The sequence below is a fragment of the Xenopus laevis genome, chromosome 5S (genome assembly GCF_017654675.1).
Source record: "Xenopus laevis strain J_2021 chromosome 5S, Xenopus_laevis_v10.1, whole genome shotgun sequence".
NCBI lineage: Eukaryota > Metazoa > Chordata > Amphibia > Anura > Pipidae > Xenopus > Xenopus laevis.
Window position 1 is genome coordinate 79,513,056 of NC_054380.1, and position 144,179 is coordinate 79,657,234.

The 144,179-nt window shown below is 36.9% G+C and overlaps 1 protein-coding gene across 7 annotated transcripts; it reads left to right on the top strand.

Annotated features, from left to right (window-relative positions):
* Positions 1 to 20,375: 20,375 nt before the first annotated feature.
* col9a1-b (collagen, type IX, alpha 1) lies at positions 20,376 to 103,721 on the top strand. Of its 7 annotated transcripts, XM_041564694.1 has the most exons (38): positions 20,376 to 22,022; positions 22,750 to 22,823; positions 27,363 to 27,440; positions 28,152 to 28,284; positions 31,579 to 31,979; positions 50,344 to 50,427; positions 51,380 to 51,400; positions 52,474 to 52,548; positions 52,906 to 52,941; positions 53,028 to 53,090; positions 61,291 to 61,344; positions 61,448 to 61,483; positions 62,366 to 62,389; positions 63,647 to 63,700; positions 70,196 to 70,249; positions 72,068 to 72,094; positions 72,184 to 72,240; positions 73,161 to 73,214; positions 74,653 to 74,706; positions 76,298 to 76,351; positions 78,813 to 78,866; positions 79,082 to 79,135; positions 79,347 to 79,400; positions 81,000 to 81,053; positions 81,847 to 81,900; positions 83,336 to 83,380; positions 84,447 to 84,500; positions 84,658 to 84,711; positions 92,134 to 92,187; positions 93,675 to 93,746; positions 96,630 to 96,665; positions 97,293 to 97,337; positions 98,446 to 98,478; positions 99,696 to 99,842; positions 100,369 to 100,423; positions 100,754 to 100,942; positions 102,371 to 102,448; positions 102,641 to 103,721. In XM_041564694.1, exons 5-38 carry the CDS (start codon positions 31,689 to 31,691, stop codon positions 102,829 to 102,831), a joined length of 2,361 nt encoding a protein of 786 aa, XP_041420628.1. In that variant the 5' UTR covers positions 20,376 to 22,022; positions 22,750 to 22,823; positions 27,363 to 27,440; positions 28,152 to 28,284; positions 31,579 to 31,688; the 3' UTR covers positions 102,832 to 103,721. The 7 variants fall into 7 exon arrangements, with proteins under 7 accessions (XP_041420628.1, XP_041420629.1, XP_041420634.1 ...); XM_041564700.1 differs by lacking the exons at positions 20,376 to 22,022; positions 22,750 to 22,823; positions 27,363 to 27,440; positions 28,152 to 28,284; positions 31,579 to 31,979 and adding exons at positions 35,359 to 35,498; positions 50,891 to 50,992; XM_041564695.1 differs by lacking the exons at positions 20,376 to 22,022; positions 22,750 to 22,823; positions 27,363 to 27,440; positions 28,152 to 28,284; positions 31,579 to 31,979 and adding an exon at positions 35,357 to 35,498.
* Positions 103,722 to 144,179: the final 40,458 nt, after the last annotated feature.

The window sequence follows — 144,179 nt, forward strand, 5'->3', positions numbered from 1 at the left end:
ACCCCACACCACAGTTAAAAGACCACACAGACATGATCAGTGCTAAAGTGGTAAACCCCCCCACACACAAGTTATAAAAAGCTATTGATGGTCAGGGCCCCCTATCAGTTAAAAAAAACTATGGTGCCAGGACCCCCCATAAAGTTTTTTTTAAAAAAAAAAAAATTGGTGGTCAAGGCCCCCTACAAGTTAAAAAAAAAATAATTGGTGACCAGGGCCCCCCATAATTTTTTTTATAAAAGACATTAGTGGCAGGGGCCTACAGAGTATTAAAATAATACATTGGTGGCTAGGGGTTTAAAAAAACACACATTGGTGTTCAGTAGAACTGAATTATGGCGTCATTATGGGGATGACATGTTTCTGATTTGGACATGCCCCCCTGAGGTATTATCTGATTTTCTTACGTACAGTTTATACATACATACATACATGACACTGTCAGGCCCATTTATCAGAGGTTGAATTTCGAATTCGTGTGATTTTTTTTTTAATTTTAATACATTTGAATATATTTGAAATTTGATTGGTAGGTTGTTTCATAAAAAAATTGAATATCTAAAACTCAAACTAATATTACCGACCCAAAAACTCAAATCAAATTATTAGTCGATTAGATTAGTCGATAGATTAGATGGCAAATTCTTGAGCGGATCAAAGTAGCAAGAAGAAATGACATTAAGCTGGCACTTCTCAAAATGGATATGTTCACAATGTGGAAATTGGAAACTGTACATTGAAAAGGCCTTAATGAAAATTTAGCTAGACCTGCTTTTTGTAAATATATGTTTTCAATATGACACTTATATTTTGTCATTTTCCCACAGATATTGTTGCTGGATGGAAAAGTGAAAGATAGAGATAATTGTAATCACCCTGCTCTCTGTAAGTAGAATAAAAATATATTGTCATTTGGTATATGGAGGGAAAATTGAGTAAATACTCTCTTATTGGGCAAAGAATGTAATACATTTATTTGTGGATCACATTATATTTGACTATTGATTGGGACTATGGGTTCCAAGCCTCACTATAAACTGTGTGTGCCAAACTTCCTTATGGATTTAAACTCAACTTTGAGGAATTAAGCAGGTAATAAATACCAGTTTTCAGATGTTGAAAGTTGAAGTCTTCCTACTGAAAATATTATATTCTGAAAAATATGCCCAAAATCATGATACAGAGATATGACCATTTTGTTTGACACAATCTGATTTTTATTTTCTCAAGCTGGACAAATAATTAAATATAAAAACATATGCATATTCTGCTCTGCATCTATTAAACATGTGATTAGTCGTTGTAGTAAACCAACCACCCGCCCTCTTCTTCTTCTGAAGTTTTCCTTTTTCTCACTTCATATTTTCTCTGTTCAATAAAGTTCACATTAATGTCACTGCAAAAATCACAAGGAAAAGAGTTAGGCGGTTATACAGACCCTGGGTCCAGAGAATTAAATCAAAATATCTGTTTTTTCAAGCTTACCTTTCAGATGTACAAAAAAGGGTAATCCTTGCGACTTTTCCAAGTATCAAATCTCTAAAAAAAAATTTTCTTTTTAGCATTTATGTGCTTGAGTTCATTTTCTCCTAAACAGAAAAGAAAAGCAAAACTTAGATACACAAGGAGAACAAATCACTTCTATAATTTGGCAGGGACTCCAACCCACAGCATTGTGTTTTTATTCACATACTCATTGTGTATTAAATATAGTTTTATATATTCTAGCTGTCTGTGGTAAGAATTTCCCCTCCTGAAAACTCTTTAGTCTCTTCCAGTCATGTCTTTTCAAAATACAAATTTATCTTAAGTTTTTAAGAAGTCCTTACCTTTTTTTTGCCATTTCCTCCTGGCCGTCTCTCCTTTGGTTTTGCCTTTTTCTTGATGTTGATGCTATAAAATGCAATAGTGACATAATTAATAAGTAACATATGTCCTGTGTATGTACATGCGGCACATTATGTATCTACCTACATCATTTTTGCATTGAGGCTCAACATGATCATGCAACAACATGCTCCCACTATACTTAATTAGAGATGGGCGAATTTGACCCGTTTCACCAAAAATTCGCCACTGGCAAAATGTAGCCGACGCCAAATTTGTTGCGCGGCGAAATTGTTTTGACGCGTGTCTTTTTATTTTGACGCACAACGCCATTCAAGTCTATGGGTGTAATTTTTTCGCAAAAAAAATTCGCCCATCCCTATACTTAGGGGCACATTTACTAAGGGTCGAATATCGAGGGTTAATTAACCCTAGAATTCGACTCTCAAAGTAAAATACTTCGAATATCGAAGTCGAAGGATTTTGCGCAAATACTTTGATCGATCGAAGTAAAAATCGTTCAATTGAACGATTAAATCCTTCAAATTGAACGATTCAAAGGATTTTAAGCGATCGATCAAACGTTTTTTCTTCGATCAGACAAAGCTTAGAAATCTTATGGGGAAGGTCCCCATAGGCTAACATTGTAGCTCGGTAGGTTTAAAGTGGTGAAGTATGTAGTCAAAGTTTTTTTTAAAGAGACAGTACTTCGACAATCGAATAGTCAAATGATTTTTAGTTCGAATCAAAGTCGGAGGTCGAAGTAGCCTATTCGATGGTCGAAGTACCCAAAAAAAACCTTCGTCGAGCTTAGTAAATGTGCCCCTTAATCTTTCTTGTATCTACACTGGTATATGTGTATTAGAATGATACTGATTTAATAATTATGACAAGACTTGTAGAAAAGTCCATTTAATATGACATATAACTAGTCACCCATATGTTGCTGCTCACTGTCACACTCACTTATAAGCAGGATATTTCTCACACACTCTAATAATATACATTATAACTCATATTTTGTCACATACACACGTATATTCTACCACACACACAAATATGCAGATAGGTCCCCATACCTCTGTTCTCTGCTGAAGTTTGACTTTCATTATCCCTGAAGATCAGGTTCTTCTTCTGGCTAATCTTAGCATGCTTTTTATTATTGTAATAGAACGTAATGCATTGCGCTGTGGTTTTTGTCTGGATCTGTAACAGGCAAGAGAAGAGTGTGACTGCTAAGGACACAACTTAAATAAATACAAAAAATTTACAACTTAATAAATGACTTACCACTTATAAGGCAAGCAAATATTACCTATTAAATAATCTATCTATCTATCTATCTACAGATGAAGCCACTTGGATTTGTGAGTTAAATGCGTCATGACTCAGGGTTAATTGAAGAAACTGGGTTATCTAAAGTCATCTTAACTCATTTAATGCATTTAACCTTTTCATTAGCATACCAAAGCACCATTGTTCACAATGGTGAATGCTTTAATTAGATGGGATGTTGTGACACAGTTTTCTGTGTTAAATGAGATAAATGGGATATCTGTGTTTAGTTATTCTGTGTCAAACAGACAAACCAAAGTGGCTGCATCTGTATCTATCTATCTATCTATCTATCTATCTATATCTATCTATCTATCAAATCTACATAATGCATGAACATAATGATACATAAAACAAACAATGTACCCACTTTGAATGGGCTCTGTCTGTGAGACAAGGATCTAAAGCTTTACATTTTCAGTTACTTAAGTTCAAAAAATGGTTCATCAGACCATTATATCATTTGAATTATGGCTAAAAACATATAATCTGCTATTGTGTTCACTACATTGAGTTTAACAACTATTGCCTACCATTCTGTGTATTTTCCAGAAATCTTTTCCATATCTGAACATTCCTCTTGAGAAAGTGATCTTTTCCTTCATAGACCACTCATCAGATCCTACAGAAGAAATACATCATATAGATAGCTCAGTGTCACAATGAAGAGTGATTAAATGATTCTGAAATCCATAAAAAAAAATTCTATAAACACTTCTACATTTTCATCTCATCTTTACCTTTACCAACTCCTTCCTGCTCCAGTGGTTTTGACACCAATTCTGCCTCATCATGGTCATAGGCAGCTAAGGATTTTGGTCTCAGGTCTGGTAATTCTGCCTGGTACTCTGGGCCAATGCATCTAAAAAAAGGGAAAAATAAAACTATAATATAATTCTTTGTACCTTTCCCTGCCTAATTAACAGAAAGGTGTAGTGTAAATATATAAGGTTGTGTTGATGCAATATCTTTACCCTATCATATATATAAATAAGGGAATTCATTTTGTGCACCGAAATTGTAATTGTAAACCAATTTCTTAAAACTTTTCACACACAAAAGTACTTTTATATTCAGAAATGTTACAATACAGGTCGTATTATTACTTACTTTTTTGAAGGCGGCTCCTCTGTATTATCAATTTCAGGAAAAGGGCAATTCCTTTTCCTGGATGTTGTTGGAGCTACAAAATAGAAGAGAAATATACAGTAAGAGAACATGCATCCTGTGTGTGTGCCTTATTCACTTGTCCCAAGCATTCTGCATTATAGATCCCATACTTAACCTGTATAACTAGAAGCTATTGGACAATGTAGCTATACATTTTGGGCCAATTAATGTTGCATGTAAATGTACATAAAAATATATTTAACTGCTTAGTGCTACGTGTATATTAATGCCTTGTGCAAGTTCTTGGAAAGCACCAGTTCAAATCATAGCTCAGAATTCTTTGTACCAGCACAAATACTGCACCTACCATTCTCATTGTCACAATTGTGAAATTCTTGCCCATTTTGTCTGCGTCTTATCCTCGCAGATCTCCTCAGTGGGACGCTGGTCATGTCTGCTTGACCACTAGTTTCCTTTCCGAAAATAAAACAGGATAAAAATTATTTTATGTTTATTTTTCTTACATTTTGGAAGTTTTATTGAGATGACCTATTATAGAAAATATAAATGTAACCCTTTTCTGCCAGGGAGGAAGAATTCTAAACTATTTTGCTAGTTTTAGAGTCTTAAGAGTGAGGTTAAGGGGCAGATTTATCAAGGATCAAAGTGAAAATTCAAATTAAAAAAAAATATTGAAAAATATCGAAATTTATCATGTACTGTCTCTTTAAAAACTCAAATTCGACCATTCGCCATCTAAAACCTGGAAAATTGCTGTTTTAGCCTATGTTGGACCTCCTAGAACCAATTGGAGTCAATTGGTGGAATTTGAAATTTTTTTTAAAAACTTTGAATCGAATAAGATGTTACTTTGATTCGTACAATTCGAATTCAAATGAAAAGGGCCTATTCACCCGGAAAAAAAACCCTTCGATTTTTTTGATAAATTTTGGTTGGTCTTTTTTTATTCGAATTTCGAAGTTATGGGAGTTTAAAAAATGTAAAGGTGGGGCATTTAGGGGCAGATATTAGGAATTGGGAAACACTCCCAAAAACAATTAGAAACGATCAAATCCTTATCTTAAGTATAGTATTGGCATTTAGGCCACACTATTGTTTGTTTTATCATTATTATTATTATCAATTATTTTTTAGTGGGTTTATTACATCCATGGTCATATTAAATAACTTGCCCATTCTATCCATCAGTTATACACAGTAGTATATATAATATTTGCCCTTGACTTACCTCCTCAGCCATAAGGCTTTGGGAAGTTGACTTGCTTACACAAAATATAACTTCTATCTGTTGCTACACTTGCTTCTTGTATTTACAAAAAAAAATCAAATGATAATAAAATTAAAAAATCTTTAAAAAATTAACAAAGTAAAGTTTTCCTCTCTCCTTCTGCTGCTGCTCTCTCGAAAGATACAGTAACAGTGGTGAGTCTGGAATGTTGCCTTGCTTAAAGGCTTGCTTTCCATTATGATGTCATCACTTCATGCATTGTGACAGTAGCGATGCTGAAATGCTGAAAGTTTGCCATTATGATGTCATCAACAGACAGTTATTCAGTGAAATACATTTAACTGTGCTACCTATGCTTTTCTTTAGATTATCAACAGTCTTTTTTCAATAAAAAAAATCAAATAGTTAAATCTAAAAAAGCACAAATATTTCCCCTGCTTCTTACGTCTAAAGTTGCACTCATATGAGTTATAGTTGCACCTTTGTGCATATATGTTGGATACATCTGCCAGTACCTGATGGTCATTCCCAAACTATTCCCTAACTATTCACTAATGTGCATTTTCCGTGCTCTGATAGCAGGACACATTTGATGCTTTGATTAATTTTGCCTGTTTTTTTTTTCTCTGTTTTTCCTTTTACCTCTACAATACTACTAGAAATATGTGTTTATGTAGTATATTGTTTGGGGGATAAACTAAAAATACCAGTTTGTCCCAATCTGACTTTTAGCAGCCAATCCAGTTCTTTAAATGCCTGTTCAAAAAAATGTTGTGCCGATTGTTGCTGTAGAATGGCACTAAGACTAACACTAAGGGGGTTATTTACTAAACTCAGAATTGAAAAATCACGAAAAAAGTGTGGAGTGGGGGGGTCACTGTGCCTCTGGATGTTTGGGGGGTCACTGTGCCTCTGGAAGCTTGTGGAGTGGGGGGTCACTGTGCCTCTTGATGTTTGGGGTTGTCACTGTGCATTTGGAAGCTTGTGGTGTGGGGGTAGGGTTGCCACTATTTTACCGGCCTGGCCGGTAAAAATGATGGTTGATCCCAATGTTATTAATAGGGAAAAATGATAAATATATAGGAAGGCCGGTATTTTTTTCAGGAAGAGGTGGCAACCCTAAGTGGGGGTTCACTGTGCCTCGATATTTGGGAGGCAGGGCCACCATTACAAATCACGGGCCCCATACAACAACATTTTCTGGACCCCAAGCCCCACCCCAGACCCCACACCACAGTTAAAAGACCACACAGACATCAGTGCTTAAATGGTTAACCCCCCCACACACACAAGTTATAAAAAGCTATTGATGCCCCCTATAAGTTAAAAAAAACCAAACATTTTTATGGGGGGCATAAAAATGTTTGGTTTTTTTTAAAAAAAAATTTGGTGGTCAAGGCCCCCTACAGGTTAAAAAAAATTGGTGACCAGGGCCCCCCTATGAGTTAAAAAAAAAAAACACACATTGGTGTTCAGTAGAACTGAATTATGGTTTCATTATGGGGATGACATGTTTCTGATTTGGACATGCCCCCCTGAGGTATCTGATTTTCTTATGTACAGTATATGAGTAACATACATGACACTGTCAGGCCCATTTATCAAAGGTTGAATTTAGAATTTGTGTGATTTTTTTTTTAATTTTAATAAATTTGAATATACTCGAAATTTGATTGGTAGGTTGTTTCATAAAAAAATTGAATATCTAAAACTCGAACGAATATTACCGACCCGAAAACTCGAATCAAATTATTAGTCGATTAGATGAGTCGATAGATTAGATGGCAAATTCTTGAGCGGAGCAAAGTACCAAGAAGAAATGACATTAAGCTGGCACTTCTCAAAATGGATATGTTCAAGATGTGGAAATTGGAAACCGTACATTGAAAAGGCCTTAATGAAAATTAATCTTGACCTGCTTTTTTTAAATATATGTTTTTAAGATGACACTTATATTTTGTAATTTTCCCACAGATATTGTTGCTGGTGGGAAAAGTGAAAGATAGAGATAATTGTAATCACCCTGCTCTCTGTAAGTAGAATCAAAATATATTGTCATTTGGTATATGGAGGGAAAACTGGTAAATACTCTTATTGGGCAAAGAATGTAATACATTTATTTGTGGATCACATTATATTGGACTATTTATTGGGACTATGTGTTCCAAGCCTCACTATGAACTTTGTGTGCCAAACCTCCTTTTGGATTTATACTCAACTTTGGGGAATTAAGCAGGTAATAAATACCAGTTTTCAGATGCTGAAAGTTGAAGTCTTCCTACTGAAAATATTATATTCTGAAAAATAGGCCCAAAATCATGATACAGAGATATGACCATTTTGTTTGGCACAATCTGATGTTTATTTGCTCAAGCTGGACAAAAAGTTTAATATAAAAACATATGCAAATTGTGCACTGCATCTTTTAAACATGTGATTAGTCGCTGTAGTAAACCAACCACCCGCCCTCTTCTTTGAATATGTCATTCTTCTGAAGTTTTCCTTTTTCTCACTTCATGTTTTCTCTCTTCAATAAAGTTCACATTAATGTCACTGCAAAAATCACAAGGAAAAGAGTTAGGCGGTTATACAGACCCTGGGCCCAGAGAATTAAATCAAAATATCTGTTTTTTCAAGCTTACCTTTCAGATGTCCAAAAAGGGTAATCCTTGCGACTTTTCCAAGTATGAAATCTCTAAATTCTTTCTTTGTTTTTTCTTTTTAGAATTTATGTGCTTGAGTTCATTTTCTCCTAAACAGAAAAGAAAAGCAAAACTTAGATACACAAGGAGAACAAATCACTTCTATAATTTGGCAGGGACTCCAACCCACAGCATTGTGTTTTTATACACATACTCATTGTGTATTAAATATAGTTTTATATATTCTAGCTGTCTGTGGTAAGAATTTCCCCTCCTGAAAACTCTTTAGTCTCTTCCAATCATGTCTTTTCAAAATACAAATTTTTCTTACGGTTTTTTTAAGAAGTCCTTACCTTTTTTTTGCCATTTCCTCCTGGCCGTCTCTCCTTTGGTTTTGCCTTTTTCTTGATGTTGATGCTATAAAATGCAATAGTGACATAATTAATAAGTAACATATGTCCTGTGTATGTACATGCGGCACATTATGTATCTACCTACATAATTTTTGCATTGAGGCTCAACATGATCATGCAACAACATGCTCCCACTATACTTAATTAGGGATGGGCAAATATTGACCCGTTTCGCCATAAATTCGCCACCGGCGAAATGTAGCCGACGACCATTAAAGTCTATGGGCGTCAAAAAAAATTTGTTGCGCGGCGAAATTGTTTTGACGCATGTCTTTTAATTTTGACGCACAACGCCATTCAAGTCTATGGGTGTCATTTTTTCGAAAAAAATTTGTCCATCCCTATACTTAGGGGCACATTTACTAAGGGTCGAATATCGAGGGTTAATTAACCCTAGAATTTGACTCTCGAAGTAAAATACTTCGATTATCGAAGTCGAAGGATTTTGCGCAAATACTTTGATCGATCGAAGTAAAAATCCTTCAAATCGAACGATTCAAAGGATTTTAAGTGATCGATCTATCGAATAGTCGAATGATTTTTAGTTCGAATCAAAGTCGGAGGTCGAAGTAGCCTATTCGATGGTCTAAGTTATTTTTTACTTCGAATCCTTCACTCGAGCTTAGTAAATGTGCCCCTTAATCTTTCTTGTATCTACACTGGTATTTGTGTATTAGAATGATACTGATTTAATAATTATGGCAATGACTTGTAGAAAAGTCCATTTAATATGACACATAACTAGTCACCCATATGTTGCTGCTCACTTTCACACTCACTTATAAGCAGGATATTTCTCACACACTTTATTATACATTATAACTCATATTTTGTCACATACACACGCATATTCTACCACACACACAAATATGCAGATAGGTCCCCATACCTCTGTTCTCTGCTGGAGTTTGACTTTCATTATCCCTGAAGATCAGGTTCTTCTTCTGGCTAATCTTAGCATGCTTTTTATTATTGTAATAGAACGTAATGCATTGCGCTGTGGTTTTTGTCTGGATCTGTAACAGGCAAGAGAAGAGTGTGACTGCTAAGGACACAACTTAAATAAATACAAAAAACTTACAACTTAATAAATGACTTACCACTTATAAGGCAAGCAAATATTACCTATTAAATTATCTATCTATCTATCTATCTATCTATCTATCTATCAAATCTACATAATGCATTAACATAATGATACATAAAACAAACAATGTACCCACTTTGAATGGGCTCTGTCTGTGAGACAAGGATCTAAAGCTTTACATTTTCAGTTACTTAAGTTCAAAAAATGGTACATCAGACCATTATATCATTTGAATTATGGCTAAAAACATATAATCTGCTATTGTGTTCACTACATTGAGTTTAACAACTATTGCCTACCATTCTGTGTATTTTCCAGAAATCTTTTCCATATCTGAACATTCCTCTTGAGAAAGTGATCTTTTCCTTCATAGACCACTCATCAGATCCTACAGAAGAAATACATCATATAGATAGCTCAGTGTCACAATGAAGAGTGATTAAATGATTCTGAAATCCATAAAAAAAATTTCTATAAACACTTCTACATTTTCATCTTATCTTTACCTTTACCAACTCCTTCCTGCTCCAGTGGTTTTGACACCAATTCTGCCTCATCATGGTCATAGGCAGCTAAGGATTTTGGTCTCAGGTCTGGTAATTCTGCCTGGTACTCTGGGCCAATGCATCTGAAAAAAGGGAAAAATAAACCTATAATATAATTCTTTGTACCTTTCCCTGCCTAATTAACAGAAAGGTGTAGTGTAAATATATAAGGTTGTGTTGATGCAATATCTTTACCCTATCATATATAAATAAGGGAATTCATTTTGTGCACCGAAATTGTAAACCAATTTCTTAAAACTTTTCACACACAAAAGTACTTTTATATTCAGAAATGTTACAATACAGGTCGTATTATTACTTACTTTTTTGAAGGCGGCTCCTCTGTATTATCAATTTCAGGAAAAGGGCAATTCCTTTTCCTGGATGTTGTTGGAGCTACAAAATAGAAGAGAAATATACAGTAAGAGAACATGCATCCTGTGTGTGTGTGTGTGCGCCTAATTCACTTGTCCCAAGCATTCTGCATTATAGATCCCATACTTAACCTGTATAACTAGAAGCTATTGGACAATGTAGCTATACATTTTGGGCCAATTAATGCTGCATGTAAATGTACATAAAAATGTATTTAACTGCTTAGTGCTACATGTATATTAATGCTTTGTGCAAGTTCTTGGAAAGCACCAGTTCAAATCATAGCTCAGAATTCTTTGCACCAGCACAAAAACTGCACCTACCATTCTCATTGTCACAATTGTGAAATTGTTGCCCATTTTGCCTGCATCTTATCCTCGCAGATCTCCTCAGTGGGATGCTGGTCATGTCTGCTTGACCACTAGTTTCCTTTCCGAAAATAAAACAGGATGAAAATTATTTTATGTTTATTTTTCTTACATTTTGGAAGTTTTATTGAGATGACCTATTATACAAAATATAAATGTAACCCTTTTCTGCCAGGGAGGAAGAATTCTAAACTATTTTGCTAGTTTTAAAAGTGAAAATTAAAATTAAAAAAATATTGAAAGATATCGAAATTTATCATGTACTGTCTCTTTAAAAACTCGAATTCGACCATTCGCCATCTAAAACCATGAAAATTGCTGTTTTAGCCTATGGGGGGACCTCCTAGAACCAATTGGTCAATTGAATCGAATTTGAATCGAATTAGACGTTATTTTGATTTGTACACTTTGAATTCAAACGAAAACAGCCTATTCACCCGGAAAGAAAACCCTTTGAGTTTTTTTGATAAATTTTGGTTGGTCTTTTTTTATTCGAATTTCAAAGTTATGGGAGTTTAAAAAAACTCCCATTACTTCAAAATTCGACCCTTGATAAATCTGCCCCTAAATGTAGACTTTCTAAAACAATTTGAACATTGATAAATCATCCCCTTAGTGTTACAATTAGGAATTGGTAAACACTCCCAAAAACACTTAGAAACAATCAAATCCTTATCTTAAGTATAGTATTGGCATTTAGGCCACACTATTGTTTGTTTTATCATTATTATTATCAATTATTATTTAGTGGGTTTATTACATCCATGGTCATATTAAATAACTTACCCATTCTATCTATCAGTTATACACAGTAGTATATATAATATTTGCCCTTGACTTACCTCCTCAGCCATAAGGCTTTGGGAAGCTGACTTGCTTACACAAAATGTAACTTCTATCTGTTGCTACACTTGCTTCTTGTATTTAAAAAAAAATCAAATGATAATAAAATTAAAAAATCTTTAACAAATTAACAAAGTAAAGTTTTCCTCTCTCTTCTGCTGCTGCTGCTCTCTCGAAAGATACAGTAACAGTGGTGAGTCTGGAATGTTGCCTTGCTTAAAGGCTTGCTTTCCATTATGATGTCATCACTTCATGCATTGTGACAGTAGCGATGCTGACATGCTGATGTTTGCCATTATGATGTCATCAACAGACAATTATTCAGTGAAAAACCTTTAACTGTGCTACCTTTGCTTTTCTTTAGATTATCAACAATCTTTTTTCAATAAAAAAAATCAAATAGTTAATCTAAAAAAGCACAAATATTTCCCCTGCTTCTTACGTCTAAAGTTGCACTCATATGAGTTATAGTTGCACCTTTGTGTGCATATATGTTGGATATGTAGTATATTGTTTGGGGGATTAACTAAAAGTACCAGTTTATCACAATCTGACTTTTAGCAGCCAATCCAATTCTTTAAATGCCTGTTCAAAATTTTTTTTTATTTTTGTGCCAGTTTTTACTGTAGAATGGCACTAAGACTAACACTAAGGGGGTTATTTACTAAACTCAGAATTGAAAAATCACGAAAAATTTGTGTTTTTATTTATAAAATCAGACTTCTAAAAAATCACAGATTTTTAGGAATTTATTAAACCCAGAGGATGGAAAAGTCTGTATCTGAAAATCAGAAGAAGTCCCAATGATTTTTTGATGTGCGCTGGGTTTCTTGCAATAATTCCTTGCAAATTCCGAAAAAAACACAAAAATCAAAAAAATCGTGAAAATTGGATTTTTTACCGCAAAGCAAATCAGTCGGGAAAATGTAATAATAAATAAGCATAAAAAATTCGAGCGGATTTGATCGGAATTTGTTGCAGGAAATATTGAGATAAATTTGGACTTTGATAAATAACCCCCTAAGAGCCTTATTTACAAACAATAGAACTTTGTCCATGAATCTCGAAAATTTTGTGGTTTTTTATTTCTTTTCTATTTTTCTAAAAAGCTCCAAAAAATATTGAAATATATTAAGGGGTTATTTATCATTAAAAATTTAAAAAATCAGGTAGAGAAAAACCTCAGCTTTTTCAGATTGTCATGCAATCTGACACGATCGATGCCCGAAAACCATGAAAAATTCAACTTTTTGCAGAAACACCAGCGGCAAACTCTGCAAACTCATGAGGGTGGACATCTGCCATTGACTTTTACGTGAATTCAGCAGGTTTTAGACTGCGTGTTTTAGGATTCGGACTTGTGAAAAGTGGTCTAATTCCAGACACATGACAAATGAGGAAGATCTCGTTTGTTGCATAATGCAGTAGGAAGAAATGTGGTCTGGGTTGTGAACTGATTACTAATGAGACAAGCTGCATCTATATCTATTTTATATGCACCCCATTGTAATAAGATGAGGTGGCCATTTTTATATTAAATAATATATTTTACAGACACTGAAGGGTGAGGGAGTTAATCAGATACTTATTATGATAATGCCTGTTATACAATAGTACTATAAATAATATTCATACTTATGTACCATATGCCAAGCCTGCATTAGTGATCTGTTCCATGTATAGGATGTTATAGGATCCATTGGGAGCTGTTGCTGCAGAGTAGGGAAAGAATCAACAGGAAAAACATTTCAAGTGAGGAGGCCCTTCTCATTTTTATGTAAAGCAAGGTGGTAGAGTCCATAACTTGAGAAACCTGGGTGAGGAGATGGTGTGACAAGCGGTAACGAATAATGCAGGTTAAGCATGGCAAGAGAGGGGCTAAGAAAGTGTAATTTGTAAAGGCCAATGGTAATCTTTCCATTAAATATGCACTTTCATATGAGCTAAGAACGACCCATAAAAGTTAAAAAAAAAAACAAAAAAAAAAAAACATTGGCGCAAGGGCCCACTATAATTTTTTTTTAAAAAAACATGGCAGGGGCCTATAGAATAGAGGTATAGTATTGGTTATCTGGAATTATTGAAATTCTTTGTGTTAATTTTCCTAATATACTGTATTTTAATCCATGTGGCTCACTCTCTTATTGCCTTACCTTTTTTTGTGAGATGCGTATCCAAACAATATATATTCATTGCCATAGTATTTATCTTATTGTAAAATTGTCTTGTGTAGCACAAGAAGAGAATAAGGTTAACATTAAGGCAATTTCCTATTTGCTTTTAGTAATAGTTTGTGAAGCTTATTTCCATACTGACCAGGGATCTTTTAAAGGGGATGTAAAGACAATAAAATAAAATCTAATTTTTACTTTAGAACTGCTAGTGACCTTGTAGAGATTCATATCTGTAGCAGTCAGAGCAAGTAAATAAAGGTGCAATTTCACTTCATACAGTCAGCTTTCTTATAAAAACTGTAAAGATTTTTTAAATAAAGTATATTGGGGATAGGTTTCTTTTTCAGTTAATAAAGTAAAAATGATATTTTATTTTTGCCTTTACATCCTCTTTAATGTTTCCAACTCCAGCTGCAGGGAAAAGACCATGGAGACAGATTTAAACTGATAAACTGGGATTCTATTTGGAGGATTTTTTTTTTTGCTGCAGCCAATGGTTCTGCAGAGTTGGAGAAAGTTTTTTTAAACAATACAAAAACTATAAAATCCACATTAGATTACATGATGGCTTACGAACCAGTGTAGTCTGCATATTCTGGTTACTAATCAATCTTTCTGTATCTGCTTCTATGGCAGATATTATATGACTTGTGCTGTTTTGATAATTTATGACGATCCCTAAGCAGCAGCCCAGACCACATTGAGCATATTTGTTTAATTAGGCTTGTGGTGCAGTAAGTTCATGTTTATGTTTAGTATATAAAATACAAAATTTCTAGCATTATTCTATTTTAGACTTTAGTTCCCCTTTAATATATGCTCTTTATAGTGTAATTTATTGGGTTACCTCATCTGTGCATGTAATCAGGAACACCAATTGTGTTATTGTAAACTGTTTACTATAGAATTTTAGATTTATGCATAAAGTTGATGTAAACTAAAGTAGTTATTCACTACAGTATGGGCTGTATACACTTCCAGACATTTTTTTCTGTCTGGACTTTTAATTGTGCCACACAGTGTCTCACTTTCAAGTTCAGCCTCATCTATATGGTAGTGGAATTTGCATGCCATTAGATATCTGTATCAGATTGACAGAGGTATCAATCAATGATAATAATCCAGTCCTGGATTTTAACAAGTCTGAATTCCTCTATGCACCATATGTAATATGAAATAAAGTCTCAAAAATCTCACTCACGTCATGAGCGTAGTTAACATCTTTGGATTGCAGTTGTTTACCCCAAAATATTGAATCTCTATTTCTTCACATCCAGGCTTTAATAAAATGCTAAGTGATATTCTTTTGCCGCTTGGGTTGTGTATGGTTTTTATATATTTTTTTTATTTGATGGTTATACAATACTGAGTATTTAGAGAGCAAAGTGGAGGACTAAAATATATGTACTGCACGATGGATATTCAATTCATTTCCATGTTTTAGTTTAGACAGGAAGACCAAATCTGTCCATAGCAAGTTTCTCTCTTTTAAGGATACCGTTATATAATGTATTGGTACCAAGCAACCATGTTTCTATCTCCCTAAAAGGGGACATACATATTTTCGGAGTTAGCGTTAATAATGAGAAACTAAAGAGGGCATGAGCTATAAAGGTGTGGTGCTGCTGATTAATCATTTAGTATTTACATTTTGTAACAGCATTCTGAGTTTTTTGTTTTTTTTTTAGTTGTGGTGATGTACTTTATTTGTGAACATGTTACTACTTGCACAATCATCTTTTTTTAATTTTAAGGGTAAAAACAACAAGACGATTTTATAAAAATTAAAATCTTCATAAAAAAACCCCAAAAAACTCAGGTATATATTGCACTCCATGTGACATATATAATTGGAGTTACTCTGCATTGCATCAGGAGCTATGTAGGCTTCATAACAATGAGTTGAATTTTCGAATCAGTTACATCTTAGGGCCCTTTTATATGTGCATGTGGGACTGTATGCTGAACACATTAAATTACACATATATTATGGTTATATTCAATCTGCACATCAATTAGATAATAAAATAGCATGTATATTACACAGGAACATGGCAAAGCTAAAACACATATCTAAACCAGGTAAAGGCATGGTAACATGGAATCATTTAGCACATGCCTATGGGGGAACTCAACCTACGTTCCAAAACAGGCATCAAATGTGAAAATAAAAATGTATTGTGTAAGGGTCCTTCTTCCAAAAGAACAAGGGCTCATTTCTCTGTACTATCCAGAGACCAGTACTGATCATGGCAATCTACTGGGATCCCATCAATTTCACCAACCTTTTGTTCTGCCTAATACTAAGAAGTCTAAAGCACTGATTGAAATAATTGTTTATTTTGTTTCTGGTTTTGCTGGTAGCTTGAGAACTATGCCCAATTTCCCTCTTTCATGCTACCCTTTAAAGGAACAGTAACACCAAAAAAATTAAGCGTTTTAAAGTAATCAAAAGATCATGTAGTGTTGCCCTGCACTGGTAAATCTGATCTGTTTGCTTCAGAAACACTACTATAGTTCACATAAACAAGCTGCTGTGGAGCAATGGTGGAAATTGAAAAAACGGCTATATGGCACAGGTTAATTAATGGATAAGAGATAACACCATTAGACAGACATGGCTTATTTGCTATCTGCTGTGTAACTTGTGCTTTTTCTCCTTTGAATGGCTGCCCCCATTGCTACACAGCAACTTATTTATATAACAATAGTAGTGCAGGGCAACACTGCATTATATTTTCATTACTTTAATACACTTTTATTTTTTGACGTTACTGTTCCTTTAAAGGGAGCCTCATTCTTTTTCAGCCTGCTGTATAAATTATGCAAAGCTGACAAACCACATGACTTTTAAGAATACACTTATCTATAGTGTCTGATATTTATGTGCCCAATACCCCCTAAGTCAAGTATGGACACTTACATGCAGCTGAGCAAACCTTAAGGGATTTCAGTTAAGGCAACCTTTGTAATCTAGGGTTAAAACATTAAACATCAGGTATAATATTGATTATCCAGCTTTGAGTTGTGTGTTGTGGCCTGTCCTCCACTCTACAACTACTGTCTATGGAAGTGTCCCCATGTGCATCATTTTTTTACATCTGTTTACAGGGATGGGATCTGTTGTCCGGAAACTCCGAATTTTTTGAAAACTGGCAGTGCAGACCCCCACAGTGTATAGTTTCATTAACAATTATTCTTTCTTTCCTGGTGCTCCTATTACTACCTTGATTGATTCTGCATTTATGGCAAAGCACCTCTTGTTTTTTCCTGCTCTTTGAATGTTAAAAAGTATTGTATTAAAATGTAAGTATCTTCTTGTAATCCACCTTTTCATGTTATTATTTTGCATTGCCTTTTTTTTACTTTTTAAAATTTGTTAAAAGGAAATTATTTATGAGTAATGTTACTACATAGATGTGCACCCTACAGTCCTTTATACTGTTTACTTCTTAGATATGATGGCTAAATCATGCATCCCTTCTTTCTAGAATTTCCACCTTGAAGAACCCTTTCTAATTCTAGTGAGAACTTTTTAAATATCTAGGTGAAGTCCTTGAAAATCTGTCCGCCAATGAATGGATAGATTTGTAGGGCCAAATTTCGGCCTTGGCCGCCCCAAGGCTGCAGGGTCTTAGCGCCCGTGGCTCCCTCTCCCACGTGAAAATGTGTTTTTGTCATCATCCCAAGGTTGCCTTCAAAGGTCAAAACTTACATGTCTGCATCACACATTGTGGTTTTCTTTTCTTGTGTACATACACAACAAGGGAAATAAATTATTCCTTTATTAATCCATCTGCTTTCCAACAGCCAGATTGTAAATGTATCATGTTTCACAATAAAATTTCATGAAAAAAAAAAGCCGTGAATAGACATTTTTTGTGAATATACTGATTAAAAATACCGTCATCCAAACATCTACATTATTCTTATGGTTATTTTTTCTTATATTCAGAAAACAAATAGCATGGCAGAAAAACCTGCGCTGCACTATTTTAATGGAAGAGGGTGCATGGAGACGATCAGGTGGTTGTTGGCTGCAGCTGGTATTGAGGTCAGTGAAGTTCCCCAAACTTGAATTGTTTACCCTTAGTTTCCCCGATACACAGGTGAGTAATTGTTAATTGCCATTTTGGTAAGAGACAGTGCCTTCGTTTCTGTGCCAAGATCATACTGGAGGTGTGTGCAAGTTATGAATCGTTAACTGGCACAACTGAAGCTGTGACTGAAACGTAACTATATTTATATTTCTGTGACCTGTTTAGCTTAAGGCACCTATTGGGCAAAAATATTATCCGCAATCTCCAGTTATAGAGCCAGCACTCCTGTTGGGGGTAACAGTAGTGTTTTTGTTTTAATTGCCTCCATCAATGCTAGGACACTAGTGAGCAGCCATGTCAGTCAGATCGCATGCGCAAAGGTGATACTGACGTCATGCGCATTATGAACAAATATCAGCACTCGCTCTTTATGCATGTGCCCCAACATGGCCACTCGTACTAGAAGCTCCCTCCAGGTGTGGGTGGCCTAGCGATGACGGGGGGCAAACAAACTACTGTTACCTCCAACTGGAGTGCAGGCTCTATAAGCCTGCACCTTTGGCTGGGGATAATATTTTTGCCCAACATGTGCACTTTAAGGACACTTAACTCGCAAATAGTTACATCTTACAGGTGAATGTCTGGATTCCTCCTGACCTATAATTATCCTTTGTGTTTATTCAGTGAGAAGTTTTCATATGACCAGGTGAAACACATGTTTGCATGGTAACGTATTAAGAGGATTAGCTTTAGAAGCTAAAAGATAGTGACTGTTTTAATGGACACTCACGTTTGATTACAGTAACAGTTATAATCATGTTTTGCAGAATACTATTGATTTTTTCTTCTTTCTATTATACTTACCATGTAGCATATAGCTCAGACAGTGTACCATGTACATACAGTATTTTTAGAAAAGGAAATCATTTCTATTATCTTGGTATAACACAATATTTACCAAGCACTTTCAGGCACAGCATGTTGTTTACATTGGGCTACAAACCCTTATGTCTCTTTCACGCAGTTTTTTTCTGCCTTCCAGTGCAGTCATTTTACCACAGGAGATTGCAGGATGAAATGCAATCTATTCTTTTAAATTGAGCAGTTCTTACATTTTATTGCCAATATATTAGCTGCAATAGTGCAACCTAGAATGCTATATATATTCTGTAGAATGTTTCACCGCACCTGAGAAAAAAGCTCTAGAAGCTCTGTTTGATTAGGATAGCAGCTGCAGTATTAGCTTAGTGTTGCATCACTTCCTGCCTGAGTCTCTCCCTGCTAACTTATATCTCTAGTTGAGATTACAGCAGAGAAAGGGGGAGAGGAGCAAATTGAGCATGCTCACGCCCAGGGCATGGAGGTTTAAACTGCAGGCAGGAAGTCTGATACAGAAGTCCATGTGTATACAATAGAAGGAAAGAAATGCAGTGCTTCTTTTGACAGAGAACTCAGAGCAGCACTACTTTGAGGGTTTACTGGTATATTTAGGTGGACCTTTCTGATAAGGCTTACTTAGTTTTAACCTTTATTTCTCTTTTAATGCCTTTTTAGAGTGGCTTGAATGATTTCTTGGATAAGCATAATATCCAAGGCTATTGTGATACTAAAATCTATAGTAAGTGTATGGGTATATATAGTTTATGTGAGTGTATGGACTCTGGAGGGTTCAGTGGGAGTTAGGGTTGCCACCTTTTAAAATCTTAACCGGCAGGTGGAGGGGGCGGGGTTAAAAGGGCTGGTTGTGACGCTAAAGGGGGCGGGTTGTGCCTCTGAAGGGGCGGGCCATGATGTGCTATTGGCTGGGCGGGTCGTGACACCAAAGGGGGCGGAGCCAATGCACACGTTTGGCAAGAAGCCCAGGAAAAAGGTTAGTTTTGAGCAGGCTGGGGGCAGGCCAAGGGCTTTTTTAGGTGTATTACAAATGTACCGGCAGCTACATTGCTGGTAAATTTGTAATACCGGCCCCGGCATTGGCCAGTGTTTTACCGGCCGGGTGGCAACACTAGGAGTGTGTGTATGTAAGGATGCTGGGATTTATTTGGAGGGGTTCAACTTCATGGACTTTGGTCTTTTTCAACCCAATCTAACTAAGTAACTATACTGGGGTGCAAAAGCACCCCGATTGCTGCTCATTTAAAACATACTTGTGTCTGGGATCTTGCTTCCCTCTGCATCCTTTGACAGAGCTGCCCAACTTGCTTGTCTAAATGACATACATGTTAAAGGAATATTAACCCCCCCCCCCCCAAAAAGAAAATGTTTTGAAGTAATTAAAATAAAATGTACTGTTGCTCAACTCTACTATAGTTTATATAAACAATCTGCTGTGTAGCCATGGAGAACGCCATTCAAACCTGAAAAAAGAGAAAAGGCACAGGCTGCACATCGGATAACAGATAAGCTCTGTCAGGGCTGGAACTACCCCTAGTCTGGGCTCTTTTCACCCACAAAGCGTGCATGAGAGTTTGTCTAGAATGCTCAGCTGGCTTGAAATCTATAGTATAAAATGGGATTCTACAGTGCTTATCAGTTATTCCTTATTTATCCTGTGATTAAATGGCTGCCCCCATAGTTACACAGTAGCTTGTTTATATAGATTATGGCAGATGTTCGGTAGTTAACATATCAGTTTTAACAATGCAGGACATTATATTGTCATTCCTTTAAAAAACTTATATTAAGATGTTACTGTTCCTTTAAGAGATCAGGTTAGGTGAGGAGTGGTGCCAAAGGAATGAATACAGCATTGCCTATAGTTGTGATGTAGGTCTTTGTGCTTCATCTTGGAGTTCAGTGACCTTCAGTAATTGTGGTCACATTGCATTACAAAAGCAACAGAGCCAAAATGTTTAATGATGTTATCCAGGACAAAGATTTTTTTTTTTCCGCAAAACACTGTGGATTTATTGTAGCCTAACCTGCCCTTAAATGTTGCAGTGTATAAGCTTGTTTATGAAGCGGATTTATTTCTATTTGGCAATACACACAATAAACACTTATCCGAAAGCAAGCACTGTGCAGTGTATTTATTTTGGTAGCTGCCATTCTAGTTATGTAGCAATGTATATCAGTGTTATAAAGAACAGCATTACTTTCCAGAGCACTTAAGGCTGCTGCTTTATTTCCTGACTGTTGTGCAGTGCTGGTACACTAGAATAAATAAACACATGAAACTTTCAGGCAAAGGCTGATGCACAGCAAAAATTTAATTCAGCTTCGGGTTGTTACATATAAAATGCTATTTATCAGCTTAGTATGATCACTAATTGTTTAACACGTTTATTAATTTTAATAGTGACTGTAAAATGAAAAACCCCAGATGATCTCCGTTAAAAGGTTATAGCCTTTTAATGCTATGTTTGATGATGTTTCGCACCCACGAAGCACCACAGGTTAAAAAGGGTAAGCTATTTCCAATTATTTCTCTGCGGCTCTTTGAAACGTGTTATGCGTTGCCCATTTCAATTCCTAAACGACTTCCCTGTAAATAAATAAAAAAAGCACAGTCTTTAATGAGAACAATCAATCAAAAGGCAGGCTGAGGACCAGTCAACCTTTTGTAGGTGTATAAGGAAATCTAGGCAAAGTACTTTTAAATTAAAGTATAAAGACCACTTGCTGTATATCTCATTTTATTTCAAACAGAATTCTACAAGTCCTGCAACTTACCTGTAACACATAAGGACTGCTGTTTCCTCCTGAAAGTTCCCAATACTAAACATCTCTGCAATGTAATTTCATTTCTCCGTCCCACCCTGTACTTGAGTTTCTTTTGCCAAATCCCTGTGAGCCTCTCTGTGACCCAGCCCATGCAAACACTGGCATACTGTATACACATACACAGCTGAAAGGTGGAGTCCCATGCTAACTAAGCCTCTTCTTATTGGCAGGAATAATGCTGGAGAACTGTACACCATATAAATAATTAGATGCTCTCTCAGAATCCTAGTGCCTAGAGGTATGATATTAGGGTTTGGATGACAAGCAGAAGACAACCATGAAGGGCATTTGGTAAGTTTGCAGAATCCTTTGCTCTGAATAAGATGGTGCAGATAGCAATAAACAAGTTAAATAAGTTTAAGAACTACTTTATGTCTATTCTAAATAGCCTTACAACTCATCTGTGATATTTTTCCAAAATGCATTATAAACCTTACGGGATATTTAGTTATTGCACAGACTGTTTTATTATCAAATCTTAATTAGGATGTAACTTTACTGTGCATCCCAGTGCAGCCAGCATAGTTTTGTGTGTATCAAGAAGGGAGACCATGTCATTTTATTCTTCACTCAATGTATTTAAGATACAAACTTATTTAGAAATGATAAAAGTATTAAAGCAACAAATGACAAGTTTCCAGCTGGAGCAATTCTGGAGTCAGCATCCTCTCTGAAATCATGTGCATAGAAAACAATGGAGCGCATCTTTGTCTGTTCTGGTGTGCATCCTGGGTCCACATAACTGATGCTGCAATCAGGCACACTCTATCTGCAAACGTTTATATAAACTCATATTTGTGAAGCTGCTGAGTAACCTTCTCTGTAAGAAAAAGGGAAGAAAATAAAAGTTACACTGTGATAGAAGTAAGCGTATGCGCTTTAGCAGATTGCTGCAGTTATATAGCATGCTAAACAGGAAGCTAGGGACTAATATAGTACAAGTGTCTATTTGCTTTGTTTTAGTACATCTAGAGAGTAAAAGCAAAAAAAATGTTTATTAAAACTGTGTTTTTAACAGGAAAGCTCCACTTGCCCTGTACATATACAGCTTGCTGGTACCTTTGGTGTCTGCAACAATGGAACATTACACAAGTAAGTGACATGGCTGCCTGCTAGATTTGATAATTAGGAATAGGGTGAAGATAACATGATACAAAAAAGGAAGTCAGCTTTGTATTGCATTGTTCTGATATCTGTTTGTTAATATAGCAAGTGAACACCAAGCATTAACACAAACCGGGTACAATTAGTGTAGTGTGTAACTGTATTGCTGAAATTGCAACCTGGAGAGCTGCAAGTTAAATAACTCACAACCCACAAATAATAAAACATAACCAATTGCAAATTGTATCACAATATCCCATCTTCTTTTGTTCTCCCTCTCTCCTCCTTAGAAAACTGTAGATATCTTGTTTCTTTAGATGGGGCATAACATGTACAGGGCACCAATGCCAACTGTCTTTCTTTGCATATAATGATTTGAAATGCCAATTTTCAGTACCTACCAAACATTTCTGTATATAATTTATTAGTATGCTAGTAAACACAACTTAGTCTCATTATATATAACGTGGCTGGGATGTTGTTGCTCACTGGAACTCCTTTATCAAAACTGAGCAAATAAGCACTTGTGCAGTATCCTGTAGCAACCAGATTTTTGCAGTTATTATTCCACTGAGGCTGTCTAAACAGAAGCTAATCACTAACTGGTTGCTATGGGATACTGCCCAGGTGCAAAAATGCCCAGTATTGGCAAATCAACCCTGGCTGAATCTTACTGTGCAATGAGCTTGGGTTATTGGTATCAGCTGTCTCTTACTGTATAATGTGCTTGACTGTTAGTGCCCCCTTCCACTAACTGTATAATGCACTTATTGACTATAACTGTCTATTAATGTGTTTGGGGTGCTAGAATCTCATACTGTTTAATGTCCATGGGTTGCTGCGTTAAGACATGCTTCATTATTGGTGGGTATTTAATTAGTGTTTATAAATGTGGGAGTGGCACAAACAGTGGGCATGGCTTAAACATTTTGCATATCTTCCCTCTGGCTGCCCCCCCCCCGCAAAGAAAAACATCTGCTGCCTATGAGCAGAACTATCAGCAAAAAACTGATCAACATGACCTATAGGTAACTTTTATATGTACATTAATAATTTGAAAAGAAAATTTTTAGTGTCGGTATCACTTTAAGGATGGAGAGCCAAATTACGGAAAGATCTCTTATCCAGAAAACCCCAGGTCCTGAGCATTCTGGATAACAGGTCCCCTACCTGTAGTTTCAAACCAACAGTTGCAAAGTGCTCCTTTTCTGAAGAGTTTACAATCTATGAGACAGAAGAGACAGAAACACAAGGGGGAGGGACCTTTAAAAAGATACAGCTGGGTATATTAGTGGAACATATTAATATATGATCCCTAGTGAAGATTCCTTTCTTAACTCTCTGTGCCCTGCAAGTTATACTATCTTCTTGAGTGTCAGTTAACATAGGTTCTACCTATTATATGCAATACTATTCATGCATAATTCTTGCCCCATAGATCTTACAAACTAATAAGTGGCATCTGATAAATCTAATGATAAGCGCTACTGTTTTGCTATTGGACATTATGTTAATAAGGTGTTTATGATGATCAATGATGAAGTTAAGATCAAGTGCTGGTGTATGGGTGTGTCTAGTAGCTGGTTAGTATGCAGTATGGATTAGTCCTCCTTCTTTGTTTTGTGTATACATGAGTGTTACGCAAGAGCCAGGGAAAGGGATATGATGGTAGACAACAATGGATGTAAAATTGTAAGTGTCTGTTCAGGGACTGTAACCTCTGTGTTGCATTGCAATATGCCTATTATTCCAGTGGTGGTAGGCTTCATTCATTTTCTTTAACAGCTCCTCTACAAGGTGATGTGTGGTTCCTACATAACTAGCGACCACTACAAGATGCATTCGAACAGCTTTGGCATGAATCACCCTTTGATCCTGGATAGCTGGACTTCTGCCAAAACCTGTATCATATTTAATTGCAAATACAGCTCATGTCAGATGGGGCTCAGAGGTGTTTGCACAGCAAATGTTATTAAAAGGAAAGGCCTTTGCAGACGAGGGTGCTGGGCAGAAAGAACTCTCTGTGTGCTATTAGGTGCTTTGCCCAGATCCCACAACTCAGATACATTTCCTCTAAAAAAAACCAGACCTGAGTAACATTTTCCAAAAAGTCTCTGGACCTTATTGAACTTGTTTGTAAATGAAAATGTTTATTTTTCCTCCTCACAGCAGCTGCATTCAGAGAGGCAGAGCGTTTAGATTAAGGTGGTCATTTATTTGATCTCCCCTCTCTATTCCTTGTAAATGTAAATAAACCACAGCCATCTTACAGCAAACCCTCAATTCTATATGATTTCCCGCCAATGCAGGGGCAATAAACATGGGAAAGACCTAACTACTGTAACTCGCTCAGTTCTCTGCAGCATGCCTTTGTGGGGTTGGTTCACATTAGCTGAATTAAACTTTTCACCTTCGAAATTAACTTTTATTATGATGTATGCATGCGGCCCAGGATGGATATGAATGCGGCCCAGCTTGAACATCCGCCAATCCAGGAAACGTCATGTTGCAATGTCGCACACAGAGAGCTTATGTATCCGACGCTAATTGTGTGCATATGTGCTTTAAATTTTACATGGGGTGTGCAGTATGTGGCTTCCTTGAGCAGAAAAAGCGGTTAACAAGTGAGCGTTCGGTTACTTACAAAGGCAGGTAAGCATTCTTCAGCGGTATCGCCCGCTATGCTAGGGTTATATGCAGCGCCTACAGTTGTGAGCAACTTTTTTCAAGAATGAACACACTAAGAGTAAAATTAGAACCAAATTATCTGATGAGCACCTTGAGAATTCACTCAGAATTGCAGCTACTTCCATTCAACCAGATATTACTACATTTGTTTCTTAAACACAATGACAAAAATCCCACTAGGCTTATGATACCCTCTTTTTTTTTACTTTTACAATAAAATAAATCAAAAGTTAGTGTTTGTGTGTATTTCGAGTGTGGCTCCAGAAAATTTTTCTTCTTCCAATGTGGCCCAGGGAAGCCAAAAGGTTGGACACCCCTGATGTAGACAATGTAGATAAAATGCAACTGGTCTTCATTTTTCATATTTTAGTTTAATTTTTTAGCTTTTTATTCAGCATTTCTGCAGGTTGGAATTATCTGGTTGCTAGGGTCCAATTTACCCTGAGAACTAGGCAGTGAATGGGGGACTGGAATATGTATAGGAGATGATCAGAAAAGTATTATTTTGTTATTTTGGCTGCTGGGTCAGTGACCCCCATTTGAAAGTTGGAAAGAGGCAGAAGAGAAAGGCAAATAAAAAAGGCAAGCTGAAATGTTGCTAAGAATAAGACATCTCAAAATGTTAATCTAAAGTTGAACTACTTCTTTAATAGTACAGGTTTGGGATCCGGAAAGCTCTGAATAATGGAAAGACCGTCTCCCATAGACTCCATTTTATCCAAATAATCCAAATATTTAAAAATTATTTTTCTCTGTAATAATATAACAGTACCTTGTATTTGATCCAAGCTAAGATCTAACTAAGATCTAATCTCTTTGTTGGAACCTATTGGGGTAATTTAATGTTGACATGATTTCTAGTAGATTTAAGGCATGTAGTTCCAAACTAAAGAAAGATCCATTATACAGAAAACTCCAAGTTCTGAACATTCTGGATAACAGGTCCCATACCTATACAGTGCATTTACCTCTCTAATATTTACATGGTATTATTCAATTGCAAACCAAGGAGATTGCAGAGGGGCTCATAACTAAACTGGGGAAGTGGGTACATGGAATCTTAAGCTACGGATTTTCAAGTATAGAGTGCTGAGTGAATTTGCTTCCCTTTCAAGAGACAACTGCAGGGCAGGGTAATTACATACATAGGGGTCATACAAAAACAAACATAAGAAAAACATATGGCTGATATGGGATATAGTAGGGGGAATAAAATGCACAAAATAGTGTTGCACCTTTTTTTTTCTCTCCTTATATTTTAGTTTTATGAATGAGTATAAGTTTATACCCTGCGTACATGGCATAACAGCATATTGACAATACAACAAAGCAATAGAACTCAATACCATAATATAGAGACAGTACCGATGATAATATCTGGCTCTGCAGTAGAATCACTGGTCATGCCAAGGTCCACTAAAGTCATATAGAATAATATATATTGCTACTCGTCAGGGTAATGAATGCGTCTGCCCTGGCCCAAGTTGCCAGGGTCCCCTACACATAGCGAGGTCAAACCTCTTATTATTGTGCTATAATAACTAAACGTATAAATTACAGTATACAATATAATTTTGTTGAACTACAACCTTCTGTTGTAGTTATCAGGATAGCTGGAACTTGCAATTCAGAAACAACTGGGGTCTTCTTAGAGATTCCCTCTAAAACTGTTCCACCAAGCCCTCCTGAAATACTTTTGGGCCCACCAAACTCTTTTGCCCTGGTTCTGGTTTTGCACATCTGTTCGTGTCATCATACATTTATTATGAACTTTAGATGTAAAGGAAAAAACATTTTATGTGCAATTTCCATGATATATATGTTAACCTTTTACATTAGGATTCCCATTTAACATAAAGTTCAACCATGTGCAGCACAAGTGCCTACCTATTATGGAGGAGCAAGATGATCTTCCGGGTGAGTTGGGAATCTACTTACAGTACAAATATACAGAGAACAATGCAACACCATATCAAACAACAGTTTGTTATTACATTGTGGGTATAACCACCAGCAATTTAATGCATATAGCTAAGTGCATGTTAGCCACCAACACAAAAGGCTGCTTAGTTTATGATTAGGAATCCCAGGCAAAGTCTTTGGCTTGTAGTGAATAGAGCAAGGGGAGACTAGCTAAATTACATGTGAGTAGTATTGGAGAGGCATACACAGGAGCTTTTATATTCTGTTAGTGTTGCTTCATTTCTAAAATCCACATTTGGCCACTCTTTGCATGTTAATGAGCATTTTGTAGAGGCTACTTAGAGTGGAAAAAAAAATTTTTTTTGCCTGGAAACAAATATATTCAAACATAAATATTTAACTATTACAGGCCCGGCCAATCACAGGTGCAAATATTCATATTATGGAACAAATTGCTTGCTACCTTTTATTTTAAATGTTTTTGCTCTTATGCCTCTCAATTGAATATTGAATGAACCAATATTCCTCATGGGAACTTTTCATTCATTCACTTTCAGAACAATAAACAAATGTCCTGGCTAGCTATTCAATACATTGTACCCATCTGTTTAGCCAACTGATTATTTCCACCTATTGTGGTGAATTCAAACTAAATTAAACTTAACTGATCGCCTACTGATTTGGACTTCTTTGTCCTTATTCCAGGGTTTGACCTGATTTCTAAGTTCCAGATCGATCGAGCTGCTTCTGTGGGAGCTATTAAAACTGTTGTGGGCACATCTCCATTCCAAGTGGCCTATTAGTTAGGCACCAATGTTGATTTCAGGATTCAGACAAGGTACATTTAGAGATATATACGTAAATGATACATTCTCAGTATATAATATTAGGCTCAAGGAGCATTGTACTGTTCTATAAGGTGTCACTAAACTTTTACTTTACTACAACCTGTATAAGAGCAAGTGCCCTCAAGCTAAATGAACACAAGCTTTGCACCTACAGTATGTGCTATTAATTAAAGTACATCCAAACACTCTCCTTGCACTTCCATACATTTGCATCAACATCAATGCATCTGTCCCTCCTTCTCTGTTGTCCTCCTCTAGTGCACCTATTGAAGCTAGGAAACTTTGGAGATGCCACTACCTTGAATGTGTTGGTACTGTAGTTCCAGGGTTCCCTCAGCTTGCTTCATCAATAGGTACAGCTCACATGGCCCAGGGCACAAAGGTGGCACAAATTAAGGGGCGACATGCTTCCTGCAAATGAGTGTAAGGGGGCGATGGAGGACGCCAGCCTCCATGCACCCTCATGAAATCCGGCCCTGAGTGCTGGAATCATTCCTTCCTCACTACAAACATTTTAGTAACAACCTATTTGCATCAAAATGCAAGCACAAATAACCCATATTGACTATTGATCTAATGTATACCTGTATGCTGGCATCAGTTTATAATGACATCCCTAAAATTAACCTAGTATTTACAACTGACCAACAGCACAGCAAAGTGTCAATGGCCTTATCAGAATAAATTATTTTTCAGTATCATACTTAATATTCCATAGTTGCTGCAAAAAGGGCACTAATTCAAAATACAGTTTTATCATTACCATCAAACAAGCTACATAAAGGTATGGCACATTATGTCCCTTTTATATGCAAAATACCTAGTTATAGAGTGTATATGAATGTTGTATTCATTTCATTTAAGATGCTTTCAAATCATCAGACCATAAAAGATAATTAAAGGAGTGGATATTTACATTGCTTGCTTAAAAAATACTAAAAATGTTTCTTTCCAAGCCATTTCAGTTCTATGCTGCCATCTAATGGATGATAAGAATATTGCATGAACTGTTCACATGGTGTGGTGCTGAAATAAGAGTTTAGAATATTCATAAAAACTTTTCCAATTACGTTCTATTTGTTGTGCCAACACTTTATGTGTTCTAATTTGATACATTTACATTTGTTATCTTTGTCCCTGCTGAGCAGATTCTCTGAGTTTCATGAAAGGCAGCTGTTAGAATTGATACAGTAGTTGCTAATATTTCACAAATACTGCTGAAAAATCTAACAACTAATTGTATCAACTAAATGTAGCAAATTGTAACAGTTTAGATGCTCTTGGATCATTGAGCTGCCAGACTGAGACACTGGAGACACGAAAATTAAACTTTAAACTTAAATGTTGGTAAAACTGTAAAAAATAAAAGATGGAAAGTAATTGAAAAAGTCTTTGTTTATGGTGAACAACTTGAAAACAACTGAACTGAAAAGCGTGTTTGGAAGGTGAACAACATCTTTAATACATGAGAAAAGAATGTTGTGCTGACATGAATTTTTAAAGCACAAATAAGCATGTGAATTGCTTTATGTGTTTGCACAAATAATTTAGAATTTCAGCATGTTGTTTGTCTTTAAAACAAAATAAAACTACTGTATGAAGTCCCCACTGATGTATGGACTTGCTTCTCTGTTTATTTCTATCTAGCCTTACAAGTGGTATTTTTCATACTGACCTTTTCAAAGGCCAGAAAAGCAACTGCCTGTGGTGCAGTAGAGATGGCACAATGGGAAGACATGACATGCATACAGTGAGCCAGTGGCCAGACAGGGCATTGAAATGATTCCACAAAAGAAATAGCAACAGACAACTGAGCATAATTTCTCAAGTAAATATATTGTGGTGATTACTGCCAAAGGCACATTGATTCATTGAGCCTATTTTTATATTGTTTTTTTTCTGTCACACTGCCAGCATGTATGAGCAGGCCTGAGAAGCTGAGAAGGGACTGGAAAGCAGCCCAGTTTACAGTCAGTAAAAGTGTTCATTAGACCTATTACCTAATACCTATATGTTCCATTAATCACTGCGTGAGTTGGCCTAGTACATATAGGTTTTTGCTAGTACAGCTATAAAGTGTCATTTTGTTAGTAAAGGACTGACCTGTACCAGTAATGCTCTTCCACTTCTATTCCCAGGGCTGGAGTAAATGAGAATGTATGTGTTTCACTGTATATCTGACTTTCACTACATTGCACATGTCCTGCACTGATGCCTTTCTACACTACTGATTTCTCCCACAGACTATAGGGCTTATTTACAAACTGAGGGCACATGGACTCTGCATGTAAACTTGCTCTAGCATGGAATACACATTGTGACCAGTGCTGGTGCACCAGTGTACTCTGCACTTTGCACCTTATTCTTTAAAGAGAAGCAGCCATGCAAGCTATAAGGGTAGAGAAGCATGTATATATCCAAGTACCTTCATAAATAGGATTTGGATGGATGTGATTAAGCGCGTCCAAAAAGTTGCTCATGTGAAAATCGAAATGCGTCAACACTATTCAGACGCCCATTGACTTTAACGTCAGCGTCAGCTTGGACGCGGGCGTCAATTTCTGATTTTCATAATTTTTTCATGAAAATGTCCGAATTTCATGATTTTTTTGTGAAACTTTAAGATTTCACAATTTTCCCGCATATTTATGACCGTTTCGCGAAGTTTGCAAATTTTGCAGGAAATTCGCAAATTTTTCGTCATCACTTGTCATGCCATAATGTCAACATAATGTGTCAGGGATTTTTATTAAGATGTAGTACTGTACATTTAAAGGAGAAGGAAAGCTCCAACAGATTAGCCACAATAGTGCAAGCTAGAGCGCTATATTTATTCTGCAGAATGCTTTACCATACCTGAGTAAACAGCTCTAGAAAATGTCTCTGTTTGTTTAGGATAGAAGCTGCCATATAAGCTTGGTGTGACATCACTTCCTGCCTGAGACTCTCCCTGCTCACTCATAGCTCTGGGCTCAGATTACAGCAGGGATGGGAGGGGGAGAGGAGCAAACTGAGCATTCTCAAGCCCTGTCCTGGAGGTTTATGCTGAAAACAGGAAGTTTGATACAGAAGCCCATGTGTACACAATAGAAGGAACTAAATGTGGTGTTTCTTTTGGCAGAGGACTCATTACTGGTGTATTTATATAGACCTTTCTGATAAAGCTTACTTAGTTTTAGCCTTTCCTTCTCCTTTAATAACAGGTTGTCTCAGCCTTTGCACTTAAGGCACAGAGCTAGAAATGAGAGCAAATGGACCATGTCATGTCATTGTGTACCTTGCAGATACATCTACGCCAGTGGATTATCAGAGGTATATTCGTTCATGTTTACCTTCCGCGTGAGGGATGGCACACAGAACAGATACTGGAGTGTCTGGCAAATTGTAGACTCTAATGGAAAACAACAGGCTGCGATCAATTTCAATGGCCCAAAAAAGGCTCTGGAATTTGTATACAAGGCAACAGATGGGAAAACCCATACTGTTACCTTTCCCAATCTTCCCTTCCTATTTAACAATAAATTTCACAAAGTTTTGTCTTTTCAGCGTGGAAAAGACAAAACTCACCCTGTATATTGACTGTATTAAAGTTGATACGTTCACTTTGGTGCCACAAGGAAAAATCACAGCAGATGGTTATACAATCCTGGGGAAGCTAAAGAACAACCATGAGATAGCTGTGCCGGTAAGTGTCCAGATTTTCTATTTAACAGAATCATAATACATGAATGTATGCATTTATTGTGAATATCACAATGGAAAGTGCATTGAAAGAATACAAGATTATAAATCATAAAAACTATACACTTTTTGCAGATATTCTATTCTAAGGACCATTTACACATCTGCGTAAGAAGCGATGAAATTACTTGTCTAACAGAGAGGGACAGAAAGACAATGCTTTCAATAGCAATAAATACACAAATAACTTAAACACCATAGAAAGTGTGTAATGAATATATACCGTATATACTCGTGTATAAGCCGACCCGTGTATAAGCCGAGGTACCTAATTTTACCTACAAAAACTGGGAAAACTTATTGACTCGCGTATAAGCCTAGGGTGAGAAATGCAGCAGCTACTGGTAATTTTCCCAAAATTTCTCTAAATAACAGATAGCTAGAATCTCAGCTGCCATAAAGCAGGACAGGACTGCTGCTTACAATGGGGATCAGATAGGATTTGTGCAGCCACTGGGAGAGAATGCTCTGTTATACAGATACGCTAGCTAGAATCTCAGCTGCCATAAAGCAGGGCAGGAATGCTGCTTATAATAGGGATCAGATAGGATCTGTGAAGCCACTGGGACAGAATGCTCCCCAACTAAATAGCAATACATGCTGAAGACGAGCACAGTTAGTTCTCTGAAAGATTTGTGATTTTTTTTTCCATAGCAATGGTATAAGCAGAAATACAGGACAAAAATAAATAAGCAATGCCATCTAACACTGCAATACACCTGCACGCTGATCACAAATGTCCACTTCTTGCAGTAAACATTCCAGATTATGTTGCATACAAGCTATATCACTGCCAGACAATAATGGAGTGTTTCAACGATCGGCTAATAATGACAGATACGTTCCTGACACAGTAAATACTTTAGCACAGGAAGTGGTGCTGAGCCGTAAAAACTTCAGTCTGAGAAAAAGCACAAATTACATCCCAGTGAGAGTAAGCCAAAGGTCAAAAAAAAAAGCTACTTACAAATCAGACGGTGTTTGCAGGGTTAAACCATTATTATTGCTGACAGCGCAGCTACTGAGGGAGGGGGAAAGCCCCCCCGCTCATAAATGTGATCGCCCGTGCCTTGAGCCTGCTATTCACACACGCACGGAGTATTGAAGAATGTGGGAGGGGATACAGGCAGGGACTGTCAGTCCGGTCTCTCTCCTTCCGTATCCAGTGACGTGGAGACTAGGGAGGGGGGACGTGATGTGGGCAGGTAAGAAATCATGCTTACGGTACTTACTTAGCCTGTCTGAGCAATTGTGTTGCTTGTGCAATGGTGACTCTGCGCATTTGCTGTCTGACTCGCGTATAAGCCGAGGTCGACTTTTTCAGCACATTTTTGGTGCTGAAAAACTCGGCTTATACGCGAGTATATACGGTATTGCAGAGTTGCTTAGAATGATATTTTCTTTTATTCTGCAAATTTTTATTTTGGGGTTGACTTGCCCTTTAGTTACAGAATGTCCTATTCTTCACAAAGTTTCAATCGGTCTTCATTTTTTTTTTTTATAGTTTTTGAATTACATCTTTACTTCTTCTGCCTCGGTACTGCTTTCAAATGTTGGTCACTGACCCCATCAGCCCAAAAAACTATTACTTTCCAATGCTATAATTTCATTGTTATTGTTACTTTTTATTGCTTTTTTTTCTATTAAGACCCTCACCTTTTGCATCCTCTACTATCTCAATTAAATTACTACCTGGTTGCTATGGTAAATTGGACTCTAGCAACCATATAGCTTCTTAAATGCAATATTGGAGAGTTGTAGCAAAAAAAACCCTCAATCATGATTTTTTTTCGCAGTCTCTAGCTTATCTATGAAAACACTCAAATCAGAAAAACATGATTTCCTTATGTTGTGGGAAAAACTTGTAATGTCTCACTTTCTCTCCATCTTACATTGGAACATTTTTGACACAACCCAGAACATCTGTTGAATGTAGTAACTGGAAAAGAACATTAAATGTGTATATACATAGCAAGCAACCAATCAGCAGGTAGCATTTACAGGTCACCTGTTTAAAAGGAAACATCTTATTGGTTGCTATGTGTTACTGTTCCGGGCAAACATAGTGGGTCTTATTTACACTGGGCAAATGTGCAACATTGCAGTAACCCATAGCAACCCAGATGATTGCTTTCAGCTTTCAATGTGCAGCTGACTGAAAAAAGCTAATCACTGATTGGTAGCTAAGGCTTACTGACCAGGTGTAAATTTGCCCAGTGTTTATAAATGAGCCCCAGTTTTTTCTATTACAAATGGAAGCCATTATTCTAAGTGGTATGTCCTAGAGATCTGTATTTAGACCATTTTTTTACCTGCTGACATGTTTAGTTAAGAATCGGAAATGGGCAGGAAAGTATTGTTTCTGTTTAGCAATGACACAAAACTAAACAGAATAGATTAATCAATCTAGCATCTTATCAGTACATATGATTAATGTAGATAAATACATGTTATGCATTTTGAAATATGCAGACCTATAGCAAGGCTAATAAGGCCATACATTTCCAGTTTTGGTCAGACAGAGACTTTAATAAAGATAAAGAACTTAGTTGTAGCAAGTAATGCCAGTCATCGTGCACTGGCAGAAATGAGATGTAAATTGCCCTATATTAAAAGAAAACTATACCCCAAAAATGAATACATAAACAGTTTATATCATATTAAGTGGTATTAAAGAATCTTACCAAAATGGAATATATATTTAAGTAAATATTGCCCTTTTACATTTTTTCACTTGAGCCCCATTTTATGATATTCTCTGTGCTGCCTCAGAGATCACCTGACCAGAAATACTGCAGCTCTAACTGAAACAGGAAGAAGTGTGGAAACAGAATACAGAACTATGTCTGTCAATTGACTCATGTGATCTAACATATGGTTTGTTTGTGTGCACCATGAATCCGACAATCCCAGGAGGTGGCCCTTGTTAATTAAAATGGCTTATTTCTATTTAGAATTACTCATGGCACACGCTACTACAAAAAGAATATTATTATGAATCTTGTTTATTTACATGAAGCAGGGCTTTATAGAGACCTTACATTTCTGTGGGTATAGTACTCCTTTATAGGAAAATGGATGCCTCAAAGCTGTTTTTCAAATGACCCCATTAAATTGGCCCGAGTCTCCTTCCAAACCAAATTGTTAAATAGAAGTAAATAGCAATTAATTTCTGCTGGTGCCAATCCGTTGTCTTCTGTCTGACCTTTAGCGAAGTTAAGACAGAAAGAAGTAGGCCAGCATCCTGCCACGTAACGAACAGCACAGTGGTGTTGATGGCTGCCATATTTGTTTTTGTCGCAACTGATTCCCTGCATGGCGGGGTCACATGCACACAGGAAGCTGACCTGTGGCCCTGGTATGAAAGCTCTCAGCTATGAAGAATCACAGGTCAAGTTTGGATTTTTTATGTTGAAGAAGAGGAGCAATGATCTCGATGTGTAACTATATACAGTATATAACGGTCAGTGGCATAAATGTTGAATAAGCAGACCCTAGAAACAGGGGGGCCTGAACTGCGGGTTGGCTTCCTCTGTAACAATAAAATACTCCTCCCCGCCACACTTCTTTTTAAAATTGCCCCAAGCTCTCCTAGTGCAAGAATGCGGCAGGGGAGGGGGTCGTGGCGAGAGAGAGGGTTTAGGGCGGGAGCAGCTACGCCTGCTGGGCCCTTACGAAGATAATTTTTTTGGTGAGGGTTGACACACTTTTTTTAAGCCACTGATAGGCTAAACCATTATAAACTCTCTAATACAAAGGCATCAATTGAGATGTGTGTGAAAAAGGGGTTTGAATTTGAAGATGTTAAATTCTCTCCATTAAGTGGTTACAGACTGGAAGCCAATTAGAAATATATATTTGGTAAACTGAGTTTAGTACATCGTGTGGACAATTGGTAGCAAAGACCAGTTCATCCCCTTTCTATCTAATAAACAAACAAACACACACACCCACTATATATATATATATATATATATATATATATATATATATATATATATATATATTGTGGTGAGGTCACTACCAGGATACCTGGGAAAGTCCAGGACGGAGTTTATTTATGCCCCAGGTTCCTAACAGAGTGGTTCCGGGACTGCTAGTCCAGCCCGGGTGTTTTGAGTTGTCCTGAGGTATCTCAGGTGGTTAATTAAAAAGGCAGCTCAAGCCAGAGTGGGGAGTTCCTGGCTGGGGAAAAGACACAGGAAAGCTGCCTGTGTGAGAGGGATTGAAATCACCAAAAGGTTTGGGATTTTATATATTCCTGTATGTTCTTTGTTTTGGGGAGACAGGCGGTAGGCCTTCTCCTGGTAGTTAGGAAAACTGACCTGTATTAGTTAGAAGCCCATTAAGTGGCAAGGATTTTATTTTGAATTGTTTATGTTGTTTTGCTGCAAGTGAAAATAAACTGCCAGAAAGAAACAAACCCCCTATGAATTCTGATTCTGCTGTGGGCTGCTTTACCCCCAGAAAGCTGATCCCAGCTACCTAAGCCCTTACAATAAATATATATATATATACATACATACATACATACATATCAGGATCAGAATTCTCTGAAACTCCATTATATATTACCAGAAGTGGGTAGAATGAATGACATTTTGATACACATACAATAACCCATACAATGTATCCTTATATAGCACTAAACACCATTTACAACTGGTGACATCACTAAGCAACATGCTTGGTGATGTCACCAGTTATAAATGGTGCTTAGTGATTTAACAATACTCACTAAAATTAGATGTTTCCTTGGGTTTCCATTACCTTACATTGTCTGCATCCTTGTGCCTTTATAAAGTCATATGGCTCCTCGAAAACACCTAATATAGGTGCTGGTAAAGGAATTTACATATTTATTGGCACCATCCCAATAATGCGCTATATGGATTTGTTCTCAGACATAAGCATAGAAATTATTAGGTGATGTAAAGTGGAACACCTTAATTTATCTCACTTATTTTGTGTGTCACAAACTCTTTCTTGCTCCCAGTGCAATAAATCATTATTATGTGATATATGAGGTATAGCACTTTCCTACTGTATATCACAATACATATTAATAAGCTGAAGTAAGTCTCCAGTGTACACTATACACACAACCACACACACATACACATATACACACTCATCATCACAATATATTATTAGTATTTTCAAAGATGATCCAGGGCAGAGATTGGTTTGATTTTTAAGAGTGTGCCATTACTATATTATATATATATATGAATTAATGTTAAAGGAGAACTATCGTGTAAATGAAAATTTAAACTAAGCTTCCTCAGTTCAGTTTAATCAAATAACTGATTCCAGTACAAACACAATCTAACAAAATAACTGCCTTTTGCACACATTCTGCATGTAGAGAGACAGGACTTCTGGCGATAGAGTTAGCTCTAATACATCTTTTAGGCAAAAGGAGCCCCCCCTATAAGATATATTGAATCATTAATTTGACATCCAACACCTGAATGAAGACAGCATGATGAGAAAGATATGCTGAGAGAGGAATAGTAAAGATAAACTTGATTATTTCAGAAACGGTACAGCATTTTTAATTGGTTGTAGAGTTTCTTATTTCAGTATGCTGAAGCTAATATGAAATTTTCATTTTCACAATAGTTCCCCTTTAAGAATAGTGCACATCAGGGGAATGCTCTCCTACAAATAAACTTGAAAATTTAAACCAATCAACTTGAAAATGCCAGGCAAGACATAGTCTTTGCTAGTCAAAATAGGCTGTCATACAAAAACAAATCTACGTAACTAAGGGTGTTGCAAATGCAGTGATATCAACTAGAAATCTCTAATCAAAGCACCTCAAATATTAATAACTAATGACCAGCTATTGTAATCATATGTTACTTTCCAATATACATTAATTAAAATGTACAGAAGACTTAAAGGTATTTGTATTTGTAATTTGTTATTGCTGAAATTGCTATGGCTATTTATATGCTCTACACTACTGAATCTGACACTGTTTGAAGATTCAGCAATACAGAATGGGTTAAACAAACACTGCTTTAAAAAAAACACTAAAAACACTGCTTTAAAAAAAAAAGGTACAGGCTAATAGAGCCCGTAACAGTAATGGTACGGAGCACACGGTGGCTGGACAAATTAAAACTTGAAATATTTTATTGGAAATCTATTAAAAGCAAAACATGTAACATGGGTATAATATTACCCCCAACGCTTGACGCGTTTCGTGGCGTCTCGCCACTTCCTCAGAAGCATGGGGAACACCCCCCCCAACACCATTAATAAAACCTCCTTAACCCCACCTACTAAAACCATTTAACCCACTATAGGAAACATTTACCCTACAAGAGGTAGCATTAAGGCTCCAATTAGAAGCACCATTACTGTTCAATTGCACTAAGCTCGTCTGGAGTCTAGGACATGACACACGTTGATGCACAGGTGTTTGTTGGACCCACGGGTTAGGAGCGGGTGAGTGCTGGCGCTTCATGCTTGTACATTTAATAGAGCCCGTACCCCCGGGTTGGGGGTAACAGTAGTTTTCTTTTTAAAAAAAATGCCCCCCTGCCAGCACTAGGCCACCTGCAGCCAGTTTATGCAAAATGTTGGGGCACATGCATGCGCATAATGAGTGAATGCTGCAACTTGTTCATTATGTGCATGGGTGTGACTTCAGAAGCATATTATGTGTATGTGCTCTGACTGACATGGCCTAATGCCTAATGCATGCAGCAATGTATTAATCAGGAAAGAGCAGGACCTGTGATGCATACAAATTGGCTCGGGCCGATTTTTGCACTTTGTACAGTATCCCTGGAGTTGTAAGCAAGCCCATATACAATATGTTTATGTTCTCATCTGAAAGGCTACAAGGGTATGAAATCCCCTGATAACATCACAATCCCAATCACACCCCTTAGTGTTCAGTTTCTGAGCACTTGCAGCACTTATAAACAGGGCTCCGTAGCACCATGCACCCCCCAACCTGCTTCCCTCAATGGAAAATAGGGGGAAGTCCACATAGCACCCTTCATGAAAACAGCAGTGCAGATAAAAGGTAGTACTGTATTTACTGGAGAGTGTCTTTGATCTTCATTTTGAGGACTGAAGTTTGGGGCAGGATGCAAAGTCTGTAAATAAGCTTTTCCAAATTCATTATATATTTAGATATTATTTAGATAATTAATAATAATATTATTATTATAAGAAAGCTTCATGAGTTATTATCCTTTATTTATGTAGAACCAAAATTCATTTGTGTCATTATTCAGTTATCAGCTGGTCTCGGCACAATGCAACTTTCCTGAATTCTGAAACACTGGCTGCACGTACAGTATAGGAATGAACACATCCCTTTGAAAATGCAGCCACTGCTGTCATTCAGAAAACCTGTTCCCACACTTTTATTTGGCACCACTAGATGGCGATAGAACATAAAGAAGCAATTTTTTAAATACCAGAAAAGTGCTTTCCTTTAACAAATGCAAAGTGCATTGTATTACACTTTTATAGGTACTCTGTTTTTCCAGGAGGTACAAAAGCTGAGTAAAGAATAAGTGTCTGTGTAATATTTGCTTTGCCCAAAAGAGTAAATGAGTCATTGTCTAACTGACTAGAATAAACATCAGAGCTCTTGTATTCATTGAATGAGCCGAATACACCAGTGTATCCTATTCAGTTTGAGTTTAGCCACAACCTTACAAAAAAGTCTCCTGTTTTGATGTATTTTTGGGAAAGCTTTAACATCATCCCTCAACTTTCATCTTCCAGTCTGTCTTTCATTGGAGCCCCTGAAAAAAACATCCCTGAGGTTTCACACCCTATTCACCCCTGACATTCCTCTAGAAAGATGTGACTTTAATAATATTCTATTCTGGTTATGTGTGTGCATAGATTTTGCTCTTCTGTGCTAGTAAATATGCGGTGACAGTCTTAAATTGACTGAAATGCTAGTTAGAATTTAGATAAAAGAAAAGTGTGGGATTTAGGTAGTTAAAAAACCTTAAAGCAACCTAAGCATTATTAGTGATATGTTCCATATGTCTTATATTTAATCATAAACTTTTGTCCTTATTTAATACCAGAAGTAAAAATTATGCTCATGGTACCTGGAAGGAATAACATATGGACCTTTAATTCTAGTTTTGTACAACTTCTTCATTAAAGTTAAATAACCCTCCCCCTAAAAAAAAACCAATTAGGCCTTACACTTAAATCTATCCTAATGTAGGGATGTCCATGCAAAGGCAGGAGGATTCTGGGAGTTATAGGTCAACAGCAGTCTAGGGACTTTATTTTGACCAAGCCTGCCCTAACTAAATGTTGCAGCTGCCCCTCCCCATAAAAAAGTATTGCATCTCTTATTTCTTGTTTATTTAAGTTCTACCCTCTAGTGCGATATTTGTCTGTTATTGCTATTGTCTAGGGTAATGCTTAATCATGGCCACCCATAGGTAGCTGACATTTTAACCAGATCATTTATTAAAGGAGAACTATAGAAATAGGACTGATATGTTGTACATTCTATACCAGCTCAAGGGAACCAGAGCCGTATAAGTAGATATCAGTGCATCTTCTTTTCTGTTGATTCACTGCACGTGGTCTGTGCTGCTGCTAAGGTTAGCGACCATGGGTGTCCGCAGAAAATTTTCCAGGGTGGGGCAAGGAGGCATCTGTGGGCGGGCCTGTGAGATAGGTGGGTGTGTCACTGCCATCAAGGGGTGGAGCTATGCCACGGCGATCAGCCGATCGCCGGGTCAATCAAGGGAATCCTGCACAGTTTCCCTAATTTGACCCGGGCAACCCTTCAAAATACAGGTTGTCTGACAAGTGGCAACCCTAGTTCACACAAAGATGGCAAAGTGGCAAGTTCATGTATAAATACCCCCAGAACTCACAAACAGATGGCACAGGGGCACGTACATGCATAAATACCCCCAGAACTCACAAACAGATGGCACAGGGGCAAGTTCATGTATAAATACCCCCAGAACTCACAAACAGATGGCACAGGGGCAAGTACATGTATAAATACCCCCAGAACTCACAAACAGATGGCACAGGGGCAAGTACATGTATAAATACCCCCAGAACTCACAAACAGATGGTACAGGGGCAAGTACATGTATAAATACCCCCAGAACTCACAAACAGATAGCACAGGGGCAAGTACATGCATAAATACCCCATGTAGCCACATGTTCTTTTTTTACAATTCATTCTGCTGGGTACCTACATAATCTAGATGACAGTCCCAGACCCAACACTACAGTAATAAAAGCCACACAAACATGGGAGATAAAACAAACACTAAAAAACCACTGGTTACCAGGGACCCCCATACAAGTTAAAAACAATTGGTGGTTAGGATAGGGGCCCCCCATAAAAGTTAAAAAAAAAACTTCATTGGTGGACAGATAGAGACTGTAGAAAGAGAGGGACTCACAGAGAGAGTCAGAGTGCAGTGAGACAGAGTGCAGAGAACAACAGAGTGCAGAGAGAGAAAAAGACAGAGTAGAGAGAGAGAGACAGAGTGCAGAGAGAGACAGAGTGCAGTGAAAGAGAGAGTGTAGTGAGAGAGGCAGAGTGCAGAGAGAGACAGAGACTCACAGAGAGAGACAGAGTGCAGTGAGAGAAAGAAAGAGTGCAGCGAGAGAGAGACAGAGAGAGAGAGGCAGAGAGAGAAACAAAGACTCAGAGAGAGAGAGGGGTAGAGAGAGACAGAGTGCAGGCTAAAGAGATTCCTGAGAAGCACAGTGACTGCTGGCTTCCCCTTCTTACCACATCAGTTCCTGTACTTCCGTCTTCGGCATCAGTGATGTCCACGCTCGTAAGGGGGGCTGGCTAATCCCCCTTTGAGCCTAAATCCTGCCTGGCCCAAAACTTTCTTCCTTGTTCCCCCCTGATGGCAGGCAGGCAGGCCTGCACACAGCACAGCATGAGAACGGAGACGAGTGGAAGGGGCAGAGCCACAGTGGGAGCTGGGACGGAGGAGCGGTCCTAGAGCCCACAGTTTGAAATAAACATTATAGATCAGGAGCGGCCCACATTACAAAAATACAGAGCGGCCCCTAGGGCAAATGCCCGAATAAACAGATGGTCAGTCTGGTCCCAGGGGGGGGCACCGCCCCCTCTTGCCCCCCTCTGTGGACGCCCATGTTAGCGACCGACGCACAATATACTTAATATAAATGTCACAATATCAGGCTGATTAGTAAATAATTCAGAAGACTGATGGCAGCTCAGAAACCAGTATCAGAATTTAATAATCAGCCCTGTAGCATCATCTACAGGACAACATCATTTTATGTTTGAAGATTTGCAATGATCCCTAAGCTTAGCTTGAAACAGCTGCTGAAAGCACACTGAGCATGTGCATGTCACAGACACTCCTAACAGACGGGAAACTCCTGTGACAACTTTGAAGATGCTGAGCCTTTAGGCCGGTTCAACAAGTTTGTTAAATAAAATATTGCATTTCTAGCCACGTTCATTTTCAGGGTTTAGTTTTCCTTTAATATTTTAAGTGTGGAATGTGCCCCGATCTAATTTTGGCAAAGTTTTTTGCAATGCATCCTAATTTCTCATATTTACTAAAAGCCATAAAGACACTGTTGTGTGAGTAATGTGGCACATTTTCTTCGTTTCCCAGTGAATTACCCTCAAACAATTGTCATAGAGTATTTTCCAATGCAAAGTTTTCCAAGTAAAACCTATAATTTTTAGACGGTTTCTCGAACTTAAAAATATCATCACCATTATTGTTACAAAGCAGAACATTTGAGTGAATGGGATTTCTAGAAAGCACAGCTCTCATATAAATAATAAAGACACAAACTGCCCTGTTTCCCAATAGCATCATTTCAACCCTTTCCCCCAGTGGGGTGGAAAATCAAACATCACTGAAGTTCTAGAGGCATATTTACCTCTGTGCATGGGATGATATAACTGGGAATATCCAGAAACTTCTTGTCCTTAGTTATAGTGTGTAGGGGTACAGTATAATAATATTTTCCCCCCATCATTAAATTTCAGTCCACAAAGGGATCATACATGGAACCTTTTTTAAATCCCTGTTCATTTATTAAACAAGTAACAATCTGTCTATGTCATCTACCCCCTGTGAAGAGCATGGCCACCCATAGGTAGCTGACATTAGCTTGAAACAGCTTTTCATGAACAATGAAAAGCACCACTTTGTCCCACTAACCCATATTTTGTCTGAGGGGGAATCTACATTCTAGTCTCCTTTTATGCTCCCTATGAAACAACAGATATTTTTGAATCGTATGCACTCATATAAATGATAAATGCAACCTATGGACATATCATTTACCAGCCACCAATCTGCAACTAGTTTTGATTGATTGGATGCTTTGGGCAGCTACACTGATGCGGTTAGGTCTCTTGGATTTTATTTTTGGCCAAAAACAAGGCCCTTAAAATGTACTGGAATACTATACAGATTGCTAGACAATAAATAGAGGTATTTTTCTCTTTACCCAAATCTGTTATTTTAGAAAAGATCTCATACAGCGCGTGATACTCTGTGACAGTCTTTCACTGCTTGCCGCTTGTATAATATCTTCTGTCCCTTTATGATACGAGACAAAACTCAGGGGTGGCTAAATTGCCTTGTATTATTGGCTCTTCACAGTAATTAGACTCTCAAGAGTGTTATATATGTTTGTTTACTGCTGATAATGTTATGAGCTCCCTCTGGAGCTCCCTCTCTTTTTTTTTTTTGTGGAATTGGCATCAGAATGTGCAGTTGAATGTTGTTTGCAGTTCCGGTGTTTGCTGTGTGCTCTGCTATTTTGTTTACAAAATGTATTCTGTGTTTTCAAAAGAGTAAGTATACCTTGGCTGGTGGTTGACAGACCTCATAGGGAAGCTGGAAAATTCTGATTAAAATGGCAAATGACTTACATTGATTTTGAACCAACTGCAGCTATCATTGTCACGGGGGGATCTTTGGGATAGTACTTCTGGGGATGGATTCTGGCCAGTGGAATGCACTTAGCTGTGAACATTACATGTTAGTGTACTTTGCCTCTTACACAGAATAACCAGGCCTTTTGACACGTGTCAGTTTTATGCAAGCGGCTATTTCAAATTTTTTTTTAAGTCGCGGCGGATTTTTCACCAGTGAATTTTCGCCAAAGTTTCGCAAATGTATTCGCTTGCAGCAAAACGTGGATATTCGTTGCGAATTTGTGCCTGGTGAATTCATTTGCCCATCACTACTTGTCACATAAAGGTGAGTTCTGTGTCTGTGTTTGCCCAGCTGCCCAAATAGTAGGTACTTATTTTATGTGCCATACAGGACCGCCATCAGAAATCACAGGGCCCCATACGACAACATTTCCTGGGCCCCCTGGGCTGTGCCCACCGCAAGCCCTGCCTACAGGTCCGCCCTCCCCACCCCACAGGTCCGCCCCCCACCACACAGTAAAAAAAAAAAAAACATATTGTTGGCTAGGGTTCCCACATATTAATGAAAAATAAAAAGATATTGGTGGTCAGGGCCCCCCATAAAAAATATTGGTGAAAAAATATTCATGAGAATAAAAAATTGGTGCCCAGGCCCCCCCCCCACATTATAAGAAAATTGGTGGCCAGGGCCCCTTAATTGTCCATGCCTTCCCGAAGTCAACAGCTCTCAGAAAGATGGGGGGGCCCGGCTAATCAAGTAAGTGTGGCATGGCCGGGGGGCCCCCTTACCCTCGGGCCCCCTACAACTCTCCCCCCTGTCCCCCCCTGATGGCTGCCCTGGTACCATATAACTGCCATTTGTTGTACAAAGGTGAAAAAGTTAGCTGTTTTCCCTGTCGTTCAAAAAGGTGATCATCGCTTGTGGGCAGTGAGAAAATAAATAGAGTATAATATAGTGCAGTACTCCAGACACAAATTTTTATGTGCTCTTATAAGTGTGGTGAAGTTTCCCTTTCAATCCCCCAACACTGAAATAAGAGAAAGACATCACTTAAACTCCAATGAACATTAGTGCTGGATATCTCTCATAGAAACCAACCAACCCTTTATCAAATAGATTGCCTACTCACAAACCATAGGTTGCCAAATCACATGTAGAGATAATAATTTTTTGTCAAATGAGAGGCATAGCTTTTTTTCACCTTCACATTTCTAAAAGCACAATGAAACAATGAAGTATGTGGAGGCATCATAAAGAAAGTGTAATGTTTAAGAAAAGAACACTAACATCTCCTGGGCCAGTCAACTAGTCTGGGTACAGTCCTTTAGTTCTGAGGCAGTAGCATTGCGCTTGTGCACTAAGCTGGCAATAGCATGTAAATGTAGGACTCCAACAGCCAATAACTGGATTGGAAACATGCTTTATTTTGCAGGCATCAATATATTCACATTCCAGGTAAACATACAGGCACATTACTGACAGTCATTCAACATCCAACAGCAGTTTCATATGCCCCAACTTACATGGACACTCATCAGGGTCGGAATGGGGGGCTTTTGCCTCAGGGCCCCCCTCCGCTTCCAAGTCCGGCAACTTTCCCCCCCGTCAGGTGTGTGCATGCAAGCGTGCATATCATTTTATCGGTCGTGGCAGGAGGAAAATCGGGGTGCGGATCTGGGTCAGCGGGGCCCACTAGAGCTGGGGGGCACCGGTTTTTTCCCGGTGTCCCGCCGGCCCAGTCTGACCCTGCTACTCATCCCCTTCTTGGACTATGCAACACCTTCCGGTCCTAGTAGTCCTGCTTTCCTCCAACCAGGGCCAGAACTAGGGTAGGCAGAGTAGGCACATGCCTAAGGCACAGGGCTGGGGGAGCGCCAGGCACGCACCTTCTCTGCCTCCTACCCCTAGTCCGGTCCCCATTCTGCACTCTCAAGCCGGCTTTTCCGGTGCATCTATTCACTCGCGCCTGTCCACTTATTCTCGTGACCAACCAGGTTGCCTAGGGCACCTGCCCTGTACGGATTAAGAATATTCTCGTCCTTGCCAAAAGCTATCCCAACTGATACTACTTTGTCCCAATAATGCCTAGATTTGTGGAAAGGCCTGGGCCTAGGGTGGCAGAATTTTAGGGGGCAGCATACATGCATTGATTCGAAAGCACTGGGGATTCACAGGAGATAGAGAAAATTTACTGCACACCAATCCCCAGTACTCCAGACCCAATGTTGAAATTTTGTGCATGTGCACAAAAGAAGGGGAGGAGAGGGGATGGGGATGATGAACGGCAGCAGGCCTAGGGGTGCCTGCTATGTAAATCTGGCCCTGGGCCCAATTGTGACTTAGCCACTGCTACTAAGTCTATTACTCCTTTTTGGGGGTCTGGTTTACCCATTGTAGCTGTCCTTTCTAACTGAAATACCTAGTACTTCCCACTAGACACTCTCTGTCTATACCTGTCCAACCAATGTCAGAAAAAGAACCCTGCCGTCGGTGTTACCACCCTAATCTCCTCTAGTGGTTGGGGTCTAAACCCACTTTACCTTACATGTGCATGTGCCAAATTGAAACTGCTGGAAGAGAAGACAAGACAATCCTCTATACTTTTCAAGCATAGTACTGAAATCAGAGCAATAGGTTTTAAGATACAGGGCAGTTTGTATAAGGATTATTTTTTATGGATGTACAATTTTCATTGTCATTTCTCGCAAACCCCATAAAAAATTAGGCATATAGAAGGTAAATTGCATGGTTTCTCTGGAATGAAATATTGTGCTTTAAGCAGATCACTTGAGAGTTTTGAGTGTTTTTAGTGCAATTGGCTTCGGGTCAGATTCCCATGCATGCCAGTGTGGCCTTTGATAAACAGAGGTTGGGGATGTTGCCGAGATGGCAATGGGATTTTACTACTTGCTAATATTAAAAGAAAGAGAAAAGAGACTCGTCCAATGTGATGATTTCAAATCATAATGTTTCCATTTTTATACAAGCAACAAAGGCTGAGTTTGTAAATGTCAGTTATGTAAAAGCCAGCAGACCATAGATTTATCACACAATGAGCAACATTGCAAGTGTACTTTATTTGAAGGCTGTAATTTCCTATACTGGGAAACTCTAATACACACAGAGAGCAGCAAAAGTATCTACTTAACAATCAAGATTTATAAAATAATGATGTTTGGAAGCATACACTTATCCCATTCTCCTATAATTCACACTTTGCGGTATAAATAATGTACATAGCATTTACAGCTGCAGTGTCTTCTACCTGCTGGTTGCCATAGCAACGATCATTTATGTATGAAAGGGATTCATTATCTTACATATAGCAGTTACCTTACAGCACAAAGTCGCAGGAACCTAAGCTCTTCATCATCAGTCACATTGTGGAGGCTGAGCAGAAATCTCTCACAGTGGTGTAACATTTCACAGGATCATAGCAGCCACTCACATAAAGCCTCTTCTGTGCCTTCTATTCTTCCACACATTCCATCTCCTGTAGTCTGCAGCTTCCCTTTCTCTGAATCTACCCTAATTCTCTTAGATTGAAGCAGATGAAAAATGCAATAGCCTTTGACAGTGGGATAAACTTTAAATATAGTCATTACAGTCTTGTTTGTGAGAAGGAGGTAACAAAAGACAGAAGACACAATGTGCACACACCTATTGTTATTTATTGCTGAAAGGTAAAGCAACCAAATTGGACACAAATCTGTTTGCAAAAATAAGGGTTAGCCCTTTGCCCAGTTGTTTGCTGGTGTTATTTGCCTTATAATTAAGCAAATCAGTGAGCCACCTAGGTGATATATTTACTTTCTGCGCTGTTTACCTTGCGTCTAGAATTGGTCCATGCGTGATGGTCTACCCATTGTAGAACTGCATCTTCTAACAAGCCCTGATAGGTTGCAGGCCACAGGTTGCAGATCACTTTTCTGAGATATACAGTATTCTGATGATTTGCCTAATAGTGATTACATAAGCTAGCGGCAAACAGTTAAATCCTCAGTTGTGGCTGCAAACTTAACTCTACCTTCCATGTTATTTATCACAGGTTAATGAGAGCTCAATGCATGTTAGGTTCATTTGCCACAGTTTTGGCACAAAACTGGATACAGTTGGTGCACATTTTCTCACCATGTATTAAACATACTTGCATCCAAAGCTACTCCTTGCATTTCTGTATAGTTGAGCTTGGTGCTTCCATCCCAGCTCCTTTTCACACGCACAACTGCAAGTGTACCTATTAAGTCAGGGGAACCCTGAAACTACCTTCACCCACAAGCTAGCAGTAATTGCAGGGTTCCCACTGTTGCGGGCATCAATTTACAAAATGGACTTGGGCCTAAAGAACCATGCACAAGCTTCATTTTGATGCAGAGTGCCAGAAATAGTCACATTCTGACTCAAACCTTAAAGGGGTTGTTCACCTTTGAGTTAACTTTTAGGGTGATGTAGAGACTGATATTCTGAGATCATTTGCAATTAGTTTTAATTTATTATTATTATTTTGTTAAGCTTTTAATCATCAGCTCTCCAGTTTGCAATTTCAGCAATCTGGTTTCCAGTGTCCAAATTACCCTAGCAACCATGCATCAATTTGAATGAGAGACTGAAATATGAACAGGAGAGGGACTGAATAGAAACATGAGTAATAAAGTAATAGCAATATCAATACATTTGTAGCCTTGCAGAAAATTTATTTTTTTGGATGGGGGCAGAGACCCCCATTTGGTGGCTGGAAAGAGTCTGATGAAAAAAGCAAATAATTAAAAAATTATAACAATATAAATAATGAAAATCAATAGAAAGGTTGCTTCGAATGAGCCATTCTATTACATACTAAAATTAACTTAAAGGGCATCTGTTGGGTAATGTTATCCCCAACCAAAGGTGAGGACTAATAGAGCCCGCATTCTGGTTGGGGATAGCAGGAGTTTTTTTTTTTCTTTAAAAAATGCTCCCCGCCAGCGCTAAGCTACCCACACCGGGAGGGAGCCATGTCCGGTCACTCTCATGCGCATAATGAAAAGCTGCCTCAAATTGCTCATTATGCGCATGCGAGTGACCGGACATGGCTGCTCGCACCAGGAGCTCACTCTCGGTGTGGGTAGCCCAGCGCTGGTGGGGGCATTTTTAAAAAAATATCTATTGTTATCTCCAACCGGCATGCGGGTTCTACTAGTCAGCACCTTTGGTTGGCGATAACATTTTAACCCTTTAAAGGTGAATCACCCCTGCTAATGTGCAAGTTTTTATGCATCAGGAGCAGCTCCCCCTTGTGGCTGCTATATATATGTATGTATATATGTATATATATATATGTATGTATATATGTATATATATATATATATATATATATATATATATATATATATATATATATATATATATATATAATATATATATATATATTATATATATATATAGACCAATTTGCTGTACAAAAAGCCGCACTACCAGGTCTTGTCAAAGGTGTAAAAAAGAAAATATTTATTTCGACGTTTCGGCTTCTATACTGAAGCCTTTCTCAAGAGGTCTCACCTCTTGAGAAAGGCTTCAGTATAGAAGCCGAAACGTCGAAATAAATATTTTCTTTTTTACACCTTTGACAAGACCTGGTAGTGCGGCTTTTTGTACAGCAAATTGGTCTACATAATTTTTTGAAGACTGCACCCAGGCAGTTGCCACAGTTCGCCAGATTGTATTTACACTACCCTCTATTCATTTCTGTTATATTTCTCTGGCAAACTGTGGCTAGCTCTACTTGATAACTCTTATATAAATATACCTCAATGACGCTTTTATCACACTTTCCTGCTGTATCTATGCACCACTGCGGATATTACACATATTAACTCTTGGAACATTTGCACCAGGGCAGTAACCCATAGCAACCAAAAAGAGATGTATTATCATTATTCTACATGGTGCAGACTAATCAAACTGACTTTATTTATGGACTATCCTTAGCAGGACTTGTCTCTGGTTTATTTTGTATACATGAAAGCTAAATCCTATTAACATATGTTATAAGGTACAACAGATTTGCTTTTGATCCCATGCACATATCATACCATCTATGTAGCATGCCAACAGAATTCACTTTGATGTAATTTAAATAGGGATTTATGAATGAATTATGGTGTTGTAGGATATTAAATGTTTTTTTTTTAATTAATTGCTCTTGTGTAAAACACATTTCAGTATTCCTGAAATAAAATCCAGCAAACTCACATAATTTAATATAACGCTGTCATTGCACATTGTATTTTTACTATATATATATATACCTTAGTAAGTTCAGATGGATTTGCATGTACTGCCATTTGGTTTATGTAGATTATACTTTTTAATAGCAGCACCCTGATCAGATCCTGTTCTTTATCAGTTTGATCTACAGTGGATTTTGATTCATTGTGATCCTTTGAAACCTCAAAGAGAATCCTGCACTGAGCTGGAGGCCAGGAGAGAGGTAAGAATGACAAGCATTATTTGTTAGCTCCCAGAAGGCACTGGGGGTACTGGGGAAGAACAACAAGGTACAGATAACTGCTGGACTATTGCATATACTGTATCTGCATCAGAAATGCTCTCCTGCAACAGGAAATCATGACTGCAAAATAATACAGATAGCAGGGTATACATATACATGGCTGCATTTTAGTACTAAAGACCTTTTTGAGCCCAAGCACTATGGCACATTATATCAAGAAAACAAATGAAATTAATTTAACAGGAAAAGGAAAATATGATATAAAGAATAATATGGCTACACTATAAATTCAGCTTGGGATGATAAGTTTGAACTAGATGATGCCTTCTCCTGTAACCCAAATTCAGTGATGACATTTTTCTTTTGCAGTAATAACTAACCTCAAAAACCTATCTTAAATGCCATTGCTATATCAAAATGCTTATCTCCAAATACACAAAAGCTGTTTGCAGAATCCAAATCCTGTTGGAGTGCTGAGTGCCTGAGAATTTCATACTGGCGCAAGTAAAGGAACTGTGCCATTGAGAAAGGGGAGTGCTTAAAGGTCAGTAAGTCAATACAGGCATAAATACGTGTGAACTGGCAAGTGGAGCCTCTCTAGGTGAAGAGTTAAAGACCCTCTGTTTTCATACTCTCCCACCCCACAGTCCAGGCATCCTCCAATCATCACTTCCCTCCTCCCAGGTTATTAATAAACATAACGCCTACTCCAGGGCTTACCTTGCTGCTTCTGTTAGCTCTTTCAGTTGGGGGATTTGACTTGTGGGTCCTAAAATCAGACAGGGGGAAGAATACCTACTTTCCTTGTCTAGCCATAGGTTTTACTATGGCTAAAACTGCCAGGGATGGCGGGCCCCTACTGCTGGTGATATTGCTGCATGTCTGCCTTGCCCAAGTAAGTTGCCACTAACCTTCTTTCTTCCCTTGACAGGTCGAGATGGCCTTGCTAGAGGTAAGAGTTTGCAATCCTTCAGCAACTCCTTATGTAAGGACTGGATAATCTGTCTAACTGGAATTATTCTTATGGGCTCTGGTCTGAGCATTTAGCACTGGTTGAACAAAGATCATTTATTTTTATATGTAGCAGTAAAAGGGTTAATCCTGTCACCCATCACTAACATAACCATGGGGTGATCTGTACTCCTAATTTCTTCTCAAAATACAGTGTATTTCTGCTGTAACTGCCTGGAGCTCTAACACTTTCTATAAATCAGCAGTTGCTACTTTTATATTGTTGGTCCAAAGTACTATGATTTGCCGCAGTTCTTGACAGCAGTACCAAGGAATGTGCAGCAGCATAGTGAGAGTTAATAGTAAGGCACAGGAAAAAGGGTTAACCCTAGTTCAGTTCCAAGGGGTCGGACCTGTACTTCTCTCAAGCTCTGCCCCCCTTCAGCTTCCCACCAGCCCAGGAGTGGAGGAGAAAGGTACAATGTTTCTTTTGTATAAGGCTCTGCTCTCCACATGTACAAATAAAATGAAACAAGAGAGTATTGATTAGAGCAGACTAGGCAGCACTTTGCTTAACACATTGTTCACCCTGCTAAGGAATGTGAGCTCCACATGCACTGCTGCTTATTATTATTAGCTTTCTAACTGCACTGCCCAGCACTGCTCCTCCGTTTTGTACATTAAATTCAGTTTATAAATAAATAAAAAGAAATGCATGTTAAATAAATCAGCAGTAAGTGTATTTATTAGCTGCAGAACTCCATGGTGCAGCCAGAATGAATGATTTTCTACAGCCATCAACTTAAATGTGCCTAAAGTATATTATGTCACACTTTATCTCCCAATGGTTACAAATCGGCCTTCCAGTGAAAGGTCTGTGACTGAGCTGAATGTAGAGCTATTCAATAAGATTTATATATGCATTGCTCAGCTGTGTGTCCTTGCTGAAAGAATAGAGATCAGATCAATGCACTAATGTCTAATCCTTGGGAGATAAAGTCTATGTTGTAATACACACAGTGCTAGCAACCAGTGGCCCCTCATTTCTTTCATTTTGCTTCTTTTTTTATACAGAGAGGACCACCCGGCCCCCCTGGGCCTATGGGACCCCCTGGGCCTTCAGGAGTTCCTGGCATTGACGGTATTGATGTAAGTGTGACACTGAGCACTCCCTATTATGTACATTATAGGCCCCCAGGTGAGGTTAGTGGTCACTGTAGAGCAGGACAAAGATGCACATTAAAAGTCGCATCATTTGTCGCACATAAAGCAATATACAGAACATTTTCACAGACTTTGCATACTCATCTGCACATAGATATACATTAATATAAGAATATATATATATACATTTAATCACGATTTGTCTTTTGGTAGGCTGGTGCACTAATAAACGACAACAGCAGATGAATCTTGTTACTAGTATAGCGTTGTATGTTGAACCAGTTACTGTAACAGTCTATAATGTGCCACTAATTATGTTTATTTTCTGCAAATGTGAAACAGGGAGACAGGGGTCCAGGCGGTCCTCCGGGCCCACCGGTAAGTAGTCCAAATCTTTCTGACTGTGTTATTTGGGCTATTTCACCGAACTCGCCTACTTATTCTGTTTACTCTTGCCTCTCTAGGGTCTGGATGGCGACCCAGGCAAATCTGGATCACCGGGAATACCTGGCGAGCCCGGGGCTGATGTGAGTAGCAGTGGCATTTTGTCTAACAGTGCTGGGGAGGTGGGGATATCACTGCCCCTATGAGGCGGAGAAAGAGGACCCCCTTCATACTACGCCCATTGCACTGTCCGGAAAGTGAGATGGAGTTTAGCTATGGGCATGTCCATTGAGAGATGAGGATGGGGGTGGCCTGTTGGAGACTAAGCTCTATTCATGCGGCACTCACACTATACCCTTCAGTATTGATGTTACATGAGTGCTGGATGCTTTGTGAGGGGCTGGGAGTCTTGGGGAAAGTTGGTAGAAGTGCTCAGTGAGAAATTCCAGTCTGTATTGCTGATTTGCTGCTTTATCCTGTTCACCACTTAGGCAGCTGTGTGTGTATATACAATTCATTGGGGGAGGAGGGTTAATTTTATTATTCCAATAGTCTTGCCTGTCTGGCTATAAGAGGTATATAGCAGTACTGATCAGTGAGTATTTTTATAGAGTGGTACATAGGTACAGCACAGAGCAGGGTTACCAGACTCACACCCTTCCAGCTATGTATACACATTGGCTTCAGTGCTGATTGCCCATGGTTTACTGTGCCATGGCTATTTGGTATGTCTGGGGGCAGTGGGGAATAATGTCATGCAAACTTCTCTAGAGCTCTTGGGTATGCTGGGGGCCAAAAAAATCTTGGAGGGCCATATCCAACCTGTGGGCCTCTAGTTGGACAATATATAAATATATAAGTAGTGTTTGAGAAATAGGGGCCTAGCTGCAGGTTGGAGATTCATGAAGATGGGGTCCAGGCAATACTTGCATTGAGAAATATATTTACAATTCCACTCATCACTTTTATTGCAACAAACATCCTCTTATATGTTTCTGCTTTTGGGCCTAGCTGTACTGTTATATATTTAGCATGTTTTCAAGCAATTGTAAATGTCTCAGTTCTTTTTAAGTCTGTCTGGCCTATAAGAAACACAAACAAGGAAATAATTTGCGTCAGTGTACCGGTTATTTATATCCTGTACAGGAGATATGTGTTTGTTTGTAGCAGAACTATGTTTGTTTTGCAGTATACATGCTGTGTTCAGCCATCTTTTTGCTTTGACCTTGCCTTCCTTGCTTTTAAAGGGGGTAGTTAACCTTCTGAATACTTTTTTTTTCAGCTGAGTTGTTGCACCAGAAATAAAGATTTTTTTTCAGTTGCTTTCCAATTTCTGTTTTTGAATTTTCTTTTCTGAAATTTAAGTTTAAACTTTAGGTTTCACTTTATGGCTTCCTAGTAATTCTGGCACAGTCTCTGTACTGTTACAATTTGCTTCAGTAGTTGGTACATTTCTCAGCAACTTCTGTGGTTTATTAGCAACTATTGTATCAATTCTAACAACTGCCTTTAATGAAACTCAGTGATTCTGCTCAGGAAGGACACAAATAAGAAATGTATCAACTAATGTATCAAATGTGAACAGTTTGCGGAGTCTACTACTGACCTTCCAACAGAGCTGCTATAAGGAAATTTAAAATTTACATTTTGCAAAAACAGTCAAAAATAAATATGCAATTAAGAAAATGTTTTAGTGAACCATTATAAAACAATGGAAGTTAAAAAATGTTTTTGAAGTGAACAACCCCTTTAGACACACATTTTCTCTATTGAGGATTTCCTATTAAAGTGAATGGGAGGGAGTAGGCTGAAAAAATACCATAAGCTTAAAGATTTCTGAATGTAATTAACGACATTTTTATATAACAGTTCAATGAAAGCATGAAAATGGTTTTCCAGTTTTTGAGGGACTACAGGCCCCAGCATGCTCTATGATACATACTGTAGGAGGTGGGCTTCTGAATGTTGTACTTTTATAACATAGGTTGGCTGTCCTAAGAACAGTATGTATACCATACGCTTAACCACACCCCCAGCTCATTCCATTCATATAGTTAAATATGCTCATTTCATGGACACAGTTTTTTTTAAAGTTTAGACACTAGAAAAAGTTGCAATTACCTCTAGCCTCCTGTTGCAGATCAGGTAAGATGAACTTTAAATCTCTGGCAGTCTAAAACAATAAATGAGCTGAGACAGATGCTTGGTAAATAAATCCGTTTTCTGGCTTTGCAGTGAGAATCAATTAGAAATCCCAGCATGCCATTTCCCTTGCCTACACTACAAGCTGAGCGAAAGGCTACAACATTGTCATTTGTCATATTTCAGATTTTAATGATCTTTGGCCTTTTAAGTCTGTATGTAGACTTCTTGTTTCCTGCTCACAGTCCAAGCAGACTCCATGGGCTTTGATGTAGAGAAAAGTACAACACACCAGCAGGACAGGCCTAGACAGAATTGCAAGATGTTTAGTTCTTATCAGATTTAAAATATAAAACAAGTGAATTCTAAATGCTGATAAATAGCCATGGAAAAAGTTATTTTTTAATCTTGAATTGCAGTGACATTTATATAGAATTAAAGGGATTGTTCACCTTCCAAGCACTTTTTTTTCATTTGAGTTGTTTTCAAATTGTTCACTATGAACAAAGACATTTTCAATTGCTTTCCATCTTTTATTTCTTACCTTTTTCCCAAAATTTAAGTTTACAGTTTAATGTTCCTGTCTCTGCAGTGTCTCAGTCTGGCAGCTCAGTAACCCAGGAGCATTCTGAATTTTGTTGGTTCAATTAGTTGATACATTTTTCAACAGTATCTGTGGAATATTAGCAACTATTGTATGATTGTAACAGCTGCCTTTATTGAAACTCAGGGATTCTGCTCAGCAGGGACAAAGATAACAGATGTATCAACTAGAACAGTAAGGGTTCAAGCACACGGGCAGATTCGGGGAGATTTAGTCGCCTGGCAACTAATCAACTCTTTTGCGGGGCGACAATCTCCCCGAACTGCCTTTCCCCTGCCTTCGCCTGCTATAATGACAAAATGCTAGCGCTAATGCACTTGCGGCGCTTCGATTTCCGAAGTCGCCCGAGGTTCCTCATGAGGCAACTTCGTGCGACTTCGGAAATCAAAGCACCATGAGTGCATTGGCGCTAGCGTTTTGTCATTATAGCAGGCGGCAGGCAGGGGGAAGGCAGTTCGCCCCGCAGAAGAGGCGATTAGTAGCCAGGCGACTAAATCTTCCCGAATCTGCCTGTGCTAGCTCCCTTAAAAAGTTGGCCATCCCCCCCTCCCAGAGCTGCTTTAGGAAGTGAAGAATGAAACTTTACACTTCAATATTAGAAAAACTGTCACAAATAGAAAATAGAAAGTAATTGTTAAAGTACGGGTTACATTTAATTATGAATGTCCCAGAGTGGATGGATGTATTTCTTAAAAGACTTGATTAAAAGTCACTTTCCCACAAATTAATATAGCACCATCATATTTAGAGGCAGGCCCAACAGCAACAGTGATATTTTTTATATGGGCTTATTTCCAAAATCATACTCCACATTTTTTTGCTGTACTGATAAGGTATCCACGTGAGCCCCTGTTTAGACAGTAAAGTATAAGAACATGGCTAGTTGCATTTATAAATATTATAACCCCTTGCAGTAGTCTACATCAGGGGTAAAGTAATGAATAGGCTAACCTAGGCCTAGGCTAACCTAGTGATTGGGGGCCCATCTATCTTTCAATTATTATTTTCCTTTTCTTTTCTTTAAAAATGTATTTTTAGCTACACTGCTGGGCCTGGGTCTGGTTATCACAGGTGCATATAAAGCACGGACGTGGTGGGATAGGGGCTGTCTACATGCTGACCCCCACCTGCCCCTTACTAATACAGCATTGACTAATAGTCAGCACTATATAAGTAAAGGAAATTGCAGGTCTCTGTGCTTCAAAATGGGGTGCAGAGGTCTGTGACTATTTGCACAGTACAGGTTCAGCCTTTGGATTCAAATCGTAATGCAGCCTTTTTCTGCAGAAAGGATACTTGTGGTGTACATTATTTCAACATATTATCATCCTTTTTTGAAAAATACATACTGGTTCAGAATGGTGTGCTAAGTCCTGGGCCTCCTCAATAAATTCAGCACTGCCTGTGTTTGGCAATGCTGTATTCATGAGGGTCAGACTGGGGGTGCAAACGTGGGAGCTCTCATGGGTGCATATTTCTTTTGAACCCTATAATAAACACCTGCCTATGACATGCATTAAGCTACTTTCTGCCAACAGCATTGTGCCTTGTCCTTTGTGCTCAAGTCCTCTGCTGCAAGTTCTCTGTTAATGAGCACTAAGGTCCTGCATAGGGTCAGTACCCTGGTAATACATGCAATGTGATTATACTTACCTGATCCACTGCAGAGGGGTGAGCTACAGGCGGCCATTCCAGGGGCAACAGACACAAATAAAAGCTTCCTAATGCCAAAATCAACCAGTGTGATGCAACTTCCCGTTAATGGGACAACAATTTCAGTTGGTGCTGCAATCACTGCGAGGAGCGGGTCCAGTTGTAATCCATGGGGTTGAGAAGGTGGCTTTATAGTCTGAGAAATAGCAGAAATCTGTGCAGTAGATCAGTTGTAAAAGTTAGTGACATAAAGTTAAAACATTAAGAACAATCTCTGGAAACCTGAGTCACTTGGCAAGTATAAAAATGTGCTGTCTCTTTTATGCAAGAAGTATGTTTTTTCCTATCCAGATAAAGTAAGACATCTTTTTTTTTTTTTTTTTTTTTTTTTATTAATGCTTAAAGTGCAGCAACCATATGTTTACCATCGATTATCACCTCTCAGTTACAGTTTTTACAGCCAGGAAAAAGGATTAGAATACAAGTTTGATGCTTTTAAAGGCAACTATATAGCAGAGTACAGTACCTATGATTAGACCATGTTGCACTGAGATGCAAGGCCCTAATTTAGGTTTATGGATTCTAAATATAGGAAGAGAACATAGGAAATCAAAAATGTGTTTTTTACCAGACCTTATCTCTATGTATCAACACTATCTTAAATATCCGTTTATGAAGGATTGTATACGGCACAATAACTATGTCATAAGCTGCTGCAGAATGAAGTTGTTCAGCAGTGCAATACATTCTGTAGTGCTAACATCTGCTTCAGAGACACATGCAGACTTTAGTGTTTTCAGATTGTGATGTTTTTCTGCTTTTTTGGATTGGCAGTGCTAAATTACATATCATATTCCATAATATTAGTAATCCATAATCTTTGGGCTGCAGTGTATATCCGAGTTCCACAAGCCGTTAGCATCATGTTTGCTAAGTTTACTCGATGTTGCCTTTTCATGATGACTGTGTGATAGATGTACACTAGAATGCACACAAGCAAACTTTGTCTTTTTCAAAGCATAAATATGTATTTACTAATCCTATATTTATCAAAACTGACCTTTATGAAGGTCAACATAAAGACGGAGGCATTGATCACTGATTTAGGACAGAGACACACGTGGAGATTCGGGGAGATTTAGTCACCCGGCAACAAATCGCCTCTTCTTCGTGCAACTAATCTTCCCCATAGCCTTCCTGCCGACTGGAATCAAAATCACTGGCAGGATGGCACTCGGAGCTCTTCATTTCTGAAGTTGCCCGAAGTTTCCTTATTAGGCAACTTCGGGCGACTTTGGAAAACAAAACGCTCCAAGTGCCATCCTGCCGGCAATTTAGATTCTAGCCAGCGGACAGTTGATTATGAGATTAGTCGCCCGAAGAAGAGGCAATTTGTGACTAATCTCCCTGAATCTCCACGTGTGTCTCTGGCCTAAATATTATTGGAAACTTTTTTTCTCTATGCAAACTTTTTCCTCCTAAGCACAACAGCAAACCTGTGCTTATCCAATATGAAGTGTTCCCTTTCAGTATATTTTTGCTCTCTCATTTCTAAAATATCAGTGCTTAATATTGACATTTCTGCACTGAGCTCACTGAACTTTCTTGCTGCCTTTGATGCAGCCATATCACAAACTCCAGGTGTTAGTACATTGTTCTCTGCTCTTCCACCGTTGCTTGTTCTGTACCTTTTGTCCAGAGAGGCTTATCTTCCCATTCCACTGACATTAGCTTGATTGCTTCAGTGTTTAGAAATTTCTTGGGAAAATACTGTAGTGAGCTGTCATCTCACACCAAGCAGGTCACATTTATGTGAACCTTCAACTGGTACTTGGCTTGGCTTTTATTGCATGTTCTGTAGTGGAGAAAGTGCAATTTCTCACTTTCCCTGTATGTTACTCTACAACAGAACATGCATAAACAAGCACTTTTACTATACGGATTCTCTGCAAAGGGATATTGCTTTGCAGAACAGGAAGTTTGCTAATAGGAAAGTGCCTATGCAAAAAATATTGCTTCCCTCTTTAAAAAGAGAAAAAGTAAACAAATTGATGTGGCTCACTGTAGAATTGTAGATTCTATGAGCCTCTGCTGAGTTTACGTTTTATATCTTCCCATGATTTCCCTGTATCATTTACTGGGGATACTAACACATCCATTTTTTTGAATATTAAGCTATAGGTATGCTCTTAATTTTATTAAAAATATAGATAAAAAATTATTAAGACTCTGCAGACTGGGTGGGGCCGAGGTTGCTAGTGCTTCCAACTTTGGCAATTATTAAACACCAAACACACAATATATCATACAATTTACAAAAAACTTTTAAATGCTGTTTGGCTTCAAAATATGTTTATAGCACCAAAGGCTGCCTTAATGTTATGTGACAACTTCTGCTCACATGATTTCATTATCCTACCCCAACAGTTTTTATTGAAAAGGAATAGTTTATATGAATTTACCCCATGGGTTACAGTTTTCAGACGAGATTAATTCACTGAATTAAAAAATTGTAATGTCTGTGCCTACCATTATAATCTTTCTACCAGATAATAATCTCATAACAGTATAACAGATGGGTATTCTCCATACTTTGTGCACATATCTTGTGCACAATCAATATTTCTTATTGGCTGACTCATTTCGTCCTCACCATGTGAACAGTGTCTATACATTTTTGGGCTGAGCTTTTTGGGAGATAAATGAATACAAGTGAACACAACACCAGACAAAATATGACTGAACACACAGTCCCTATGGCTGCTATTAGTATGGAATAGTAATAGTAACAGCCCTTATAGCATTATAAAAATTGCATACTATAATGATTTTGATATAAATATAACATTAATAAAAGAATAGCCCATATTATCGTCAGCTTGCATTATAAAATGTTCAGTAAACAGAATGATGGTTTCCTTTAATTTATGTATTTTACCATGGCAGTTTTTCCAGTAAAGAAAGCTTCTTTTTGATTCAAAAATGTGGGCCCAACATCTATACTGGAGCTTGAATGGCACCCCTCTTGGCTACATTGTAGCTTTTCATCCAAACATATAACAATACATTATGCAGGGTAACAAAACATATTTAAATGCCTAGAAAATCTTGGGTGTAACAGGCATTTTAATACTAAATGTAAACATTTCACCAGACTCTAACATAGGACCCTGATAAATATTGAAATTGTGGGGAAAATCTATCTACCCTGCCCTTTAAAAGCCTTTATGATGGCTGAGGAAGTTTATGTGCCTTGTGGTATAAACTCAGTAGAGGCTCATAGGATTTGTCTCAGAGCAATTTCACACTTTGCTTTGAGATTAATGTCAGACATTATGCGAGGAGCTGAAAAAACAATACACATATCTCTCTTCCTCTTTTTAATATATTTAATATTCCAATTTAGGAATTTGCATTTCACAAATCAACAGCTCCAATCATGTTTGCAGGGCCATAAGCACAAAGCTCATGACCTAATGTGATCGGAGTTATGAATATTTCTGCTCAGCAGCCCTACTGCAATAATGTGAGCTTAATGTCAGTGTCTCCCTGGAGTGCAGAGAACTACAAACAAAAGTGGCACATAATGTTAGAGGGATTGTTTAAAGTCATATTTCAAAAGGGCTCATTAATCCATCAGTAGGTTTTTTCCACAGATGTTATGAGCACAGTTTCAATTTGCCATTATAATCTTGCTGTTAAAAGAAAAACATGTGCCACTGTTGCAAAGTTTAACTTTATAAACACCCAGGCCTCATTTACTAAAATAAGGGCAGATTTGTTCACATGCGGTTATCAGTAACCACCAGTCAAATGCTTTCATTATGTTAACAGAATAAAGCGGATCAGTGGTACCTGCTGTAAATATAAGTGAATGCTTTGTTGTGATTTTTATGTTTATTATAAATATTCAATAGTAAATAATTGTCTTTATATTTTTACAGGGGCTGACAGGACCTATAGGATCTCCTGGCAAAGTTGGACCAAGAGGGCAGAAAGTAGGTATTTTCTACATTTTACTTTTTGGGAGGTAACATTTTTCAATTGCAGTTTAATTGGCACAGAATTTTACTTCTTTGTTAAAGGTATTGTTGTTTTTAGGGTGAACCCGGACTGCCAGGTTCTCGAGGATTACAAGTAAGTATTAACAATTATATTTAACTTTTAATGTCTTTTCTATGCTTGCTACTTTTTCTAATGATGTTGAAAGTATATGTATAAGTATGATTACTGATAACATTACTATAGTCAGTTTATAAGCATGTTTTAGCATATATATGCAAGAGACATTATTGTTGGCGTGACCGTTATAAAGTTCTTAAAACCCCTTGTCACAAATGCAGGGTATTGTGCCACTTAGTTTTGTCTAGGGATAGATAAAGAGGAAAGGGTAGAAAAAGACAATATTTTGGATATACTGTATTGGATATATATGGATATATATATATACGTACGAGATAGGTACTGTAGGTTTTAACTTAAGTTGAATCTACACAGACACATATAGTGAGGAATGGTGTAGGGCATATACATTTTAAGGGGCAGAAAAATTAGATCGAATGGTGCTCACGTCACAATGCTGGCATCACAATTCGCAAATTTTTCACAGTTTCACGAATTTGCAAGAAATTAGCGAATTTTCCAGGAAGCAAAATGGGAGAAATTCGTCCATCACTGATGGAAACCATAGTGAGAGGTGGATAGACACACATGACATATAGTAAATGCGAAAGGAGATGGGGAAGAACCTAAAGGGAAGCTTGGAGCTTAGTCTTACCTTTTCCAGAAATATCATGTGTGTCTATTTGTACTGTGGTAGTTGAAAAGTGAGCTATAGATATTTCGAAATTGGCAGCCTCCAGAGAAGGCTACCAAACAGCCCTTTATTAAAATTTAGGCTACACAGTAATTAAATGCAGTTGTATATACTTTATTTGGCTATATATTCAGTAATGCAGTATTCAGCTGTAATGCAATCCTATTTACTAAGCATTAATAATTGATTTGTATTTTTTAAAGGGCACTGGTGTTCCTGGACCAAGGGTATGTATGTGAAAATTGTTTCAGTATGGTATAATTAGTATAATCTAGTGATGAAAGAATAAATCAACTGATGGGTGATTAAGCCATTTCCAGTTAAGTTGACAGTGTTGTTAGTGGTTTAAGCCAGTATCAACCATATAATTTAAATATAAAAGTGTGACACTGTGATCAAAATGGCTCTTGCGTGTTTTGAATGACACATGTTGCAGGTATTAGCGAGCATGCTGAATGCTAAATAATAGCATATTAGATCTCCTAAAAGATATTTATATTTTCAAACATGTAAGACCGGCACAGAAAGAAAACACTATACTACTGGACTGAATTCTTACACTACCCATAATAGTTGGAAACATTGGTGTTATTATCCATAAGAAGAATGTTAGTTTGTATTATGATCAGGTAAACAATTTAGACTTCCATTCACATTGCAGTTAAAGTTTCATTTCTTTAGTGTTTAATCTTAGGAACAGCGGAGGATCAGGTCACACAAATTAAAGGCTTTAACCAATAAGGAAATTATTTGTCCCACTTCAATTAAGATCAAGTTCTCAACTCTGAGTACATAATAAATGGTTGCAGATAAGTGAGTCATGTTTGCCAAGCACATAATCATTGTGGTAGGACCAGTGGCCAAAGCATAGGTAAATTGCTGCCAGAGGGCAATGAGGTCTCGGGAGCCACTGATCTTAAACAAGTCAAACATAAAAGGCAGAAACAGACACAGGAAGGGTTAACTGAAGGTAGGCAGTGACACATCAAGGCATGAACAGGGAGAAAGCCTAAAGCTCAGCACAAAAAGATGTACAAAACAACAGTAGGGCAGAGCTGGCAGAGTTCAAACAAGGACAGACAAACAGACAAAGGTCAAAGCAGAAAGTCGAAATCAGAGTCCGGAGCATCTAACACAAGCAGAGTGTCCAACAGGATTTACTTTAGGACAAGAGCATTGCATCAGTGGGCTTGAATTTCATGCCAAAGGCATTCTGATGTCATGTCCAGTATTCCCTGGGAATCCTTGGTGTCTAGAGGACATGCACCACTTATTTGTGTATCGGCAGTGGGTCACAGAGTCATGCTCAGTGACGTTACCAGTGCAACCATCTCTCTATGTCCCTATGTATTTGACATTAGGCTTAACTCTCTAACCAGATTAACAGTAATTTGGTCATTGTGAAATGTTAAAAGATAAAGAATACAGTGAAAACAATCCTTATTTCATTTATCTAATTGTATACATCAATTTTAATTTTGCAGGGGGGTCCAGGTGCCCCTGGACTTCTTGGAGAGTTAGGACGCGGTGGACCAATGGTGAGTACAATTCTGGGTTCTGTACAGTTCAGTTTGTCATTCCATGCAGCTCTTGCAGGATTGATAATATTTGTTACCTGGTCCTATGGTTTAGAACAGTAATAGTTTATTTCAAATGAAATAAATATGCTCATTTGCTAACAAATATGCATGAGTGCAGTAAGGTATCAACCAATCAGAAATGTATATTTATATTTCTTCTAACAATAGACTGTTCCCAACGGATTGGTGACTGGGCTTTTACCGTGCTGGTGCAACTGTGGATAATAATTTGTGGTAAACTGTACAAAAAAATTATCAAAAGTGTTGATGTGCATGCAAACTGATAACATTAGGTGCAAATCATTTGTGTTTAGCTGAAACAAACAAAGGGAAATCTATGTACTTGCTATGTTTCCAGAAACATGGAAACAAGGGGTGCTTTGGAGCAAGAAGATTTAGAGACATTCATATCTTTGTGAATAGCATTTGAATGTACATATTTGTGCAATTTGCACTTGTATGTGTATATAAGCTCTACTTTTTATTAGAGGGTATGTATGTGTATATATACAGTAAATATCTTTTGAAAAGGCCATGTGAATATTTGTGTATATGTATTGTAGTGATGAGAAAATCTGTCCCTTTTCTCACATAAATTACCAAAACTCCAAAATAATTTGTGAAAAGGCAAAAAGTCTATGGGCGACAAAAAGTCAGGGAGCAGGGACTCCATTAATGAGGCTAGTAAGTGGCATTGATATATCTGTAATAGACTCTTTAGGAGAGTGAGATATAGAGTACAGCTTGGCTTCAACTAGGAGGGATAGCAAGGAGGTAGCTCTCCTCTCCGGCAAGACTGGCCTGTATATAGGGACACAGCCTAATAGGGATTAGGTTCCCTGATCCCCTGTGTGAGGATCCAGGTTCTGAGCTCATGAGGGTGCCTCTATCCAGGGGGGCACTATCGGCTTATGGAGTTCCCCTGTGCTGTCTCTGGAGGAAATTTCCTGGCATCTAGCTTGGAAGCTCTGTGTGAGCAGGTGTGCCTGTATATTCTGCATCTACCTCTGTAGCTCTGTGCGGGCGAGGTGTACCTATATAATGCCAATGCCTCTGTACTGATATAAGTAAACCTGTGGATCAATTGTCTCGGACACAAATAAAAGTTTATTCTTTTATACTGCAAGAACCTCCTGCCACCCATTTATTCCTATTTTACTGCACAGTAGCCTGAGAGTTGTAGGCACACTACACCATTCCTGAAATCTTCCATTTATCGAAGCCCTTAGCCTGAAGTGTTTGGCTCATGTAACCCATGCTCTAAGCACTAGTTGGACATTAAACCCTTTTGGCCTGTAAAGCCCAAGATAGCGTTACAGTAACATAAAAAAAAAATGACAGGGGCACATACAGTATACCAGGACTGCAAGTAGAGCTAAATATTCGTGCCACTGTGTATTTCCATTAGGGGAGCATTGCTCATGCTGTGACTATTGTGTGGATAATACTTAAAACAACAATAATTGAAAAGTATGCTGACAATTCACAAGCTGATATAGGCTGCTGATATGGCAACTGTTGTGTGTTACCAAAATTAGGGCTTACACAGATGAGAAAGGGGAAGGCGGCTGAATGATCTTACTGGGCAAGTCCTACATGTGCTTGTGGATGAAGTCCTCTCCCAGTTGTTCATCATGGTTAAGACTGATTTGGCCAACCCCTTGGATTGTCAAACCAGAGAAAAAGATTCTCTCGCTTGAAAAAGTAAACAAACAAAATGATCTACCTGTGTATGGCCATCTTTGTTATACAATATAAGTAAAACTGGAAGGTAACATCTCAGTTCCAACAACAACAGCTATTGATATTGAATTGTAAAAAAGAAAAATCTCAACTTCAAAGGAGAAGGAAATGTGAAATCAATGGGGGTTGCCAAATGTTAGCCACACCCCAAAGATGGTTCTGTTGTACTTCTGAGAAAGCACCATGGATCAATCTTTTTCCTAATTCTTCCTTCTCTGTGTGGAGTGTGCATGCACAGAAGATATAAAAAACAAACAAACAAACAAACAAAGGCTTTTTACTCTACTGTGCCTGTGCTGGCCTGCACCATTGAAGAATGGAGACGTGGAAGAAGGTAATTTCTCCATGATGTTCACTGAGAAGAATTGCACCAGCCCAGATTGCTTCTGATGAGCAGCATGCAGAACATTGTTAGTAGTGGCTTTGATTTAGATGACAACCAGCTAGCACATCATTGCTTACCCAACATATGTATGGATAGCTATGATGATCCACATAGCCATCCACAGACATGCTGTAGTTACATTCATAGCAGCCATATTGCCATAATTCTTTGGGGCAGATTTATTAGAATGTGAAATTAGACGTAAACCACAAAAAAACTCACCCACTTTCATTCATTATCATTCCCATGGGATTTTAAGAAGAAGTTAGCAGAACTTTTTACCCGTTGATAAATACACTTCTAAATAGAAAGTGGGTGATATTTTTCAGTAGTGAGCTCTAATCTCACATTAATATAATGTAGACATCGTTATTCGTAGACAGTTTGCATTTAGCCTTGATTTTTGTTGATTCTGGAAAAACAGTATTTACATTTATTTCTACAACTTCCAGGCTTATATTTTCAATTGCTACTACTTTTATGTGTGCTTTACAAATAATGGCAAATAAACAATGAAGAATTATGGCAAATTTTCTTAGAACAGGTCACTCTAAGTCTATAACATACTAAAACTTAATTAAAGGGTGAACTTCACTTGGATCATCTTGAGAAATGACGGGTGTCTAAGCAATATTCTTTTTAAAAAATTTTTTTATATATCTCTTTGTAATTTTTCCGAGTTTATAGTTTTCTAAATACATAGCCATGCACTATGACCTTCTTTTTCTGTTGAAATAAAATAACATTTTAAAGGCATACCGTATTTATTAATTTTCACTCAATCAGGTTTAGGAGCTCAGTTAGGATTGCAGTTTATGCAGTTGTGTGCCCAAACGTGGTTAGGCCCAGATTCATAAATTTGCCTCTTATTGATTAATCTACTGGAGGGAAGTGGCACTTAAAATGCCCTCTGTGCTATTAGCCTAAAATTACTTCTGGCATAACAAAAACACCTACTCTTACCTAAAGATCCTTGGAACCCTACAGGACACCAAGGACATACAGGGACAATTAGATTGTTATGACAAGTAAGAGTTTATTTCTGGTCATATTCCTTGCACATTTCAGCTTCACTACATCTGATGTTAAAATACTTCAAATGATCTTTGGAGAGTTTAACATATGCTAATTTTTACAACATCTGTTGTAGAGATAAAGAGGTAGAAGGTAAATATTTTGTATGTGCATGTCGTATTTTAAAGGAGAAGGAAAGGCTAAAATTAAGTAAGCTTTATCAGAAAGGTCTATATAAATACACCAGTAAACCCTCAAAGTAATGCCACACTGAGTCCTCTGTCAAAACAAACACAGCATTTCTTTCCTTTTATTGTATATACATGGGCTTCTGTATCAAACTTCCTGTTTTCAGCATAAACCTCCAGGGCAGGGCTTGAGCATGCTCAGTTTGCTCCTTTCCCCCTCGCTCCTCCCATCCTTGCTGTAATCTGAGCTCAGAGCTGTAAGTGAGCAGGGAGAGACTCAGGCAGGAAGTGATGTCACACCAAGCTTATATGGCAGCTTCTATCCTAAACAAACAGAGACAGTGTCTAGAGTTGTTTACTCAGGTATGGTAAAGCATTCTGCAGAATAAATATAGCATTCTAGCTTGCACTATTTTGGCTAATCTGTTGGCAATAAACTGTCTTGGAACTTTCCTTCTCCTTTAAGCTGTGTGATAGAAGCCTTGCTAATGCTTCACATTTTGTATTCTTAGATGGAAAACCAAAATAATGTTACACTTAAGTATTAGACAGAGCCAAATATCTCAATAACCTAATATTTATTTCCCCTGATTTAGTTTGCAATTTCTTGCACAGAACTCCTTTGTTCGTCTTACTCTCTGGCTACATCTCCCATACCTCCTCTCTTAATTCTTCTCTAATGTAATTTGCAAGAGCAGGAACAGGGCAATAGGCTCTCATATCAGTGGGGTGTGGCTATCTTAAAAAGGGCCAAACAGAAAGATCTTGCATAGTGAAACCCCCAGATTTTGCTCATAGCTAGTACAGCAGACATGCATTAAGGTCAACATAGTCCTTTTTTTTTTGACGCACGACGCTATACAAGTCTATGGGCGTCATTTTTGAGGCGAAACAAGGCTAAAAAAAGTGGTGTACTAAAGGTGTAGTCTACTGGAATAGAGGTGCTGCTCTTAGGCATTGTTTTTCTATACAGTAAAAAACACAATTTCAATTTATGGGTAATTGTGAACATTTAAATGGGGTTTACTGTCAACTTAAAATAGTTACAGCTACCACTCTGCATTCATGATATAGCTTATTCAATAGCTTAAAGGGCATGCTCACATTAAATTAACTTAAAAATAAACTTGTACTATTACCTAGACATTTGTATTCTTGGAAAATGCACAGATCTTTGTTTTTTAATCTATGGGCTTTTGAAAATTTTAAGATTTTTCCCCTCAGCTCTTCAGAGTGTGGTCTAGTTGCTAGGTCATCACTTACCCAGAGGACTGACAGTAGAAAAAGTAGTCATTGCAACTGCTGAGGAACCCTGGAGATTAAAGGGCCCTTACTGAGCATTATTGAGATATATATATGTATTTATTTTAAGATAAAATTAAAAAATGCGAAACAGGAAACCACTGAAAAATTAGATTTACTGTATAAATACTATGCATTATATATTGGATAATGATTGCCTACTTAAAATTATAAGAATACCATTTTGTAATTGATTGCTGTATATATTATTAAATAAGTTTGTGAAATTAGCTTCAGGTACATGGGCAAAGGTGCAAGTATACTGTGAATAATATGTATGGGCCCTAAGGGGCACTATTTTGCTAGCACTTAGGCCGGCAAATACCTGTATATTATCTTGGGCTTAGATCACTTACAGCCAACTTTTTTTAATAATAAACCTTTGCAACATTTTTTCAAAAGCATTTGTTTTTTAATGCTTTTACCTACAGCACCTGCATTGTGTATAGTGCCCTTGATTCAAAGCTGCTGGCATGATAAACTAAAACTATTGCTAACAGTCAGCAGTAGCATATCTATTACATAATGGAAACCTTTTAGAAGTTGCTGAGGATGTTATTCACAAATGAGATTTTTCAATTACTCTTTCCCAGAGGCCTAATGCAGCTAAGGGGTACTTGGATCAGAGCCTTTATTTTTCTTACTTTCCCTTTATGTACTTGAAAACAATATACTTTAGTAGAAAATAATCTAAGGAAATGCCAGTAGGCAATTACACCTTAGGCCTTGCATTAATCATAGTGTCCTTGCCATTATTTGCCTAATGAATACAATAAAAGTTAAAGACTTAACCCATTCAGCAATTATAATTTTTTTACATAATCACTGCTGGTTCTTGTCGAGTGCTTTTGTGTTTTTATTCTTTTTGCTTCTTTGTTTTAATGCTCTTTACTAACTAGTACACTGTTTCAAGTAATGCTTTCTTTGTGTTTCCTGCTGATACTCTAAACTTCTGCCATATCTTTAATGTGCTTGTTTATTATTTATTATCATTATTATTTGAAAATGCATCTGCAGTATTGGGGTCTCCAAACAGTATAATGGTTACTCACCACACAAAAGAAGTGGCCCAGGTGCACAGCCCTGAGCCCTCAGCATGGGGGGTGGACAATCCAACAAATCAAAATGGAGCAGGCACTCAAAGAAGGCAGACTTCCACCAGGCAGTAGTTCAGAGTGAAAAGAGTTTATTGGATATTTGTGCCTATGGTACATCTGGGGGCACATTTACTTGGGGTCGAATATCGAGGGTTAATTAACCCTTGATATTCAACTGTCGAAGTTAAATCCTTCGACTTCGAATATCGAAGTCGAAGGATTTACCGCAATTCGTTCAATCGAAGGTCCCCATAGGCTTCCTAACAAATTTTTGGTTGAAGGAAAAATCGTTTGATCATACGATTAAATCCTTCGAATCGAATGATTCAAAGGATTTTAATCCATCGATCGAACGATTTTCCTTCGACCAAAAATTTGTTAGGAAGCCTATGGGGACCTTCCCTTACCTTAGTGACTCCTGCTAAACCATATAGTGCCAGATTTATGGTTTACCTTCAACTTGGATATTGGGAGGAGAGCTAGCCTAGACAGTGTTTAGTAGACTGAAAGAGTGATGCACTTCTACACAGTTTGCAAGGGACCTTTTGATGTTTATCACAATCCTAGCAGTCACTGGGTGGTGTACAAATGATATATTTTATCTTTTTTTTAATGTATGATTTGTTATTGCATATTAAACTAATGAGCTATAAGCTGTTTTTATCCTCACATTAACTTCCTGATTTTTATCATTACTGATGTTTTTCCTGTTTTTCATGTTTAGGGTGATGTTGGTGCAAGAGGTGTTCCAGGGCCACCAGGACCACCAGGTCCACGAGTAAGTTTACAATCATGGGAACATGGGAAACAGGAGCCTGTCTCAAAACTCTGGGGAAAAGCATATGCACAAAGAAGCCAAATAACAATTGTTTATCAGCCAACATTTAACCATAAACAAGTGACAAATTTCAACCTATGGTTCATTTTACCTTCCTTAACCTACAGTTTCTGTTGTAATGTGCACAAATACAATACTCTATTGCCACTCACAGCTTTGTCAATACATATGCTGTACAGCTGATTCATTGATGCATAGATTTTATAATCTGCATATGAAATGCATTCTCCATCAATAAAACATTCAGCACATCCAGTTCTACAGCAAATTCCTATGACTGAAACTAGATCACCTTGGAGGAATATAGAACATCTTGTACTAAACATTCAATCTGCACATACGGTACAGTAATGAAAAAGGGGACATTAATTCAGATAGAAACACGAAAGAGAACACATATAGGTAGAATCTAGACATTGGTTGATGCACATAACACACATGGAACATAGAAAGCTGGTGTTGAACAGAAGGGAGCTGTAGCGGCAGGATTCTCTATGGAATAGGATCTAAGCACTAGGGAATATGCAGTACTTGAATAACACAGTTGCTACAGATAGCACAGACAAATAGTTCAAGGGCACCAGGTAGCTTATATATCACAGAGATATGTCAAAAATAGCACAATTAATATAATTTATACAGTTGGTACAGATTTCACTTAAAATGCATTAGAAACAGAGGTGGAATGCATACAATATATGGGGATTGTGTAAACACCACATAAATGGAACTGGCAGCAAAGGATAAAGCATCTCTATGTTACCATTACTGCAGATATAGGCGAGCAGCACAGGGGAGAACACACAGCACAAATATAACACAGACACTAACAGCAGATGGGAAAATCATATAGTAAATAGAAGCACAGCAGCAATAGCACAGAGTTAATCAGAGTATGCAGTTGTTACAGGGATAACATACAGTAGATGGTACTGGCAGCATAAGGGAAAACTTTTATATATGTGCAGGTATAAAGATATAACATGATGCTAACAGCAGTACAGTTATAGATGGCTTATAAGGTTTCACATATATAAAACTAACTGACCAGGGAAAGCTAGAAAGAATATATACATTCATTAACAGTTAAGGGAAAAACATATACTATATAGATGGGGTAGACACTAACAGCATAGGGGAAAATACAGTATATAGATGTGGCAAACAGTACATATATTATTGCCAGCCCAGGAAAAATGATTAATTTGAAAAGATTGCACAGGCACCACAGATAAGGGGAGTAGCATAAACCGTATAAATAGAGTAGTAAGTACTGATATGACAGCAGCGATAATATATATATATATATATATATATATATATATATATATATATATATATATATATATATATATATATATATATATATATACACAGTATAAAGATGACATAGATACTACAGATATAACACTAGCTACATAGGGAAAAAGCAATTAATGTATCAGTTGCACAGCTATCATACAAAAATATCCTCAGGGAATATATTAGTTGCAAATGAAATATAATATATTAATGGTAAATGCACCATAGAGCACACGTTGAATCTGGTAAAGAAATGTGACCAATGTTTCAGAATGTTCCAAGTATGTACTTCAAACTGTCCAAAATTCTTCCTCCTGTTATAGATCTTGGCTGTCCTGTAGGTTGAATTATGATGATCTGGCCAATGACCTACTTATGACATTATAGCTTTCATGCACTCTAGTCCACAAACAATATAGAAATAACACAATAATCACGTGAATTTCTTTTTAATAGGGCCCAACTGCACAAGGAGAACCCCTGGTGAGTTTTGTATTCCAGTAGCGAGTAGTATTAGTGTTTTTTACTTCACTTGCAGTTGGTTTCCGAAAATAATTCTCTTTATGTTGCAGTGCCCCAATGCTTGCCCACCAGGAAAACCAGGATATCCAGGCTTGCCAGGCATGAAGGTAATAACATAGCAGAAATCTTTATAAGCTAATAAAATTGATTAACTTAATAAATTCAGTAGTGCATATAGAGCCCTAATAAATGGAGAAATACTATTAGTGGAACTTCACCACTAATTTAAGTAGCAATGAGAGGGATCGCTGGCCAAGGTTATAATTGTCTGGATTCCATTGTTTAAGTATCTGACTGAATTTACCCTGCCATTTCTTAACTCCCCTTTAAAAGCTTCCACCCACACATGTGCATTTTATTCACCTCTGTAATTGATTTATTTAGCAGCAATATTTAATGGTTTCCCAGCTTTATTACACCATATTCCTTTGTCTCTCATTAGCAGTACTTTGCTTGATCCAGGTCACATCTTCTTTCAAATTAAAATACTTGTAAATTGAAAGCATGGCATTGTTACTTAGCAAAAGATATTTGGTGAATACACAATGAGGGAGACTTACTAGTCGGAATTGTCAGTTGTGTTTATCTGAAATTATGTTATTGATGACATTATGGCCAAGTTATTTGTCTTTAATAAGATTTGTTTACAACTGTGTTATCACTCACGTGTCATCATTCACGCTATAACGTTCATCAGTGTTGGATATTGTCCCACTGCAATAACCTACAACAACCAGATATTTCCTTTCATCATTCTAATTGCACTAGATCTGTTAGGTTAATTATTGATTGTCATTTGTTTATGACAGCACTGTTGCAGAAACTCTATTAGAAAATGAGGGTTAGAGTGCCACACAAGCCAACACTAATTAGCAAATGTCGATCTACTGTAGTCTACTGTGTACATAGTATCAGAATATTACTGCTCTATTATCTGTCATGAATTACACAGCATTTTAACATGTTAAATCTGTTATATGTGGAAATTGTAATCTAATCAAATGCTCAAGTATGTGTCTCTTTCTAGGGCCACAAGGGTGTAAAAGGAGAAGCTGGTGAGCCAGGAAAACAAGGCCATAAGGTAACAATTGTTCAGTTACCCTAAGAACCAGAAATCACATTGTGGATTTAAATTTTTTTGTTTTTATTTAGCTATACAGGCATACTTTAATGAATAGTTTACTTAGACATTATAACAAATGCCAGGATGCTGTAAGTTCATGACACCTAACTAGAAATTTAAATCCCCAGCTACAGAAGTGAAAGAGTTATTTCTGAAGCCATACAAAATATAAATAAAACACAAATGACCTTATAATGCCATATATCTAATAATACTGCTGCCACTTACCTCTTTGTTTCTATACATTTAGCTATACCCAGGTAGAATAGTAAAGGAATAATTCAAGTAGCTGTAGATTTGCCATTCCTGTTTCACATCTCTACCTTCATGACCACTACATGACTTTCTTGTCTGACTTCATGGCCATCATTCCATTTCATATTCACTATGGGTGTTATTTATCAAAGTCCGATTTTATCTCAACATTTTCTGCTGCAAACTCCGATCAAATCCGCTCGGGTTTTTTACACTTATTTATTATTTTTCTTATTTATTATTACATTTTCCGAAAATTTGCTTTGCGGGGAAAAAAAATCAGATTTTCACAATTATTTCAGATTTTCACCGAAAAACTCAGATAACATGTTATTTGCCTGAAAACTTCGGGGTATTGCACGAAACCCAGCGCACATCAAAAAAAATTGGAACTTCTCCCATTGACTTATATGCAACCTCGACAGGTCTGAGATGCCGGATTTTCTGATTCGGACTCTTCCATCCTTGGGGTTTCATACATTCAAAAAAATTTGTGATTTTTTAAAAAGTCAGATTTTATAAAAAGCACACCTTTTTTGGGATTTTTGCATTCAGAATTTAGTAAATAGCCCCCTATATGTACCTTGACAGTCATATGCAATGAACTATAGATACTATGATATTTTCATATAATGCGCTACTTTCTTCCCATACATTGCAATAGATATCATCCATTGGATCATAGATTTTCCACAAATATCACATATCAAGTTACTGCCTCCTGCACTTGACAAATGAGTGTATAAAACTGCTCCACTTGTAGCATTCTTTAAAATAATAACCAGAAGATGAACTTGTTTGTACATTTATTCAAATCAAAATATATTATAAGCCATTGTCATGTTAGCAAGAAACAAATCATCCTTGAAATCATTGGAATTTAAAGTGCACCCTGTCCCACCGGTTTCAATTTGGAAGTAGTTTCTTAAACACAGTTGAGCTGTCATTTGTTGAATTTAAAGGGCAATAAAATTTAATTAAAATGGTTTTGATCTTGTTTATACATTACTGAAGGATAATTCATGATAGTGGTATTGTAATAAAACTACTGTATTCTGTTCTAGTGTCTGAGAAGTAAGAATGGCTTTGCCAACATTTTCTCTTGCAGGGATATTTTTAATGTATTTGTTGTTTTCCCTAGGGAGAAGAAGGTGAACAAGGAGGAGTTGGGGAAATTGGTTCTCAGGGACCTCCGGTAATGCATTTGTTTTTGGAAACAATATTGTTATTCATGTAATGCCTACTTCATTTCATAGGAAAAATGTTCATAGTTCTTATTGAATCTGATATGAATTTAAAGGTAGACAAATCAATTAAAACTGCTTTTAAAGTATATAAACTATGCATTGATTATCTTCCTACCTTGACAGAATGAAATGTATGCAACATTCAGTTTTACAGCACTTTATGATACATGGAGAAAAACTTAAACATACACATGGGCACTATAGGTTAGATTATCTCCATTTAAAAGCAACCCTAAGGGTTGAAACATGTGTTAAATACTTCAGTTTTGTATGGGTGCCCATGTCCCAGTGGATTGCATTTGGAATCAATGTACCATTTTATGCTGCTGGTCATCATTTTTTATGCTGAGGAAAATGGTACCATGTTGCATTGTTGCCCTTTTACATTTTTCCTTTATGGGAGCCCTTCCCACTTCACACCACATACACAATGGAACATAAAGATTGTATCATAATTACGATACCCAATACATCAGGGATGGCCAAAAGGTAGATTGGGATCTACCAGTAGACCTTTAGCTGGTGATCAGTAGATCTCAAGACACTGTCAACAAACAGCTTCTCTTAAATCACCCTCCCCTTTTCATGCTTTTATTCAGATTTTTTATTATGTTAAGGTTACATAAGAAATAGTAGTTTGTTAAACAAACATACATTTCCTCATAAATAAATATTTAAGTAATATTTTCCATGGAACAGAATCCTAACACTGCTTTTATGGATGTAAATCATAATGGGCCAACATCTCTAAAAGTAGAACCCACATTAGTAAAGTTGGGCACTCCTGCAATACATCATGCTTGTTGCCATTACTGTTGTCTGAGTTCTTTGTTAAATATAGTTATAGGATGATGGCAGTCTCTTCAAAATGCTTACATTTCTTTATAAAATGTTGGCAATTGGCAACTATCGAAGTTTTCTGCTTTTAACCAAACAGGTCAGTCTTAGTTGTTAATATTTGTACATATAATGTACATAAAAATCCAAGGGAAGATAGCTAATTCTCAACATTTTGCTGAAATGCACATTGCATCAAATTTTCAGACAGCGACTGACTGTTATTGTCTGCGGATGTAAATGACTGTCGTTGAACAAAAACTTGCATAATAAAAGCATATGTGATTCTAATCAACTTTCCAATATACTGTACATTGATCAAAAACATTCAACGATTTTAAAGATATTTGTATATGTAATTGCTTTTGAGAGCACTATCTGTCTTTGTTTTACTATTCCCAGAGCTTTTGGTCCTGGCTACCCTTGAAAACATGTTGTCACATCTCTCGCAGCCAAAACACCATCTTGCCACAACGACTTGCACAGTTCTTTTTTTTTTTTTTTTCCATTTAAAGTTTTATTTCAATATTGGATCAAACCTATATACTGTATACACATTATATACATCGCATATATGCCATGTGAATTAAATTTTCTGTCGTGCAAACTTCTATATTTTGCTTTACAAACCCTTTAACCTAAATAAACGTTGACATATTATATGCATGATTTCTTAATAATATCTATCAATTGCCTTTTTAGGGTCCGCAAGGTTTGAGAGGTATCACTGGTATAATGGGAGCCAAAGGCAGCAAGGTGAGTTTCCAAGTTACTCACTAACATGGATATGCTTGTAATCATACTTTGATTGGTCCCCACTGTTTTATTGAGTGATTAATCATCATATATATTCTGTACATCATGCCGGTTAAATCGCATAATGTGAAGGCTTAAAGGGATACTGTCATGGGAAAAAAGCAAACAGATTTTTTTATATTCAATTTTGAAATCTGACATGGGGCTAGACATATTTTCAAATTCCCAGCTGCCCCAAGTCATGTGACTTGTGCTCTGATAAACTTCAATCACTCTTTACTGCTGTACTGCAAGTGGAGTGATATTTGTGAACTTACTCTGCATTTTGGAAAATGCTGCTAGAGCAGGGCCACTCCTGCCATGAGGCAAGGTGAGAACCTTGCCTCGGGTGGCAGCAAGCAGGCAGTTACAGGCCCGGATTTTATGGGGAGGCCACAAAGGCCCGGGCCTAGGGTGACAAGTTGGTAAGGGCAGCATGCCACCCAGCCACTTGCTGAGAAGCAGTGGGGACACGCAGCTCCCCAATGCTCCGTTGCATCTTCTCTAGCTAGAGCTTTGCCGGCAGCAGACCCTAATGGTTACAATGGGCGGCAAAAAGCCTCCACTTGTAACTTTAAGGGCCGGATTGCTGGGTTTTAACATGGAAATTCAGCTCAGAGAGTTCTGTTGCGATAATTTTTTCAGTGAAATCGCCCCTGACACAGAGTGGGGGAAAACAATTTGCTAAACAATTTTTGTGAAATTATATTGCAGAATTAACATCAATGCTATATTCACACACAATGACTATGCACGGTGGCGACGCTCATGGTTGGTTTGGAATTTTTTTATGATCCTAAAAGAAAAATTAGAGTGTGTGTTCAGGTGCCTAAATGTTTAGGCTAACACTTACATGTATATCATGCTCAATAGATGGCAATTTTCCACATGAGTGAAGTCACCAAGTGTCAATTGACTGTTTCCAGTTTTAGGGTAGGAAATATAGCTTCAAGCATTTTACATTGGTCATCATTAAGGCCCATTTCGATGGATCCCCTGCAAGGGGTATCTTTTTAAAAATTTATTTATGTTCATTTTCTGCTATCTGAATAACCTTTCGATGGAGATGATGTTCACATTGCACAGCTCCCCTAGTACTCATTAAAGCCTTGCTGTATGACTGCAGCCAGGAGAGAGGACTTGGCAATATGTATTGTCACTCAGCGGTGATCTATATTATTCTGTTTAGGCAGAAAACTAACAACCTAAACACTGGAAAATGAAAAATAAAAATATGGACAGGTTTGATCTCCACTGGGATCAAAAGATTATGCTATGAAATTTATAAGGGAGAAACCTAAAAAGGAATAAAATGAGTTTGTGATAAAGCTGAGCTCTCACAGGAGAAAAATAAATGGATTTATCCAAAACTAATGGCACATTGTGTTCTCTATCACATCCATATTGAAGGCAAAATTAACCTGTTTCCTAGTCCCCATCTGAATATGTGTTGAATGACCGTTTTGCTTTCAAACAACTCTTCACTTTCCATATGCAGAAAGACAGCCTCTTTTTTGTCCTCTAAGCAAAGAACCTTGATGTTACATTCATCTCCCTGCTTTATATTTGTCTTTGTTGGTAACATCTGTTATGCTGTGGTATAAAAGGCAATCTAAGACATACCTATTCGGTTTGCAGTTTAAATAACCTTAAATGTCACCATCAGTGCCAGCTTTAAATAATATAGTATTTAACTGCCTTTCATTTCTTCTAGAGCATCACAGTACATATTGTCTATAAATTGTTTAAAAAGATGTCTATAAAGATGAATTCTTTGGAGAACTTGCACATAGGTCTTTGTCATCTGTTGGAGATCAGTGTAAAATGCCTTCATTCTAGATAGTGATAAATTCATATAAATATGAATAGAAATAATCAGTGGAAACTTAAGTTGGACATTGCAGTTATCATTTTAATGATCATACAATTTGTAAACAATTAAAAAAGTGATTTATATGTTATATGGTTGCAATCTTCTTGCTTTTAGTAGTTGTTTAAGTTAGATGATGACTTGGAGGAGAGCTATAGCCTGTCTGAGCAATGGCATCTCAATGATCAAATGATGCACAGTCATCAGCCAGAAATCTTTCCATCATGTTTGACTGGATTCTGATTTCCAGATATTTTGTGTGACAATGTTGTTTCCACATGGACAGGTCTAGGGCAGTTTCGTCAAAAACGGCCCAAAACAGCTAATCTAATCAAACTCTGTCTTTCCAGCATGAGTTCCCTCAACCTAAATCTCCAGTAATAATAATGGACCTTTTGCCCTGAAATAACCAAATGCAATGCCAAAAATCAATAACAAAACAAATTAGCTATTTCCAGTTTTGGTATATTTCTGATATTAGAATAATGCTATTTAATTATAGCTGCTTTTGTTTTATTCATTCTGTGTTTATCTTTCTTTGCCTGTGGATAGGGTGCCCGTGGAACTGATGGAGAGCCTGGTCCTCGGGGAGTGGCTGGTGCAACTGTAAGTAAAAATAAGAAAGTAATATTCTGCTTGTCCTGATAAAGCATTTTCTATAGTATCACAGAGGAGTCACAAATGTCAAAAAATTGCTGAAAATAATGAGATCAAGATGATTCTGAATTCTACTAACCTACTCTGTCATCATTCAATTTTTGTAAGAAATATTTCAAGCAACATGGGAAATATTTTTTTTAATGGTTAATGATTTTTTTTAGGGTGATCAAGGTCAACGCGGGGGTTTGGGAGAAACAGGACCAAAAGGGGAACGGGTAAGCATATATTTCCTGTACATATACACTTTTAAACCCTCAACCCATAAACCGCTATACTAACCCTACACCCTTATTGAACTATCATGTATCATTGTTACAATAAGGTACACTTGGTAATAACAGAGAGAGAGAAAAAAATGGAACTTTAGAAATGCAATGTAAGTGCTGCTTTATTATTCACTAAGCTCTTATGCTTATTTATTAATAGGGGCCTGTTGGACCAAGGGGCATAACTGGAATGCCAGGATCTAAAGGAGAGTCGGTAGGTTTGCATGATTACATTTTTGAAAAGACAAGTGTAAAGACTTTTTCAATCATACTGTGAGTTATGAAAGAAGGCATTGTTGTGCATTGTAAGGCTGACGGCAGACAGGAGGCATTGTTGCCTGGGTTTAATCATCTTCAGTATAGGGGAGAGAAAATGTAAAAATTTTCATTCCTGCGATTTCCGTAAATTTTCTGGTGATGAAATGTTTTTTAATCAAAACACAGCATGCCATTCTTGAAACACTAGCAATTGCTAGTGAAATTACAGAACACTGTCATTTCCATCTCTCACTGTCAAAATGACAGCATGTAATTCTTAAGTGCACGGTGTCTATTGAGATGGAAGTAACTTCAGGGTTCCTCCTGTGTTAGCATTTGCACATTTCAGAACAGAATCTGGGGAAACAAAAGCAACTATGTGGAAGTGCAAGAAGTGGCCATTTGGACACAAGTAACTTTAATACATGGTGCATATTTGTGCCACGATGGAGTCTTTTTTTCACCATGACTGTATTTGTGGTGGTAACTGAGCCCATATATATCATTACATGTTAGGCATAGTTTTTAATCCTAAATACAGACCCCTCAGATTTAATAATGGCAGTTTTTAGATATAAATAATTTTTGTAGTCAGGAATATAATGCTTATTTCTTATGAAATCAACCAGAATGGCAGCTAATAACTACCGTATATACTCGAGTATAAGCCGAGTTTTTCAGCATCCAAAATGTGCTGAAAAAGTCTACCTCGGCTTATACTTGGGTCAGCAAGCAGTAGCCGAGATTGCAGTCACTTTTAATCATTCCTATACCAACAGTTCACTTGGGGAGAGACTGCAATATCCCACAATGCCCTCTGTTGGTTTTATGAAAGAATAACAGTGCGCCCTCTGTTGGTTATATCAAAGAATAACAGTGACTGCAATATCACACAGCGCCATCTGTTGGTTGTATCAAAGAATAACAGTGACTGCAATATCACACAGCGCCATCTGTTGGTTATATCAAAGAATAACAGTAACTGCAATATCACACAGCGCCATCTGTTGGTTGTATCAAAGAATAACAGTGACTGCAATATCACACAGCGGCATCTGTTGGTTATATCAAAGAATAACAGTGACTGCAATATCACACAGCGCCATCTGTTGGTTGTATCAAAGAATAACAGTGACTGCAATATCACACAGCGCCATCTGTTGGTTGTATCAAAGAATAACAGTGACTGCAATATCACACAGCGCCATCTGTTGGTTATACGAAAGATCAGTGATGGTTTTATGACACACAGCACTCTCTGCACAATTCTCTGTCACCATCAACTTTGCAAAGAAGTCCAGTCGATCGCTGGGGGAGTCTCTTTGGCGGAAGGTGCGCTGCTGGGAGACGGCTGTAGTTGTGTCTAGGCTTATACTAGAGTCAATAAGTTTTCCCAGTTTTCGTAGGTAAAATTAGGTACCTCGGCTTATACTCGGATCAGCTTATACTCGAGTATGTACGGTAAACCATTATTGGCTATCTGTGGTGATAATTTAGAAACCACACTAAATTGGCGCTGTCCAGCAATGAGTATAACATCTGTTTTTTCCTTTAGGGGTTGCCTGGTGTTGATGGTCGTGATGGAATTCCAGGATTGCCGGGTGCAAAGGTATAATTTATGGAACAGTATGCAAGTGCAACCTTACTTTGCTAGTTAGTTGTTCAAGCAGAGATATTAGGTTTATCAATAACAGCAAAGCCCAGTTATTTGTTTCACTTCCCTTTCTCCTGATATTGATTGGTATTAATGCTGTCATCTATCATGTGCACTGTATTAATGTCATGGAACTCATTGCATATTTAATTTCCCGTTCTATAATGTATATGCCAAACAATGAGTGTATTATTAAATGTGAGACATTTAATTCAGAATTCTTGAATAGACAAGGTTAACGATAGCTTAGAATTGGCACTTTACTTTATAGATAAAACATGATTGATACATCCCATTATTATACTATTAATTCTAATCTTTGTATTATTGCTGATGCTAAAGGCTTGAAAGAATAAAGCTGTTTGGTATAGTAGTGTTACAGATGCACAATTGGCCTGATACCTTAAGTAACCTTAAAAGCTAAAGATGTTTTTCATCTTTGGTGCATGTAATGATTCAGTAAGTCCTTTAATCTGATTTTTTCCCACTTTAATACAAATAAGCCTAATGGTCAGCATTATGCTTACATTAAGGATATGCTGTACAAAGTAACATCCTGTACATAGGCAGAAGTTTGCAATGATGAATATAGAATATATATTCCTGAATGGATACTAATATATTCACATATATTTAAATATTTAGTTTTTATATTTATCTTTGTGGAATGTATATCTGACCAAATGGTATCTTATCATTAGCCCATTTTAGATCCATTTATTTATACCTAGTTTTTTTTTTGTTGTAGGGTGAATTTGGAGAACCAGGGGCTCCCGGAGAAGTTGGGCTTCAGGGATTGCCAGTAAGTCCATCCATACTATGCATGCTGTGTGTTACCACTGGAGATGTGATATTGCATACATCAGAGAAAACCAGAAATGTAGACACTGTGGGCTCTGTACAATGGCATTTTTACTGTATATGCTGGGCTGCACATAGAGGGTTTAAAGAATTTGTAAATGCAGTACTAAACACTATTTATAATAGTGAAGTGATGAATCCTGGATTTGGTCATATTGTAGTATATTCTGCACTAGTAAAATGTTATATTCAGTTAAACTAAAGGTAAATCCTTAAACATAAAACTATGTTCCTTGGCCATGCTTATTTAGTATTGTGCAGGTGTAGAGAATGTAAAAATTCTGCATGATTTCTGTATTTCCAGCTACAGAAATGTTATAGTTTTAGGGTATATTTAATCTATCATATATTTTGTTTGGATGTTTTAACATGTGCTTTTATTTAGTTTATATATTAAGAAAAGTCTAAAAAAAAAACAAACAAAAAAACCTTCTAAAAAGTGAGGTAGCCATAAGCATTTGTGCTCTGTATTTGAAAACATATTTTTTTCTGATAAACTCACGCAAGGACATTCTGGATCATAGATCAGATACCCATGTATGGAAGAACATGCCCCATATTACTGTATATGTTAAAGAAATAGAAGTTACTTTGGAGCTTTATGACCTTTATGATAACTGATGGCCTGCAACCTTGTATATAAATATATGGGCACAAAATGTACATATCTCCTATAGTGTAATTCTCAAGCAATATTAATATTGCTATAATCACTAATCTTACAATCCGTAAAATAACTGTAAAATATTAATTTACAGAATGATCATATCACACTTCCCTAATAATATACAGGCAGGAAAATTCCAGCCATTTTGCCATGCTGCAACACTGCCATGTTTGTCTTTTTTTTTCAACCTGGACAACTGTGTAGTTTATGTTATTACATAATATGTAAAATAAAACCAAAGAGAAGCACCTCAGAAGATCTTGTAATGGCATTCACATTGATTTCTCATTCTGTATTGTGTAGGGTATACAATGTATACATTCATGTGGAAATAAAAGGTCCTCTAAAAGGATATTATGGAACAAAAAAGAGATTAGAAAACTATCCGTGTGCTGAGGCCTCATAACGCTTGAGTGTTTACCCATGAGAGCCATGTAAGAAATTGTATCGATTCAGGGGTCCAATAATAACCTTTTAGAATCAACAGACCAAACCTATGGTATTCTTCAGCTGCGATTCTATTTCTGAATTGCTTGATTACAAACTCACTGTTAAAAAAAACCATATACGTGAAAACTAAGCTCACTGTTGAAAGATTTTCAAGCCTAAATTCTAATGTTGTATTACAGATGAGGCTGTTGTTTTCAAGTTGTCCTTAACCATAAAACCGTCTGTAGATATAAATCTTTCATTGACCTGTTTTGTTTAGGGTATGCCAGGCAATCCTGGTGCCAAGGGAACAGCTGGAGAGAAGGTAAGAATTATGGAAACCAATGCATTTTTAATTTAACACTGTAACTATTTTATACATTAACATTGTCAATAGCAGAATAAGGCTTTGTAAAATGATGTTCTTTTGAATTTTTACAGTGTAACTTAAGCTTCTCTCTTTTTTTCTAATACTCCACCAGCAATTTATTTAGTGACATTCAGTTTAGTGGCATTAGCATAATTTAAATTTATAGCCATCTATGCCACGGGATTGTGCATATATAATAATTAGCTTGCATTGAACCCGTGGAAAAATCGGAAATGTATAAAGGACACATAAAATACCTTACGGCTAATTAAACAGAATGGACAGTAAGATATATTACTGCTTCGGCTTATGCTATACTGACATTCGATAAAAATGGACTATATGTCTTTTGTAGCAATAGAGGGTGTTTTGTACCTTGTCAGCGAATATTAGCGAATATGATCATTTTATCACTTAACACCTGACTTAAACGGCACCTCATATATTAAATGAAACCTGTGAGTTAAAACAGTCCCAGGACCTTAAAATAGTTGCTTCTGCCTGAATTTGCCATAAACCAACCATAGTTGTCAGCTATGTTTCAGTTTCTCTACTAACCTAGAAAAATCCCAAATAATATGTTCCATTTACAAGATCAGGAACTTGTACGGCTGTTATTAAAGGGTAATCAGAGTTAAAAAAATATTAATAATTATGGACTGACATACCCCCTTGTGTGTCTTGAATGGCTTATACAGTTACTAACATTCCATTCCACTGCAGTGCCAAGATGCTCTTGTTATACAACCAATATAACCTACAGGCCCCTAGTAAACATAGAAGCATTAGCAACATTTTGTACAATGCGTTACAAGTAGGGGTAATTCAACAATCATTCAGTGATTAAAATCATTAATGTTGTTCTCATGCTGTAGCTGATTAGCCAACATTCCAGAACCCTTTAGAAGGCCAGACCATAAGATCTGTTCAGCAGGCCTTTATTTGTGTATAACCCGAGAAACAACTGGAAATTGCAATTAAATAAATATGGCTTAAAATCTTTCTCTGCTTTTTTCAACAGGGTAACAGTGGAGCTTCAGGTGTACCTGGCCTAATGGGAAACTCTGGTAAACCTGTAAGATGTAATTTTATTTTTCTAAAATGCATATTTTTTTCAATTGTTTACTCTGTCCTAAAGGAGAACGTAGAAATATAAAACAATAAGAATTGTATGTTATATAAATACCACATGCTCGATATAATATTGATATATTCTATTCTTACACAAACAGGGTGATCAAGGACCACAAGGCGAAGTTGGCCCAAGAGGACCTGTTGGTTCACCGGTAAGTCACCAAGATGTCTTAGATTTCATTTTTATTCACTGTTTAATTATTTTCTTTTATAAAAGGGGATTTTTTTAAAAATTTGAATGCATTGTTAGGTGGGGACACATCAAGAAACACCAACCTTCAATATTTGATAATATTTGCTATAACTAAGTCCGTATCCAAAGACCTCAGTGGAACTGCTTGATTCATCATTTTTTGTCCTGTCATATTGTGCTGAGATGTAAGATGATATAAAATGGTTAATTAGGAGAATGCCTTAGCTAAATGCAGAATGGTTGCTTCCATTCATATGCAGGCCTGTTCTTTGCACTTGGTAAAGCATGTATAAGTTTACATCATTTAGGGGGTTATTTACTAAAACTTAAGTTTTTCATTAAAACAAACTCAACTCCCATCCATAAATTTGGCTAATTTACTAATCAGTTCTCTCTAAAAAATCGGATCAAGAAAAAACTCAAGGGACAGTTTGAATCGTATGACTTTTTTTGAAAAAACCTCGATGTATTCGCATTTTCGAGCAAAAACTAGCGTCACACCCCAAAACTCAAAGTTCGTGAATGTTAAAAAAATCTTCAAATGGTTACAACTGATAACTGCCATTGACTTTTACATTTGACAGGTTGTAGATGGAGTATTTTTGGATTCAGCCTTATAGCATCTTAGAGGCATAATAAATCTTGAAACGTTTTTTTTTTTTTCCTCTAAAGATTTCTATTCACTAAAAAAATCTCTACTTGAAAAAAATCAAGTTTTAATAAATAACCCCATATATTATTCAGTAAAGGATACATCATTTTAAAAAATCTTTTATAGCATGTAGTGTAATTGTCAGGCATTAGTTGTTACTTAAATTGCAAGAAGGCTAAACACTACTGCATATGTTGTATAATTTACACTATAAGGAATAATCTGTCAGAGAGGCAATCTAAACTCAAGCAGGATTATGGTTACAGACAATAAAGAAAGTTGGTGTTTCCGGGAACTGCTGAATAATCTCTCCTAAAAATAATGTAAAGATATCTAACAAACATTTAGTTAAAAGGGTACGTCATGCATAAATAAATTACAAGTGGAGAGGATGTTTAGCAATCTTTTTCACAAGTATGGGTTTGTTTAAGTTGCTAGATCCTTCACCACTGTGCATTTCAGTTGCTCTTATTTTGCAGTAACACTCAGTACACACAGCATGGACACACTTTTAGAGCACCTCTTATAGGCACTTGTATCTACCAAAGGCCCTACATCAGGCAGTAACTGCAGAATCACTAATCCAGTCATGCCTCCTATCTAAGGTTTGTATTTCATTCACAGCACATTAGAAACAATCTCATCAGGAGCAAATTAGCACAACTGTATTAGCAGTTCTGGCCTTACACCAACATTTGGATTGGTGGGTAGGCCACAAGTGAAATATACAGTATCCTTCCAAAAACCTTAACATACTACCAGCAGCTTAGCATACAAAGTACAACTTGCACATTGATCTTTAGCTTACTGGGTAGAAATGGCAAAATATGATACAAGCTCACCGTATCAAAATAGGAGCTCCCAAAGCCAAGTACTCGGTCCTCAGTGTCCCCACTGTGTCCTCATACCACAAAAAGCAATGGGATGGTAGTGTAGTAAAAGATTTATTGCAGCAGGCTGCAGATGGATGTAACCTAACGCGTTTCGGGAACAACTTCCTTAATCAAAGGCTCATACTAAAGAGCATCATTATGAAAATGTGTGTGTATATACAGTATGTATGACAAATCTCAATGCCTTAATCAAGATCATGTTAGGCCCTGACAAAAAAAACATCAGACATTTTCAAATACATATTCTAGTTATGTCAGCAAGAGCACAGGCTGAGGGACCAGTACCCTAAAGTTGGCCATACATGCACACATTTGGCCAGACATTTTGGCTTATTTGACTCCTCGTAAGATATCTATTCATTGCTAATTATGGGTGAATCTGTGCCGTTTTGCTTCACCGAAAAATTCATGAAACGGCGAAAATTGTATGAAGCGCATTGACATCAATGGCCGTCAAAATAATTTTGACACACAATTTTTTTTGCTGTGGCAAATTTTCACTGCAGTTTCACGAAAAGCATTTGCAGCAGGCAAAACGTGGAATTTTGCCGCAAATCCATCCCTGGAAACTTATTCGCCATCACTATTCATTGCTTGTTTTAGAGTACTGTTCAGGATGGCCCATGTATGAGTGCTCAATATCCAAAGAAGCTGTGATCTCATGAGATAAATGGGTTGGACAAACAATTCCTAGTTCATATTCTTTTAAACTTTCAGTTGTTTTAGATTGTTCACCAGAAATAACATTTTTTCATTTGCTTTCCATATTTTATTTTTTACCGTTATTCCATAATTCAAGTTTAAAGTTTAATGTTCCTGTCTCTGGTGTTTCAGTCTGGCAGCTCAGAGATCCAGGTGCAGATTCTGCAGTGTTAACAGGTTTTACATTAGTTGATACATTTCTCAGAAGTATCTGTGGAATATTAGCAACTATTGTATCAACTGAAGATTCGGCTCAGCTCATCAACTAATGTATGCTGCTGCTTTAGAAAGACAAAAGAAGGTGAAAAATTAAACTTTGAACTTAAATATTAGAAAAACAATCACAGATTGAAAATAGGAAATTAAAAAAAAATCTTTATTTTAAATAAAAAGAAAACACTGAAGTGCAGAGAGTCTGATTTTTATTTTTGTCTTAAAGGAAAATAATGACCTGGATAGGGCCTTGCTGATAAACACAGATATTTTATGTGTTTTTATATCTGTCTTTGATGTTTGCACCACAATCAATCCACCACATGTACAAACTTTTTGAAAACATTGTATTACATATGGGGGAATTTGCGCTATTTCATCAAGTCTGGAGAAGATTAAGCTACATTTTTTATAAAAACAGAACAATTTTTTTAATGACAGTATATTAGAGATATCTTTCTTTGCAACTAGGGAACACTATAAAGAGGTTTTATTTTTTACCTTTACATCCCATTTAACAATGCTTTAAAGTCTTACACATCATATAAATGCAAAAGAAATATGTGTTCAGTATTAGAGTTTAACACAACATTGTACTTCTACAGTTGTGCTAACTCTGTGACCCCTGAAACACAAAAAGGGCAAGTTGACAGGATTTCATGGCTAAATCATTAAAGGAAAGGTGCGTCACTACTGGTTAAACATGTCACAATTAAACTGGTAATTATCTTAATTTCTTGCAATGATCAAAAGGGTCTTGTCAAATATAGTAGTGCTGACTGGCTTATTTCAAATATCCTTGAGTATTTGGAGTCAGCTGCGATTTGATTCATTTTAGAAAACTGACATTAATTAATAAAACAAATCCCCTAGAAGTCTATAAAACGAGACCTCTATCTCTTTTACCATTTAGAATCATGGTGGGATAAAGTTCAGACTTCAGGCAGTTTCTAGAAATGTGGCTCACAAATATTAAACCTGCTATTAGCTTCTTCCTAAATTAGTCAAGACATTTTATCTTGGTTGTACTGCACCTGGGGGCCTATTAATCATAATGTGTAAAACATCAGATATTTGCTTTTGTTTTTCAACTTGTAAGTGACCATAATAATAATAGCTGTATGTTTGCTATGGGAAACATCACAAATTTTGCATTTCTCTAATGTTTCACACAGCATGATAAATAGGCCTCCCAGTATTCCCAAGCATTCTACCATCCAGGTACTAATTGCACCTGGGACTGCTTCTTTTCCGACTTCAGATAAGGTCATACTTTCTAACAGTCTTGAGTTTTTACAAATAGTCCTATAGTGATCCCTCTTTCCAACACTGTTTTCATGTGAGTAGGTGGAGATTTAAAATCATATTCCACACCAAGGCCCTCTACTTCCTGAAACAAGACCTGCAGTATTTGATAAGGGTGTGCATGCCCTCATCAGCAGTCACCTTCTTGCATAATGATTAGGCAAACCTAAAATGTCTTTACTTTGACTGCAGGGCATTTTACTGTGCATAGCAAAAGAAGGCAAGCAGGCGTAACTTCACTAGAGAAGGAGATAGACTCTAGCGGTAATTCGTTCCCTTACGCCTGGCAAAGTTGCGCTCTGGCAAAGGGACGTTACTACGAAAATTCGCTAAGATGCGGATTTTAATGAACGTTACCTCTTGTGCCAGACTTGCCTTTGCCACCTCAGACCAGGCGAAGTGCAATAGAGTAGATAGGACTTCCTCAAAAAATAGTTGAAAATTTTTCTAAGTCCCAAAAAACGCGGGTGACTTTTTATTTTTTAGGGTAATAAGCTGCAAAAGAGCCTAAATTTTTTCTGGCGGTACCCGGCTTCCCCCCTACATTTCCTAACATATGTCACATAAACTATACACTGGGCTCATGTGTAGGGCATTATAACAACTCTATTTTATTTTATTAAGGTTTCCTGGGCTTGTGTAGTGTAATGTATTGGCTGCAACATATACGTCCATACAACTTTAACTTTCCGCCGTATGCAAATTAGCCAATGCTAGTGCAACTTCGCTTTGCTTGCCGCAGTAACGCTAGCACTACTTCGCCAGCGTTCGGTGCCCTGTATGCAACTTCGGATTTTAGTGAATTAGCGTTGTCCTGGCGAATTTACGCCTGGCGAAGTGTTGCGATATGACCGAAGCGGACAATATAGCAAATTCGGCGCTTAGTGAATCTGCCCCTAAGAGATAATTAATCCTTATTGGAAGTAAAACCAGTCTATTAGGTTTATTATATGTTTACATGAATTTCTAGTAGTCTTAAGGTATGAAGATCCAAATCTTTATTAGAAAGATCCATTATCTGGAACACCTCAGGTCCCAAGCATTATGGATAACAGGTCCCATACCTATATGTTATTTTTTTTATTTTGTGTAAAAAAACACGTGCCACTTCTATGCCCCTTCATTCTTTGTTCTGGGGTGGAAGACATTTAAAAGCCTGCATGATCACAGTTTTGTGTAGCTGGTGTACTAAGATGAATTATTTAATGTATAACTGTTATTGAGTGACTCAGTTTTGTGGGATAAAAAAATGCTATTCTTGCTGTGCATGCTCATGCCATTATATTATTGTAATGATTATTTAAAGGACAGTGCTTAATGAATCAAATGAACATTTGTAGGGAAATGCATTTTCACAAATTGTGTATATCTGATCTTGAAATAATCCTTTCATTTTCTTTTAACCAAATTACATATGAAACAGTCTTAATATGCAGAAGTATAATCTTCTGATATTAGCTTTCATTCAGCATTAAGAATAATTGTTTTAGGTAACATTTATGATTAATATTTTCACTGTACAACTGGGATCAGGCAAACATAGCCTTATTGGTGAATAATTCAGTAGACAAAGTTTTTTTTTTTCATGTTTTGCCTTTCTTTTATACTATTTTGGCTTGCTAAGAATTGACAACAGGGAACAACTAACTTTAAAGGGGGCCTGTCACCCTAAGAAATAATTACAAAGTCTTTACTGTCCTGTTAGTTGAGCAAAATAAACTTTTCCTACACTTAATTTATTTTTAGAAATTTGCTTCCTTCAGTCTTGGAATTACACAATCACATCAAGCAGGCAGGAGTCATTTTGTGGCAATTTGTTATTGACAATTTATCACCCCAAAATCTATTGTACGCATCAGAACGGGGGACCTAATGCCCATGTGCAGTGTCCTACACAATTATAGAGCGTGAGGAGGGAGATGGGGAATGTGACAAGAGCAGTGACATCTAGGAAGTGCTAAATGGAAACTGAAAGTAATTGCCTGCCCCGCATCTATGCCTCGGACATAGGGGTGGGGCAGGTAATATTTGATTGACAGCTCAGATATTTAAACACCATTATAACAGGTATGGATGTTTTAATGAAGAAAATAATTTGGGTTCCATTTTTAATTTGTAAAGAACTGTCATTATACAACTTTTTATGTGTTGGTGACAGGTTCTGTTTTAAAGTGGAAGTAGAGCGAGTTGTTCTAAGCTATTTCATAGGAGAAACAGCAGCTCTTGGCATCTTGGGATACAGAAGAGGGAGTGCTTTGCCTGTTCAGTAACCAAAAAGATAGCCAGTTAAATTAAAAGAAATGTATGGTTCTATTGACAACCAAGCTGTCAGTCAGTCTCGATTTTTTTTTATAATAAGCTGCAAATGAGAGTTGTCAAGCCAAACAGTTAGTAATTGATATTATAATTTTTTGGAATAAAATGCTGCTTTGCTATATATTAAAGCACAGCCAGTAACTAACATAATGTTTCATTTTTAGTCATGTGCACCAAAAACCACAACTATTAGATACACCAGTGGTAATAAAAGGCAATATCAACATTGTAAACTATTTTCCTTTGTGCATATGTTTATTTAATAAACACATACATTTTGTAAATCCACTATGGCATTTAAGACAATGGTATTTTGAATAAATCAGTTCACTAGCCATAAACAAAGAAGTAAATATTCTTTGCCAGGCTTTGGGTTCAGTTGAAACAATGCCATAAAATTCAAGTAAGAGCTTTAACTTGCTTGTGTTTCCTGGCATCAAGTCATGTAAAGTTCAATGTTTTGGTCACAAATACTGTATGTGAGCTTAATCAGACAGATGTAAAAAAACAACTGCCAATGTAAAATGAATCCTATGCTAGTACTCGCATATCTTAAGGAAGCACACTGGGTGCTAACCAAAATTAGTATAAAATCGGTTCCACATGAAAGCACTCATGGCTTCCTACATCTTCTCAGTAGCTTTGAGAAATCACATCTAGGTGTTTCGATCCATGCATGGACTGTCACCAGGAAGTGAATATATATATATATATATATATATATATATATATATATATATATATATATATATATATATATATAAATATATTTGTAAACGCTTACATCAGTTGACAGTGGGTTAGAAATCAGATTCCAGTTCAGTGGCAGCTTGCCTGTAGTTTGTCATAGTGCTTGATAGCTTTACCTATTGCCAGATGAATACATATCTAGTAGGAATACCCCAACGGCAAGGATTCGCGTTATCTGTAAACTGCTGAACTACTATGTTCAGTATCTTTAAACAGCATGAAGTGTAAGAAGCAACAGTAAAATACCCCATTTTGTGTGTCACTGTCATGTGTGCTGAATACTTGCTGGGGTCTTCATCACTGATCAAGGACAGACCTGCATGCTTGATGTATATCATTTCATGGTATTGCTTTACAGTTCATTGGCACGTGTTAAATTGCAGCATAAATACATTTTACAATTTTGTGTCTGTCAGTTAAACCATGCTTGGGAAGGAATATCAATGAAATAACATGGATTTTTGTACTCTTGCTTGTTCATACACTCTATAGCTGCAATTTAGTCCATTACACTGAACACATTTTTCTTTTTTTCTCTGTTTTTATAAAGGGTGAAAGAGGAGAAGCAGGGCCCGTTGGTCCCACTGGACCACTTGGAAAACAAGTAAGTATGGCATTTAAGAAGTATGTTGATTAAAATAATCATTTGTGTGTTTTCATCTATGCTGTTTTCATTTAATCCGTGCAGTTCTGATTTATATGAGATGTTAACTCCAGCTGTTTTGATATAGACACATGGGATGGTTACACACCTTCTGCCATCAGCAGCAGTCAAAAAGTTTCACTCCCCCTTCACTGCTTACTAACTTTGGGAAACTTTTTGTCTGAAGCACATGTAGATGTGACAAATGCAATTCTTCTCAGAAATCCTTTAGAAAGCTGCCACTACATGTCCCTCATACACTATGTTTGCCATAGATTACTATGTGAAGTGGTGACAGACGGAGAGTGTCAATTTTTCTAGGGTTAGACTGAACATGGGGCTTATCCTGTAACAATTGATTGTTAAATGTCATGGTAATAAAGTACCTAATGAACTAAAAGGTGTGTAAAATAAAGATTGGTGAGACAAGGCAGAGACCTGGAATACTGCCCTCTAGTATTAATAATACAATTTTTTTCATTATTTGTAATAATGATAATCAGTACCAAAATATGGTAAGTTAACAAATAGTTGGCCACTGTTGGTGACGTCTACAGTCGACCATTAAGAGGCACACAAATATTTATAAATAGGAGATTCCTAATGAAAAAGAACAGCTAAATTATTACAGGGGAACTCCACCAACAGCTTTTTTGTAATGAAAGAAAATGGAACGTTAATTGAAATCCCAATATACATTAACAAAAACAATTGAAAGGTTTACAACTTATTTGTAAGTGTAATTGAACTGAAAGCAGTGGGGGTTTTTGTCCATTTTTGCATTGATGGTTCTGACTTTTGAAAAATGTAGCAGAGGCCATCTTTCTGCCTGCTCCAACAAGTCCCTTGCCTGCTTTTTCATAAAACTGTTAATCAGCTGTGGAGTTCCCCTTTAATATATCTGCTACATAATGCAATGCTTAGTGAAGAGATATATTAGTTCTGAATCTAAAAAGAATAAAGTGGATATTAACTAATGAGAGTGTTTGTTCAACTACTTCTCAATATACACAGTATACAAAGAACATAGGGGGAAAATAATATTAATTGAACTGGAAAGATCAGTTGCAGTGGCTGCACAAAATATTCAGTTAATGCAAAGCCTGTAGTGGCAATGAGAAAGATGTGCTGTGTCTGGAAGTAATGAGCACCGCTATGAATAACCTCTTTCAGTGCTGTGGAGGCACTATTTACACAGAAGCAGGCAAGAGCATGTACAAGGGACTGCCTGAAAGAACGCACTGTTCAAAAGGAATGTAAACCTTGGGGATTGTAACTCGCAAAGGAAGTGAGGAATAAATGGCAGGCAGTGTTGTTTGATGAAATTTGGTTCTTTTAATAATAACACAATCTGTAACCCAGCATAGTGAATCTAGTGCTTTGAGGATGCAGCCACACACACATATATATGTTTAGTGTTGAAAGCCATTATGCCTGTTCATTTTAAGGGTCCTCAAGGAGATCCTGGGTTTATTGGCCTGCCTGGTCCTCCTGGACTTCCGGGACTCAAAGGTGACAGGGTAAGTGATCACAAATTGTGTTGTTTATGTAACATTATGATATTTTGTCTTTGGGGAACACTTGGAAAAAACGTCTTTACTGCAGAAAAGGCCAAATTCATTACTTTAAATTTCATTAGTAATCTCCACAGAGAGACAGCCAAAAAATTCCCACACTCGTCTGGCTAAAGTGATTCATGTCAGAATCAGATACAGTAGCTTGCTTAATGGCTGCACATAAAAATGTTTACTAATTGTATGTATTGGCTACAGCCTAAAAAACTTGCAAATGTATTGCTTTAGGGAACAATAGGAAAAGTGTATTTAGAGGAAATAAAAAAAATAAATCAAAGAGTTACAAAAAGTCAGCTACTACTAGCAAGTAGTAGAATATTATTAATGAAAGCACCATGTTTTTAACCCTGTCTTTAAAAATCAGTGCCAGCCCTTGCAGTTCTGGCATCCAAAGAAAATCTCCCCACCATTAAATGAATTTACAAAGAGGTAGATAACCAATAAAAAAAAAAGATTTGGTTTGCCATTTTAACAACTATATTTCCTATCAGCCTGTGCCTCCATTATTTTTTTTTCCCTGAACTAGTCCTATTTCCCCATCCTCTACTTTTTCTCTTGCTGTTGCTTATCCTTTTAACTTCAGTACGCTTCTTTTAACCAAGGACTTTTTCAGAGTGTGTTTTATTTTCTCCTTTTTCCTTCCTTTGTACCTTCAGTCTATCATCCTGTTGTCAGCTCAGCTGCGTTTCTAAGGGAGCATTCCCTTCTCCTTTCACCTCTTTGTATATTTCCCATGTTATCACATTGTTTGAGATAAAATTGTCTTCTAGCTTTCAGTGCCGATCTTTGCCTTTGTAACCATCTTCCAGAACCCATATGTAAACTGCATCTTCTTTCTACCCACCTGTATAGGCCAATGTTTCACATTGTTTCATTTCTTTGGCAATAAGCCATTATATTATCTTACTATCTTCTCCTCATTGCTATTGTCCCATGTGCCAATTACTCTTTTATCTACATGGACTATACTATTTGCAACGTCAATGTGCCGTGAGCTGTACTGCTTTTTCCTTACTGTCCTATGTGCAAATATGTCTGTTTTCAAAACCCCCCAGTTCTCTTTTATTTTCCTATTTATACAGTATAAGCACCAGCATCAGTTCTCAGTAACTACCCTCTCATGGGCTACTGTTCCCAATGTTCTCTCTTGCTTTTTTACCATGCCTCTTACACACTTCCTACAGCCTCTGCCTCAAATTTCTACTGCCATGTCATGGCATTTGCTGCTGTTTAAATTAAAAATGTGAAGCAGAATGGCCTCACAGCAAAGCAAAAGTGGTATTAGTTACACATACACCCCCATGAGGAATGAACTGTAGATGACAGACAAAAAATGAAATCATAAAGGCGAATATAAATTGAGAAACATATATATAGAAAGAGACATAGAAAATGGAAATGATAGATTGACAGACAGTTGTTGATGTATGATAAATAGTATACACAGGGAATAAAGAGACAGAAAGAGGGATAATCAGTACAAACATCATTGGCAGATAAATTAGATAAAAAAATGGCTAGTTAGATAGAAAGATAATAGATAACACAAAGATAAAGCTAGACCATATACAAAAGAAGCAGGAAAAACAGTTATTCGTTCAGTTGACATATACTTGATGGATACATTAACGAAGAAACTGATTGCTAGCTAGGAAGAAAGCACAGATACGTAAATGATTTGTTATACAGACTGACAGTGGCAACAAACATTCGTTATTTTTATAAAAAGTATGCAACCTTAATGGTTCTGAGACACATTCTCGGCACAACAAAAACAAAGGAATCCTTTTAAGGCCTTCTAGCAGAGCAATTTTATTTCTGGTTGAAACATAGGCATTCCATTTCATAACTGAGAAGCTTTATTTTAGGTCCAAAATTGTTCGCTTTAGAGATTAACACTTGTTAATATTTAAATATTTTAATTTAACTTCACTTTTAAATATGAATGTTCCAATTGACGGATTTGCCACTTTTTGTATAATAGTATAATAATCTTGTTATATTTATTTTAATAAAAATAACACATAGATAACAGCTAATAACAGCTAGCATTCTGAACATTCCATAGGCTTTAAATTGGGTCTGTTAAGCCATGCCCACAGAACTGGCATAGAATTGATTTTGATACTTCTAAAGCGGATCTTGTACCAATTGTTTACATAAGGAGAGAGAATATCATTCTGTACAACTTCTCAATATATATGAATCCATGGTTGTACAGTTTTTGTAATTGCACCAGAAAGCATAATTGTTCTGCTCCTTTCTGCACTGCTGGGTTCCAATACTTGCCACAATCTAGCAGAAGCCAGCACTCCTCCAGCCAATAGGCCATAATAACTTTCATGCTTCATGTTTCAAGAGCCAGAACTAGCAGTGTAGAAAATAAATAGATCTATACTGCTTGGCATAGCATTTCATTGTGAATCAAATAGAATTTATTAGAATTTAAAAAAATTCACATTACTCTAAAATTTGACCTTTGTGTGGAGTTTGAGTAGTTTTACTAACAAAGTCTCTTACCTGTCCCAATGAAATCCAACCAGTTGGCTCAGACAATTAAAAAAAACACCAACAATGGATGAACTTTGAACCATTTGCCTCAGTGGATAATTTTTGCACATTATACTTAAAATTAATTTAATTTAAATGTTCCCTGTATTATGCCAGTAAACATGTATTTTTAAATTTTTTTGTGCAAATTTTAATGTAGTCTATGGCCATAAAGCAAATATTTCTTGTGTATAACAGAGGGAAGCAGTTGGCAGCCATGATGCGCTATACCCTATTGAAATACAACTGAATTTGTCTTGTTTGTTTTAACTACTATAGGGTACAGTTGGTGAGACTGGACCTAAAGGTGAGCAGGTGAGGAATGTTTTCATATGTTCATAATAAAATGTTTAAAAAATATATGGTAGATTTACTAAACCTTAAATTGCGGAATTCTGAAGGATCTCCTCGCTCTTTTGCTGATTCTCAGGAAAGATTGGTACATTGATTTAAGGAAATAACATTTCATCGGTTACTTTAAGGTTTTTTCTTGTGTCTGATAGAATTCTGTGCACAGCATTAAACTCTAACACCGTTCTCATTTGGAATATGCCTGACAAAGAGTGAATACAGTACTCTTTTATGGGCTATTTCCAAATTAATAAAATTAGCTACTGGTTCTTATAGTCATACAAGTATCTTTAGTGAGTCATTACCACTGGTAAAAGATAACATAGGTTCATCAGCCCTTTTGTTTTATATTGCTATAGGAGCTTTTTAAGTGCTCCTGTATATTGCAATTCTATTGTGCTATTTTAGCTAAGCATCCTGACATCCTTTTTTTTTTTTTACTAATAAGAAAATCATATAAGAAGTTTTAGATTCGAACTTTATACTAATAATATTCAATCTTCAGTCTGAGAAGTGTTATTGCAGCACTTGTCTTCATTTTAATGCTATGCGCAGTATATTTTGTTTTCTGACATCTATTATTTAATGCAGGGTGGTGCTGGAGAAGAAGGGTTTTCAGGAGAAAAGGGAGAGCTGGTGAGATATTTCTTTACCTATTTTTATCTTTTGACATTTGTGGCAGAGTGGCGTCCATCTAGAAGACTTATCAAAAGTAGCTGTACAAAATCACAACCAGAACTCTTCTAACAATGCTGTTTTTTGGTTAGCAATTTTGGGTTCACAGCCACGTTAAAAAAACATCACAAATCATATTTTTCAATTCCTGTTGAAGAATATAATTACATAGTTACCTAAGTTGGGGTGAAAAAAGACCAAAATCCGTCAAGTTCAACCCCTTTCCAATTAAACTCAGCATCCATACATCCATGCATACACACATTGACCCCTCCATACACTCATATAAACTGGTAGTATTTAGTGGCCATCCTTTCAATCAAACATTTTATTGGTTGCTATTGTTACTGCACTTGAACAGACGTTGAGCCTGTTATTACATGTGAAGGCTTAAAATAATGAATTACAGTTGAATGGGATGTAGATTATGTCAAATGTAAAAGGAAAAACATTATGTTAGCTATCTCCATAATCCTTTGAACATAATAACTACTCAAACCCCAAGAGTGGTAGATGCTCTTTAGAGTATCAAAAAATACATATACTTAAACAGCTCATTATTTTTTAATGTTGCTTGGGAATCAATGCACTAAAGTACAATTTACAGGACATGCACTGTATATGTTCCATTTTGTGGCCCAGCTCTGTTGTTATTTCTAAGGCAAGTACAACAAATAAATACAGCATACAGATCAGGTCCCTGGACACCAACTTTGCCCCCACAAGGAGCAGTATTTATCCAGAATGCTTATAAGACCATAAAATTCCAAAACTTTAAGGCACCTATTTTGTTTTCTAGTTGTTTTTGTTCATACTGTATGATTCATTATTAATCATGACATGACAACAAAGAGACCAATTCAGATTCACACCCAGTTTTTCTAATTGCCAACAGAAGCAAATAAAAATATGGTCAGCCATACAAATACAAGCATTTGCTACGGTTTCAGAATTTTTGAATCAAAATTACTAAATATTACACTTTCAAGTGCCTCGTATGTCCATATTGTAATCTAATTTCTAGCTTGTCTATTAGAATATAAAATGTGAAAAAATGTTTTTTATTTAGGGTGATGTTGGAAAGTCTGGTGCAAAAGGAGCTGTAAGTATAATTAACAACTTTAAAACATTATGGTTCCTATTTACTAATATTCGAATGTCTGTTTTTTCATCTCTACAAATTAGTTTCTCTAAAAATCAAGGTCCTATAGAAGTCAGTGGAAGCTGTGCTGATCATATTGGATCATTTTTAATCAATTCGGACTTTTAGAGTTTTTGTAATGTTTTTCTATAGTAATTTTCTGAAAAATTCATTTTTAGGTTTTCTTGTTTTGGATTGTTGATAAATGGACTTTCATGTGTTCACTGCAAACTGTAAATTGACACAGGGCCCTAACTGGATGAACAAAAACAAATTGGCAGTTTGCTAACAGAGGCCCATTTGTTTGTCCTTATTTGCTTGCTAACTTTGGTGCATTCAAACAACTGTCTGACCAAATAGCTTTTCACACACAGGCTAATAAACATACCTTTCTTCATAAATGAACAAACAATATAAAATCAGCCAATAAGTTATCAGTATTATAGCATTTTTTCCCTTATTTGTAGTTTGCAAAACATAAACTTGCCTACAGAATCACTTTTGATACTCATGGAGGCTTATTTTGGGTTTTAGGGGTTTTGGATTTTTTGGAAACCACAGCTAAACTCACAAACTCTAAAACCACGACCGTCATTGAAATTATTAAAAGTTCCAATTATAAAATGTATGAACGAAAAAAGCGCTGAAAAAATAAACAAATACCTCGAAAACCTAATTTTTTTGGACTGTTCCGGGGGTTATTTATCAAAATCTTGATGACTTGATTGTAATGTTAATGTGAAAAGAGTTCTAAGAAGTAGAGATTTTAGCTTTAATTATAGTTTGAACTGTTTACAATCCCAATGCAATCTAGAGGGAGCTTAAAATTTCCATTTGAATGCAGTAATTAGTAATTTAGATTGTATTTGCAGAAGCCTGTTGTGATTCACATGTTATAATCCATGATGAGTAAGTAGTCTTCAAATGTGGAATGTTCAATATACTTAAGGACACATATTCAGTTTTAGGCACCTGTATGTAATACACAGATATATTGTAACTGAATTCTCAATTAAGCCATTTTGAAGAAAAGTAGTGAGTAAAAGACAAATTTTATTATTAATGAAATGAGAACAAAGATAACATATCATGGCAGGAACCAGGTGTAGTAAAAACTCCAGAAATAGTGTGTTCATCACATGGAAATTAGCTAATACAAATTGATTCTTTTTGATCAGTCTGGAAGCCCAGGGGAGTCAGGTAATCGTGGCCCAGAAGGAAGCCGTGGACTGCCTGGAGTAGAAGGTTCCCAGGGATCACCTGGTCCTCGGGGTATGCAGGGGGAGCAAGGTGCACCTGGATTACCTGGAAGCCAAGGACCTTCTGTAAGTAACTGCCCCTAGATGTTCATTTGCATAACTACAATATATATGTGTGTGTATGTATATATATATATGTATGTATATATATATATATATATATATATATATATATATATATATATATATATATATATATATATATATATATATATATATATAGATCAGCACTCTCAGGTCTTAAAAATATAAACAAAATGTATTCATAAAATAACAGAGACTAATGTTTCGGCCTACCCTAAGGTCAAAATCAACTTAGAAAAAAGGCTCCGCACAGGAGCCTTCGTCAGGGAAAGAAAAGAGCCTTCTTTCCCTGACAAAGGCTCCTGTGCGGAGCCGAAACGTTGGATCACCAATAAATCTCCACTTTCGTTTGAATTATTGACTTGATGTATTTCATTGGAGTGCTGTCAATCCCTGCATTTTGTCTATATATTATATATATATATATATATATATATATATATATATATATATATATACATATAATTTTATTTAACAGTAAACAATAAGTACATCTTTCTTATTTCAGGGTAGAGAGCCAACTGATCCACACATTAAGCAAGTCTGCATGAGGGTTCTTCAAGGTAAGGAAACGCCCATCATTTCATCACTTCAAAATCTGCATTATGCAGACTCATGTCACACATTAATATAAATATATATATATATATTATATCATATAACAAGCATTTGTATTTCAGATAGCACAAGGCTTTTTTAAGTAAGACTTGAAGAGGATTGTAAAAAAAAAGTATATAAATTATCTGTCAAGTGAATAAAATTATTGCTGGATATCATTTGGATACTTTTTAAAACAGTTACATAAGTTCTTCTAGAAATGTTCTTTATTAGAACTGTATTGATAATAAGGTTAAGCCTTCTAAAATAATTTGTAATTTATTTTATTCCTGTAGAACAATTGGCCCAGTTGGCAGCCAGTCTGCGTCGGCCTGAATCTGGGGCTGCAGGACTTCCTGGGCGACCAGGTCCACCTGGACCTCCAGGGCAACCAGGAGATAATGGCGTACCTGGGCATTCTGGCCTTAGAGGACTACCAGGGCTTAAAGGACCTTCTGGTGAGATTGGTCTTAAAGGTCCAAAAGGTAAGTTTGTTATTATTAACACAATGTCACCTATAGCTACACTAAAAACAGACCTGCCATTTGTATAAACAAAGTTGCTAAAACATAAAGATAGTAAGATGGTATGTAAATATGTTTGTGTCATGTCTAAGGGAAAATATAGTCTTTTTGACAACAGCTCATTCGGTTAGGCTTAAGAAAAGGTGTATAAACAGCACTCTCGAAACTTCAAAAAAATGAATTAAAATTCATTGTTTTGTTTTACCCAGGCATTTCTGATTCCACAGATTGAAAGGAATCCATGATACCATTTCCTCTCCCCTAAGGGTCACAGTGTAATTCTCTCCTTCACTTTGTTCCATTGTGAAGTGATGGATTCCAGGACCTGAAGTTCCTCTGCTTTAGATAGTGGGTGGTGCACACTTCACTTAAAGGAAGTCCCAAAACCATCACCTCACAATGGAACAAGGTTGGATCACTCCCTGAGCCTAAGTGGGATAGGGAACTGGTCTCTGCAGCACAGACAAACATTCCTGGTTTCCTTTCAATCTGTGGAATCAGGTATGTACGTGGAAATACAGTTATTTATTTTCAGAAGTTTAGTGTTTATGCACCTTTTCTATGTCTAGGGAAATATTTATTTGAAAGTGTTTTTTTGAAAATGCAGCTTTAATGGTTTTTACCCAGTGAAATCTCACAAATCCTGCTATTCAAATGAAAGCCAGTTACAGTTCATTCAGCGGAAACAGCAGTATTACACATTCATACATCATTATTATCACACTTTAACTGGTGGAAAGCATCACTCAAGGGTGAATGTTTGTTGTCAGGCTGTTTACAAAAGCTGTACTATGGTGAAAATCAGAATATATTTCTTTTTCAGCATAGTTTTTAATATAAAGCCTCACCTTTCTTCACATTCCCCTTGAGGGAGGGGAATCTCTCTTTGTATATGCCTTTGCTGCTTTTGTCTTTGGTGCTAACCATTTTTGGGGCAAATAAAGAATTCATTTAATAAATCAAATATGAAGTTAGTCCGATATATACTTTAGGAAAAGGCCAGTAACAGCAAATATAAAAATACATTTATATAGTTATGTATTAAACCTGTTTCTCCAACAACTGCAACAGTCATGTTTTGTATAAGAAAAGGTATGAAGTGATCAATTAATTTGGCCCCTGTTGAACCATTGTATTCTGAAAGGGATTCTGTCATATATAGCTGTAATATTAGTGTGCAGTCAGCCTTCGTTTTATATTTTTTACATCTTCTTTTACCGTTTGCGAAAAATTATTTTCTTCAGTAATGTACAAAAAAAAATAATAATTGAGTAAAACACTATAATAAAATAATCCGCTAATGAACTGAGTTTCTTGCAAAATAATAAATATGTAACCTTTTTTTTTTAAGAATGTTTGTGTAGGCTAAGTACTTTATACTTTTTTTAGGTGATGCAGGAGAAAGAGGTGAAAGAGGATTACCGGGAAGAGGTTCAAAGGGAATTCCTGGTCTGCCAGGTCTTCCAGGTATGTAAAGAAATTATTTCCTCTGTGAAAATCAGAGTGACTGGTTGACTACCAGGTTGAACAAGAATTACATCTATATCCCTGTCCTTACCACCCTATGTAAAACATTAAAATAGTTGGAATATTAAATTTACAGTGTGAAGATCAATTTAGTGCACAAATTTCACAAACCCATGAACATTTCTTCAACAGGTGAACCAGGGAAGCCAAGCTATGGTCGAGAGGGACGTGATGGAGAGAGAGGCCCACCTGGTCCTGCTGGTTCGCCAGGAATACCTGGACCGCCTGGCTCTTCTGGCCCAGCAGGATATTGTGATCCATCCTCTTGCAGCCTTCAAGCTATTGCTGCTCCTCAGTCTGGTAAAGACATGAAAGGGCCTTGAACTAATTCTTAATGCTGTACCACATTACTGCCTGCACTTACATGACATTACAGGATGGAATCATTTGGAAATGACAATAAAGAAGACTTTCATTCTAAAAAGCAGGCATTAACTTACTTTATATGTGGGAACCAAAAGGAAACCAACAGATTTTGGAGAATGTGGTGCTTATAAAACTACTGTAAGGAGACCTTCTCTTCTCATAAGCAGTAAAGCAAAGAAATAATTGTTTTAATTAAGAAATATATCTCACTCTCCTGAGCCACCATGTAAATCCCAAAGGAAGAAGAAATGGTTTGTTTTCACCTCAACTTTTAGCCACCGCCTTAGTCATTGTTTAAAAATCCACTGACTGTCCAGCAAACATATCAACAAGATACCTAGAAGATTGTCCTAATATTAGGCAGCAGGAAAAGCAACTGTGAAAGCACCAATATGTTTTGCTAGCAGAAACTGCAATGCAAGAACACCAAGCGACCACAAATTAAAATGATCAATTTGCAACTAAGTACCCCGCTAATTAATAACCCCCCTTTGGCATCAAAATCATTGTAAATGGATTTACATAAAACGGGGAGACACTTTCTGTAAAATCTTGCTACACTGAGTATAAATATGCTGTAAATGTGTAAATGTGGGTCACTCTGACAATCAATATGCAATGGAAATGATTGTTTTGGGTAGAACAGGAGCAACGTATTGGCTTAGGTTTTGCATTGTCTTTATCAAAGCATTGCAACACCTTTTCTGTGTGACACCAGCAGGGCAATGCAAGCTCAAAAACATGAGGTTTCCCCATAATAAAATTGTTTTGTAGCTGAGAATATTTATTTTCATGTGGCATCTCTGGTTGTACAAAGGAAAGAAATAAATACTGTTTTGTAACCCTGTGCATGTTTTTCTCTGATTACTTGAACAAAATGAAATGGAGAGCTTGAGCTGGACCACCTAACGAGACATCTGGATGCCTTTTCACAGATTTGCTTTCAAAATGTGACACGCGAAATCTAGACGGAAGCCCAAGTTAACCTATTTTCCATAACAAACTGCAGGAGGTTATTTATCAAGCTAATGATATTAGCGTTAATTACTGTTAAGAGACCTATTATGAACAGACTGTAGATATGTTCCCAATCTGTCTTGTTTACCCTGATTTGTTTGAAAGTGATTTTTGTGGAGGTGTTTGTACAGATAAAAAGAAGAGATAAGAAAAGCACATTAAAAATGTGGTTGGAAGTTGCATTTTTTTTACAGAAGTCCAAATGTTTATGTTAGAAAAGTTAACGGCCATTTCTACTCATTGTTCCTTTCTTTTTCACCTCATTAGGAGTCAGTAACATAAACCTTTACATTCTACCGATTTTTAAGATATATAAAAATGAAAACCCAATTTAGCAAAAAGGCTACAACCTAAAGGTGAGATGTGATGGTTCAGGATGGGCTAATACAGGGGGGTTTTGTAACTGAAGGCACTGGTCATGAATGTTAGCAACCATGTTTGCATCCTTTTTGACTGATTACAGACCTCAACGACTTCCTCGTAAAAATGGCTTTTGCAAACATTCCCAGTGTATGTAATAAAATTTTGCAAAGCCATTTTTGCAAAAAATTATTTATTGAAACTCGAGAGCTGGTGTTAATGCTAACCTTTGCTTAGCAATGTTATATTTGCCAGCAAATGATTTTATATTGCAAGCAGTGCTTAACATTCGCAAAAATGCTATTTTAAGCATCACTTGCAATTTTTAATTACATTCCCCCTTAAGTTTGCCCAGGAGCAGTAGCTCGATCAGCAAGTAGAATTTACAGGTCACCTGTTCAAAATCAAATATCTTATAGGTTGTTATGGTTTACGGCTCCTGAGCAATCTTAGTGCAATCTTGTTTATTACATATGGTTGAATGATGCATAAATAGAATATAACTTAAAGGACCAGTAACACAAAAAAATATTAAGTACAAAATGTATTCTATACCCCTCTACAAATGCACAATGTTTTGTATTTCAAGTGATTTATATACAATTACCATTAAAAAAGTTCTCTTCTCTAAAAAGGCGATAGGGCAACTTCAGTTGTGCCAGACACCTACGTGCGCGCTGCACAGCACCTCCTCAAACCGGAATCCAGTTGCTGCAGCATTAGAAAGGAATTTCTCTCCCCTGCATTCTTGCAATTTCCTGTAAATTAGGGTTTTCTCGATATTGCATTTCCATGTAAGAAATCCCATACCTGTAGATGCTAGTTGTTAAAACTATCGCCATCAGCCTTTTATGTTTTTTGAATGGGGATTTTGTCCCTGCTACTACTGTATTGTCATTTAGGTGCATCAGCAACGGTTTGGGGTTCTTCACTATTGGCTGACAGATTTGCAGAAAATATGCGCCATAGCAAACATCCATTAAAATGTTAAATCTAAATAGCAAGTTCATACATTACATGAAAGCCATTCTGAATCACAAACAGTCTGTGAAGATCCTAAATTACCCATTTGGAAATGGAAATGAAATGATAGGGACAGCGCAAGTTCTCATAATCTGGGAAACCGAATCTGTGTGATTAAAATCATTGCGGAGTTACTTAATGGTGGAAAAGCATTGTGCGATCTACAAATCATTTGCATAAAATCTTGCAGCAAACTGTTTAGGCGTCCCACATAATTAGCCCCACTAATGTGTTTAAAACCACCAGAAAGGGAAATATATTATAGCAATCCCAGGTGTTTGTTAGAATGCAGTTACTCTTTTATTATATTGATTCACAATTGTTATGACAGCTTTACAAGGCTTATCAATTATCAGGTGTTTCAATTTTCTTTGGTGTTTTTCCTTCTATGCTTATTAGCCAAAACCAATTAGCAAGTAAGTGATGCAGTACAAACAGGGGAATGCTGGGAATATACAGCCTTTGTTGAAATGCATGTTTATATTAAGGTTTTAAAAAAGTCCTAAAATGTATTTCTCAGATTAAATTCTTTTAAGCAGCAAGTCATTCTTTTTCTCTACAAATTCTTAAGGGAAGCAGTACAATTTCTAACATGAATGTAAGCCATCTCCGCGTCGGACTGGCCCACTGGGATACCAGGAAAACTCCCGGTGGACTTATTTTATGGCCATTCCCTATTTCTATGAGAGCAAAGATGGAATAATAGGTTATAGTATGTAAAGAAAAGAGACTAAGAGAATAGATGTTGAGTGAAGAGAGGAAGAATAATAGTACTGAGAGTGGGCCCCTGGTCTAAGTATTTGTGGTGTACCCCTGGTCTATGGTTTTTGGGTGGGCCCCTGGTGTCCCAGTCCAACACTGACCCATCTTATCATTTATATTTTGTGTTTCATTTTGCTTTTGAAAACACTACAGTTTTTTTTATACACTTGCTATTATGGCACCTTCCATGTGTGAGTTTCTTTTGGTTTGGCAACAACCATCAGTGACAGAAGACTGATCCTCACTCACTGATGGAAGATGTTTTGGTAAGAGACCAAAGATTTTGAGAGCAGAGTTAGAAGTATTAGGGAAACCATACTACAAAGATGTTATTATATATGGTCCATATTGTTATAAAATCATAAGGGAGATAATAAGAAAATAAATAGGGTTAGTACTACTGACTTGTTGTTGTTGTTTTCTGAAATAAGTAGAAAGATATCTCAGTATCTGCTACATTCTGACCAAAGGTGAAACTGGATTTTGCTAGGCTGTAAAATATCAGAAAGATTTTTGTTTAGACTGGTATTTAAATTGCTCCCCAGCCCAGCAAACCCTCTACTCTCAAGGACACCTCAGTGGTTAAAGGCTCTTCCTGTCCTTCTGAAAAATGAAGGGAGACATTTTCAATTAAAAAGTTGAATACCTACTTGATTTAATCAAATGTGTCTGGAAGCAGATGTGTTCTTAGTATACAGGTCTTCTATACAAATACAGTGGTGTGAAAAACTATTTGCCCCCTTCCTGATTTCTTATTCTTTTGCATGTTTGTCACACAAAATGTTTCTGATCATCAAACACATTTAACTATTAGTCAAAGATAACACAAGTAAACACAAAATGCAGTTTTTAAATGAGGGTTTTTATTATTTAGGGAGAAAAGAAATCCAAACCTGTGTGAAAAAGTAATTGCCCCCTGAACCTAATAACTGGTTGGGACACCCTTAGCAGCAATAACTGCAATCAAGCATTTGCGATAACTTGCAACGAGTCTTTTACAGCGCTCTGGAGGAATTTTGGCCCACTCATCTTTGCAGAATTGTTGTAATTCAGCTTTATTTGAGGGTTTTCTAGCATGAACCGCCTTTTTAAGGTCATGCCACAACATCTCAATAGGATTCAGGTCAGGACTTTGACTAGGCCACTCCAAAGTCTTCATTTTTTTTTTCTTCAGCCATTCAGAGGTGGATTTGCTGGTGTGTTTTGGGTCATTGTCCTGCTGCAGCACCCAAGATCGCTTCAGCTTGAGTTGACGAACAGATGGCCGGACATTCTCCTTCAGGATTTTTTGGTAGACAGTAGAATTCATGGTTCCATCTATCACAGCAAGTCTTCCAGGTCCTGAAGCAGCAAAACAACCCCAGACCATCACACTACCACCACCATATTTTACTGTTGGTACGATGTTCTTTTTCTGAAATGCTGTGTTACTTTTTACGCCAGATGTAACGGGACGCGCACCTTCCAAAAAGTTCAACTTTTGTCTCGTCGGTCCACAAGGTATTTTCCCAAAAGTCTTGGCAATCATTGAGATGTTTTTTTAGCAAAATTGAGACGAGCCTTAATGTTCTTTTTGCTTAAAAGTGGTTTGCGCCTTGGAAATCTGCCATGCAGGCTGTTTTTGCCCAGTCTCTTTCTATGGTGGAGTCGTGAACACTGACCTTAATTGAGGCAAGTGAGGCCTGCAGTTCTTTAGATGTTGTACTGGGGTCTTTTGTGGCCTCTCGGATGAGTTGTCTCTGCGCTCTTGTGGTAATTTTGGTCGGCCGGCCACTCCTGGGAAGATTCACCACTGTTCCATGTTTTTGCCATTTGTGGATAATGGCTCTCACTGTGGTTCGCTGGAGTCCCAAAGCTTTAGAAATGGCTTTATAACCTTTGAAATTGAACTCAAGTGTGATAAACCACGGTTAAGTTATTTTTTAACAAGGGGGGCAATCACTTTTTCACATAGGCCCATGTAGATTTGGAGTTATTTCTCTCCCTTAATAACGTAAACCTTCATTTAAAAACTGCATTTTGTGTTCAATTATGTTATCTTTGACTATTAGTTAACGGTTTTTGATGAGCAGAAACATTTAAGTGTGACAAACATGCAAAAGAATAAGAAATCAGGAAGGGGGCAAATAGTTTTTCACACCACTGTATGAACTTTGCATGTAGTCCTTTAAGTATCAAACATGTACTTTCCCATCCTAAAGCTTTTATGCCTTAAAGCAGTGAGTAAGAATGACTGTGTGCCCTGCAGGTTCTGGATAAGAATGACAATATGTATCAATTCACGGCTTCGAGAAATATTTTCCAATAAGTTTTTTTTTTTTTAAATTCACAATTGCACAATAGAATTCCTACCGGGGAATGTGGTTAAATATTGTTCAAAGATAAAGCAAAAATATTTAAAAGTGCCATCATCAGTTTGGCAGTTATATTTGGGCAAGTTTTAGCTTTTTTGTTGGATATTTTTATTAACCCTTTCATTTGGGGCTGATTGAGTTGGAACCTTGGTGTGCTTTATGATTAATAGTTAATTTACAATTAACCACAAAATGGTTTGGAAATTTCTGCAGCTGGTCCTTCTGTTGCAGATTTTATTCACATCTATTAAGCCTTATTAGCGATTCTGTATCTGATTGTTACTGACCAGGACCAGAGCTGTATACCCACTATACTGTACTCTTTATACTATACTTTCTGGTCTCACTATTAAAGCAAAAAGGCAGAATGAACTTAATCCAGATAGAATAAGTAACTTGTGTTCTCAAAGCAAAACTCTTGGACCGCACAACCCAACAGGATGGATTTCTCAAACCTTCCAAAACACAAAAGCTCTACTGCCTCGGCAAGAGTTACCAGCATTGTAAGATCAATAACAAATAATCGGCCACATTCAATCTAAAAAACACATTTTAGTTTTTCATCTAAAAACTCCTCTGAAGTCTGTGGCAAAATCTGGAATTGCATCAGATGTATTTCTCATCACTTTTCTCATCTAGCACTAGAAACAGCACAAAAAATACAAGTACTGGATGTGGACTGGTATTTATGTCTCTGATGAGACCCAATTTACTAGTTTACTATAGGAAGAAATTTGCTCCAATGCAGTTAGTAACAGGCTTTCAATAGTTTATACCAGTTACAATTATGAAAGTTAATGAGCTGATGCTATGAATTTCTTTCTTCATTGGTGAATTCTACATTCTGAATAACAAATCTAATCTGTAAATTGCCTGTTTCTTTGCCTCTAGCTTACCTTTCACTCCCTATATGCTATGCTGTGTCATTTGCAGGTTCAGAGGAAGCTCTCGTGCTTTGTCATGGCGTATATACTCTGTATATACTCTGTGCAGATAGTGTTCAGGAATCAAAGTCACCACTTTGTCTCCATGCCTTACCATTTTTCCAGTAAGCATCATTGCTGATAATAGTTTAATTCAGTCAAAAAAAGTCATACAATTACTTCCTGTTTTTCCTAATTCATAATTAGTCTGCATTCATTACAGATATCACTGTCTGCCTAATTCATTATAACTTCCCAAAATAAGTAGAACCAATGTGATTTCTGATTCACTTGACACAAGTGGCCCAATATTTCCTAATTCGCGCCATCGGTGTGTTTTATAAATCAGACCTATTTCACACCATGGTAAGCTGAAGTCGGAAGTTGCATGGACAGCGACAGCTTTCAGTGACTTGATCCAACAATGGCATCAGGAGCTAATGAGGCAGCTGTCAGAAATTCAGCAGTGTGTGGGAGGAATAAAATGTTTCGATCACCAGATGAGATGAAAGCAAATCAGAAAAGATCTATTTGACATGTAGCTCTTAGTTTGTCTTGTATGTCAAGAGGCCTGTTTTTATCCAGTCGAAGTGCACAGTAAAAGCCTGTTCCTTACTCTTTCTATTGAGCTTATGCAGTCTGAGAATTGTTTTAAAAAGAGAAAACTATATATATATATTTCTAGCTGAAAACAACGTAATTGAATTTTGGATTTGGGTGTACGAGTGGGTACAGGTTTTGGTGGCAGCTGGTGCTTAGGCCAGCATCTACTGTTAGTTTTAGGTTTAGGTTATATTTACAGACAGCTTTTAATACTGGAGATATAGGACATTATGTGGCAAAAGCCTTTTGATCTGTGAATTTGTCCACCAATAGACTTATACTGGAGTATAGAATATACTGGAGTATATAGAGCATTAGTGCAGAGCAATGCAGTATCAACACTGATGTTAAGACAGAGCATATAGATTGGTTGGGCTTCATTTACAGTAACTGGATCAATATTTCAAGAGCTTTGTTTTGATTACATGGCCACAAATGATCAGCATTGAATGCAGAAAAAAATGCAATAAAGGGTGGTATCAAACTGCTTAAGCCAAAATGGCATTCACTATAATGAGATCCATTATACAGAAACCTGTTATCCAGAAAACTGATATTATGGAAAGACTTAATTTTATCCAACTAATCCAGATTTAAAGAAAAAACTTCTCTGTAATAATAAAACAGTACCTGATCCAAACTAAGATATAATTAATCCTTAAAGGATCCTTAATTCTTGATAACAGATCCCATACCTGTATATACCGATATCATATGTTTCAGAGAAACACTTTCTGACTGCAGACAATCTTTGTAGGGATGCTAAATACCCAGAGTAATGGATAAGATATTATAGGTAGTTATAGAAAAATGTTTTTGTAAATTCTTGTCAGCCTGATCCACAAGGCCATAAAGGTGATATAGGTTGTTTTCCAATGTAATTCAAAGTTTAAACATAGACATTTCCATTGTGAGGTTGTGTTCAGTAGAATTATTGTCAGTGAACATATGCAGCAAACAAATAGAGGGGTTCTCTATAAACACATGTATTTTGGCCGGAATTTTAGCAGAAGAGGATATTGCCGGCCATGGCCAAGGCATTAAGAAATTTGAACAGAACTCCTTGTGACTTAAAAATCCTCATAGTTTACAACAGGAGGTACAATATTCTCTCTCTCTCTTTCCGGTATATATATATATATCTATATATATCTATATATATCTATATATATATATATATCTATATATATCTATATATATATATATATATATCTATATATATCTATATATATATATCTATATATATCTATATATATATATATATATCTATATATATATATATATCTATATATATATATATATATATATATATATCTATATATATATATATATATCTATATATATATATATATATCTATATATATATATATATATATATCTATATATATCTATATATATCTATATATATATATATATATATATATATATATATATATATATATATATATATATATATATATATATATATACAGTGGTGTGAAAAACTATTTGCCCCCTTCCTGATTTCTTATTCTTTTGCATGTTTGTCACACTTAAATGTTTCTGCTCATCAAAAACCATTAACTATTAGTCAAAGATAACATAATTGAACACAAAATGCAGTTTTTAAATGAAGGTTTACGTTATTAAGGGAGAAAAAAACTCCAAATCTACATGGGCCTGTGTGAAAAAGTGATTGCCCCCCTTGTTAAAAGATAACTTAACTGTGGTTTATCACACCTGAGTTCAATTTCAAAGGTTATAAAGCCATTTCTAAAGCTTTGGGACTCCAGCGAACCACAGTGAGAGCCATTATCCACAAATGGCAAAAACATGGAACAGTGGTGAACCTTCCCAGGAGTGGCCGGCCGACCAAAATTACCCCAAGAGCGCAGAGACAACTCATCTGAGAGGCCACAAAAGACCCCAGGACAACATCTAAAGAACTGCAGGCCTCACTTGCCTCAATTAAGGTCAGTGTTCACGACTCCACCATACCACCATAAGAAAGAGACTGGGCAAAAACGGCCTGCATGGCAGATTTCCAAGGCGCAATCCACTTTTAAGCAAAAAGAACATTAAGGCTCGTCTCAATTTTGCTAAAAAACATCTCAATGATTGCCAAGACTTTTGGGAAAATACCTTGTGGACCGACGAGACAAAAGTTGAACTTTTTGGAAGGTGCGCGTCCCGTTACATCTGGCGTAAAAGTAACACAGCATTTCAGAAAAAGAACATCATACCAACAGTAAAATATGGTGGTGGTAGTGTGATGGTCTGGGGTTGTTTTGCTGCTTCAGGACCTGGAAGACTTGCTGTGATAGATGGAACCATGAATTCTACTGTCTACCAAAAAATCCTGAAGGAGAATGTCCGGCCATCTGTTCGTCAACTCAAGCTGAAGCGATCTTGGGTGCTGCAGCAGGACAATGACCCAAAACACACCAGCAAATCCACCTCTGAATGGCTGAAGAAAAACAAAATGAAGACTTTGGAGTGGCCTAGTCAAAGTCCTGACCTGAATCCTATTGAGATGTTGTGGCATGACCTTAAAAAGGTGGTTCATGCTAGAAAACCCTCAAATAAAGCTGAATTACAACAATTCTGCAAAGATGAGTGGGCCAAAATTCCTCCAGAGCGCTGTAAAAGACTCATTGCAAGTTATCGCAAACGCTTGATTGCAGTTATTGCTGCTAAGGGTGGCCCAACCAGTTATTAGGTTCAGGGGGCAATTACTTTTTCACACAGGTTTGGATTTCTTTTCTCCCTAAATAATAAAAACCCTCATTTAAAAACTGCATTTTGTGTTTACTTGTGTTATCTTTGACTAATAGTTAAATGTGTTTGATGATCAGAAACATTTTGTGTGACAAACATGCAAAAGAATAAGAAATCAGGAAGGGGGCAAATAGTTTTTCACACCACTGTATGTCTTTCTCTGCACTCTACCTAGGCAATCTCCAGGGTGCAATTCTCAGACATATAATTTCAATTTAGAATGAATCATCCCTGGACCAGCACTTCCCTTTGTGAAATTATTGATTTTTATTCATAAGGACCGAAACATTGGAGCACACGTTGGAGAACATTGGTTGTTTTCTCTGAAAAAAAGGCGCTTGCCAGGGGACATGTGTCACGGCCGGCACCCAATACCAGAAAAAGTGCCAAGTACCCTGGTCTCGGCTCGGCTTCACCAGTAGTGTGACCACCTTTGGGCTTCGGGAGGAGCCCTCAGCTTACTTGGATGCCACCTGGACTTAACGAGGGGTACAAGGCGAGATGTTCTGGCTGGCAAAGGGGCACTGCTGTTAGCAGAGTCTTTTGGGCCGAAGGTCACGGTACAAAAGGATTAGGCAGAAGGATGGTCAGACAGGCTGGGTCGAGGCAGGGGGATATCAGAATCGTCAGGCAGGCAAGGGTCAAAACCGGGTTGTCAATCAAGGGGTTAAGTTGGAAGAGTTGTCGTAGGCAGGCAAGGGTCAGGATACAGAATGCAGAATAGTCAGGAAACACTCAGGAGTCAAAACTGGATAATCAGGACAAACAGATTCAGGATCAGATGCACAAGGCTCAGGAAACCACTAGAAACCAAGTTCTATCACGGGCACCTGTCTGCAGTCAGAATGGGCCTTTTATAGGGGAAAGCCAAACAACGTGCATTTTCACGCCAGCGTGCCTGCGCCTATAAACAACACGCAGGCGCGCCGCGCGTGCCCTAAGGAAGGCAAGATGGCGCAGGAAGAGGACCACGCGGCGGGCGTCCCCGCTGCCCCACTAGACCACCAGGGCAGGTAGGTTTTGTTACAACATGATTACACTTTACAAGTATATTAGAGGACATTATAGACAAATAGCAGGAGCTATCAGGTTCCAACAGGAGCTTATTTGGATAAACCCAAATATCTTCTATACATATGGATCCTGCTTCTATACAGTTTTTAGATGTGAAACTCAAAGATCAAACCCATTTGATTTCTTATTAGAGAAGGAAAACCTTAGGCAAGTAGCTGGAACACTTGGATACTTAGGGACCTGCAGGGCCTGTGTAAACATAAATTAGTTTGAGGCTATGGAGAATGTTTGTCCTGTAACCAATGTTGTTTTGTGATTAAAAGTGGAGTATTTTTGCATCTCCAAACTGCACACAGATAACAGTTTAAGGAATATTTTACATATTTATCACAAAATCTGTGGTGTGCTTGTCTGACCCTGTGGTCGCCTCTATGTTTGGGAGACCAAGATAAAGACAGAAAAAGGAGTCAGAATACTCCAAACTGTTGCTGTTTGGTGCTAGAATTGCTTTTAATATGTACGATTTGCATCTAGTAAAGTTAGTGCTTCTTTTTGTATTTTTTTGTCTCTATTTTTTTTGTTTTTTAAGTATATGTTTGTGTGTGTATATGTTTATCTATAGTTTTGTCAAACTGTAAAATGATATCTTTATAAGCAGTGAGTTCCTTTGTCAGTGTGCAAAATTTATAAGCTAGGGAGAGCATGTGCCCAAAAAAAGAACTACAGGGAGAAAATCTAATGTGCAATGGGGGCAAAAGCAAAACAGCCTTAAAAGTGTCATTTTGTAGCAAACAGAGCAAAGCCAAAACATTTACATATAGCAAAGGAAGTAATACACTGGACACAGAAACTGTAGATTATAATTTATAATGTATTCCCTACTTAAATCTCTATAGATACTGTATTAGTTGTCACCTTGGCGTTATTTGACTTGTATAAAAGCACTCGGCCTGCAGCTTTGTGTTGTTATATGGTGACATAACTCCTCAGGGACTAATAATATCTTTATAAATTACAGTAGGGGGTACATTATGCACTATATAATATCTTATAGGAAAATGGCGCCTGAAGAAGTGTTGGCCTACAAAGGGTGCTTCTTGATCACGAAAATGTCTGGACAACTGGAATAAAAAAAGAGACAGTATTTCTGCTGTATTCTCTGTTTGGTGCTCTTACATTCTGAACAGCATGCGTCCCAGATTCAATTTCTTTACAATGTTCAGGGTTGAATTATGCAAGCTCCATTGTCACATTTCTATGACAATTACAATAATAAAAATCAAGTTATATCAAGAACATTTGACATGGGTGGTATGAAAGGTCTGTACCCTGGTGTGAAATATCTATGCCCCTGAATGCTGAGCTTTGGAAGGTCATACATTCTTTTACTAGAATCAACTAGAATGTGATTTATTCACATAATAACTTTTATAGGGTACACATCATTATCTGATATACAGTGAGTGAAAAATGCTATGGAGATTAATATAATACCTAGACTGAGAGCTAGGAATGAGGTAAGCGAGGGTAAGACATACACATCTACAGTATATACTTTAGGGCTATAACATTTCACATACAATTCCACTGTTTTGGTATGAGGCTCATAAAGGCAAATGATTACCTGTCAGTCAATTCAAGTACATAAATATCAAGCCCAAAAATTCTTGCTGGTGTTGATATTTTGATGTATAATTTAATCTTTGAAAATGACTAAGAGTCTAGGAGAGGTAATGGAGCAGGGGAAAAACAAACTAGGAGGCAGAAACATACTTTTGTTTTGATTGTGATGGACAAGTGATAGGGCCTGCTGATGTATTTAATATTATACTAAAAGTAAACTCTATGTCCACTGTATATCTACTAATGGTCTCTGGTGACTTGAATGATGTGGTCTGTATATTCCTCAAAACGTTGGAAAGAAATGTGGGTGGAACTGAAAGCAAGGGAACTTTTGTTGTTTTTACATACCTTATTTGCAACTTTCTATAATGCTGAGAGTTACTAGAGTTCACACTCAATATGAGCCGGTGCTGTCTACGCAGCAGGTTCAGAAGAGGTCTGTGAAGAGGGTTCGAGCAGTAGTGGCTCAATGAGATCCAGGTGACTGTGATTGGTGGCATGGAAGAGAGATGGCAATTCTCTGTGGGGAAATAAACCAAATAAGAACATAATCTTTAAAAACACCAGGAGGAGAGTAATATGCCTGTTTGAACAACTGAACTCTGAACACAGTGTACCGAGTATACGCAACTGAACCTGGAAAGGACTGATAAGCGCCAATCTGCTTGGTTTTATGTCATAAACGTATGTGTTTATTAAAAACTTTTTTACACTATATGAAGCGCATTTTCCTTAGCAAATCTGGATTGGGATCTGAACAAAAGCAGTGGGAGAACCCCCAGACAGGCATATAACTATTTTAAACGTTTGTAAGTACCCATCTTTCCTTGGTGGTGAATTATTAAGGATTAAGAAAAACATGTAACCATGGTCTGCTGAATGAAGGATTGGGTTTTTCACATGAGGTTGATTATAGAGTGTTCACACAGAGAGGTGACAAAGATAAACAAAATATACTACACAATATTTTTTCTGGCTGTCTTTTCCTGACCTTCCTTGGGAAGCGCTGTTTCACAGATTTTGGATTTATACTCAATGGACAGCTCAGTGGGTTCCAACGAAAACTGGTAAAAAATGGCATTCGGCAGAAAAAGGAAAGCCAGAAACAGAAGTTTACCTAAAAAGGTGGACGGTACGGGGAACAAACCAACATATTCCTTGCCAACTTATAGTACACTGTTAAAAGACTGTCTAACCACAAAACACACCGTAACACATTATATAAATGAAAACAAGTGGAACCAGTACTAAAAAACCCAATTCCCATACAGTAAACTAAAGTATATTGCATAAATTGTAGTTAACACTGGTCTGGAGAAACCTTCAGAGATACTCTATGCTAAACCTATATAAAGACAGCATACAACATACAACACACCATTATGGAAATAAACTGAGCAAAATACAGTTAGCGATATCATTTAAATGTTTGCTACTGTCTATTGCAGAACACATCCTACATCCTACAAAGGGTCACAAACACAGGTGCATCATTTAAAATATTGAGCAGAAAATACTAATACGCTGACCCATGGCAGCAGACCATTGTATTTTTTTTCTTCTTTTCTTCTTTTTTTTGCTCCATTTCAGTGGAACCAAATAGCTTCTATTTTCTGGCTGAATTCTTCTCAGCACCAGAATATTCCTACTGCTGCTCTTCTGCTTAGACCACAGCTGTAGGGATAACAAATTGAATTCCTCTCTGCTATATTTTAGGGGAATTATTCCGTTGGCAGCACAGCTGTAGGAGGTAGTGAGTGAGTCTGTAGGAAGGGAAACATAACAATGGAAGTCTATAAAAGACAAAATCTGAATTATCTTTAAAAAACCAGCAAAGCCTTTAAGTAGGTTCCTATTATACAAAGGAATACAAAAGAAAATAAGAGTTAGTATTATGGCCCTATTTTTTTTTATAATCATTACTCAATATTTCTTTTTGAACTATTTCTTAATTATTTTAAGAAATATCCATCTCAAATACCCTAATCCCATCTCAACAGTTTAAAAGTGATTCTTCTGTGATCCTAATGCAATTAGGTTTCTTGTTTACAGGCAGCTCCCTCAACCATAAAAAATCACTGGGGGTCAATTATCAAACGTGCGTCAGATCTCTTATTATAGGGTAAATGAGCCTAAAGTAATCAATGCACCATAATATGAGCTTTATAAATGACTTCTCTGGGTCTGCCTGCCTTGTTGCCATCTTGCTGTCAATGTGTGGCACAATGTGGAACTCTCAGCAAATTACAAGCGTATAATTATTAACAACAATAACAATACTAATGATAATAAAGTATGATCATGAAATTCTTTAGTCGAATCACTTCTGTTCAGGTGGGAAAGATCAATAATAATCATGACATGAGGGATTGACCTTGAACACTCAGGAGGCTAGGTGTTTTATATTGGCTCTCTGCTTGACATTTTCATACTAATCAAAACCATTTTTTCAGCTGTTTTTTAATGATTTTGTAATAATACTGGGTCAACTTTTTATTCAGGCTTCCTCAGCTTATATTATCTTTATTGGCATTATCTGTCTGAGCAGCAGCACCAAATGACAAAAGACTTCATTAGCGATTGCAGTTCACCTTTAGCCTTGTTGGTCAATGAGAAATGTTATGTATTTCCCTACAGATTTCCAATATCACTAAGACACTGCAAGCAAACGAACTCAAGACTGAATTATTAGCAGCCATATATGGAAAATGTACCAAATCAGCAACTCAGTTTGGCAGTACAGTATTTATTGCTTGCGATACTGTGTAAAAAGCATAAAAAAGGCTATAAAGAAAAAAAAAAAATAGGGAAAAAAAAGTGGACTGGGAAAAATTAAAGGGAAAAAAGCCTGAAAGAAGTGAAATAGACTGTATTGTACTAGAGAAAGACTGAGAAGATAATGGCAGCCTCTTTTGATCTGTACTATTGTATAGACAAACAGAGGAGCAATTAGCTTTGTACAAAAAAAAGTAAATGCATTGCACATATTTCACTACATTTCTTTTATTTTTTCACATTATAGCAGCAACTAAGAAAATCCATATACAGTATGCAATACAGTAACCTTCTATTGATTCGATTGTGCTTTCTGTACTGTATTCTACAACTCTGGCATTACATAGAAATATTTGATTGATGGAAGGAATTTTGTATTGTCAGGCTTAAGTTACCAAAAATAAAGCATGGTTGCTTAGGCTTTGTGTGGACAGTTCTGGGTAATCACCGCCTGATTGTGTCAGATCAGAGTTGCTTGTTATGGGCAGAAATTTCAGTATTTCTGGAAGTCTGTGGGAAAATAATGCATTGTACCTCTTGTATGTTCAACCTGTGTCTGGGTGGCTTTTCTCCTAGTACACTGGTTATCTCCAACGCTCTCAAAACAGCATCTAGTGTGTGTCATTTGTGGTAATGTAATACAAGTAGAAAAGATTTCACCAGGTCTAAAAATTCTTAGTAACCATTGCTGCTTTGGAGCACTGAGATCTGCAAGAAGTTTGCATATTGTGCCCTTGTTTGCATGGGTCTCTTCCAGGTACTCAGGTTTCTGCCCACTATCCAGTAACATACATACCTCTTAATTGGCTCCAGATGAAACTGACCATAGTGTGTGTGAATATAATATGGACCTTAGATTTGAACAACGAATAATCTCTGTAATCTCATACAGAGTTATATTAGAAGCAAGTAACCTGCCTGTATGTTTTTGGAGTGTGTGTGTATATGTGTGTGTGTGTGGGGGGAGGGATGAGAATACCCAGAGGAAACTTACATACCTCCCAACATTTTGGAAACAAAAAGGGGGACAAAAAAGCTGCATGGTGAAATTGTTTTGTCCACGCCCATTTTTGTGGCCACACCCCCTAATTACCATGTTCATTTTACAAACGTTGGCAGGTTATAAAAGTTTGAACATATTTCTGTGGTTATTTTCAGTTATTACAGTTTTGCTAATGAAGGTAAATTACCCTTTAAACTGTGAGTCTAACTTCTCCCAAGGGACCTGTTATCTTATATTGTTACAATTATTTATTTGCTTATCTCAAAATGGTTGCAACAGTATCTTATCTGCAGCTGTGGCTGTTCTGGGCTCTCTGCCAAAAGCCAATTAAGTTAGAAACGTTGTTTCTTTTTCTGGCTGTTCAGTGCAGAGAAAAACGGGACTTTCCAGTACAAATGAGGGACTGAGGGTTGAGCTGTCAAAAGGCTGTCCCTCTAAAATCAGGACAGTTGGGAGGTATGAACTTACACAAGGATGGGGAGAACATATACACTACTTGCAGATAGTCCACAGAGCTAAAAGTGTTGTACTTGCTTATTTACATTTAAGCAGGGGTATACCTATGGAGGAAGCAGACCCTGCGTCTGCAGGGGAGCCATAGAAGTATCGAGGCCCCATGAGGCCTTAATTCATATTTAAATTTCAATAAATATTGGTAAAATAAGTCAACCTCTAAACATTTTTGGGGACCTGGTGACAGGTTTGATACTGACACCAAGGGGCAGATTTATTAAGGGTCGAATTGTCAATTTTTTTTGTGTCAAGACTCACAAATTCAAATTTAAAAGCACCAACTCAAATGTGTGATTTATCACACCTAGACCATGAAAAAAGTTCTGATTTCGAATTCGATTCAAATTTTTAGGGTGGGACTATTCGATTGAATATTAGACTTTGAAGTTTTTTCATAAATAACCTCCCATTTGAAATTTGAGTACAGTCGAATATATTAGAGTAAAAAAAAATTCACATCAATTAGAAATTTGACCTTTGATAAATCTGCCCACAAACGTATGATCATAACATGTCAACAGTAGCAGCACTAAAAGACTAAAGCATTTATAGCGTCTATTTTTTCTGCTACTTCATCTTGAACTAAGATGAAATACATTTAATGTGGGCAGCAATCAGTATATGGACGTGCTTTTGTCATTCTATGATTTCAATTATTAAAGAAGATTATAAAGGTCATCTCATTCAGCATATCTGTGATTATGAGATGGTGTAGTTTGGAAAAAAGCAGCTTCACACGTTAAGAGCAGAATGACTATAACAGAGTGCAGTTGAAAGCAGTGCCAGCAGATGGCAATGTTCCCTTGAGAATGAGAAAATAATTTAAAATTCTGTGTAACAACCAAAGGCATTTGCTCTTGTCCTCAAAGGATATCAAGGGCTGATTAAATTGAAACAACTACTTTCTTAAAAAAAAATGCTGATTTGCAGGCATTAATAAATAAGCAGTGCATGTTTCTCGTCCACAGAAGCACGGAGCTGAAAACAATATGACAAATGTAAATATATTATTCATCTGATGGGTCTGGACACAGAATTAACATATGCTGTTATTGCTAAGTACTACTTGCAGTGATTTTATTTATCAGCCTGTTCCGTGCCCATATGTTTATAATCATATTTCGTACCAATATATTATTTTAGAAAATTCTACGTGGTGCCTGCAGACACTCCCAGATATTCGGCGTAATCAGGAACCGTGTACAAATTGATTAATGCAAAAACCATGTAACAGCTGTGTGTGCTAATTGTCCATCGTGACTGTTTTTATGTACAAGCTGCGTGAGGCAACCGGCTGGAATTGTCAAAGATTGATATATAAATGTATTACAGGCCTCCTATTGTGCTCATCTGAATGTCGCTAACAAGGATCCATGTAGAGAGATTAACTTGAGTGGTGTGTGGCCCCCTCCGATGATTCAGTGGGATCACCCGTGCCAGCCCAAGCTGTACCATAGGAGGTGATAGGGAAGACATGCCTAGATGTATTGCTGCCATTTCCGTCAGCATGTGCTCAACCTTCTGAGTTTAGTCATTTAATTTGCTTCTAGAGAATTATAATTTTAGGTTTATCTTTTTTTGGGCATATATTTCAGGCACATCTTTTTACTCACCACTTCCGTTTGCTTCCTCCTCCACCTCTCTTTTAGACTTGGTCTCCTGCTCTCTGTTTTCTCTTTCTTGCTCCTTTTAATGCTCTTCTATGCTTTTTTGATCTTTTGTTTACATCTTCTCTTATACCTAGTCACTTTCATTTGCACCAATGTTTACCACTGCTTCTTTTGACGTTTTTCATAACCCTTCTTTATCTGCCTTTTATGGTCTTCTCTCTCCTTCTTTGTTTTGGTTTTTGCCTTCTGGTCTCTTACTGTATCTTTTGCCACCCTTTTGCATTTGCTCTATCTCTCTAATTCTCTATATTCTTTCCCCAATTGCCTCCCCTTCCATTCTTCTTTTTCCCCCGTTCCACTCTCTCTGATGCTCTTGAATTGTAACCTTGTTGTACTTTTTCTACACCCCACTAACATTGGGCTTCTCTGTGAAATGCTACATTTTCTTTGCTAGTGTGGGACAGCTACTCTTGTTTACATTGAGCCTTATAATTTGCATTGCCCTCATAATCTTCAATGTGGCAGATCAATGTAATGCTTGTTATGAAGTCATTAGAACTTCTTTGGACCCCTTTGTATTTGACTGTTGTGTGCCACATGAAAAGATTGGACATTCAGTGGGATATTCCATCTTGATTTCTCTATCAGAATTATTCAGTCCTCACTGCAACTGCATACTAAATGCTCCAAAGAAGCCCTCTTATATATATTTAATGAGCGTTATTGGCAGCAGCAAGATCAGTGAAGAATCATGGGTGATGTTTCAATATAAACTAATTTACCTTTTTAAGATACAGTTTTTTTTTAAGGAACTAACAGAAATATCTTTCCAGACTGATAAAGATGAAGTAAGGTTCTTCCAATTTTTTGGGAAATATTGCAAATTTTGGTGTCAAAGAGACTGTAATACCACAAAACAGGGTATGAAAAAGCAATGATGTTCAAAAATAAGGTAAATTCATTCATATACAGTATTAATGTTTAATTGATGTGTTAGTTTCTAAAAATCTTGCTTATATGAGTGACTTTCATGCAAAGTTCTCTTTAATTTCTTTCTGGTCATGTGTGAAAAAAAACTCTTACATTCACATTTTTAAAACCAGTGGGTGGCTTAGAAAAAGTACTAAATTGTGCGTTTTTCCCACTAAATTGTCTTGCTGTTCTCAAAAAGTGCACTTCTTAGAGGGAGCATTGCCCTTTCTATCTGTATTGCCAAGTTTTATTACTGCTCAGGGCAATGCTTTAACTGTGCATCATCAAGTAACACAATTCCCCATGTTGCACAGAAACAACATTTACTTCACTGGAAAAGTGTGTTGTCATGGGCAAAATGCATCAAACACCTTTTGCCATGGAATAATATAGCAAATCTATGGCAAAAATGCATACAAAACATGAATTGCTCATCTGGAACTTGAGGACTGCTGGAAAACGCTCATGCCCCAGGTGTATTGGGAAAATTATACTTTCACACAATTGTTCACTCTTCTGCTCTTGCTAAATCATTAATCATATCCATTTATTTCCTTTGGAAAATCCATCATGTATAGTTTGGTGAAAAAAAGTATAAAAATATACATTAAGGGGCAGATTTATTAAAGGTCAAATTGAAAATTCAAATTCAAATTTTCTAATTTTTTATAGTCAAAACTGTCAAAATCAACTCGATTCGAGTAAAAAATTAGATTTAGATTTTTCAGATTTATCATACTCTGGCACTTTAAGAATTCAAATTCGACTATTCGCCAGACTATGCGCTGTATAAGTCAATGGGAGAGGTCCAGGGATCAATATGTAGATGTTTGCAGCCTTCCTGACATTCACGTTGTTTTCGGAGAAAAAGCTCGAATCGAGTTTGATCGAATTCGATCCGAGTTTTTGTGTCATTTAAATTCGTCCGAGTTGAAATAAAAAAAAAAACATGAATTCTAAATTCGCCCCTTAATAAATGTGCTTCTAAGATTCAGATTTGTCAATACACAAATTATGCAGAAAAGTGACTGTTAAAGTTATATACTGTCTACCAGAGCAATACAAAAAGTAAACAGACAAGAGTGACACCCAAATAATACATAGCTTACACTATCTACCAGAACAGGTTGTAGCCTATCCAGCTGAATCTGAAACCAATGAATAGGTGATGGATCTAAAACTAATTCAACTGGTGACAACATTTTTCCCATGTTTTTGTACCAATAAAGTTTATTTTATTAATAGTATTCAGTGGAGTGCAGCATCAGCTCACCTTATGTACTCTGTAAACTGTCAAACCCACATCTTTGAACCACCTGTAATACAGTATTGCTTTAAGCATTGAGTTAAAACTGATATGGAAAGTAGTTGTGGGCGAAAAAATTCGCCAGGCGCGAATTTGTGGTTAAAATTTGCTGCGTCAGAATAGTCGCTTGCATAAAAACTGTTGCGCATCGAAATTATTCAGACGTCCATTGACTTTAATGCAGGTGTCAAAATTGACGCGTTTCGCTGGAAAGTTGCTAATTTTTCAACTAAACGAAACGGGACAAATGTGCCCATCACTTCGCCCATCATTCAGCATCTGTATTTTAGAATTCCCTTAACTTTTTACAATGCATCAGGTCCAGGAAAGAACAGAGTCACATGTGTTCAGAGTTAATAAAGAATGTTCATTATAATGCATTATACACTTTGTTGGTCATATATATATATATATATATATATATATATATATATATATATATATATATATATATATATATATATATATATATATATATATATATATATATATATATATAAAAGATAAAATACATCTTTTTTAATAACTGCTCTTTTGAAAGAGGGCTCATGTATTTTATTGTTTTTCAATGTGTTCTGCTAGTCTGTCACTGATATTCGGCATACGATAAACTCTGGTCATTTCCAATTGTTTGTAGTTTAAAATGATGTTATTGGTTTCCAAATGACATGTCACTGCCCAGAATTATTGGCAGATCTGAGATCTCAGACATTTTCAATACTGTCAGCCTGTCGGTTATTTCAATTAAAAACAAGACAACCAATGGACATGACCTCAGACCATTGACCGTCAGCAAATACTGGTCAGTGAGGTGGGAGCACCTAAGGGCAAGTCATATTTAACTATTATGAGTGACACTGAAGTTAGAGTTTGGTGTAAACCACCCAATAAAGGAATTTTCCAAAGTATTATGTATTGTTTACCCTAACAAATTCTAAAATCCATGCACAATCCCTGCAAAAAAGCTGTCAACAGAGGAAGCCAAATACATTAACAATATATGTCCTTAGCTCTATCTAAAAAAGTTCAGCATGCACCAAATAATATGCAAGTAAAAATACAAATCAGAAAAGATCAGTGCATCAGTGTCCGTTCGGGAGTAATTCACTAAATATTATATTTACTCATTTACTAGCACTTTAACTAATAGTATATACTGTGCTCTATGGTGTAGAACAAATTTGTTACACATATCGCATTTTAACAGGTCCAAATAATAAGGCTGCCTTGCTTATTAGTTGATATCATTTCAGGTTGCATTTACTGGTCACATTCATTGGGGCTTCATGTTGCCTAAAATCTCAGGGGGTTTGAAAAATATCTCCTCAAAGCGTTTAAACACATTCTTATGTGTCAGTAGCTAGACCCCATTTCCCAACTGACGATTAAAGAATTTTTCCTTTTTTAAAACAGAGAACATTGTTCCCTGGTGTTATTTATGCGCATACATAATTGTATATTTCACAATGATTAGAACAGGCAGGTTTACAGTCTGTTAACAATGTGGATATATCTATTGGCTCAATAAAGGGTCCATGTTAACCATCAGTTCACACAAAACATGATAATTGTTTGTTGTTTAAATGCAACATTTCCTCCTGGTGTATTTCCCAGAAGCATTTAATCAAACCCTTCAGAATGAGACATCAGAAGAGATTTTTCCAACACTGAAGGGGAGCGTTTATAGCCTGTGACATAATGTTTCAGCTGGTATTTAAATGATAACATAGATAAATATTCATTGCTGCTTGGACCTTTGAATCAAGAAACAGTATATGTGCTCAGTTATAGGAGGGGGCAAATTACATTTTGCTTGACCATTAAGATAATGAAGTTCCTCTGCCATGATTTGACATCCCTTAATATTCATTACTGAATCATGACAGCATCAAATACCATCAACATGGGAATGCATTATTATTCTTTATATTGCACTGACATAATGCATTTGCTTCTGTTACCTTCAATTGCACTTGGCCAACATCATCAGATGCTAAACATCCAGTGGCAGATTAATGACATGTCGAGCCCTATGCTACATTTATACAGGCTACTGTTGGGTCCTGGACCTGGATCTACACTGATCTGGACATCTATGCCAGGTTGGGTTCGGCACATGCCAGTGACATCAATGGATCTGCATGCATGTACCTTGTCTGTCTTCTTCTCCCAGCAGGTGCACCCAACTAGCAGTGCAAATAATAATATATATATAGTAAAAGAATAGAAAATAGAAATAATAATTGAAAAAAAAGCTGAGCTATAGCCTAGGGGAGCTGTGTATTAATCCACCCCTGTGAAAATCACAATTGTATGTTAACAGCTTTGCCACGGGGATCATTTACTCTCTCATTTATTAACTTTTTCTGTTTGAGTCAACTACATGCCCTTTGAATAATTAGTATCTTAACTTGCAAAAGGAGACCCTTTGAGGCCTCACCGTGTAAATGTGCAGATTGATCCTCTTTAAAACGTATGTCTCTTCCTCCCTTGGTTTATGTGTAAACAATGTAAGGCCATGAGGTCAAGTGGTTACTGGTATAAGAATCCTATCAATATCCTTCAAAACTCTTGCTTAACTCTGGTAATTATGGGGATAAAGCAAAAATGTTAAGGATAGGTGTAAACTGTAAAACCCATAATGTTTTTATGAGGTCCCTGTAGATTCAGAAAGAGCCTTCTTATACATTCTCCATTAGACATTTCCAAAACATGATTAAGGGCATCTAAGCACTTCGGCTCCATCACATAGAGATGATATGCTATACTAGACTTTACACTTAAATTAAATTATAATATTTAAATTATAATATTGCTCGATAAAACATTTCCCCAGCTCTATATCTCAGTGACAACATTAAAATGCAAAAAAAACTCAAATGAGAATGCCTCCTGATCTGTGTAATTCTGGCTCCATGTTGTCTGTTCCTGCAACTGGAGAAGGAAAGTATAAAAAAATAATTTAGTGCAACTAAACAGCATTTTGTCCCTCCCCCTGTTGTCCAATTACAGTGGTATATCATAAAGCCAAAATAACTAAATATTTCCAGTAAATAAAACAACTACAACCAATACTGTGCTAGCAAGAGCATTGTCATTGGTGAATTCTCTTTGCATCTGTATTAAAGTATTTGGCCTTTCCTATAGAGAACTAGGAGAGACACGATGGCACAGTACTAGGATTTAGATCCTTCAACATTTTTATGCTTTTAATCTACTCTGTGGATTTCTGGCACCAGTGTCTGATGTAATAAATACATGACAAATTATTTAATATATAGTTAAAAGGGCAATAAATATTATGCTCTCATTTTATAGCACATTCTAATCATAACCTTTCCACTGGAAATTATTTTCCATACACGTTCCCTGTTACTGTATTCGCACATCTCATAACCCACATGTCCAAGATTGGAGCATTCATGTCCTTACATACTCCTGCCCTTTAGGAAATGGTGTGATATTTGCGTGAAAGAAAGTGATCCCATCAAACGCTTATGGGACAAGGCACGCAAGAAAGGTGACATTAGCAGTACCGTGCTTCCTTCGCAGCTGTAGATCGGCGTGAGCATTTCACCCGTTACAAACTTCTGTCATAAATCCAACAATCATCATGCATGCCACATTTTTATAGTTTTATCACTCAGTCCAATAAAAGGAAAATGGTAAAAAGAAAATGGCCAGTTCTTAATTTCCTGGAGATATTTTTAGCTAAATGCAGAACATTCCCTTCAGATTTAATTGCTGGAAATTGTAATGCCGCACGCAGATGATTTCTAATACATCTTAGTGATTGCAAATCATTATTTCACAAAAGTTATCGCTCCTGGACTTGTCATACCTCAAGAGTTACACTGACCCTTTTCATCATCCTCCTCAATCATATTGGCAATGCTTTTCAATCTCTCGTTTCAGACTGTATCACTCTTGTATATCACACTTTTTCACATCTAGTTTTTGTGCTGTACTTTATTTAATAACATTACTACACAGCATATACATATATATGCCAGCAAGCATCTGTCTATATAATTTCCAAGGCCATATACTTTATACAATGTTTACTCAGTTTTAACCTTAATGTAAACAGGGTTGTCACTGAGCAAGATGGATCCCTGAATATGTTGCAGACATATATTTTCTCATACGGAACAGATTCCGATCAGATATCATGATCCATAAATCAGTTCCTGCTCGGTGATCTGCACCATGAAGCTTCAGACAGGATATAATGCAGCTAAGTATCAATATAAGTATGGCAGCTGACAACCCCACTGCACACTTCTGTATTTGCCATGCCAATAATGGATGAATGGGGTCATCTTTGGGAATCTGGAAGATGTGGTTGGGAAGAAGGCCTGTGGTTAAACCATTTGGGGAAATGTTTTTTCACCTTCAATCTAAACAATATAATTTGGATAATGTACACCTCTACTGTAGAATTAGGGAGGCCACTGAGTAGATCCACCATAAGATGTGTGTTTTTATGCAGGTCATGCAACTCCAGGGTCACTTATAATACAGGATATGGGACCTCTTATCCAGAATGCTTGGGACATGGGGTTTTCCAGATAAGGGATTGTTCTGTAATTTGGCTACCCATACCTTAAGTCGACTTATAATAATCATTTAAACATTAATTAAATCCAACGGGATTGTTTTGCTTCCAATAAAGATTAATTATATCTATTTGCGATCAAATGTGAATCAAATAGAATGTATTTTTAAATAATGTGCTTTTAAATTACGTTTATTTACTATGTGAAATTAGAGATCTTCCTTAATAGCAGTACAGACATCATTGCTAAGAAGGTAGAAGCAGAGGAGCGACTTTAATTAAATGCACATTGTTGCTTTGCTTTGTATATAACACATGGAGGTAATTTAGTCCTGAACTGAGATAGTATTCCTTTGATATCAAATAGTAATCTGTAATTTCTCTTGTAACAGTCAGGTGATAAAAAGGCTGCAAGCTGCAATGTTTTTTTGCACCCTGCTCTGTGGATGAGGTTCCATAAAAGCAGGTTGGGCATGTAAAGATCTGCACTTTTTGCATGAATACAGCATTGTCTGAATTTGGCAGCACTGTATTCATAAAAAGGGCTGGGGGAGGCATGCTGGTGGGCCCCTATCTGTCTCATTACTTATGTTCATTCAAATACACAAGTTAGCAAGCGCTGACTAGTGCAAGGTGCAAAGAAGCCCATTAATTACCACTTGAATAGGATAGAGCCAAGTTCAATGTGTAGTTGCATGCACATCCCATTAAACATATGCCTGAATATGCTTCTATTAAATGTATTGCAATTGTTATCTAATAACTGTAAGCCAGACATATGGCAAAAATTAGAAACAGGAGAAGCCATAATAACTTAACATGGCAAGGTTAACTTATCTGGCATGGTATGCATGTTTTCACCATATAATACTAATCTACTTTAAGGGGGTTATTTATCAAAATCTGAATTTTATAGATTTTCTTTCTGAAAAAAAGTCAGACCAAGCTAGACTCCATGAAATGCCCTTATTTATCAATAAAATAACTTGAAATATCGTATCTGGAAAATACTTTTATTGTCTCGAGAAAAACCCGAATTTTTCTAGTGTCATGGAAAAATCAGCTTCAAACCCCAAAAACTCCAAACATTTTGTGAGGGTTAAAACATCTTCAAAAGGTTAAGGGGTCATCTGTCATTGACTTTTACATGAATTCGGTAGGTTTTAAATGGAGTATTTTCAGGTTCGGACTTGGAACAGCTTCGGGGCATAATAAATCGCAAAAAGATTTCGTATTTTTTTACCGCAACTTCTTCAGTGTCAAGAAAATCGTGCCTTAATAAATAACCCTCTAAGTGACCTGGATCGTGTTTACTAATAATGTGCAGACAGAATGGTACATAATGATGGATAGGGCAGGGACTATGGATGGGTATTGATTTCTGCTCTTGACTGTTCTGTGTTATTTTTGTTTGTGCCTGCAATACTCTCGAGCTAGTATTAAAGTACAGCAAAAGCTGTTTTCAGTCACTTTTATATGAGTTCATATTTTTAGAAGCAATGGCCCCTTTTTTATAACTCCAAAACCATAAATCTGCGGTAGGTAATCTGTAAATGGCAAAGAAATATACGTACACAGCAAGTTTCTCTCCTTAAAGTGAAAACTACACCCATTCCTAAGAAGAATTTATTTTCCATGTATTTGTTTTTAACTTAGATAAGTCAGAGCAATCATTTTCTGTCGTATATATGTGTGCATGTGTATTTATTGTTATATGCTACTATAGGAAAAATACTATTTTTAATAGGGCTGATATAAGTATCTTTTGCCACATATGCACTTTCTTCTTTCTGACATTTACGTTGCTTGTGCATCTTCTTGTGCCATCTGCCTAGCCATATTTAATCTGACCCTAGGACAAATGTTTGCTTCATCTAGATCAGTGATCCCCAACCAGTAGCTTGTGAGCAACATGTTGCTCTCCAACCCCTTGGATGTTGCTCTCAGGGTCCTCAAAGCAGTTGTTTTTTTTTTTCCATGCATGAAAGTTTTAATTCCATAAAAACTAAGTATAGTGACAAGTAGAGCCTCTTGTAGGCTGCTAGCCCACATGGGGCTACCAAATAGCCAATCACAGCCCTTATTTGGCACCCAAGGGACTTTTTAATGCTTGTGTTGCTCCCCAACTCTTTTTACATTTGAATGTGGCTCACAGGTAAAAAAGGTTGGGGACCCCTGATCTAGAATATGTGTGATGCAGAACCTTCTATGCAGAGTTTTCATAGAGGGAACATGCACTATTTTTAAACGTGGAACACACATTCATAATGACATTTGTATCTGATTTGCTGGGAACAAATTTAGAGGTACCACCATGGCCAGGGTGGTGGCAGCATTAAGCTTCCGTGGCATCAATTGATGCAACCGCACACCATTTATCAGAAAAGGCAATATGGACGCAATGGCATTCCATGTGGAAATGCAGGACCCAAGTTGCTTTAATATGTATTTTAGAGCACCAGCAGTTGTACTGTTAAATTACCTCTTCAATCAGTTATCTCTCTGTTATCTAGCACAACGGGATTGCTGTACAATTTTTGCTTGCTAATATTACATATTATATGATCAAATGTCAGAGAAGCTGATAAAGTGCTGTTTAGAAGTTCAGAGCTATGAAAAAAAATGTAATTTTTTTCAGCAACAGTCGTATGAAGCCAAGAATAAAGGGGTCAAGTGTACAGGGAACAGACAGGATGCTCATTAAAATACTCTTTAATTGAGTCACTGGCCCTAGAGGACTTCGGAGAAAGGGTTTTCATGCTATGTGGCTTTAAGAATCAATTTCTATGGATGCACGACTAGATTTCCCATTGTGTTTTAACCCTTGATATTATACTGGAACATTCTGGAAGTTGTTCACGAATATTTAGGGTCAAATTCACTAAAGCGCGAAGCGGCTAACGCTAGTGCAAATTCGCCACTGTGACGGGTGCTGGTGTAAATTCGCTAGCGAAGTGGACCTTCTCTAGCGCTGCTTCACACCCTTATGCCAGGCGAAGTTGCGCTATGACGAAGCTAATTCAGTAATTTGCGCAATTTACTGAACGTTACCTCTTGCGCCAGACTTCCCTTCGCCACCTCAGACCAGATGAAGTGCAAAAGAGTAGATAGGGCTTGCTTCAAAAAAAGTTGAAATTTTTTCCCAAAAAAATGCTGGCGTCTTTTACATTTTTAAGGGTGATAGGCTGAAAGAGATTGTACATTTTTTTCTGGGTACCCTCCTTCCCCCCTACATTTCCTAACATATGGCACCTAAACTATACAGTGGGCACATGTATAGGGCAATATAACAACTCTATTTTATTTTATGAAGCTTTCCCAGGCTTGTGTAGTGTAATGTATTTGCTGCTACATATACGTCCATTGTACTTTAACTTGGCACCGTATGCAAATTAGGCATCGCTAGCGTAACTTCACTTTGCTTGACGAATTAACGTTAACGCAACTTCTCTACCTTTCGCCTCCCTGAGTGCAACTTCGGATTTTAGTGAATTAGCGGCGCCCTGGCAAAACTTCATCTGGCGAAGCCAACGCTGGAGCAACTTCAAGGTAAGTAAATTTGCCCCTTAGATGGAGCAACACTTGTCCCCTTTAAAATATATTTCCCTATCACACATGTAGGGACCTACAGGATTAGCTGTGCTCCTATAGCTATATCCAACGTTACGGTACTATCTCAGAACCTTCCCTGATGAAGGTTCTGAGATACAACTGAGATTCTGAGATACAACCGAAATGTTGGATATAATAAACCTGCTATAGTTTATTCTCTTTTGTTTTCCTAATTATTTAACTCGGAGTGCTGTCACCATTGGATGTATACTATTTATTAACTACGGACTGGCACCCAGGCTTGGATATAACTTATGATGGTTGTGCGTTCCATTGTGGACTATGTATATATATGTATATACACAAGTTGTAGTGGATCAAGCACTCCCACGCTAGTTATTCATTGAACCCAGGTGCTTTCCTTTGTCCATAAAAGAAATTCGGATGCACACTGGGATTTTTGAAAAGATAAAAACTTCACCTTTATATATATATATATATATATATATATATATATATATATATATATATATATATATATATATATATATATATATATATATATATATATATATATATATTTATATGTAAGCACTTTGCCTAATAATTTGACCAAGTAGCAATGGGCAAGTAATATTGGCACGTAATATTGCCTCTGTGCATGCATGTTCTGTTTCCAAACTGCTTTGCCATGTTCTCTATACTGTGTATGTCCATATGACTTATTCTATCTATTTGCTTGTATACTGTACATGAACCTGTATCCTAGCAACACTGTCAAAGCTAATAGTTCTGCATGAGTGTTTGTTAAGAAGTCTGTGATTTTAGGAAGACTAGCCTGCAGTGCATGATTTGTGAATGCTGTTTCTTAGCTGTGAGTTGCTTGCCTGTGAAGACAATATAAATATAGGCATATTTATAATGGGGTGTAAGAAGTGGTGCAGAAATATAATTTCCTGTGCTGCTTTTTACACCGTGCGATCCACTCTGACAAATCCATTGAAGTTTAACATTTTGGAAAAGATTCTTCATTAAATATTGTGTAGCACTAAAGTTTTTACATATGTAACTATTTACAGCAAGTGGGAACCTTGGGGCACAGTATTTTAATTTTATCTGATAAAGAAATACATCTAGCTACATGTCAAACATGAATCAAAACGTATGAAAAGGGCAAGACAAGACACTCCTCATTTTATTTTACCGTTGCATAGAGCTCTAAACCTAAAAAAGGGAAGCTGGCACCAACCCGTCACCCTAAACAAATTTGAAATTAAAAAATAATAGCCTAACTAGGCTATTATTTTTTTATACAAGATGTAAATAAATATTTTTGTATTACTTTACTTAGATGTTTGTATTACATTACTTAGATTTTGAGACTTTACTTAGATTTTGAGACTCCTGGATTCTACTTAACAAATTTGTTTGGGGTGACGGATTGGTGCCAGCTTCCCTTTTTTAGGTTTTTTGTACGTATTCCACCTTGCTGAGGGTTTGGAGCATGAGCACCCGGACCCCTTATGGAAAGCGGTAAGCTTGTCCTTATATTTCTAAAAAGTCCATGCTTTCTATGATGCGTAGAGCTCTAAACCTCACTAATCAGCTGAAAAGAGTATAGTTAATATGTTATAAATAAATATCTGGTCTGTCCAGTATAAGAATATGTGGTCTCTTGGGCCATTGATTCCAGATCCCTGTGGACTAGGCATTCTGGACATCTGCTTGAATCTCCCATGTGTCCAGTGCCCAGGAACAATTGAATATGGTGAGCATTGGTGAATGAATTATGTAGGCTTAGTCCTGTTTAAAGGGAAACTATAATCCAAAACATTGCAGTTCTCTATAAAATATATTACCCTTATGTAAAACACTGCTTTCATTATCCTTAAAAAAATACTAGTTATATGCACTTTTGGATAATCGTAAATGGACAATTGCCACTTACTAAGGGCTGGCCCCTGGCTCATACAGTTCACTGTGCTCCCACACAGTATATACAGTATACATTTAGGTTACATCAGCGACTAAATGCATAGAGCTGTGTCTTTTTCTTCTACACTACCTCTAGTTAGAGCTACAGTATTTACCAGTAAAATCCGACCTTCATTAAAGAAGCCTCCATGTGTATTCTCATGGCATGAACTGGTTTTGGTCCTAGAAGTGGGTATCCTTTGACTCCATTGGGGAGAAAGAGCTTGGATAATTAGAAGAATCGTGCATGCAAGTAGTTGAACCAGATCACTGATTGGCTCTGTGACCTACTTAAGCAGAGGATGTGCAGATTAATTTGCCTAAAATAACTAAATAAGATAGCACCTTTGAGGTCAATTGGATTGCATTATGATGAATTACTGTGTGAATATTGCTTGCCCTTAAAGAAACAGTAACACCAAAAAATGTAAATATTTTAAAGGAAACACAATATAATATAATAGTGCAATGCACTGGCAAAATTAGGGTTTTTATTTTATAAAAACAACTATAGTTTATATAAACAAGCTGCTGTGTAGCCATGGGGGCAGCCATTCAAGCACAGGACATATGGTAGATAACGGATACATTTTGAAGAATCAGCGCTTATCTGTTATCAGCTGTATATCCTGTGCATTTTCTCCTTGTTCAGCTTTTAATGGCTACACAAAAGCTTGTTTATTTAAACTATAGTTCTGTTTAGGAAGCAACAACACCAGTTTTCCCTGATCAGCAAAACAGTGCATTATATTTTCATTACTTTAGGACACTTTTCTTTTCTGGAGTTACTGTTCCTGCCAAAACTGCATATCAAAATCCAATTTATTGATCACGGTTTCATGTTTCAAAAAATTTCAATACAGAAATAAAATAGTTTAATTCAAACAATGTAATTTACTTTCTTTGTAGTAAATGCTTTTATCATTTATACAGAAAATCATTTAATTATACATTTAAAAGCGCACAAACTATATGAGTACTCATTTATAAACTTCGCGCAAGGCAGAGTGGTTTGCAAAGTGCATATATTTGCCCTGCGCGTGGTTATATTTATAATGCTGAATAAGTGTGGTGCAAAAAGAATTGCAATTTTTTTTTCACAATGCGATTGTCTATAAGAGCTTTTTAAATATGTAAAAAATCGCAAATTGCGAATGTTCATGCGCACACTCTACGACTGAATTACGCCACAACTTTGGTGGCGGAGAAAACATTCGCAAAACAAAGTGCAAATTTAAGTTACTGTCAAAGCTATTGTCGCGCACAACAACCTCGCACATTGGGTGCACTCGTGCAAACTCCCGTCTCATTTGTGCACCATTTGCGAAAATGAATTCACAATGCAAATTCGCAAAAAAAGGAGAAAGACAGACAGAGCAGTGCAATATATTAGTGTTCAGCAAAAAAACATGGCCAAAACAACCATTTGCGAAAAATATGCGCAGCGCGAACTTTATAAATGACCCCCCATGTGTCCAGTGGGAATGGTTTAAATGTGGGAAGGGAGACAGCAGAACTCAGTTGGACTGCAGAAGAGAAAAAAAAGGATAATTGATTGGATAAGGGGACTGGCCCAATATAGATTAGGTAATGTCAGGAAAAGCAGGAGAGCACTTAAAGAGAAGTTAGGCTAGGAGTCAGTGAGAAGGAGTTTGTAGATCCTCCTGGTTGGTGCAGTTCAACTCAGTCTAAAAGATAGTGAAAGCGTTCCTTAAGAAAGAAATAGCTCTATCAGAGTTATAGTCAGACACTAAAGGGTAGGAGAAACAATCTCTGTGCAAAGTGATTAAATTACTTAAAATTAAAAAAAAACCAACTGATTGTATAAGTATGCACCCCCTTGTAGTCATTATTAGTAGATGCACCATTGGCAGCAATTCCAGCCTTGTGTGTGTATCGATAAAGCACTGCGTATCTTGACAGCGCTATATAAATAAATGATGATGATAGCAGCAGCTGTCTTGCTGGAAACAAACATTTTCAAGAGGATCAGGTCTCCAGGAGATGACTGAATTTTGCTGCATTTATTCTACCCTCTACACTCACAAGCCAACTGTAGAGAAGCATAGCCACCACTTTGCTTTACAATGGGGAAAAAATTGAATTCTCAGAGGAAAAAAAACTCGAATTTGAGTTATGTTTTTTTAGATCTATTTTGCTCCAAAGCTGTTAAAAATCCAAATCCGCAAAGACTCCAGCTAACTGTTGAAGTCAAATAAAAGTCAATGGCAAATGTCCATTTTATGAATGGAAGATGCTTTTCACTTTAACTAGCTTCAAGGGTTTTGGGCTGTTTGATGCTGATTTTCGTTTGAAAACGAGTTGCATTATTCAAATTGTTGCATGATTTTGTTGAGACTTTTCCTGCACAGACAATTTTCATTAAGATTTTTTAGTAACTTACTTGGGAGTTGGGTCAAATTTTTTAAATAATGAGAAAAAGAGGAGATTTAAGAAATACCCCTCCCCCTAGTATTGTGTCTGGCTTTTGCAAAACATGCTTTTAGTCTAATGGCCAAAAACCTTAGTTCTGGTCTAATCAGACACTCCCTAATAAATTCAATAAAAAAAATTTCTAGACCCGGTGCTTCTTTTTTTTGGAAACAGTGAAACCATTTTACTTATCATTGTAATTACTTTTCCCAGATATCCCTAGTGTTGACTTATATTCATGCATACATTCATGCATTTTACTATGTCTGTGGAAACCCAAACCAAGGAATGTCTAAGATTAAGATGCCAGAATGGCAATCTATTAATTTTTTCCTTGGCATTTTACTCCAAAAAGGAACACTGGCCCAGGGCAAAACAGCAATGTAATTCACTGGGACCCCTAACTGAATTAGCCTTTCCTTGTCCTTATGGCATGATGTTCCCATCAAAAAGGATATGTTTTTATGTACAATTAACAGTGAAGACATTTGTTTCAATTTATATTTTTCATGCCCAAAAAACTTTTCCTCCAAGGGACTTTTATACGCTGCACAAGCCAAATCTTTTTTTTACTGACGAAAATCACTAGGATTGAACCAGTCTGTTGATGAGTTGTAATATTAACTGTGATGGAGTGGGCATCTGTGTATATTTACTATTTATATTCACAAACCCTCTGAATATCCTTTATTCTCACTCTCTTTTTATTTCTATAAAAATACAGATTCTTAGATGGCTAAAACTCTTTATTTACATTTTGATGGTGAATATTTTTGAAATGAAAAGTTTTGAGTTCATTAGGAAAACATTACGCAAATTTGACTTACAAAATAAAGACTTGCAGCAAAGCCATCCATAGAGCAAAGGCAATGCGTTTAAATGTGGCCATCTAAGAGGATCTGTGATGTTGTGCAGAAAAGAAGGCTGCTTTCCAAAACAGGTCGAGTGGAAGGCAAGATTTAAAAAAGCACAAAAGTCTAATTCTCAAGGTTTATTGCACACTGGGTATACAAATCACCCCAATCCTCTAATGGAGAACAAAATGCCTGCCCTTTTTATAGTTGTTTTCAACGGGAAATGTGCAGGTCTGTTTATCACCCTATATAAACATCATAGAAACGAGTGGGCAAGAAATGAGAGGCTACCACAGGTATAGACCATGTTGCCTTATATCACTTTCAATAAGAATATGTTGATGTTTAAATCAATCACCAGCCTGCATAACTACAGCATTTACAATGTAGATACAAAAAATAAAGTAATATAAAGCCACCCTAAAAAACAGAGCAAAATAAGCACTGTTCTACATTAACAATTATTTCAGTATGATACCAAAAATATAGTACAGGTATGTGACATGTAAACCAGAGTGCTCAATACCTGGGGTTTTCTGGATAAGGGTTTTTTTTTTAATGTAATTTGGATCTCCATACCCTATCAAGTCTACTAAAAAAATATTTAAACATTAATTAAACCCAATAGGATTGTTTTGCCTCCATTGAGGATTAATTATATCTTAGTTTAGATCAAAATCAAGGCTCTGTTTTATTGTTACAGAAAAAAAGAAATCTGAATTATTTCATTAAAATGAAGTCTGACTTTCTGGATATTAGATCCCATACTTGTTCATGTTTCCTATGTAGTATTCTGGAACTATGTGCTTAACAACCCCAAGAGCAAACATTACAAAAAAAAAAACATTTTGTTGAAAACTTGCATTTATTTCTTATTAGGTATATAGGGCCTGAAATAAATCATGTTCTAGAAATGACAAAAGGTGGAGAGGAAATTTAAAGTTTTAGCTTGTTTTAATTTTTTAATTTTTTAATTTTTTTTTACCCCTTACAGACCATTAAATACTAGTATAGAAATTCAAGATCACGATTAGAAATTCCAATGGTGTTGAACTACATGTCTAATCACCAATAGCCAGTTTTCAGGAGGAATAAGGCAGGTTGACTGTGATTGGACTTAAGCCATCGAATAATATATATTTTCAAAGCTTCCGTGAGTTTAAATTCCAGTTAATAGATTTTCCTGTGCTGTGATTAATTAAATGTCTACCAATAAATACGGAGGAGGGAGATTTATGTAAACTAGTGTCGGAAGCAAAAATAAGCTTCTGATATAGCTCAGCATATTGCAAGTAATTCAAATGTTATGCTTTTAGCAAGTGGTTAAGGCGCCTTGGATGTAAACAGCCAGAGCGCTTCTGCAAATGTGACCAATAAAATATATTTAAAAATGCTTCATAAATATGAATAAAGGCTTTGGATCCTGTGGCCTTTCTTGGAATAAGAGAAAGCTTTTCTTATTTACACTTATGCCATTTCGTGTTATTTTAGATACTTCAAAAAGTAAATTGCAACAGTAATTTTTTGTATATTTTGTTTTTTTAATCAGACTGATATATTGGCTCTTTTGCAAACAAGCGAGCATTTGTTTATTTAGGACTGTGAATAGCATAGCTGGGGGTGTGATATCAGTGGGTTAGCCATTTAACTCTAGCTTAAAGGGATAACAATACAATTCCTGACCTTGTCTCTAAATATTTATAACCTTAAAACAGATTGGATTCTGTGCTTCATTGCGTGGAGAGGTGGAACTTCTCTTTGCTGGACAGATTGTGAGCTTTGATGGATAGGATGAGGCACCTGAGCATAATTATAGCTGATTTAGCCAATTCAGAACAGCTATGGGGCCATGGGGTTGGGATTCCACTGTAAATCTAGGCCAGACTGCTTCTGGTTCTGCAATTGATACCAAATTGTTACTTTTGCCAGAGAGCAGAAACCATAGGGTCAACCTAATTTGGAGTAATTATTACAGTTTCCCATATTCTCTATATTTAAATGTCAGAAGTCCAATATCTATCAGGTCAAAAAAGTTGTTCAATCATGATAATAGTGCATTAGAATTTCCTAATCTAATTAGAGCTAACCACAGCAAAATTCCTACAACCTCTATTCATTCCTATGGGATTTTTAGAGGTGCATTTACCAGTGGGTAAATGCAGGGATGATCCTGGGACTGCTGGCAGCCCCAATGCTGCTCCCACTCCATTCTTAAATATTCAGTGCTGCAGTAGGTCAAAGGGGGGCTGCATTGCTAGTGAGTACTATAGCACTAACAGAGCCAAATTTCTATTAGAAAAAATAATTCAGCTATTAAAGATAACTGGTAACTGGTCGCTAACTAAGGCAAGGTACTTATCTTTCTCAATGGCAGGAGCAGCCCTGGGTTAAGGTTAGCGTTAACCTTGTTATCACTATGAATCCTTGCTCCTTAGTCTATTTCTTTAACTGGGCCAGATTTCAATACAATTATCTTTCATGCATGCATTATTCTTCAAGTTCTCTTTTGTAAATCTCCCCATCTTACTTTACTGCTTAATTCTATTCTAACATCACCGGCGTAATAATGAGATGCCTGGCTCTTCCCTACAGTGATTCACTGACTGTGAGGGAAAATGAACTCTACGCGTAAAACTTACGGTAGATCACACAATTACTTAAAATAAGAGCCTTCCAGCAAGAAGAAAAATAATACGCACTCTAATAGGCAAAGAAACAAAATGATCTTTTTACCACTACACTAGTTTTTGTTTCATGATCATTTCTCTTTCGGAGCAAAATTCAATGACCTCTAAAGTATTGATTTGCCTCAAATCTGTATTTGAATAGATTTCCATATTCAATTGCCCTTGAAATGCTTAAAGAATATTATTAATCATAATATATACTATAGCGATAGAATAAAATGAAACATTAATAAACATTAAAATCAAATCACAACATATTGGATTATTTTGTTAAAAGAACAGTAACAGGAAAAAATAAAAAAGTGTTTTTAATTAATGAAAATATCATGTAGTGTTGCCCTGCACTGGTAAAACTAAAGTGTTTGCTTCAGAAACACTACTATAGTTCATATAAACAAGCTGCTGTGTAGCAATGGCAGAAATTGAGAAAAGACTATATGGACTGTATGTTGAGGGAAGCAAATACAAGCCACGATACCATAAAATTCACTTACGAATGGTCCAAATCAGAAATGAATTTTCTGGATGTGAAGATCAGTTTGGCCGATGGTAAATTACACATGATTTATATCGGAAACCTGTAGACAAGAATAATTTACTTCACGCGAAGAGCTTCCATAATCGTAAAGTTACCAAAGCAATCCCTAAAGGCCAATTTATTAGGGCTAAAACAATCACCTCAAGGCCATATAAATATGAGGAAGTGAAAACGGCCCTTACGAGAAAGTTTTTGGAAAGGGGTTATAGGCCTGAACTTATAGGAAAAGCCGTAGGAGAGGTGGAACTTGTCCCTCGTATTGATTTATTGTCCAAAAAACCAAAAATAGAAAAAGATCTAAACTTAGTTTCCACATATAATCATCAAAGCGGAAAAATTGAACAAGCTGTTAATAAATATTGGCCATTATTACAAGCTGATAAACAATTTGGGCACCTCTTTAAGCAACCACCCCTGTTTTGCTATAAAAAAGGTCAGTCGATCAAGGATATACTTTGTCCCTCAGACACGAGGTTACAGAAGCCTAGGTTTTTTGGAAAATCTAAAACTGGAACCTTTCCATGTATGAGCTGCAATTGTTGCTCATCAATCATGAAAGGCAATGTTGTTAACCATCCCACTAGAGGCTATGAGATAAAAATCAAAATTTATGCCACCTGTAATACGACCCATGTAGTGTACCTACTAAAATGTCCCTGTGGCATGGGTTATGTAGGGCAAACAAAAAGGGAAATTAAAATTCGTATCCAAGAGCATAGAGGGAATATTAGGAACTTCAAGATAAACACACAAACAGATACATCTGTATCTAGACACTTTGTAGAGCATAAACACAATCCTATGCAATTGAAATGGTGTGTCCTAGATGAAGCTGTGCTAGATAAGAGAGGTGGGAACAGATTAAATAAACTTCTGCAACTTGAAGGCAGATGGATTAGAAAGTTAAACACTCTTATTCCGGATGGAATGAATGATAGTTGGAGCCTAAAACCGTATCTTTAACCTTGACTCTGTGTCTTCATTATTACAGGTTCTGATATTAGAAAATTCTAGCAACTTAGTCGCAATAAGGGTAAGATGATTTAATTATATATTGGCATTAGGCCATATAACTATTATAAAGTAAGGAATATTACCATACAAGTTGCCAAAATGAATACTATGAAAGTTACTTTAGTTTCTGCTTTATGAATGTTTTTTGAATGTTTCGTGAAACCTAGGTAGGCACTGTGATGTGCAGTACCCAGGCGCTATATCAGTGAATTTTATTTTATTTATAGGTGGAAACTGGCGATATGGCAATGGACTGAATATGCCATGGATTAAGGTCGAAAAAATTTTTTTTGTATAATACTGGACTATGTTTTGAGTCACAATTTTTTGATATACATCTTAACCTGCAAATGTCTGAAAGATTATACGTACACTTTCACTAATGCACTTTTATATTTTAAAATCTTTTTATGTGCAAGATCGACAATTTTATTCCACATACTGTTGTATTTATACTATTAACACTGTTAATTGGCACTTCATCATGAAACATGGAGGTGATGAACTCTAACACTGCAATTAAGGGGTGGGATTTCAATAGGATATGTTTTAAAAGGTCACTTTGTTTCCATTTTTGTTACACTTGATAAAGGGCGTTTGAGGCCCGAAACATGTTGTGTGTTTTGTAGCTGCTAATAAACTACATTGTTGCAGATCTTCTGCCCTGGATTGCTCTCCTCACTTTTCTATTTATATGTATGCTGAAGACTTGCGGTAAAGTCTATGAGGAAAGAAGCACCACTGCATAAAATACTGGGCTGTGTGCTGAAGTAATCCTATTGGGTGAAAAGACTATATGGCACAGGTTAAATAGTGGATAACAGATAATATTATGTTCTACAGAACTCATCTGCTATCTGCGGTGTAACCTTAGCCTTGTCTCCTTTGAATAGCTGCCCCCAGCAGCTTATTTATATACGGTAAACAATAGTAGTGTTTCTGAAGCAAACACAGCAGTTTTATCAGTGCAGGACAACACTGTATTATATTTGTATTAGTTTAAAACACTTTCATTTTTTGATGTTACAGTTCCTCTAAGATAGCATTATTATTGAATATCTGTCCTAAAGAATACATATTTCAATAAAAGTAACATGAAAACAAACAACATTTTTTAAAGCAGGCATGTGATATATGAGTTAGAAGAAGTTTCTGTGCTGTTCTGGAGCCCTGCTGCCTGTATGGGAGAGCCAAAAGGCTGCACTTGAGGCTGAAAGGCAATCAAATAGCACCGACGGGAAGTAGTACTCAGTTTTATAAGAAATTTATGTTCAGATGATTGCTCATGTCTCTTTCGCCATAAGAGACCATTTGGTGCAACAATGAACACTTATTCATGTGGAAAAGCAACATAAATGATGGCAAAAAAGTGCATTCCTGAAACTGTCCATAACTCTGTACATATATAATTTTCAACACATATTAGATAAATGATACTGCATGTGCCTTTTTCAGCAAGTTGGAAGCGACAATGTTCCCCTGTACCGTGACTTGTTTAAAATGCTATGCATCATTAAATACCCTAGCTTCTGTCAAGACTTGAAATGACAGCAATAAAGAACACAAGGAAAGGAGCTAAAAAGATTTGAAAAGGCAAAAAATTTACATATAGGCACTAGGTGATCATCTTGTTGCAGTGCTTTAAAACTATACATTTTTAAAAGATGTATTTGGGAATGTAATGTAATTTATTAAGGAAAACAATACAGACACAGGTGGGGGGGGGGTCACCATCTTGAACAGTGTCTGTTAAGCTTAGGGGTCGTCTCACATTATCAAGCAGAAAATGAGGTTTGTCTGTCATATGATGATGCTGCAAGGCTGATTATGAAATGCTGTCGCTAATTGCACTGGTTTCTGTGCTGCCATGTAGTAATTATCTGTATTAATTACTAATCACCCTTATATTATAACATTTCTATTCTATGTGTACTGTATATTGTGAGTGGGTCGCTAAGCTCAGTAAGTGACAGCAGCACAGAGCATGTGCAGTGAATCAGCAGAAAAGAAGATGAGGCGCTACTGGGGCATCTTTGGAGACACAGATTTTACAGAGTATGCAATAAAAAATGTATGCAAAAACGTACCAACATTTTTGGGGAGGCCTTTAAAATCTTAGTGCAATATTGAAAACGCCAAGTAAGGTTAGAGATTCTGCATCAGGAAGCTCCAGCTCTTATGCATTCAATGCTGCCATCCCTGACAAGAAATTAAACTGGAAATATGGCCGTTATGTGTGATATGTCACACTGAGGCTTCTTATAAAGTATATATGATTTTTGAAAGAAGACATCTTCCATGTGGACATGTTTACATCTGAGCTGAGGCTGTCTTATGCAGCTGGGGGCAATGGAGGCTACAACTCAAGAATGGTTAAATAATTGCATGCAGCAGGGCAATAACTGTCTAATGAAGAATATTTAGTTATTTTGTAAAATTGAAGGTTTTCTTTTCTGTATTTATTTGTTATATTTACAACTTTATTTGTTATCATATGCCTCCATATTTTCCATATTATCTCCATAATATTCTCGATATTATCGTATGACTCCTCCTTTAGACGGTATCGATATAATGACTTTAATGGGCGCCGGCGTCAACTTTGACGATGGCGCCCATTTTGAATTGCGGCGTCAAAATTGATGCTTCTCACATTTTTTGCGGGAAAAAAACTCACCCATTGCTACTATTTATGATTTGGATGTGCCAGACATCAAGTCAGGTCAGAAGAGTAGCTGCATAGACAGCCTGCGTATACTCATAGTCACACATTGTTACGTTAGGTGTATACGTCCTAGTCCAGTGCTTAGCCATAATATCTGTTTGGAACTCTCTTTAATGGCAAATAAAGCTAGCAGCTCAAAGGCCAACTAGTTGCACATACTGTATAACTGATTATTTTGCACGTATGCCCAGGAATAATCAGTTTGATACCTTGGCAAAAGTGTTAACTTATGTATTTTGGGGTCAAATTAGCGACCAAATACCCCTTCTATATTCTATGGTATTCAGAATCATGCGTTAGACTGAGGAACACTGAAAGTTTATTTATCATCAAATAAAAACATGTGTAAAGGTTT

What these genes read in the sequence shown, in the direction of transcription:
- col9a1-b (XM_041564694.1), top strand. Translation starts at nt 31,689, where the DNA reads ATGGAAAACAACAGGCTGCGATCAATTTCAATGGCCCAAAAAAGGCTC. An exon ending in GGGGAGTGGCTGGTGCAACT is followed by an intron (nt 78,867 to 79,081) that starts GTAAGTAAAAAT and finishes GATTTTTTTTAG; the next exon opens with GGTGATCAAGGTCAACGCGG. An exon ending in AGTCTGGTGCAAAAGGAGCT is followed by an intron (nt 98,479 to 99,695) that starts GTAAGTATAATT and finishes CTTTTTGATCAG; the next exon opens with TCTGGAAGCCCAGGGGAGTC.